This window comes from Saccopteryx leptura, chromosome 1 (assembly GCF_036850995.1).
Source record: "Saccopteryx leptura isolate mSacLep1 chromosome 1, mSacLep1_pri_phased_curated, whole genome shotgun sequence".
Taxonomy (NCBI): Eukaryota; Metazoa; Chordata; class Mammalia; order Chiroptera; family Emballonuridae; genus Saccopteryx; species Saccopteryx leptura.
Genome location: NC_089503.1, coordinates 290,928,400 through 291,045,456, shown reverse-complemented (window position 1 = coordinate 291,045,456; position 117,057 = coordinate 290,928,400). Strand labels below are relative to the sequence as shown.

The 117,057-nt window shown below is 38.2% G+C and overlaps 3 protein-coding genes and 1 long non-coding RNA gene across 9 annotated transcripts; 2 read left to right on the top strand and 2 right to left on the bottom strand.

The window, feature by feature from the left end:
* Nucleotides 1-3,110: 3,110 nt before the first annotated feature.
* Nucleotides 3,111-7,474, bottom strand: LOC136389395 (C-type lectin domain family 1 member B-like). Of its 2 annotated transcripts, XM_066361203.1 has the most exons (6): nucleotides 7,266-7,472; nucleotides 6,544-6,642; nucleotides 5,440-5,559; nucleotides 5,130-5,281; nucleotides 4,710-4,816; nucleotides 3,111-3,276 (listed from the first exon to the last, which is right to left on the bottom strand). In XM_066361203.1, the coding sequence occupies exons 1-6, from the start codon at nucleotides 7,327-7,329 to the stop codon at nucleotides 3,132-3,134; spliced, it is 687 nt and encodes a 228-aa protein (XP_066217300.1). In that variant the 5' UTR covers nucleotides 7,330-7,472; the 3' UTR covers nucleotides 3,111-3,131. The 2 variants fall into 2 exon arrangements, with proteins under 2 accessions (XP_066217300.1, XP_066217301.1); XM_066361204.1 differs by lacking the exon at nucleotides 6,544-6,642 and having other exon boundaries at nucleotides 7,266-7,474.
* Nucleotides 7,475-25,343: 17,869 nt separating this feature from the next.
* On the top strand, nucleotides 25,344-53,064 carry CLEC12B (C-type lectin domain family 12 member B). 3 transcript variants are annotated; one of them, XM_066361201.1, is made up of 7 exons: nucleotides 25,344-25,458; nucleotides 27,869-27,963; nucleotides 29,520-29,738; nucleotides 30,254-30,408; nucleotides 30,605-30,720; nucleotides 34,283-34,459; nucleotides 52,579-53,064. In XM_066361201.1, the coding sequence occupies exons 1-6, from the start codon at nucleotides 25,364-25,366 to the stop codon at nucleotides 34,431-34,433; spliced, it is 831 nt and encodes a 276-aa protein (XP_066217298.1). In that variant the 5' UTR covers nucleotides 25,344-25,363; the 3' UTR covers nucleotides 34,434-34,459; nucleotides 52,579-53,064. The 3 variants fall into 3 exon arrangements, with proteins under 3 accessions (XP_066217298.1, XP_066217299.1, XP_066217297.1); XM_066361202.1 differs by lacking the exon at nucleotides 52,579-53,064 and having other exon boundaries at nucleotides 34,370-34,537; XM_066361200.1 differs by lacking the exon at nucleotides 52,579-53,064 and having other exon boundaries at nucleotides 34,283-34,537.
* A 31,432-nt stretch (nucleotides 53,065-84,496) lies between these two features.
* On the top strand, nucleotides 84,497-91,943 carry LOC136385031 (uncharacterized). 2 transcript variants are annotated; one of them, XR_010747684.1, is made up of 4 exons: nucleotides 84,497-84,545; nucleotides 87,516-87,572; nucleotides 89,033-89,119; nucleotides 90,068-91,943. It is a non-coding gene; the product is annotated as an uncharacterized lncRNA (long non-coding RNA). The 2 variants fall into 2 exon arrangements; XR_010747683.1 differs by having other exon boundaries at nucleotides 90,059-91,943.
* Nucleotides 91,944-92,370: 427 nt separating this feature from the next.
* Nucleotides 92,371-111,455, bottom strand: LOC136389393 (C-type lectin domain family 12 member B-like). Of its 2 annotated transcripts, XM_066361198.1 has the most exons (7): nucleotides 111,233-111,455; nucleotides 109,869-109,970; nucleotides 103,458-103,556; nucleotides 102,062-102,274; nucleotides 99,931-100,037; nucleotides 95,911-96,019; nucleotides 94,918-95,046 (listed from the first exon to the last, which is right to left on the bottom strand). In XM_066361198.1, coding segments are annotated over exons 1-7 (726 nt in total). In that variant the 5' UTR covers nucleotides 111,327-111,455; the 3' UTR covers nucleotides 94,918-95,044. The 2 variants fall into 2 exon arrangements, with proteins under 2 accessions (XP_066217296.1, XP_066217295.1); XM_066361199.1 differs by lacking the exon at nucleotides 95,911-96,019 and having other exon boundaries at nucleotides 92,371-95,046.
* Nucleotides 111,456-117,057: the final 5,602 nt, after the last annotated feature.

Sequence of the window (117,057 nt, the reverse complement as noted above, 5' to 3'; positions counted from 1 at the left end):
GGCATGGTAGGGAGAGAGCCAGGGGAATAAATACACCGTTCACCCTCTCATCACTGCTAGCACCTCCCGGTAGCCGAATTAACAGGAAGCCAGAGGCCAAGTCTGTCCACATGATGCTGTTCATTTGAGTTCTGCCTCCTGAGGCAAAGGATGGACATAAGAAGATCTCAAGAGACAAATGAAGAATATCCAGAAAATTCTCCAAGTATTTGACATGATTTTCATGTGACCTGAAATTCTGATCTGAAAATAATGTGACTTAATCAATGAAATAGTTTCTATTTTCAGGAGAGAAAAAAGGACGAAACCATCTGTGTACCAAATGTACATTAAGGCTAACATCAGAAACATAGTTCAACATGTTGTCATTAATTTCCAGATTGTCTCAAATTTTATCAATACAATATCAGGTTCAGGAAGATCTAGCTGTTTCAAATACAGTATATTCTCTAATAGATTTCTTTGTAATAAAATATTAATATTGTACTTATATTACATTTGATGTTTTTAATCATACTGTCCCATATTTATTATTCATTATATTCCAAGCACTGTTTCAAAAAGATTTGACACAAATTACTTTGATTATCACAAAAACTCTATGAAATAGGCACTAATAATAGTGTATTGCAACTTAATTGTAAATTGAGGCACAGAGAAGTCAAGTTATTTACCAAAGTTCACTTATGTAGTAAGTAGAAGAGTTAGTATTTAAAACCAGGAAGTCTGATCATAGTACTTGAACTACTAAAATCTGTGCTATTTTAATTTCATGTACAAAATGTTTTTGATATAAATACCAAAAAAAAAAAATCTTTGGTTACATTTTTGTTTGTTTGTTTTTTGTTTTTTTTGTGTGGTTTTTTTTTTTTTTTTTGCATTTTTCTGAAGCTGGAAACGGGGAGGCAGTCAGACAGACTCCCGCATGCGCCAGACCGGGATCCACCCGGCATGCTCACCATGGGGCGATGCTCTGCCCATCTGGGGGGTGGGGGAGGTCGCTCTGCCGTGACCAGAGCCACTCTAGCGCCTGGGGCAGAGGCCATGGAACCATCCCCAGCGCCCGGGCCATCTTTTGTTCCAATGAAGCCTCAGCTGTGGGAGGGGAAGAGAGAGACAGAGAGGAAGGAGAGGGGGAGGGTGGAGAAGCAGATGGGCGCCTCTCCTGTGTGCCCTGGCGGGGAATCGAACCTGGGACTTCTGCACGCCAGGCTGACGCTCTACCACTGAGCCAACGGGCCAGGGCCTTGGTTACATTTTTTAAATTGCATTGTTGCCATGCGCTAAGATGTTATTCTTTGACATTTTGTTGTGTCATAATAATGTATAAATATATGGTTTCTCCATTTGGGGGAGAATAAATATTAAAGTCCAGAGATATGACTAAATTTTAGATAGTTTTTGGAATTATTAGTTCTTATTTGGTTTTTCTAAATAAACAAGTAAAACTAAAAACAAGATATTGATACCCCCAACACCAAGATCTCAAGGCATTTAAAGTAAAAATAGAATCTGGGGTATTTGTTATTTAACTCATCCCTTCCCCCTCCAAAAAACCCTGCTTGTTTATTGATAGTATAAAACAAGATATTTAAGTGTCTTTAAATGTCAGTACACAAAACTATAAAAGTAATACATGTTTACTGAGTGTTCATTACATGCCTGGTATTCTGTTCGATGTTTTATAGATATAATTACATTAATAATTTTCACAATTACATTGTTAGTAAGGTAGTAATACTAAACTCATTTTATACATAAAGAAACTAAGTTTGAAAGAGACTAACTTACCAAAAGCTACATAGGGGTTAAGTTCTAAAGTAATGTTTCTTGAAATGTATTCAAAACGACTTGTATCAGAATCAAGTAGAGGAGCTTATCAAAAACACAGGATGGTCTCCTCAGCCTTTCAACTGAGTACCGTAACTATTTGTACTTGAACATCTAGTGTTTTAACAAACCTCTCAGTTGAGATGTTTGGGAATCATGTTTATGAATTTTATTACTACTAATTTAAGAAGAAAGAGTTCCTTCAGGGAAGTTGTGACAAGGAAATGCAATGTGTGCCTGTTATCCTGTGAAAGGGTGCCTTCCCACATATCTATATATATTTCATGAGCTACTCAGCAAAAACCAAGCATAGATCTGTCAGGAAAAGAACTAGATAAAGTATTTTTACTTGCTGTTCTGTCTCCTAGACTGTGGCCTTGTTAAGAAGCATTTGTTCATTTTTAAACTCATCAGATTTCTTGCAAATTTTGTTTCCCTTCTTTGCACAGAAAATTACTGCTGTTGAGTCTTACATGAGGTAGACTTGGAATAAAAATTATATTTTTATAGTGTTTTATTGATTGTGGAGATTTATAATGAGCTATCTCACACAATGAGAAGTAAACATTTTTCTGTTTCTTGTGAGGTAGAAACTGTACTTGGTGATGAACATAGAATATAGCAAATAGGAAAGTCATGCATCTCCCTTTGTGGAGTTTCTGATACAGTTAATACTCCGAAGTTTTATTTTCTCTTTTGTAGAACTGTGAGGTTTAGAAGGTAGGTATGGTCTTACTTGAAATATGAGAAAATGGAAGTTAAAAAGACTACATGACTAGTCCATGATTGTATGTTAGGCAAATGATCACAGCATCTAATATATTCTACTGATTCCAAATTCCATATATTTTCACTACATTATGCTGTCTTTGAAACTGAGATATTTTATGTAATTTTCAAACTTAAATATTTTGTACTGCTTAAGACAACTAATCCCTAACCTTTCTTGTTTCAATTTGAAATATTTCTGTTAATGTCTGAAGATGCTGTGAGTCATACAATGTTGACCTAATTAGGAATGGGAGACAAGAAGAAAATTAATAGAAAAAAAACCAATTGGGCAACAAATGATCAACTCACAGACTAGCTTTGGGATGTATGAAGAAAGGACTAAGTTATTCCTTAGTGTAAAGGGCTATAAAAGAAAAGGGCTAATGATGTTGGTAGGAAACATAATGTAAAGATGACTCGAAGGGTAGTAACAGGAAAAAGAAGTAATTTTATGGCTACAGATTCTTTCAACCAGATCTTTTATTATATAATCAAGCATTTGTCTGTGACATGCAGCCCCTCTCTTTGCATTAAAATAGTTTGTCCAACCTTGCAGGGTCTGCCTTTCTCTCACACATTAAATAATGTTTGTTCTTGCAGAAGGTAGGCTGAATTTTCCCAATATGAAAATAAGCACAATTCATATTTTCCCTTCTGTTTTCAGTAAGCTGAAACCTGTGAACAAAAAAGGTAGAAGGAGTTCCTTTGAACACTATAAGGAAAAGAAAGTGAAACACAACATTCAGATCACTGAGAAACTGCTTGGAAGTATAAAGTATGTATATTTGAATAGCTCAATGCTAATTTAATGTAGAATAAGAGTAAGCAGCAAGTTAACAATAAGTACAATAGTAGTCCAGAGAAAGTGATGAATAGGGATCTGAAGTGACTGGAAGGATTATCTTTTTTATAAAAGATAATACTTTAATTTTGTCTTGAGGAAGGGTAGAATTTAGATGAGTGGAGAGAAGATAGGGGAGCCTTGGAGGGCAAGTAGCTGCACAGGATGGAAATGAGCTCACGTAAAAGGAAGTTGGTTAAATATATATTTTTGAAATAAAAGTTTATATTATAAGGTAGCAGATGTAAGACAGTGCACTATATTGTAATTATTTATTAATTTGCTTCTCTGCTATGCTGCTTATGATGAGAAGTAAAAAATGTATATTTATTGATTCATTTGCCAAATATCTATGGAATACCTACTATTTGGCAAAGCTGTTTTCTGTGGTGATGATACAGTGGTTAAGAAAGACAAGGTCCTTTCTACTGGGGAATTTACATTATCGTTGGGGGATACTGAGTTGTTGAAAGAACGGAGGGAACACCAGTTTGCTTGCGATATTGTGAATGAGGCAACAAGTGATAGGAGATATAGCCCAAGGTTTATGAAAAAGCTTGCTGTAGTTGTAGTATCCTTGTCTCTTACTCAAATTAAATACTTAAAAAATATTGGTAAAATAACTAAAAATTTAAATAATAGATTGTACCAATTTTAGTTAACTGGTTTAACTTTTAACGGGAGAGACATTGCTGTTTTAATATAAGAGATGAACAAAAGGTATCGAGACAAAAGATTGTGAAGCCACGTTAAAAATTTAACATAATTGGCTCCTTTGTGTTGTTTGTAGAGGGGCAGAGCCTTATAACATGAACATTAGAACCACCTTGTGAATGATGATGTGCTTGTTTTATGGAAACCCTCAAGTTGGAAGAGTGGGAAAACATTACTGAAGAGTCAGAAGAACCCACAAATAACTTTCAACCATAAAATAAAAAGGATAATTTTGTTCTAAATATATGTGGAGAGTTAGCTTAAGCTAAAAAAAAAAACAAAAAAAAAACATAAAATGTTTCAATATTGGATATAGAAGTGGATTGTGACTTAGATAAAGATCAGAGGAATGGGAGAATAGAAAAAGTAAAATTGTTTTGTTACCAATGTTCTTGTTAGGATAGGGTGTAAGTTACTCAGTTTCTGTTTATATAACCTGCAGTAGGGTACAGAGCCCCTCCCAACTCTTAAGTAACTTGTAATGAAGAAGGTAGAGTATCCAGGAATAAAAAGTGCTAGTCTTGCCTTGTATTTTGAGTGTCCAGTGACTTACATATTTTTGGAGGGAACTGAGCCATCTTCCCACTTCCAGACTTTACTGGAGTTTTGGCGGGATAATCCAACCCAGCGCATTAATCCAGTCCTGAATTTGATGTATTCCTGTTGCAAACACAGATAAATATAATGGTGAGAATGCTTACAGAGTTTTTTAAGATGTAAAGACAAAGCTTCATTATAAGATCCTGGAACCCCCCCCCCCAAAGTTAGATTATATGTCTATGTAAATATCAATTAATTATATTTGATATTTAGAATTGTACCCCCAAAATGTTGTATTTTATTAAGCTTGATAAGATTCTCAGATCAGCACAAAGTGGAAGGCATGAGAAATGTATTTTTTTTTTTAAATCAAATGTTTCACTTCAGATTTTTGTCCTTATTATTTTAAAATATTTGACATGGATCTCCTTACCAAAATGTTCTGGTTGGCAATCTTCAATAGAGTGGCATTCAGTTTGGCACAGTACTGTTTACTCTCTTCCCATGTCAAGTTGTGCTTGAAGAATCCATAACAACTGTTTCCATAATATCTCCAGTTTTTGTCACACGGACTGCATGGATGACCTCAAGGAGAAATCAAGCATAGGAATCTTTGTTTTTACTAGAACTTACTTTACCCCTGAATTGAATGTTTCTTAATAGAACTCAAGATTTTCCAGAGATTGTTTCACAGAAATACTCCAGGGGTAAGGGAGATAAAAAGGCTACTGAGTCATACTTACTGAGACTCTCCTTTGAGTCTGATTGCTTTATTAATTCTTGGCAGAACAGGTTTACTAGTTGTTGCAGAGTTTCTGAGAGATTTTTAGTCTCAGTTTGTAGGTAGTTTTGCTGTGTGACAGCTAGATGTAAAAATTAGTTAATAATCTGTAATAAGGATAATAAGTATCAAAGATCTTTCAGTAAATTAATTCCACTAAGATGATCAATCTATGAAGTATTTACTAGATACACATGAATAAATAAGTGTAGAAAGAGGATCCCGGTAAGGGGGGTATAAAGAACAATTAAGAACTAAGCAAAACTGACAGCTGAGGGTTGTCTGAAAGAATAAGTGAACTATTTAAAGGAAATAATCATAAATAAAAAAAATATATCATGATCAAATTTCATGTCCACGGCAGTTGTTTTAAATGTTTCCTTAAATATGAATTTCTAAGTAGATTTCACAAAAAAGGTGAATAAACTCTTATTTTTTTATGTAATACTAAAATATTCACTTACTTAAAAGATATTTTTTTATGCTGAAAGTACTGAGATAAGTAAATAAAAAATGGTGAGGAAAAGATTCTGAAATATGTTATGAAAAAATAAATAAGAACATAAGCAATAACTACATGGATGATAATATGATATTGGAAAGCTTTTATATTTATAGAAAGAAAAATATTCATAAATTAAGTATAATAAACAAGATGGAAAAAAGAGCATCTTAAGAAGAGGGAATAGAATAAGTGAATTCTCAGGCAGAGGGACAAGATTTATTTGTGTAACTAAGAGAACTCCATTTTGGCTGGATCTTAAGATATGCAGGATAGGGGACAATGTTTTAAAAGATAGTAAGGATCTATGCTGAGGAGAATCTTAAGGACTGGTTTAAAATTCTTGAAAATAATTTTAATTAATAAAAGCATCTAAAATATGATTTTAATACAGAAGGAAAGGTTGGAGTTCCCCTTTAATGAGACTACCTTGACAGCCATGTATAGGATAATTGGAGTAGTGACAAATAGACAAAGAGGGATCATTAAGTATAGTGGCATACTCCAGGATCCTTAGGTATCGCCTTTCTCAGAGGTAATCTTTGGCAATGAGTTGATACTTACACACAGTCCCCAGAGCCACGAGCCCAATAACCAGCCCAATGCACAAGACCATCAGAATCAAAGTCATCATTCGCCACCGTGATAAGGAAGCAGGATCAACTGTGGGCATACAATAAAGATGCCAGGGGGCAGGTGGTGTGGCATAATTATAGGGCAGCGCGACACTCCCGGCCCTGCCTTCTTAGGGTTTTTTGAGTGATGAAAACTGCCATTGGCAGATCTTGCCAGTGTCTCCTTGGTGGTCATCAACAATAATCACAACCCACTCCCAGTCCACACATCCATTCCCATCCTCAGAGGACTTCTCTGAGTCAGAATGTAACTAGCTGTTAAGATCCTGGGTGTTTGTCTTTGTTTTGTTTTGTGGTCATCCCCATAAATAATTGCTTTAATTAGCATGACCTAGAGACTCATACCCATTTGCTAACATCTTAAAAAATGGGGGTTTTAAATTCTCTTCTTTTACCTCCATGGTTTCTATTCCCTCTGGCATTAAGCTCTATAAGTCTAAAGTAGTGTACCCTACTGGGATCTTTTCTTCTTTGTATTCTAAACAAGTCAATCTGAACCTATGTGGATGCTATTCAAATGCTATAGAAAAAATATTCAAAAAAACCCCCAAAAAACTATACATGCTATATTAGTAAAAAATAAAAAAAGGAAAGTAGGATTGACCCATTTTAATAATTAATTTCCAAATTGCTGGCTCTAGGCATTCTTACCTGAGGCGAGAGCAGGTTTTTGAGCTTTGATATTTAAGGTGATGTATCCATCTTCATCCTGCATGGCTTTCTTTGCTCTGCAAGTGAGCTTGGGATCCAATGACTTTGCAAAATGTAGTGTCCACTTTTATGATTTCAGTGTCTGTCAGTCTGTGATCCTCCTCTTTCTCATAAGGTGGAGCCAAGAGTTAGTTGGGGCAGTTTTTTTTTCCATTTTTTGTCTTTTTTTCTAGGGAGCTCTTTCATAGCTGCTTAGAGATACATAAATTATGAACATAAAAACCCAAAGATAATAAGAAGTTGTAGAAAGGGAGTGATAACAGCATTTGTTTCTTGTTACCTTATCTTCAACTCTGAAGAATATTCCATTACGTGTATCCTTTCAAAGAACAAACCCTAACAAACTAAATAATATTGTTTAAATGAACTAATTTCTGATGATAATTCAAGGGTAAAACATCAGCAAATACACAGTCTATCCCATGGTGAGGAGAAAATCTAATATCATTTGATTAAATATGGACTAAATTAGATGTTTTATGGTCTTAATGTTAGAAAGAACCATTCCTAATTATGACCTAGAATTTAACCAAATGCCTGCATCTTCCTCAAATCAATTTCTTCAGAAACTAAGGACTCCACATGAGGCAGGCTTCACACTGCTTAGGTTTAGGTGTTATAGGAAAACAATCAAACCAAGTGAAATAACAGAATTAGTGACTTGATGTATTGCCCTTCAATAATGTTTGCACTTTCAAATGTATTTCCAGGAATGGAAAAATCTTAATTCAATGAAATCATATAATTTCAAGTATAGTGGTTTATATCCGAACAGCTATTTTTAGAGAAAATGCCTTTTACATCATAATATAATATGTATTCCATACATTTAATTTTATGAAATGAATTTTTGTTATTTTGACTTACATTGAAAGTATATATAAGAACTGCCATAGAAAGCTAGCTTCTGTACTTACTGTAAGAATATTGGTAAGGGTGTTATCTACTTTGTAATTAGGGTAGTTCTTATATATTTTTTTAAGATTTCATGATTAGAAAAGCTTCTCTTCTTCTCATACTATTAAGCACATGTATTCTAACTGATCTTCTTGCTACTTTTTCTTCAATTAATAGAGGGTTAGACTTTACTTTTTCTTACAGTAATTACATAGGATCTCATGGTAGATATTTTACTCACTTTCCTGTTACCACATCCTGTACACATATTCTTTTCTTCCTGTTATCTTCTTCACTCTAAATTCTTTGTTGATTCACTTAAAATAATCTTTTATTTTAAAATTTGTTTCCATAAACACCTTGAATTATTTTGAGAATAAAGGAGAAACAAAACAAACATGAAAGGCACTGCTGATTTTAAAAAGCCAAACTTAGCATGGTTTGAGAATTTTCAGGAAAAACCAATCCCTAATATAAAATCCCACTTACTTTAAATAAAAGTCAAATTTGAGAATATGCTAAAAATTAAGTAATCAAAAAAATTTAAATTCTTAAACCCATTTTTTGTCACTAAATTTCTTATCTCAGTTACAATATTCAATGATTCTCAGTCATAAGCAAGGTAAATGCTACCATTTATCCACCACTGCCTCCGTTTGAGTAACTTCCATTTCAGCCAAAGCGGATTTGAAGAGTCCTGTCAGTGCTTGATCACCTCAGGCTGCCAGCATGGCCTGAGAATTCATTTGACCTTCCTTCTCTTCTATTGCCCACATCTGCTCACGTACCTGGTCCTGAGGTTTTCCTTTTACCTAACTCCTCTCTCTCTCTCTTTTCTGATACTGCCTTACTTTAGTGGGGTTTCCCCCCCTAAACACAGAAACACTAAAAAATAATTGTGCCTCAGTGACAGAAATAAGAATGTGGAGGTTATGGTTCAAATGATACCTTTTCAAAGAAGACTGTTCTCCTAGTAGCCAAGTAGGTAACTTCTGAGAATTTACAGTTAAAATAACTCAAGTATGTAAATGAAAGATATATAGACATTTGAAAGCCCTTATAATTATTGTGAACATTTTCTTGTTCAATTGACAGAAAATTTAAGAAGGCATGAAACGTAACAATTAGCTGACTCTGTTGGATTTCCATGTTCTCTGGGTCTGAGGCAATTGGCTTAGTTACAAAGGTATTCCATTTATTCTTTTAGTAAACCACCAGGAACATGCTGGTCTTGCTTCTTGATTCATTAGTGTTTGAAACCGTACATTTTCACAACAGAAGTAGGCAATGCTGAAATGGGTAACACGAAGTCTCAGATAATATTCATTTGCTATTTCTTAGCTTTTGGATTGTAATTCATATTAGTTTTGGAGTCTTTTATAACTCTAACCACAGACTGGAGGAGTCTTATTTCTAGATCTATGTTTCATAAAAGTCTATGTGCTTTTATTGTATTTCCCAAGCATGGCTTTGTGGTGTTAGTTATGTGCTAGTTGAATACAGAGACTCTTATGGTCAAAGGAGCTCCTGATAATATTTAGTCTTAATTCTGCTTTCTCCCTCTATGTAGCCTATAAATACAAGTTGAATTACTCAGCAACAATTTATCAGAAAACTGCAGAAAAAACAGACAGATATAATAAAATTTTCCTTTTCTCAAATTCAGAGGTTTTGCTAGATATCTCTTAATCATACTACAATAATAACATATTTTATTTTTGCTTGAATATTTTATTGCTCCTTTGGGTTTTTTTTTTTTGTTCAGGAAACTAAAAAAAGCTGAAAAAAGTTATTTATTCCAAACAACCTTATGATTTTTAATTGGGATAAAAACTTTTATTTGTTTAATATTTTAGAAATTAAGAGGCACTTTCACATAAATCACCTCTTTTATTTTAAAGTAAATATTTAAGTCATGTTTATTATGTTTCAGACACTTAAAATGATAGAGTTTTCATGGATAAAGTCATGGTACTAGTCCTTATGGAGCATAAAATCTTAGATTTTTGCTATCTAACTTTTATTTTTCAGTATTTAGAACAAGTTCCCTCACCTCACCACACACCAGCCCACGTTTTCATTCCTCTTACTTGCTTCAGTCTTTTTTGTAACACTTACATCTGACACACAGAGTCTTATTAGATATGTAAATTTTTGTCATTTATCCCCTCAAGAGTATATTCCATGACTCTAAAATAGTGACTGACATAGAGTTACCATCTGGTAGATATTGGTGAGTGAGTGAATGAATAAATACATACATGTACAATGAATATTTTTACTTAATATGTAAAAAGAGAAGTTTAAGGAATCTTGGGACTTTTGCTATTATCACACTTCTTGTGAAAAATAGTATCATCTACCTCTAAATTTTTTCCACTTCAGTATGATGTCTTTTAAATTTAGGCATTGAACAAGCTCCATTAATTATGTTGATAGCTGAAGAATAAGTTAAAGACACTAGAATCACAATGACAAGTTGTAGCTACAAGAAGAAAGGAAACCAGTGAAATGCATAGCATTGTGGATAAGACTGAACAGAATATAATGATGGTTGTAGATGTGTAAAAGAGAAAGGCGAAAAGAAAATAATATTGACTACTCTGAATGCTATAACAGTGTCCCTAAATTAAAAACATACAAAGAAACTAAGCATTTTGCAGTTGGTGATAGCTTTTTTTTTCTTTTTTTTTTTTTTTTTTTTGTATTTTTCTGAACGGGGAGGCAGTCAGACTCCTGCATGTGCCCGACCAGGATCCACCTGGCATACCCACCAGGGGGCAATGCTCTGCCCATCTGGGGTGTTGCTTTGTTGCAACCAGAGCCATTCTAGCGCCTGAGGCAGAGGCCATAGAGCCATCCTCAGCGCCTGGGCCTACTTTGCTCCAATGGAGCCTTAGCTGCGGGACGGGAAGAGAGAGAGAGAGAGGAAAGAGAGGGGAGGGGTGGAGAAGCAGATGGGCGCTTCTCCTGTGTGCCCTGGCCGGGAATCAAACCCGGGACTCCTGCACGCCAGGCCGACACTCTACCACTGAGCCAACCGGCCAGGGCGGTGATAGCTTTTTATAGACTTTTTAATGTGCCTCACCTTCAAGCTAAGCCTTCGGTTCATTTATTGGTGATATACTGTTCCCTTTCTCAGCCCACTGCATTATAATTGTTTGTTCACCTTTTCTTGCTAACCTCTTACACACATTAAATACTGTTTATTTTTTTGGAAAAAATTAGGATTTCTTGTTCTGAAAAATGTATAATTAATGTTTTTTCTTTTATTTTCAGAAAGCTTAAACACATGGACTGAAATCTAAAGTAAGCTTTATTAAATGTTTATGAACTAAACAATGAATAATAATTAGTCAGCTACTGGGGTAAAACATTTTTTTAAAAGTGGTAGAGAAAATGAAGGAAAAATGTGTTAGACTGCATCCATACCACTGAGTTTATCATATACCACATACAAAACATCTGTAAATAAACAAGTTAAATAATAATAAAATAGAAGATATAAGACTTGAAGAAAAGGCAAAAATTGAATAGAAAAGAGAAAAAAAGGAATGTTTATCAGGCAAGGCAAACATCTGAACAAAGCTATAGAAGTTTGAATGAGTACAAATGAGTGAATTGATCAAACATTTAAACTGAGAATTTATATCACAGTATATTTGAATTAAGGTGTCTTATTAAAGTCACTATGTCACTTACATGGCAGAGACAATTAGTAAGTCAATTATTTGAACATATATTTATTAATTACTGCTTGTGTGCCAAGCCCTGTTCATTTTCTGATGAATAGAACATATAAGAGCTGTGCCTTTATTAAGCTTATATTCTAGCGGATGGTGGTGAACACCGATAGCGAAAGGAAAAAAAAAAAAAGAACGAGATAATTTTGGGTCATGATAAATGCTATGAAAGAAAAAAATTTAGACAATAGGCTCTACTGGTTAGGCTTGGGGCAGGCGCTGGTTGTGCTCATTTGAATTGGTCTGTTTAGCTTTTACTAAAAGTGCTTGGGCAATTGCACAATTTTTTTTTTCCATTTTTAAGGTCATCCAGAACAGTTTCAGCTGACTGCTGATATAATAATAGCGATAGCTATCATTTATTATTGCTTCTATATGCTTATATAATATTAATCACCTTGGTGGTGGTAGGTGTTATATTTATGCCCATTTTACTAATTAAAAGAAAAACACAAAGGTTAAGTGACTTGTCAAATTGGTTTGTCATAGGACAAACAAATGCTGATTCATATTTTGAATTAGTCTGTCTTCATAGCCTTTTATTTTAAACAGGATATTTTATTACCCACTGGATAAATATACATTTCAAAATAAATTTCATCCTATACTCATCCTCTGGCTCCTCCTTGTGGCCAGTATTTTTTTTTCTACTTTTATCTTTATTTTCTTTAGGTCTCTGATGCCTCCAAATTTAATTTTTACTTTTTTTTTTATCCCTTCTTGTAAATAGTTTTGAATTATTTCCCATTGTGACCATTCTGTAGATACTATCTAATATAAGCTCTTTTTAAAAAATGTTCTCTGAAATAGGCATATTCTATGCAAATGAATGGTCATTGAAGAGCAGAGAGAGATAATATAACTTTCTATCATATAAACTCAGTATTTCTTTTAAGGTATCACAAATTGACAATATTTCTATATTAAATACCTGCATTTTTCTTATTTTTTTTTATAATAAAAAGTATTTCCGGATATTTTTTACCATGTGAGAGCAGCAAGAAAAGCCAAAGGTGATTCTAAATTTTTGGCTGAAAAACTTTACATATGATGTTTTTATTTACTGAGATGGAGAAGCATAGAGTAAAATACATGGGGAAAGGATACATTCATTTTTTTTATGTGTTAACTTTAAAAATTCTATAACACATCTAAATAAATATTCTATGTCTCCAGTCAGCTCTGTGGTCTTGGGGATCAATGAAAATGTACATTTGGAGGTCATCAATGTTTGGCTGTTACTTCAAGCCATGAATTTAAAAGAGTTCATCCAGGGATGAGTATAAACTGAAGAGAGAAGTCCACGTACTGAATCCTGGGGCACAGCAGCATTTGGAAGTCAGATAAAGAGGAATCGACCAATCTGATGAAGGATTAAATAGTGAAGTAAGAAAAAAAAAGAGACAGAAAGAGAAAATCATATCCTGGAAAACAAATTATTTTTTGAAAAAGAATTTTAAGAAAAAGGAATAATTGGTTATGTCAAATGTTGCTTGTAGGCTAAGATAAATCCTGAGAAATAGCTTTGGATGTGTTACTGTAGAGGTTAATGGTGACTTATACAGAAACATTTTTTCTAGAATAATGAGGAAGAAAAGCCTGATTAGAGTGAGTTCAGGAAAAGTAGGAAGAGGTAACAAGCGTAGATAGCTTTTTGAACCTTCTTATTAAGAGAATTAAATAAATGAGTTGATAGTGTGTATGTAATTTGTGAGGGGGGTGACCAAGACTTTTTTTGATTATTTTAAAAATAGAAGATATTATATCACATATCTGTAAGTTAAAGTGAGTAAACTAGTTTTAAAAGTTAATAATTGCAAAGATAGAAAGAGATAGAAAATTAAACAGTTAAAAATTTTTGAGTAGACCCTGGCCGGTTGGCTCAGTGGTGAGCGGTGGCCCAGCCTGTGGAAGTCCCAGGTTCAATTCCCAGCCAGGGAACACAGGAGAAGCACCCATCTGCTTCTCCACCCTTCACCCTCCCCTTTCACTCTGTCTCTCTCTTCCCCTCCTGCAGCCAAGGCTCCACTGGAGCAAAGTTGGCCTGGGTGCTGAGGATGGCTCCATGGCCGCCTCTGCCTCAGGTGCTAGAATGGCTCTGGTTGCAAAGGAGCAAAGGCCCAGATGGGCAGAGCATCACCCCTGGTGGGCATACTGGGTGGATCCCAGTTGGGTGCATGTGGGAGTCTGTCTTTCTGCCTCCCTGCTTCTTACTTCAGAAATATACAAAACAAAAACAAAAACAAAAAACTTCGAGTAGATGGATGGAATAAATTTTAATGAATAGATGGAATTAACTTTGACAAGAGTTTGTACAATTTAACCATGAAAAATAGTTAAAAATCATATTACCATGCATATAGATGCAATTTTATTTGTGTGTGTGTGTGTGTGTGTGTGTGTGTGTGTGTGTGTGTGTATTTGGTCAGTGAAACAATGATTGCTTTTATTTTTTCAAGATAATAAAATGTCAAGTTACTAATTTAGTGTGAGGAAAGAAAGAAACTTGAGAGATGAGGAAAGAAGAGAATCTGGAAATAATCTTCTAGGAGATCACCAGGATAGTTTAATTAGTAAGAGTGCTAGGAAGTTAATTGAAAAATATAAAATAAGACGAGTTCATACAATCACATTCAGCTACTTGTTTGCAAGTGTCGAGTAGTTAGATTTGGATTTAACCAGCTTGCATTTTCTAGATGTGTATAATGGATGAAGAGATAAGCAATGAAGTTGTGGTTGTGCATAAAGAAATCACTATTATAGCCTGACCAGGCAGTGGCACAGTGGATAAAGCACTGGACAGGAACGTGGAAGACCTATGTTCGAAACCTCAAGGTCTCCGGCTTGAGCTCAGGCTCATCTGGTTTGAGCAAGGCTAACCAACTTAAGCCGAAGGTTATTGGCTTGGGCAAGAGGTCATTCAATCTGCTGTAGCCCCCGGTCAAGGCACATATGAGAAAGCAATCAATGAAAAACTAAGGTGCTGCAACAAAGAATTGATGCTTCTTATCTCTCTCCCTTCCTGTCTGTCACTATCTGTCCTTTTCTCTGTCTCTCTCTGTCCTTGTCACAAAAAAAACAAACAAACAGAAAAGAAATAAAGAAATTACTATTATACTTGACCCCGGTAAATGGATTAAGCCAGATAAAATGGGAAATGAAATGTGAAGGGTTTATAATAATAAAAAGGTGATATGCTCATTAAATTTGATATCTTAGTGGACATCAAAGTACTATAGGTCATAGAATTACTACAAGGAGTGGGGGGCAACACAGGAGTTGAGACTAGAGAGTGAACTATTTTAGACTGAAGTAATTGAGAAGGTACTTATATTGGTAATGAACATATCTAGACTGTAGCACAACCCTGTTGAATAGAATTTTACATAACAGAGTTGTTATATATATTTGTGCTGTGATGATTCATAGCCAATAGCTGCCTGTGGCTATAGAACACTTGAAGTATGATTAGTATGATTGAGAAACACATTTTAAATTTTAATTAAATTAAGTTTAAATAGCTATGTGTAGTTAGACACTACAATATTGAAGAGCATAGCTTTAAAGTATGGTCACCAGAGTAGGTGGCTGATTTATGTCATGTGGTCAAAGTTATCAGAACTAAATCAAGAACTGACAGCCCAGGGAATTGGAATCATCGCCTACACAGATGTTGAAATCACTGATAATGGTGACAGAAGTAGAAATGGATAAGGAGACTGAAAACAGTTGAAAAATGCCAAAGAAATAAGGAAAAATGTCTTAAAATTTTGTAGATGCTCACATCAAGATGTGATATTTGATAGTGCAATCTATTAAAATGAGCTTTAAAGATGTTGGAAGTTTTTAAAGAAGGAACGCGTAGTCAGTACTTTCTAAATTAATAAAATTATAAACTAGTAATAGGTTGTTGGGCAGATAAAATATGTATTATGCTCACTTTGTTAAAGTGGCGCTGCCCACGTGGAGGCCGTTGCCCAGGTGATATTAATGTGTGTCTCTGTGGGCAGGCAGAATCCTTGTAGCCTGGGGCTTGGTTTTGGGATTAAGCCTTTCCTACCCTTTTTTGATGTGGGGTGGTACAATCCAATCATGCCTCAGAGAAGTGACTTTGTATTAGAGACTTCCCTATTTTGTATATTGGATTAAAAGGGTTTGGATTTCTACACTATAAAATGGGGACGGAGCGGGAGCTTGCGCTCTTGGTTCTTGGGATGATTAGCATGAGAGAGCAGAGGGAGCAGAGCAGAGAGCAGAAAGAGGCCATGTGGCCAGGAGAAGCAGCCAAGATGGCGGAGTGCTGAGTGAGATGCCAGTTTGTGTAGAGTTTGTGTAGAGAGAAGGAAGGAGATGGGGAACTGAGGAGAATAAGGCTGGTGAGCTAGAAACCTTTGATTCTAGGAAACTCGGATAAGTCAGTGGCTTTGTGAGCACTGAATGTGAGTGGGTTTTGGAGCCCAGTGTGTATTTTTACTTGCCTGCCGGGTGCAAGCTAGAATTAAAGAAAATGGCCTATCAGTTTTTGGCTCCGTTGTTTCTTTACCGACCGTCCGAATCCAATGCAAACCTGCATGGGCCAGGTGGCTGCTGTGATGGTGGCCATGGATACTGGCTTTACATAGGTAATATAGTCTTTTAGGATAACAACAGCAAAAAGTGTCTAGAAAATTTGATCAATCTCCTTCCTTATAGAAATAACTAGAAATCAAGTGAGAGACTTCATTATTGTTTTACCCAAGTATTATCTCATATAAAATAGTGAGAGGTTAAATACTTTCTTAGGGAACTTTAAAAGCTGTAAAAAAAATCAGGGAAATGGAAATGAAAACTCAGACTTTATAAACTAGGGTGAGAATGAAAGACCAGAATAGAGATGGAAACATCTTGAGTGCTCATTTCTATAATCACCTATTTGATTTAAGTTTTTCTCATTTCAATGGTCTCTGCCTTTACCTAATTTACCTAGAGTAGTAAACATAAACATTGATTTATCGTTCATTTCCACATTTTTGGCAGTGAAATTTAGTTGATTATGATCCAAATCCTCCAAACTTTTTTTCTTAATTGATCATACCATTAGTTTGAGGAGGGGGAAAATGAACATGAACAAAAAGCATTTCAAATGAATACGCAACACTATTCATGCCTGTGTTTGTCCCAAGCTGCATCTCCTGATTTTTCAGACCTGAAAGGCTGCATGTTTTCTATAGCAGTTTTAGCGACCTTGCGATAGTGTCTGTGGCTTGCCCTCGGGCCTAAACCAATCAAACAAATTAAAACAAAAACAAAAACACCTTACCATGTGCCACTCACGGTCTCTCTAGAATCTGCCTGTTTTTTTTTTCACTCTCCTGAAAGTTCAGGTAGTTTTTTTTTTTTTAATTTTGCTCTGAATATTAGTTGTTATTTGTGGGAAGATTATTCTATTAGGAATTTAGCCATGCCAGAAGGGGACTCCATTCATACACAGTTTTAATTTTTATTTATTTATTCATTTTTTAGAGAGGAAAGAGAGAGAGAGAGAAAGAGAGAGAGAGAGAGAGAGAGAGAGAGAGAGAGAGAGAGAGAAATGGGGGAGGAGCAGGAAGCATCAACTCCCACTTGTGTCTTGACCAGACAAGTGCAGGGTTTCAAACTGGCGATCTCTGTGTTCCAGGTTGACGCTTTTTCCACTGCGCCACCAGAGGTCAGGCCATACACAGTTTTAATAGGTATCAATTTCTTCTCTTTGTCCCATTGCCAACAATGCACATCTGCTCTCTCCCCATACTCTTTCTCTCTCCACACACACACTTGAATTTCTTTTATTTTTATAAGTTTTAACTTGTTGTGTTTATATAGTTACAAGTGTACCCTCAAATATATCTCCCTCCCCCTTGTTCTCCTTGATATCCTCTTTGCCTCCTCCCTCACCACCTTCCCCCCTTTTCTCCATAATTTACTCTCCTGCCCTCTGTCTCTGTTTTATGTTTATATACTTTCACTAATGTCTTTTCTTTCTTTGATCCCCTCCTCTCTTCCCCTTTCCCTCTGAACTCTTAAGACCCCTTCTCTGCCTCTCTTCATTCCTCAGTTCTCATTGTTCATTGGATTCCTCATATGAGTGAAGTCATATGATATTTTTCTTTCTATGCCTGGTTATTTCTCTTAGCATAATAAACTCCAGGTCCATCCATGTTGCCGCAAAGGGTAAGATTTCCTTCTTTTTCATGGCCGCATAGTATTCCATTATGTATATGTACCACTGCTTTTTGATCCACTTGTCCACTGATGGACACTTGGGCTGTTTTCAGATCTTGGGGATTGTAAACAATGCTGCAATAAACATGGGGGTGCATATCTTCTTTTGAATTGGTGATTCGTTATTCTTAGGGTATATTCCTAGAAGTAGGATAGCTGGGTTAAAAGGCAGTTCTATTATTCATTTTTTAAGGAATCTCCATATTGTTTTCCACAGTGGCTGCACCAATTTGCATTCCCACCAGCAGTGCAGGAGGGTTTGCTTTTCTCCACATCCTCGCTAGCACTTATTTTGTGTTGTATTGTTAATCAATGCCATTCTGACAGATGTGAGGTGGTATCTCATTGTGGTTCTAATTTGCATTTTTCTAATGATTAGTGCTGTTGAACATTTTTTCATATGCCTATTGGCCATCTGTATGCACTCTTTAGAGAAGTGTCTATTCAGTTATTTTGTCCAATTTTTGATTGGATTGTTTACTTTCTTGGTATTGAGTTTTACAAGTACTTTGTAGATTTTGGTTATTAACCTTTTATTGGACATGTTAGCGAATATGTTCTCCCATTTTGTGGGCTGTCTTTTTATTTTGTTCATGTTGTCTTTTGCTGTGCAAAAGCTTTTTAGTTTCATATAGTCCCATTTGTTCATTCTGTCCTTTATTTCACTTGCCCATGGAGTTAAATCAGAAAATATATTGCTGCGAGAGATGTCGGAGAGCTTACTGCCTATGTTTTCTTCAAGATTATCATGGTTTCACAACTTACATTCAAGTCTTTTATCCATTTTGAATTATTTTTTGAGTGATGCAAGTTGGTGGTCTAGTTTCAATTTTTTGCATGCATTTGTCCAATTTTTCCAGCACCATTTGTTAAAGAGACTGTTTTTACTCCATTGTATGCTCTTACCTCCTTTGTTGAATATCAGTTGACCATAAAGATGTGATTTTATTTCTAGGTTCTCTGTTCTGTTCCATTGATCTGTATGCCTGTTCTTATGCCAGTACCAAGCTGTTTTGAGTACAATGGACTTGTAGTATAACTTGATATCGGGAAAGTGTGATACCAGCCACTTTATTCTTCTTTTTCCAAGATTGCTGAGGCTATTTGTGTTCTTTTTTGGTTCCATATAAATATTTGGAATATTTGTTTGATATTTTTGAAGTATGACATTGGTAATTTAATAAGAATTGCATTGAATTTGTATATTGCTTTTGGGAAGTATAGACATTTTAATAATATTTATTCATCCAATCCATGAACATGGTATGTGGCTTTCACTTATTTGTATGTTTCTTGATTTCTTTTATCAATGTTTTATAGTTTTTTGAGAACAAGTCTTTAACCTACTTGGTTAAATTTACTCCTAGGTACTTTATTTTTTTGATTGTAATAGTGAAGGGGATTGTTTCCTTAATTTCTCTTTCTGACATTTCATTGTTGGTATATATAAATGCCACTGATTTCTGAATATTGATTTTATAACCTGCCACCTTGCTGAATTCATTTATCAGTTCCAGTAGTTTTTGACTGAGACTAGTATTTTCTATGTACAGTATCAAGTCATCAGCAAATGATAGTTTTACTTCTTCTTTTCCAACTTGGATGCCCTTTATTTCTTCTTATCTGATTGCAGTAGTTAGGACTTCCAGGACTATGTTGAATAAGACTGGTAAAAGGGGGCACCCTGCCTTGTTCCTGTTCTTAAAGAGATTGCATTTAATATTTGCCTATTGAGTATGATGTTGGCTGTGGGTTGTGTTAGATGGCCTTTATTATGTTGAGGTATGTTCCCTGTATTCCCATTTTGCTGAGAGTTTTGAACATAAATGGGTGCTGGACTTCATCAAATGCTTTTTCTTCATCTATTGATATTATCATGTGGTTTTTCTCCTTCGTTTTGTTTATGTGATGAATCACATTGATTGATTTGTGAATATTGTACCAGCCTTACCTCCCTAGAATAAATCCCACTTGATCATTATGTATGATTTTTTTCATATATTGCTAGATCCAATTAGCTAATATTTTGTTGAGAAATTTAGCATCTAAGTTCATCAGGGATATTGGCCTATAGTTGTTTTTTTATAGTGTCTTTACCTGGTTTGGAATAAGGATTATGTTCACTTCATAAAAGGAGTTTGGAAGTTTTCCCTCCTCTTGAATTTTTTGAAATAGCTTGAGAAGGATAGGAGTTAGTTCTTCTTTGAATATTTGGTAAAATTCAACTGTGAAGCCATCAGGCCCAGGACTTTTGTTTGTTCAAAGTTTTTTGATAACTATTTCAATCTCTTTTGGTGTAATTGGTCTGTTTAGGTTTTTTGATTCTTCCATATTGATTTTTGAATGATTATATTTTTCAATAAATTTATCCATTTCATTGAGGTTGTCTCATTTTTAGGCATACAGTTCTTCATAATATTCTCTTACAATCCTTTGTATTTCTGCTGTGTCAGTTGTTACTTCTCTTCTCTCATTTCTAATTTTATTTATTTGAGCCCTCTTTTTTTCTTGGTGAGACTGGTCAAAGGTTTATCAATTTTGTTTACTTTTTCAAAGAACCAGCTCTTGGTTTTATTGATCTTCTATATTGTTTTTTTAGCCTCTATTTCATTTATTTCTTTATTATTTCCTTCCTTCTACTCCCTCTAGGCTTTACTTGCTGTTCCTTTTCTAGTTCTTTTAGAAGCAGGGTTAAGTTGTTTATTTGAGCTTTTTCTTGGTTCTTAAGGTATGCCTGTAATGCTGTTAACTTCTCTCTCAGGAGTGCTTTTGCTGTGTCCCATAAATTTTGGGTTGTTGTATGCTCATTATCATTCATTTCTAGGAATTTTTTTATTTCTTCTTTGATCTCATTGTTAATCCATTCATTATTTAATAGCATGCTATTTAGTCTCCAAGTGTTTGATTGTTTTCAGTTTTTCTAGTGTAGTTGATTCTAGTTTCATGCTGTTGTGGTCAGAGAAGTTGCTTGATATGATTTTAATCTTCTTAAATTTATTAAGACTTGTTTTGTGTCCTAACATGTGGTCTATCCTAGAGAATGTACCATGAGCACTTGAAAAGAATGTATAGTCTGCTGCTTTGGGGTGAAAGGTTCTAAAGATATCTATTAAATCCAGTTTATCTAGTGTGTCATTGAAAGCTGTTGTTTTTTTGTTAATTTTCAGTCTGGAGGTTCTATTCATTGATGTTAGACTGGTATTGAAATCTCCTACTATTATAGTATTGCTGTTGATTTTGCCCTTTTTGTCCATCAAAATATGTTTTATATATTTAGGTGCTCCTATATTAGACACATATATATTTATAATAATTATATTTTTCTGTTGTAATGCTCCTTTTATCATTTAGTGACCTTCTTTATCTCTTACTATATAGCCTTTGTTTTAAAGTTTATTTTGTCCGATATTAGTATTGCTATGCCAGCTTTTTTTCCATTTCTATTTTCATGAAATATTTTTTTCCATCCCTTTACTCTCAGTCTATGTGTATCTTTTGTTCTGAGGTGGGTCTCTTGTATACAGCATATGTATGGCTCCTGTTTTCTTATCCATGCAGCTATCCTATGTCTTTTTATTGGAGCATTAATCCATTTACATTTAAGGTTATTATTGATATGTAGTTGTTTATTGCAATTTTATTCTTTAGATCTATAATCCTCTTTTTCTCCATTTCTTTTTTTCTTTGCTATTTCTACAGCAAGCCTCTGAACATTTTTTTATTTTTATTATTATTATTTTTTGTATTTTTCTGAAGTTGGAAACAGGGAGGCAGTCAGACAGACTCCCGCATGCGCCTGACTGGGATCCACCCAGCACGCCCACCAGGGGGCAATGCTCTGCCCATCTGGGGTGTTGCTCTGTTGCAACCAGAGCCATTCTAGCAGCTGAGGCAGAGGCCATTGAGCCATCCTCAGTACCCGGGCCAACTTTGCTCCAATGGAGCCTTGGCTATGGGAGGGGAAGAGAGAGACAGAGAAGAAGGAGAGGTGGAGGAGTGGAGAAGCAGATGGGTGCTTCTCCTGTGTGCCCTGGCCAGGAATCAAACCCAGGACTCCTGCATGCCAGGCCGACGCTCTACCACTGAGCCAACTGGCCAGGACATCTGAACATTTTTTGCAGTACTTGTTTGGTTGTAATGAATTCCTTGAGGTTTTTTTTTTTGGTCTGGAAAGCTTTTTATTTCTCCTTTAATTTTAAATGATAATCTTGCTGGATAAAGAAGTATTGGTTGTAGCTCTTGTTTTGCATTGCTTTAAATATTTCTTTTCATTCCCTTCTGGCCTCAAGTGTTTCTGTTGAGAAGTCGATGTCATCCTTATGGGGACTCCTCTGTAGGTAATTGACTTCCTTTGTCTTTCTACTTTTAGTATTTTTTATTTATCTCTTAGCTTTAGTATTTTAATTATTATCTGTCTTGGTTTAGGCCTCATTGAGTTTCTTTTTATCAGGACTCTCTGTGCTTCTTGAACTTGTGTGACTTTTTTCTTCATCAATTTAGAAAAGTTTTCAGCTATGATTTCTTCAAACAGTTTATCCCTTGTTTGTTCTCTTCTCCTTCAGGAACTCTTATGATGTGGATGTTATTTCTCTTCATATTGTCACAGAGTTCTCTTATGGTTTCCTCAGACTTTTTGAGCCTCTTTTCTTTTTGCTGCTCTGTTTCTGTGTTTTTATTTATCTTGTCCTCAAATTTGCTGATTCAATCCTCTGCTTCATCCAGTCTGCTGTTGATTTCCTTAGTGTATTTTTCATTGCTGATATTGTAATCGCCATTTCTGATTGATTCTGTTTTATGATTTCAGTGTCCTTTTTGATATTTGCAATTTCTTTATTTAGGTGCTCATTAAGTCCATTCATGGTAGCTTTGAGATCCTTAAGCATCCTAACAATCATTATTTTAAACTCTGCATCTGGCCATTTGATTACTTTCATCTCATTCAGTTCTTTTTCTGGGGATTTTTCTTGTAGATTCATATGGTTTATGTTCCCCTGTCTTCCCATTCTTTCTGTGTGTGGTTTGCAAGCTTGTTAGAGTTGTGGGTCTGAGGTTGGTTTATGGAATGTAGCTTCTTCTCCAGGACTTAATACCTCAGCCTCTGCTGATTGCTTGGATTTTAATTCTCTTTAACTAGTAGAGCCTCTTAAAAGTCTTAATTTCTCGCTGTTTGTTTGCTGAGGCCAGCAGGAAGCATCTTTGTTTGCAGATCCCAGCAGGAAGCTTCTGTGTTTGCTGATCCCAGCAGGGCGATTCTCTGTTTAAGAGGGGGGAAGTGAGCGTATCTTTTGTTTTGTTTTTTGGTTTTTTTCCCACCCCAGTTGAAACTGTATCCTGGAATGTGGTGGATGTGGCCTCTGAGAAACTGAAGGTGTTTTCTGCCCAGTGCCTCTCTGGGGGCAGGGCATGTTCTCAGTATGAAGGAGGAGGTGTAGCTCAGGTCTCCTTGGAAATCTGAGTCACTTCCCCTCCCCTTTACTTCCTCCTTTCTGAACAACCTTTCATGCTGATTGGAGCTGGAGAGCTTTTTGGAGGTGGGTCACCTGGTTCCATGTTAGACTTGTGCAGAGCAGAGGGGGTGACCCTTTCCCCAGTTATGGCCATCTTGGCCACTGGAGAATGACAGCTCAGCTCAGGTCAGAGCATGCCTGTGTCTTGATCTCCCCACTCTCCTCATGCAGTGCCAGTCCTCTCAGCCCTCCTCATCCCAGGAGTGCCAGGCAATTGGCTGTAATATTTTCTATGCTGGCCCTTTAAGGCTGCACTTTTTTCACCAGCTGCTTCCCATAAACAGAGCTCTTGCTCTTCTCCTCACTCAATACTGTCAGGCTGTCTCTTCCAGTCCCTGTGTTTCTAAGCTGGGGCTCCGGTCCTATGACTTAGGACCCCCCACCTTCGGGGTCTCTCTCTTTGCAATGAGAACTCTTCTGGACCCTCACCCTCAGCCTCCCCTTGCTCCTGTGAGTGGGGAAGCCCCACCATGCCCCTGAATTCCCTACCAGGGTGGGTGTGGATTCTTCTGTACACCTTGGTTTTTGAGTCCTGTTCTTTATGTCCAAAGTTGGCTTTTCACAATGATTGGTCTTAAATTAGTTTGTAATCCAGTTTGGTGGTGGGAGGTGGCAGTCTGTGTCTGCCTACTCCATTCCATCCTGGAATCCCTGAGATTTATTATTTACCACTTTTGTGAAGTACAGCATCCAAGATGAAGGTTTGTTGCTGTAAGGGCATTTCTAAAACCAGCCTGGCTTTGGGGAACGTAGGGGACCAGCTGGAGAAGGGCCTGGAGGGCCAAACAGACCGGTGGCACTGGGCGAGGGTGGTTGCCTGTGAGGGTGGTAGAGAGAAGAGAGGGAGGGTGGCCATACTGGGGGAGAGTGTGAGGGCACCGGGATGGTCCCAAGCTAGGAAGGTGGTGAGGAGGAGGAAGTGGGTGCCCTCTCTACACTCCAGTGCCCTCTCCTGCCACTGTTGCCTTCTCCCCAGTCACAGGCACATCCTCCACATATGTGTGTAAAATGTCACCAGCAGGTCCCAGAGAGAGGGACAGACCCAACCGGCAGAACAGGAACACAGCTGCACCCACCCTTTGTACCACACTTGGATTTCTTAAAACAGCAGCCAGGTGTGGATTTCTTAAAATAACAGCCTGGCATGGGTGGTCTTTAACTATATACAGTTCTCAGTACATGTGAATACATACCTCTTCCTGTCTTGGTATGTGTATCTACCTGTTTATTATCTAATATAGGTGAGTATAACCACAACCAATGAGTCTATACAGAATTAGCTGACTTTTCACACATATAAAGAGGACAAACTGACCCGTTATTAAAACATTGAGAATCATGGGATTTCAAACCCCTATCCTGCACTGACTCCCAAGCACTACTTCTTTGCTTCATAGCAAAAAACAATGATGAAAGAGCAGACAGTTTAAAATTTATAATATTTTGATTTCTAAGGAGAATATTTGACTTCTCTCACTTTCTTTGCAGAAAAGCTGATTGTCATTCTGTCCTTACAGAGAATGCAGTGGGATGGGTCCTGGGTCAGTTGAGAGTCTACATAAATCTCCCAGCCTTGAAAAGAACATCTTGTTTCAGGCCTGAAGATACTGAAACATTAATTACAGATTTTAGAGTAGTGCTTTCTTCTAAAATGTCTGAAGAAGTGACTTCTGAAGCACACACATTTCAGGATTCTGTTGGTGTACAGAATAATCTGGATAGAAATAACCGAAGGAAAAGAGGTAAGGATTCAGAGAAAGCAAGACGTGACCTCTGGGGATGGACAGGTGTTCAATGCTTTGATGTGCTGGCTTTGATACGTGTGCTAAACAGAGAGATGTGCAAAAGCTTTGAAGTGGAGACAAAGTTGTGGGATATATTAGGAGAGTGTTCCCAATTTTAAGGAAAAAATTGTGTAATATCACTATGTTTCATGAAACCCTGTTATAATGAAAAATTTTGATTAGATATGCCAGAGATTGAGACTGGGGACTAAAAAATTCCTTTTTATAAATGTGGTCCTTGATGCTTATACCTTGTAAGAGATGCCAGAGGAATATTCTTTATAGAAGGCATATTAGAGACTTTTAAAGTAGAGAAGGTTGAGGAAATTTTTCTTTCCAAAGGTATAAATAGCTAAAGAGGAAAACTGGAGGATGATTGAATCAGAAATGGACAAGAGATAGTTTCTGTTTTATAGTATTTAAAAGAATTAGGGAGTTGAAATTCCTAATATAATTAGTAGTGTTGAATCAATAATAACAATATCTTTTTAGTATTTTATGTGAAGTGTATTACATCATGCATAAAATATAGTTATAAAGTAAGTAAAATAATTTTAGTACTTATTCCAGTGTATTAATGAGAAAACTGAGGCTGAAAATATTAAATGATTTAACCAAGTTTATACAACTGTTATGTGATGGAGTCCAGACTTAGTTTTAGCCATCATTCATTTCCTTATACCCGTTGGAATAAATAGAGACCTTTGTGGTCAGGAATCTAATTTAATATATCAGACTACTCCCTCACTTTCAAGAATCAATTGACAGTTCAGGTTGTTTTCCTGAAACATCTAAAATATATGAACTATGTTCTCTTTAGATTTATTTTTTAGTTTAAATATGTGTGTGTGTATGTGTGTATGTCAAAGAGGGGTTGATACACAAAAAGAGGGTGGGAGCAGAGTTTGCATGTGTCTAGTGTAGTTGGCCATACATTATTTTTTAGGAAAATTTAACTCTAATACTTGAGAAAGAGGAAGTTGTAGATGTGATAGTGCACCTAATGATTACATCAATCAGTTTGAAATACTGGCCTACATGCCATTAGATCCTGAATTAAGAAATAGGAAAGTGAAGTAAATAAGAGAAACATCTGTGATATATATACTGCTCATAAAAATTAGGGGATATTTCAAAATGAATATGAAGTGATAAAAAAATTTGATTTTTTTTATTAAACAAGAACATCAGAAAAGCAAACTACAAGTCAAAGAAAGTTGTTTGATTATGCAAATGAGATGCAAAACCAACTTTTATTTCATTGGTGAAGATGCACTATACAAAAGGCTGAAAGTACTGGAGTATCTGCACGTTTTCTGAGCCTCTAATTTTTGTGAGCAGTCTACAAGGTGGGGCAAAAATAGGTTTACAGTTGTAAGTATGAGAAACAGTTTATGCTTGTTTTATTGTTTATGAATTATCGTATTATTTTCTTTTTTTGTGACAGAGACAGAGAGAGAGACAGAGAAAGGGACAGATAGGGCCAGACAGGAAGGGAGAGAGATGAGAAGCATCAATTCTTTGTTGCAGCACCTTAGTTGTTCATTGATTCCTTCTCACATGTGCCTTGACCAAGGGCTACAGCAGACCTAGTGACTCCTTGCTCAAGCCAGCGACCTTGGGTTCAAGCTGGTGAGCTGTGCTTAAATTAAATGAGTCCACACTCAAGCTGGCGACCTCGGGGTTTTGAACATGGGTCCTCTGCAACCAATCCGATGCTCTGCCCACTGCACCAATGCTTAGTCGGCTATTATATTATTTTCTCTGAACAACTGCAAAACTATTTTTGCTTACCTTGTATATGGAATATTAAATTTTGAAGAGTTATCCACTGGCTTTCTGGTCTTTCCTGTAGTTTGCAGGCTAGATTTGTAATTCATTCCTTCTTTCATTCACCATTCATTATCTAGTAAGTGATAAATTAAATAGGTAATGGGTAAAAATAAAATCTATAATAACACTTGTCCTGTAGAAGTTTGTAATTTCAAAAACTTTTGGATCTCTTCTATTGTTAGAATCATTCAAAGAACCATTTTTCACAACATCTTACTTGTGAATTTAGTAAACTTGAAGAGAAAAGGTGTGTGATGATGTAAAATAAAAACATAAAACGTAGAAATTACTTACTCTTAAAGGAAAGGAGAAGGGTAAAAGAGAGAGAGAGAGGGAGAGAGATAAAGTAACAAAGAAAAAAGAAAAAGAGATGGAGAAGCACTGATGGTGGGACCCTTACAGCACATTGTTTTAGGTGTTTTCCGGGTAGGGGCATTAAAGAAGCTTAGGAAGCTTTCTAAGTGGGAAAAGTAAATAATCATGTGTAAACCACAAGGCAGTTCTGTTTGCTCATTCCTCTGTTGGCTTTCTTCATGGACTCCAGCTCCATCCTCCACATGGCGTTGGGCAGCCCTGAGTCTGCTAACTCTTTGTCTGTTGCTGCTGAGTGGGCTGATGACCGTGGGGATTATGTGTAAGTATACTTGCATCAAGCCCAAGAAAGGTGATTAAGAAATACAATTGTAAACTATGTAAATTCAGGTTGGATTAAATGAGAGGTGGTACACCCTGAGTACTTTAATACTTTCTGTTACTTCATATCTCTCTCATTCTCCATGTCTCCAAGGTAAACCAACAAGGAAAACATTATTATGAGAATTTTTGTCCTAAATCTGTTGCTTTCTCTTGATAAACTAGACCAGATTATGAGGACAACTTTTATTTTTCCAGTGATTAGTTGGAATAAGGAGCCTCTTCTCTGCATAGAAACACATCCACTTATCCCAATGGTGAGACACAGAGAGCCACGGAAGGTGGATTCAATGAAGAGCATGCCATTTTATTTATGTCTAAGACTTTGTCCAAAACTGACTTAATCTGCTCATCCAAGACCTTTCTAGAGTAGAGAAAACTTCTAAGTACCAGTAACAGCCTGACTGCTATAAATGAAAAAAGTGATACAATGAGGAGTAAGAGTTGCCTGATATACTTTATCCAGCAGATAAAAAGATGAACCACTTTCAACAATGGAAGCTTTATTCTGACCCATCATTAGGCAGTCAGGGCTGGACAGGATAGGGAATCCTGAACTAACACATACAAGAACATCCTGATAATACCCACTTTGTAATATGTTGTTAAGTATGTAATGTACAGAGTAGTGAGTTAGCACAGTGTTTAATTTCAGGAGATTTTCAGTCAAAATTTATTTGCTGAATGATACCAACATCTCCTCTGTTACTTTCATTGTTTTTATATATATGTAAAATTTCATGGATAGTTAAGATTTAGACATACCTATTTGGACATATAAATAGAAGCTAATGATATAAGTTGCTCTTTTGAAAAGTAATATAATATTCTAGCAGCAGTAATAAATATCAGTAGCCAATTATTATGTAGATTAGCAGTTGACCTTCTACAATGATGTATGTTTAAAAAAAATGAAAGTACAGTATGTATTCATTCGTTCTCCATAGGATGAATGCATTTTTCCCCTAAATTGCAGTGCTTTGAGTGCAATGTTTTGAAATTCATTCTGCATCTAAAGTGCTTATTTTAAATGCAGATTTCAAGTATGACATAAAAATCTGCCTTAAAAATATGCCCTAAGTAATTCTGACATAAGTGGCCTCCAGACCATACTCTGAGACACCCACTGCCCCAAAGGAGTCTGTTCCTATTAAAACAATTACGTGAATTAACTCCAAATAGAAAAAATACAAAATTTCCACCAAATAAGTGACAAAATGACTGGCATTGCCTTAGATGAAATGTCATAGATATATAATTATTAATTCATTATTTTAATGCAACCACAATAATAATTAAAATATAAATAAAATGATAAGGATGAGCTCTCAACAATTTTAAATAGAAAGGCATCTGGTGCTTTTCTTCTATGATACTTTCATTATGAGGAACTGTTAATCTTAAACAATTAAGCTATATTTCTGTGTTAAGTGAATTATTTGTGGCCCTCATGAGAATGGAAGAATGTATGAACTTGTCTCTTGTTATGTGTTGGAGTTTTGCAGACCTCTAATGAAATTAACTCAGATTCAGAGAAATTGAGTCGACTTCAGAAAACCATCCACCAACAGCAGCATAACTTATCCCAGCAGCTGAGCAACTGTAAGAACTTTTCCAAGGAGGAGGAATTTCTCAAATTACAGATCTCCAATCTATTGAAGAGGCAGGGACAAATGGCCATTAAGCTCTGTCAGGAGCTAGTCATTCACACTTCAGGTAAGCAGGACCTGGTGACCAGTCAGATTAAATCTGTTGTCTCAATTTAGGTAAATTATGTGCACCACCTCTGGGAGTATGAGAGAGTTATGCTATCCAATGACCCTTAATGATGTTGCACTAATTTTACAAAAGACAAGAGAAGATATACATTTACTTACTATTTTTGAAACCACAAAGGCAAATTTGAGGAATCAAGGTAGAACGATATCAATCTGGATACAAAGCTACTCACTTTATGAGCTATTTTTGTGAGATCTTGTTGTTATAAGAAGTTAAAAGTATAATGGATAATTCTAAGGCAAGAGGACTAAGCTCCCAAAAAGAGAATTTCAATCACCATTGTCCCAACCTGTAATCAAGGTGATTTCATTTTTAGTGGCTCTTAAAGCAGCATGTTTTCAAGGTACTGGGTATCAAATCTGTTATCAAATTCAATAATTTAGTTTCCAAAGCCTTCCCTGATCACTCCAGTGTTGTTTAGTTTGTACTTTTGGGTATGATTTCTTCTTCAGACCACAAATGTAATCCTTGTCCTAAGATGTGGCAATGGCACCAAACCAGCTGCTATTATTTTGCAACAAATGAAGAGAAAAACTGGACTGATAGTAGAAAAAGCTGCATGGACAAGAACTCTACCTTGGTGAAGCTAGAGAGCTTGGAAGAAAAGGTCTGAATCTTTCTTCCTGATTATAGAAATTAGCTATGTAATGGAAAGTAAACAAATGCAATTTTTGATTCACAAAGTAGAAATCTAGTGCATTTTGAATGGGAATTAATAAATTAATTTAATTGTTCCCATATATCTTTTTCTGAAAATAGAAACGTGGTTCTCACGTAATATTCTTCCTTTTTTCCTCTCTCAGGATTTTCTGAAGTCACAACCATTATACAAGTTTTCTTTCTTCTGGCTGGGATTATCATGGAATCCATCTGATAGAAATTGGCTATGGGAGGATGGCTCTATCCTCTCTCCATCCTTGTAAGTCTCTCTTTGAAAAACAAATCCAAGCTGAGAACACTAAGAAATGGAATACAGGGTAGATAAATGTTCTGATTTGCATTTCCATAATAATTAATGATGTTGAACATGTTTTAATTTCATTTACCTGGTGGCTTTCTGAATGTCTTCCTTGAAGAAATGTCTATTCAGATCCTCTAAGCATTTTTAAAAAAAATATTGGTGGTGAGCACACTATAATGTATACAGATATCAAATTATAATATTGCATATGTGAAGCATATATGTTATTAATGTTACCTCAATAAAAAAGTTAATTTTAAGAACTATAAATATAGATACAAGAAAGAGTAGAGCCTACAAAGAAAAGAGAGCTCGAGTGACAAATGCCAAAAGAACTCTTTCTCTGCTTTTGTGTGCTTGACAAACTCATAGCAATACATTGAACCTCATCCATTAACTTAAATTTTTTAATTTAACAAATACAAATAATACTTACTATGCTCAAAATACTTATAAACATTATCCCAATTAAAGATTAAATATCATATTAAAGTACTGATATGTTCCCATTATATAGATAAACAACTGTCATAGAGAGATTAAATAACTTGCCCATGGTCACTCAGTTCATAAGTGGCAAAATCAAGACTAATTTTGTAATCATGAGCTCATCTCTCAGCTACCCAGGCTCTTCAGTACTTACAATCCAGAAAGCAAAAGATTTTATTATAAGAACATGTATTAACACATATTTAAATTGAACAATTGTCAGCTATTTTCTAATAAAAAGTAAGTCTAAATTAGTTGATCAGTTGAACCATTAATTCTTTTTTATGTGAGGACTTGCCAATTAAATTATATGGGAAATATTTTTCATGCAGTAACACAAACCACTTTACATTCAAGTACTTCCAGAATGTGTAATTGTAATATTTTGAAAAATGTGTTTTTGGCATTCATTCAAAGATATGAAAAAAATAGTTGTCAACTTAAAAGTGTGTCAAGGGGCACATAATTTGCAAAATTCTCTTAGCAACTGATTATAAAACCAAATATTATAAAGAATACCTCTAATCACAATCATATTCAAATGATACAATTATATTTGTATTTTTAATATAATATATGGTATTTGTAAATTAGATGAAATTTAAAAGCATTGTCATCTTTCTGGGATAGTAGATTTTTTTCACCTTCTCTATCAAGTTATTAATCTATTCCACTCCTATTTCACTCTTTATTTTTTTAGAGATTTTACTTACTGATTTTAGAGAGGATAGAGTGGGAAAGAGGCAGGGGGAGGAGTAAAAACCATCAATTCGGAGTAGTTGTTTCTTGTATGTGCCTTGACCAGGCAAGCCCATGGTTTCAAACCAGCGACCTCAAAATTCCACACTGATGCTTTATTCACTGTGCCACCACAGGTCAGGCCATATTCTACTCTTTAATAATGCATGTTGTCAAAGTTTCCTTAACCTGAATTATAATTACTCCTTTTCTGTCAAAGATACTGAGGTTCAGTTGTGACTCATAAACTCCCTTTAATAACAAACAATATTCTATGCTTTTTTCTCTAGATATACTTTACCTTCATTAATTTCTCAAAATTCTGTCCTGGCCTTTTCTAATCAACACCAATCTTCCCATCTCTAATCACCACTACTCAGCATATTAAATCTACTAATCTGGTTTCATACAGATAATAGTGGAAAAAAGCTCATGCAAAATAATAAACACAAACTATGATAGTTAATCTTTGTAAATAAATATTTCACAAACATTAAAGAATACTGTAAATATTGAGCATAGAATGATTACAAATTAATGCTGAGAAACTGATACTAATTTAGGGTTCACAGGAGTAGTACCAAGACACCATGCAACTTTAATTATCCCCTTTTGGGAATTTAAGAAGATTTTTCCTTCTTTCCAACAAAGTTTTCATCATCCCTGGCCCCTCCATTCACACCTAACTGAAGTAGGGCAGAGGTGGCCCCCACAGCACTTTCAGAGCCTGTGGACCCTGGTTCCCTGAGACTGCAGCTGTCAGATAAACCAGTGTGTCACTCCGGGGTAATGAGGTGGAGCAATTTCCTACTGAGTAAAAGCCAGTCTGAGCACATATTTGGAATAAGATTTAGTAAGCTCAGCCCTGAAGCAAGAAAAAAATATTGCAGTGTAATGCAAATCATTTGGTAAAAAAGCAATTTATGTTACTGGAACAAGCCAGGGTTCTAGTTGCCCATTGTCGGTGAGTCCAATTAGTCACAGAAGCAGGGTCTAAGTGGTATGTCTTTTATTCAAATTGCAAGCAACCTGAGAAGGCAGGGAGCCTGAAAATGCATTCAAATCTTGCCTTATACTCTCATGGTGCTGGCTCTTTTTATTGAGTTCAGGGGCTGTTATTAATGATGCAAAGTCTGTACAGTTAGTCAAGTATCAATGTGCAGAAGGTAGGGGTTTGGTAGGCAGAAGTCTCCCCGGCAAGTTCTTCTGATGTTAACACAGGTCCAGTAAGCATGGGTCTACTTGGTGTCCTTGGTAATATCTATGGAACAGCCAGGGTCAGGTGTTTCTGAGGAATAGCCAGGGCCTGGTGCCTCTGAGAATTATATGTATAAGAGACCTCCTACTTTCCTTGGGAGACAAAGTAAAGATTTAAGATTGGTGAACTAAGTTTCTAGCTATTTATAAGGCCTTACTCTTTATAGGAAATTCTGTGGCTAGGCTCTTACAAAAAACCATTGTGATTTAAACTCTCATAACCTTCAGTTTCCTCCCTGGTGTAAGCTCCTAAAGAGGCTTCCCAGACCTTCCTGCAGAGATAAACTTCTTGCCACATTTCAAAGGGGAAGGCCAGGGAGCCATTAAGAAAAAATAGCAAGCAATTAACTATTTCCTAAATCCTATTTATTATAACTGAAAACTACTCTTTATAAAGCTACATTCTTAACTTTTGAGTTTTCCTATAATTTGGGGTACACAGAAGATTTAGACCTGATAAGCATAGTTTTCTAGTGACATTATTTAAGAGTTATCACCAATTCTTCTCAGAGGAAATAGGAACTGATATTTGGATCACATTCATTTTTTTTTCAAACTTTATCTTATTCTCTCTTTACTCTCCATAAATAAATAATATATATATATATATATATATATATATATATATATACCCACAAAGTTATAAAATTATACTTGTGCATAGTAAAATATGACAACTTTTTCCATAGAATATGATTTTTTTTTGGCTTTTCTTCATAAAGTTCCAAAGTAAAGAAAATCTAGTGCTTCTAATATAATCTGCATTGGATAGCTTCTACCATGATTATGGAGGAAATACAGATTCTTAGCCCAGAATTGAAGTAGTCTTCTTAAATAATTTTACTTGGAATTAAAATTAACTTGAAATAAAGAACACACATATGTCCACTTTTAAGGATTTTGTTGTGTTGAGAAAGCAAAAGTCTCTCAACATTCAGATATATGATATTTGGTAACACTGAATTGTGATCAAATTTAAATTTTTAATGTATAATTTTTAAAATTTATAATTAATTTTGAATTTATTAATTTTCAGATTTAGTACTAACGAATATGCCCGTATCAATGGATCCAAAGGATGTGCTTATTTTCAAAAAGGAAATATCTATGTTTCCCGCTGCAGTGCAGAAATTTCATGGATTTGTGAGAAGACAGCCACATTAGTGAGGATCAAAGATATGGATTAACAGGCTTTCTCCAAACTCACCAAAATGTAAGGGACTTGTGGTTAAAGTCATGTGAGGAAGGAGTCAGCTACCCTACTAGAACCAAAAACAGATTAAAAAGTGACTGCTGGTCAAATAAGTTTGTAAATAATGATATATATATATATATAAAAGTTTGCATTGGATATGGGGGGACAGGCTGTAAGCAGGCAGGATTCTTATAGTTTAAGGCTTAGTTTTAAGACTAAGCCTTTCCTACCCTTTTTGATTTAGGGTGATGCACTCTCATGAGGAATCCCATTATGCCTCAGATAAGTGACTTTGTATCAGAGATTTCCTTGTTTGTATATTGGATTAAAGGTTTTGATTTCTATACTATAAAGTGGGGCAGACTGGGAGCTTGCTCCCTCTCGATTCCTGAGATTAGCATTAGAGAGGAGAGCAAAGAAAGGCCATATGGAGAGAGAGGAGAAGCAGCCAAGATGGCAGAATGCTGAAGGAAAAGCCAGTTTGTGCAGAGTTTGTGCAGAGAGAAGTACATGGGGAACAGAGGTGAATAAGTCTGGTGAGCTAGAAATCTTTGATTCCAGGAAACTCAGATAAGTCAGTGGCTTTGGGAGCCCTGAATGGAAAGGGAAGTGTTTTCCCACTGTATTTCTTGCCCGCCAGGTGCAAGATAGGATTAAAGCAAATGGCCCACCAGTTCTTGGCTCTGTCATTTCATTACTATCTGTCCAAATCCTATGCGAACCTGCATGGGCCAGGCTGCTGTGATGGTGGCCATGGCTACTGGCTTCATAGTGACTGTGTATTTAAACTATCAGTATGTTATAAAGTACTGTACCCCAGATTCTGAAAGGCACTGTACCTCACTTCATCGGGTTTACATGGAGACAACAAGTCCAGATAAATTTTGAAGAGTTTTATTGAAGGAGGAGATTTGTTAAATATGCCGGTAGCATATGGCTGACATGGGGCATAGCAGACCCAAATCATGTGCTCCAAGTGCATTTCAGAGGCTGGTTATATACCCTTTGACTACATACAGATTGGAGAGCATGACAGCATGACATAATTATTAACAAGATTAGCACTTAATAAGATTTACATTACATTAACAAGATTAACATTTGTCTAGGGGATTTACAAAGAATGTTAAAACTTTCAAGGTAATACAATCAAAGACATTCACAAATCCTTTCAGTATCTACCTCTCCTTCTTTGCCTAGAGGTACAAATTAATCTCAGGATTTCAGGAAGGAAGGGAGAGCTAAGATTAGTGTAGGGTGGTATGTAAATTTTGCCTCTTATTGAAAGCAAAGGGAGTTCTCAGATAACCTTACTCCTTTCAGAGAACTTAAAACCAAATGACTCTAGTTGTCCTTGTAAGTCAGGAGACTTCTTTTTCTTTTTTTTTTTTTAATAAATAAATTTTTATTTTAATGGGGTGACATCAATAAATCAGGGTACATATAGTACATATATTCAAATAAAACATGTCCAGGTCATCTTGTCATTCAATTCTGTTGCATACATTTAACCCAAAGTCAGACTGTCCTCCGTCACCCTCCATCTAGCCCTCTTTGTGCCCCTCCCCCATCCCCTCCCCCTCTCCCTCCTTCTCTCCCTCTGCCCCCTGTAGCCACCACACTCTTGTCCATGTCTCTTAGTCTCATTTTTATGTCCCACAAATGTATGGAATCCCGCAGTTCTTGTTTTTTTCCGATTTACCCATTCTACTCAGTACAATGTTATCAAGATCCCACCATTTTGTTGTAAGTGATCCAATGTCATCATCTCTTATGGTTGAATAATATACCATGGTGTATATGTGCCACATCTTCTTTATCGACTCCTCCATTTTTTTTTTACAGTGATTAAAGCCTTTAAGCAAACTCTTGGCCAATACAGCAAGAATCCATAAAAGAGTAGTGTCCTTAACATGTTCACCAAGTTCAAGTTGGCCCCAACACTATGCCAAATCCCTGAAAAATGCTACCTAACCCCAGTTCAGTCTGTTAAGAGCTGTCACAAGGAGCAGGAGTCCAGGAAAAGCCCACATCCAGGAAAAGTCCACACGGCACTGGAATTGTTGTCACCATTCTATACTTTGCAGCTCATGTCCAAGTCCCAATGGCCGCTGCTTCTAGCTGATAATGATTCAGGTAGACTGGAAAAGCCATCTGCAGCATGTGTGGAGATGGAGCTTCTGTTCTCCTCTGCCTGGAGAGATGAGACCAGGTTGCTTTCCCCTGGAGCTCTCTGACTGTGGCTTGGTAAAGAGAACCTTGGGATACACTAAGCTGGGTGGCAAAGGTAGATTCATAATAGAAGATGGCAAAAGGGGGAAAGAGAGCTCTAAATTAGGAGTAGGTCCCAGCCTGAAATATGAGTGGGGCATTGAGGTAGGAGGAATAAAGGAAACACTATATATTAAACAAAGCAGCAGAAAATAGGACTCTCAACACCCACAACAGAGATCTTCAAGGGAAGAATAAAAAACCTGACTATTCAGGCAAGACATAGTTAAGTGGCCCTTGTGCAAATGAGATCAGTTTACATGCTTCTTGGAAGAAATACCCTAGGCTCATCCACAGTGTCATAGATGGGGCCGATGGCCCTGGGCACCTTCAGCCTTCAGTGGCAAACCCCAGCTTTCTGGGCAAGGTTAGGTCATAGGTGGCTGGAGCAGGGCTGGAAGAGACTGAACCCTCCCTTAGAGGAGCGAGGGAGAAGCCTATCTTCCAGTGTCCCTGTTTCCTCACAGCAGTGGCATGTAAGTCTGGCAGGCTTGAGCTCAATGACCTTCCTTTCCACTATTGAAGCAGGATCCAGATGGCATCCTATGAGACCCCTTTGGGTGTTGGAGCCTTTAAGGGCATATCCTAAAAGCTGGTAGCTCCCCTGATCTCTATTGGGCTTTTTCTGCCTCTTGGTATCTTAAAGGCCATGCTCAGAAGATCTCGCTGAGGGGTTTGAGGATCCCCATCCACCTATATAAATCTTTTCCGTATATCTGGAGCTATTTGGAAAAAGACAAAACAGTGTTATTAGCTGGATCAAATAAAGAAGGTAGTAGTTTGCAGGAGAAAAAGATTTGGTGTCTCCTGTTCATCAGCATTCAAAAGAAATTTAAAAAAAATTTAAGTAAAAAGCATGACATGGTAGACCTGTAGGAGTTCCAGGATATGACTCCTCCCTTTAAAAATTTTTTAAATTGACCTTAAAATATTTGCTCTGTACACTTTAATAATAACTTTACTTTAAAGATTGTAAGAATGACAAAATACAGTAAATGCTTTTGCTCCATATGCAGGAGCATTGTCAGTTTAACCAGTTTAGGAAATCTAATAATAGAACAGTGCATACAGACAATGAGCTATAACATGCTTAGCAGCCTCTCCTGTTCTGACAGAGGTTACTATAAATCCAGAATATGTATCCACTGTAACGTGGACATAGGACTGTTTACCAAATGAAGGTATATGAGTAACATCCATTTGCCAAAGTTGTCCTGGTATGGGTCCTTGAGGGTTAACTCCAAATGAAGGGGCAGATTGTACTATAGGACCCCTTGGACAGGATTTCCCAATCTGCCATGCTGCTTCCTGAGAAAGTTGAAACTGTTTACACAGGGCTGCAGCATTCTGGTGATGAATAGTATGAGACTGAATTGCTCGATCTGTCATGGTTGCTCCAAATAATTTTCTTTTGGGTAGCTTGATCACCAAGGGCATTCCTAGGCCCTGGCCAGTTGGATCAGTGGTAGAGCATTGGCCTGGCATGCAGGGGTCCCGGGTTCACTTCCTGGCCAGGGCACAAAGGAGAAGCACCCATCTGCTTCTCCACCCCTCCCCGTCTCCCTCCCCTCTGTCTCTCTCCTCCCCTCCCGCAGCCAAAGCTCCATTGGAGCAAAGTTGGCCCGGACGCTGAGGATGGCTCTGTGGCCTCTGCCTCAGGCACTAGAATGGCTCTGGTTGCAACATAGCAACACCCCAGATGGGCAGAGTATCCCCACCCGGTAGGCGTGCCATGTGGATCCCGGTCGGGCACATGCGGGGAGTCTGTCTGACTGCCTCCCCATTTCCAACTTCAGAAAAATACAAAAAAAAGGGGGGGGCATTCCCTTGTGCTAAAGCTCCAGGGAGCATGGAGAGAGCTCGAGTATGTCCTATAAAACATGGAGCTCTATGTCGACATACAAGTGTTTGAAGAAGGAGGAACTGCTGAAATAGTTCATCAGCATTTGTCCCTTAGACAGCAGTCTTTATAGTGGAAACACCATAAGTTAATATTTGCTGTCTGTATGTAGATTAAAGGGGGAATATGGTAAATGCTGAAAAGCCATGCTCATGGCATATAATTCTAGACTTTGAGCTGATTTTAAGTTGACTGTTTCAGTATAAAGTTGTCCATTCATTTGCAAGAGTGATTTGCCATTTAGTGGAAGTTTCCCAGAGCCATTGTTGTTGATCCTTTGAAAAAAGGAACAACAATAATTTTGAGGCTCAAAACCTATAAACTGTAAGGGTCGCCTATGCCCCTTGATAATCCAGGAGGCAACAAGATCAAAATATGGAAGTGTATTCCATGGGCTATTAGAAGGTTCAATGTGCCCAAGCTGTCACTGCTCTTGTACCAATTGAGCAGCTGCCCTAAGTTCCTCCTTGAGAAAGGGGCCATTGGTCTACCCATACAGGATTATCTGATTTCCATGTAATTGGGTCTGCACAATGCATTATTGAGGTAGCAGGAGCTACCAAGGCCCCTATGCTAAATTTTGATATCTTAATCCACCCCTTCTGGTATTGGGTGCCACTTTTATGAGTGTGAAAATTCCTCGCTGTTCTTTCCCTAGTCCCTTGGTGGGCAAAAATCCCTGATCAAACATCTGAGTACTGACTAAACCATTAGGACTGATAAGCAATGCTCCCATATTTTTCAAAACATCTCTACCCCACAAATTAACTGGCCATCCAAGGAGCACATAAGGCTTAAAAAATCCAGAATCACCTTCTTAATCTTACCAATGTAGAAAACTGGAACTTTGTTGAGGGGATTTACTCTGCCCTATACCTTGTAATTCTGTGGCTGCTGCATGAGTGAGCCAGGAAGAAGGCCAATGTAGCTTAGCAATAACAGATACATCAGCTCCAGTATCTAAAAGTCCTTTAAATTTATGCTCATGTATTGTTAGTTCCATTTCAGGGCATTCCTGACCTATTTTTTTTAAATCCAATTGGCAAAATCAGAGGAGCCAAATCACCAATTTGCTTGGGGCCCCTTTTGCAGGATGTGGCCTGAGAAGCAGAATTAGCATCCTTATACTATTCTTCTAACTGCCTGAATTAGCTGTGAGACACATTCTTTATTCTTTTTTTTTATTATGAATTTTGATGGGGTGACTGATAAAATTGTCTTCCATCAACTTCTAATTGGTTTTCTTTGTGCCCCTTTCCTCCCCTAACCCCCTCCCTCTCCTCCTCCCCCCACCCTGTATCCCCAACACTGTTGTCCATGTCTCTGAGTCTCATTTTTATGTCTCACTTATGTATGGAATCATATAGTTCCTGGTTTTTTCTGATTTACTTATTTCGCTCAGTATAATGTTATCAAGGTCCATCCATGTTGTTGTAAAAGATCCAATGTCATCATTTCTTATGGCTGAATAGTATTCCATAGTGTATATATACCAAAGCTTTTTAATCCACTCGTCCTCTGATGGACACTTGGGCTGTTTCCAGATCTTTGCTATTGTGAACAATGCTGCCATAAACATGGGGGTGCATTTCTTCTTTTGAAACAGTGCTATGGTGTTCTTGGGGTATATTCCTAACAGTGGTATAGCTGGGTCAAAAGGCAGTTCGATTTTTAATTTCTTGAGGAATCTCCATACTGTTTTCCACAGTGGCTGCACCAGTCTACATTCCCACCAGCAGTGCAGGAGGGTTCCCTTTTCTCCACATCCTCGCCAGCACTTATTCTGTGTTGTTTTATTGATGAGCACCATTCTGACTGGTCTGAGATGGTATCTCACTGTGGTTTTAATTTGCATTTCTCTAATGATGAGTGATGTTGAGCATTTTTTCATATGCCTATTGGCCATCTGTGTGTCCTCTTTGGAGAAGTGTCTATTCATTTTTTTGCCCATTTTTGGATTGGATAGTTTGTCTTCTTAGTATTAAGTTTTACAATTTCTTTATAAATTTTGGTTATTAACCCCTTATCAGACGCATTGTCAAATATATTCTCCCATTGTGTAGTTTGTTGTTTCATTCTGTTCTTATTGTCTTTAGCTGTGCAGAAGCTTTTTAGTTTGATAAAGTCCCATTTGTTTATCCTGTCTTTTATTTCACTTGCCTGTGGAGACAAATCAGCAAATATATTGCTGTGAGAGATGTCAGAGAACTTACTGCCTATGTTTTCTTCTAAGATGCTTATGGTTTTACGGCTTACATTTAAGACTTTTATCCATTTTGAGTTTATTTTTGTTAATGGTGTAAGTTGGTGGTCTAGTTTCATTTTTTTGCAGGTAGCTGTCCAATTTTCCCAACATCATTTGTTGAAGAGGCTGTCTTTACTCCAATGCATGCTCTTACCTCCTTTGTCAAATATCAGTTTTCCATAAAAGTGTAGATTTATTTCTGGGTTCTCAGTTCTGTTCCATTGATTTATATGCCTGTTCTTATGCCAGTTCCAGGCTGTTTTGAGTACAATGGCCTTATTATATAACTTGATATCCAGAAGTGTGATACCTTCCACTTTATTCTTCCTTTTCAAGATTGCTGAGGCTATTCGTGTTCTCTTTTGGTTCCATATACATTTTTGGAATGTGTGTTCTGTATCTTTGAAGTAAGTCATTGGTATTTTAATTGGTATTGCATTGAATTTATAAATTGCTTTGGGTAATATAGACTTTTTTTTAAAAATTATTTATTTATTTATTTATTCATTTTTAGAGAAGAGAGAGAGAGGTAGAGAGAGAGAGAGAAGGGGAGAGGAGCTGGAAGCATCAACTCCCATATGTGCCTTGACCAGGCAAGCCCAGGGTTTTGACCTGGTGACCTCAGCATTTCCAGGTTGACACTTTATCCACTGCGCCACCACAGGTCAGGCAATATAGACATTTTAATAATGTTTATTCTTTCTAACCATGAGCATGGTATATGCTTCCACTTGTTTGTATCTTCCCTGATTTCTTTTTATCAGTTTTATAATTTTCTGAGTACAAGTCTTGAATCTCCCTGGTTAAATTTATTCCTAGGTACTTTATTTTTTTGGTTGCAATGGTAAAGGGGATTGCTTCCTTAATTTCTCTTTCTGACTGTTCATTGTTAGTGTATAAAAATGCCTCTGATTTCTGAGTATTGATTTTATATCCTGCCACCTTGCTGAATTCATTTATCAGGTCCAGTAGTTTTTTGACTGCGACTTTAGGATTTTTTATATACAATATCATATCATCTACAAATAATGGTAATTTTACTTCTTCTTTTCCAATTTGGATGCCTTTTATTTCTCCTTCTTGTCTGATTGCTGTGGCTAGGACTTCCAGGACTATGTTGAATAAGAGTGGTGAAAGGGGGCACCCCTGCCTTGTTCCTGATCTTAAGGGGATTGCTTTTAATTTTTGCCCATTGAGTATGATATTGGCTGGTGGTTTGTCATAGATGGCCTTTATCATGTTGAGGTATGTTCCCTGTATTCCCACTTTGCTGAGAGTTTTGATCATGAATGGGTGCTGGAATTTATCAAATGCTTTCTCTGCATCTATTGAAATTATCATGTGTTTTTTTTCCTTCCTTTTGTTTATGTGATGAATCACATTGATTGATTTGCGAATATTGTACCAGCCTTGCCTCCCAAAAATAAATCCCACTTGATCATGGTGTATGATTTTTTTTCGTATATTGCTGGATCCGGTTTGCAAATATTTTGTTGAGGATTTTGGCATCTAAATTTATCAGGGATATTGGCCTATAATTCTCTTTTTTTGTGTTGTCTTTGCCTGGTTTTGGAATCAGAATTATGCTCGCCTCATAAAGGGAGCTTGGAAGTCTTCCTTCCTCTTGAATTTTTTGAAATAGCTTGAGAAGGATATGAGTTAGCTCTACTTTGAATATTTGACAGAATTCACTTGTGAAGCCATCAGGACCAGGACTTTTTTTTATTTTATTTTTTTTATTTTTTTTCATTTTTCTGAAGCTGGAAACAGGGAGCGACAGTCAGACAGACTCCCGCATGCGCCCGACTGGGATCCACCTGGCACGCCCACCAGGGGGCGACGCTCTGCCCACCAGGGGGCGATGCTCTGCCCATCCTGGGCGTCACCATGTTGCGACCAGAGCCACTCTAGCGCCTGGGGGAGAGGCCACAGAGGCATCCCCAGCGCCCAGGCCATGTTTGCTCCAATGGAGCCTTAGCGGCGGGAGGAGAAGAGAGAGACAGAGAGGAAAGCGCGGCGGAGGGGTGGAGAAGCAAACGGGCGCTTCTCCTGTGTGCCCTGGCTGGGAATCGAACCCGGGTCCTCCGCACGCTAGGCCGATGCTGGGAGTTTTTTGATAACTGTTTCAATCTCATTTGTTGTAATTGGTCTGTTTAGGTTTCCTGATTCTTCCAGATTAATTTTTTGAAGATTATATGTTTCAAGGAATTTGTCCATTTCATCTAGGTTGTCTAGTTTTTGGCGTATAGTTCTTCATAGTATATTCTTACAATATTTTGTATTTCTGTTGTGTCAGTTGTTCTTTCTCCACTCTCGTTTCTAATTTTATTTATTTGAGTCCTCTCTCTTTTTTTCTTGGTGAGTCTGGTTAAAGGTTCATCAATCTTGTTTACTTTTTCAAAGAACCAGCTCCTGATTTCATTGATCCTCTGTATTGTTTCTTTAGCCTCTATGTCATTTATTTCTGCTTTGATCTTTATTATTTCCTTCCTTCTACTAGCTCTGGGCTTTACTTGCTGTTCTTTTTCTAGTTCTTTTAGATGTAGGGTCAAATTGTTTATTTGAGCTTTTTCTAGCTTCTTGAGGTATGCCTGTAATGCTGTCAACTTTCCTCTCAGGACTGCTTTTGCTTTGTCCCATAACTTTTGAGTTGATGTATGCTCATTATCGTTTGTTTCTAGGAATTTTTAAATTTTTTCTTTGATCTCATTGTTTACCCATTCATTGTTTAATAACATGCTATTTAGTTTCCAAGTGTTTGAGTATTTTTCATTTTTTCTATTGTGGTTGATTTCTAGTTTAATGCCATTGTGATCAGAGAAAGTGCTCGATATGATTTCAATCTTCTTAAATTTGTTGAGACCACTTTTGTGCCCTAACATGTGGTCTATTCTAGAGAATGTACCATGAGTGCTTGAAAAGAATGTATATTCTGCTGTTTTAGGGTGAAAGGTTCTGAAGATATCTATTAAATCGAGTTGTTCTAGTGTGTCCAATAGTCTGCTGTTTCTTTGTTAATTTTCTTTCTTGAGGATCTATCTAGTGATGTTAGTGGGGTATTAAAATTTCCTACTATTATAGTATTGCTTTTGATCTCGCCCTTTAAATTCATCAAAGTCTGCTTTATATATTTAGGTGCTCCAATATTAGGTGCATAGATATTTATAACGGTTATATCTTCCTTTTGGATTGCTCCCTTTATCATTTGTAGTCACCTTCTTTATCTTTAACTATAGTCTTTGTTTTAAAGTCCATTTTGTCTGATATTAGTATTGCTACCCCAGCTTTTTTTTCATTTCCATTTGCGTGAAATATTTTTTCCATCCTTTTATCTTCAGTCTATATGCATCTTTTGATTTAAGGTGTTTTTCTTGTAGACAGCATATGTATGGGTCCTGTTTTCTTATCCACACAGCTACCTTATTTCTTTTGATTGGATCATTTAATCCATTTATATTTAAGATTATTATTGATATGTAATTGTTTATTGCCATTTTATTCTTTAAAACTGTATTCCTCTTTTGCTATATTCTTTTTCTCCTTTGATCTATTTACAACAGGTCCCTTAGCATTTCTTGCAGCCTTGGTTTGGTTGTAGTGAATTGAGTTTTTTTTGGTCTGGAAAGCTTTTTATTTCTCCTTCAATTTTAAATGATAACCTTGCCGGATAAAGTAGTCTTGGTTGTAGGCTCTTGTTCTGCATTACTTTGAATATTTCTTGCCATTACCTTCTGGCTTCAAGTGTTTCTGTTGAGAAGTCAGAAGTCATCCTTATGGGGGCTCCTTTGTAGGTGATAGTCTTTTTTTCTCTAGGAGCTTTTAATATTTTTCTCTTTATAACTTAGCTTTGGTATTTTAATTATGATGTGTCTTGGTGATGATTTCTTTGGGTTTCTCCTTAATGGAATTCTCTGTGTTTCCTGAACATGTGAGTTGTTTTCCTGCCTTATTTGAGGCAACTTTTCAGCTATGATATGCTTGAACAAAGTCTCTATCCCTTGTTCTTTCTCTTCTTCTTCAGGAACCCCTATGATGCGGATGTTATTTCTCTTCATGTTGTCACAGGGCTCTCTAAGAGTTTTCTCAGACTTTTTGAGTCTCTTTTCTTTTTTCTGTTCTGCTTCCATGCGTTTATTTATCATGTCCTCTAACTCGCTGTTTCGATCCTTTGCTTCATCCATCCTGCTTTTAATTCCTTCCATTGTGTTCTTTATTCCAGATATTATATTTGTCATTACTGACTGATTCTTTTTTATTATTTCAATGTCTTCTTTTATATTTGATATCTCTTTATTTAGGTTTTCGTAATGACCATCTATTGTTGTTCTAATATCTTTGAGCACCCTAACAATCATTATTTTAAACTCTGCATCTGGTAATTTGGTTATATCCAATTCATTTAGGTCCTTTTCTGGGGATTTCTCTTGGTTTATTTGTGTTGCATTTCTCTGCCTCTGCATTTTTTCTGTGTAAAGGAAGGTTTTGGCCCCTGGAGTCCACTGGGTATGGCCTCTGTTCCCTAGGTATGGTCTGTCTGCAGGCCCACTACCCCCTCTTCTGTTGCTGCTTGGGGCTTTTGCGTTTGGGCATTGCCGGTGCCTGCCCACTGGGGCTGTTGCTGTAGTTTCCACCTCTCCTTCACAGGAGTGGCTGTGCTCATGTACTCGGCTGCACAAACCTTGGTGGCCTTGGCCTTTGCCCCACCCCTGTGGGTGGCATTATGCTCGGTCCTGAATGCACTGGTGAGCACCTCTGCTCAGCTGTGGGTGTCTGCCTGTTTCCAGGTTTTCGCCCCGCCCTTGCAGGAAGAGCCCGCTCATGGAATGGCTGCTAGCCTTGGCTCTACAAGCCCGGCAGGACTGCATGCCCAGACTCAGCTCAGTAGCAGAGCTCTGCCTGTTCTTGGCTTTTGGCTCCACCCCTGTTGGAGATGCCGGCTCCCAAGTCAGGCCACAAGCCTGGATTCCGCAGGTGGGGCAAGGTTGTGCTCCTGCACCCTTGCTCAAGGGCTGGTCTTCACCCCTTCCAGGGTTCCCGCCCTTCTCCCGCAGGCTGGATTACAGGCTGCCAGCAGCTGGGCTTGACCACTTTTGCATGCCTACTCCTCCCTAGCCGGGCAAGACTGAGCTTACATGTGAGTCCAGTGGCAGCCAGCAGGCTTCCGCCCCTGCCGACAGAACCACCCCTCTGTGTCCCGCTGCCACCCGCCCTCCAGTGAGACCTCAGCCATGTGGGGTGCGAGCGCTGCAGCTCATACCCTAACACTCACTACTGTAGCTTCAAAAGCTCCCTCCTTTTAAGCAACTCTGCTCTCAGTGCTGTGGGGGAGCTTGTTTGGCTGCTCTCCTGCTTCCCTTTGCTGGTATTGCTGTTCCTGGGGGAAATATTCACTTCAGATTTGGGGAATGACTTGACCCCTGGGTTAGGGTGGCTGTCTCCCAAAATGTTTCTCCCTATGCCTCCTAGTTTACACTTTCTTCCTGCTACTCTAGTATTCTCCTCTCTCTCCATCCCCCGGAGCCCTGGGTGAGTGGTTGTGAGAGAGGTGTTCTGCGCGGTCCCTTTAAGAAGAATCCTGGGACTGAGAAATCAGACTCTTTCTCACAAACAGTATCCTGACTTGTTTCCAGCTAAATACTGACCTTACGCCTCTTCTAGGCTCTGGAGCTTCAGGCCGGGGCTTTGTTCCTGGGGCTCAGGACCCTCCCCTCTCTGCTAAACTCACTTCCTGCCACGCGAGTCTCTCCTGGCTGCTGTTTGCTCTGGGGAGCTGGGCAGCCCTCTCTGTGTTTCTGCTTTTCCTACCAGTCTCGGTGTGGCTTCTTCAGTGTTCCTTGGTTGAAGAGTCCTCTTAGTTTCCAGGAGACTTCTATATTCTTTTTACTCCATTTTCCAAAGAAAGGATAGGAAAGCCTGACCTTTTTCTCCTAGAATATCAATATTAATTTTGAAGCTTTTTGGTACCTGTAAAGCCTGTATTCACAGCCATCAGCAGAGCCACCTGGCCCATGTAGGTTCGCATTGGATTTGAACAGTTGGTAAGGAAACAACCGAGCCAAGAACTGGTGGGCCATCATCTTTAATTCTAGCTTGCACCTGGTGGGCAAGTAAAAACACACTGGGCTCCAAAACCCACTCATCCAATGCTCACAAAGCTATTGACTTATCCAAGTTTTCTAGAATCAAAGGTATCTACCTCACCAGCCTTATTCATTTCTGTTCCCCATCTCCTTCTCTCTGCACAAACTCTGCACAAACTGGCTTCTCCTTTAGCACTCCGCCATCTTGGCTGCCTCTCCTCTCCTCCATGTGGCCTTACTCTGCTCTCCTCCATGCTCTCTGTCCTCCCTCTAGAATGCAATCACTCTTCTCCTGGAACAACGTGATCTCTCTTCCTTTTAAAACCTTTTGGCTCAAAAGCCCTCCACCAACACACATTAATATAATCATGCCCATCCCAAGCAGGAAGGGCAACTAATATCATCACCTGGGAGACAGGCTAGAGACTTGAATTCCAAACTGCCCTCTTGATGTTCCGCTTATCTGTTAGACCTCACCTATATTGGACTATCGCCCCTGAGGCAGAGGAATTCCAAGAAGCTGGCAAGCCCCCCAAGGAGTAGCATTCTGGACACACCAGAATTTTTGCCTCAGTATCCCCTCAGGCTCTCCCAAACACTATATAATTCACCCCTAGTCTGTAACCGGTGCTCTTCTCCCTGGGAGAAGTGCCTGGCAGGGTTCCTTTCTTCCTTTCAATAAAGCCTGTTACTCTGATCTTTTAGACTCTCATGGATTCCAACATTTACATTTGGTGCTGAAACCCTGGACAGGGTACTAACTGCCTGAATGATCCCTCTTTGCCATCCAAACTTACAACCAGGGAAGCAGTGGGCAGTGGCAGCTTGCCCCAGGCTTACTCCCTGATTCTGTTTGGATATGTAGTTGTAGGTCGATTGGCTGACAGTTTAACCCTGCCCTGAACCCCTGCTGGACAGAAAGGAGTTTCTCCCTTCCCCTTCCCTGGTTGGCCTCTAAATTTCTCTTTAAAAACACCCCTTCCTGGTTGTACAGTTTTCTCTGACACGTCTCACATTTTGAGGGGTTTGACTTTCAGTCTCAGCAGACTGCATGAAAGACTAGGTGCCTAGCCAAACCTCTCCACTCTCTTGGACTTCTTGTCCTTGGAGCTCCCTGACAGGTGGTGACAACACTATCAGGGACGACTTCCCTACATGGAGATTCTCTCCTTTTGGGACAGTGACAAAGGCGGGGATGCCCCCTCTTGCTCACCTGTCTCCATGGCTCTTCAGAGTCTAAGCCTTCTGACCAACCCCTCTAGGATGTCTCATAAAAAACCTCACTAAATTGGGCCTCTCTGTCCTTAAGCCAAAAAACTTCATTTTCTTCTGTAACACAGCATGGCCCCAATACAAATTAGACAATGACTCCCATTGGCCTAAAAATGGGACATTCAATTACAATATCCTAAGAGATCTTGACAATTTTTGCCACCGGACGGGGAGGGCATCAGAGATTCCTTACGTGCAGGCTTTTCTTCTCCCTTCTCTCCTGTCCTTAATTTCTGTGCCTTCTGTTCTACACGCAGGCCATTTTTGGCCAGAGAAACCTCACCTAAAACCTCTGCTCCTAATCTTTCCTACTCAGTGGACTCCCAACTCTCTCCTTCCTGCCTGACCCCTGAGGGCACCCCTCTCTCTGGACCCCTCTCTGTTCCCTCTGCAAATCTTTTCCACTGGAGTCTCTTCCCTCCAAGAGCCCTCTCCCTTCTCCATTGTGTTCTTCATCTCCTTCCCCCTCCTTAGAAGCTGTGGCTCCGGCTGCAGTGCCTGTTTCTTCTCTGACTCTTCCCTCCTTACAAACTGCACTTTTGTCTGTCTATTCTCCGACTCTCCTCCCTCCTTACAAACTGTGACTGTACCTCTTTCCTCCTCACCCTCTTCCCTCTCCTCAGAGCTCTAAATCTGTTTTGACTCCTCTGACCATGTGGCGCCACACCAGTACTTTAACCTTCTCCTCCTCCTGCAGATTCTGACCCTCTTTCTTTTCCATCAGCTGCTCACACTGTCCATCCATCTGCTTTCTCTCTTCCTTCCCTCTATGCTGGCAAATTTCTGTCATCTTGAAAAATTTTAAGAAGCAAAATTGTATATTAAGCTATGTGAGAGAGTAATTCATGTTGTCTCTTTGTTTGTCAGAAAATATCTCTAGTATAATTTGAATTGAATTAAGTAAAGCATGCTCATTTAAATTCCTTAATTCATAATTTGTAAAATCTTTGTTTAATGTGTAACTATGTCTGTTTCTAAGGCCTTAAACCAGTAATTACCCACCTCATAAACCGAGGCTTACTCATCTCCATGGACTCTCCCTGTAATACCCCCACCCTTCCTGTACAAAAACCTTCAGGGGCTTATCGCCTCGTACAAGCCTTACACCTAATCAATGAGGCAGTAATTCCCCTCTATCCAGTAGTCCCTAATCTCTACAAGTTACTGTCACACATTCCCTCAAACACTACTCACTTCAGGGTCCTAGACCTCAAGAATGACTTCTTTACCATTCCTCTACACCCTGACTCTTACTTTCTGTTTACCTTTACCCAGACAATAATGCAACCCAGCAATTTACGTGGATTGTCTTACCCCAGGGTATCAAAAAGGCCCACACCTGTTTCGGCAGGCACTAGCTCAGGATTTAGCAGCATGCAATCTCAAAACTAGTACTCTCTTACAATATATAAATAACCTATTCCTTTGCAGCCCCTCCCTGCCTGCCTCAAGGAGACACACCACCACCCTTCCTAACTTTCTCACTGTAAAGGTATATCACATCTTCTTGGCTAAGGTTCAACTTCATTCTTAGTTCCTAGTCTATCTGGGCATCACCTTAACCCCCACCACCTAAGGTCTCACCCAAGATTGAACTCAGACCCTCCACAGTCTCCAAATATCTACCACCATAAATCACATCTTTTCTTTTCTCAGTCTAATAGGCTTCTTTAGACACTGAATTCTCAATTTTGCTCTCTTAGTCAAGCCCCTCAGTGAGATCTTCTGAGCATGGCTTTTAAGGTCTATAATGACCAAGGAAGTAACAGAAAAGGCAAATAAGGCCCAAAAGAAGTCAGGAAATACCAGCTTTTGGCTCCAGTGCCCTAAAAGGCTTCATAGGATTCCATCAGGGCCCTACTTCAAGAGTGGAAAGAAAAGTCATTGAACTGAAGCCGCCAGGCTTCCCAGCCCCACCGGTTGACACATCTGTGCTGTGAAAAGAGGGACATGAGAAGGTAAGCTGCCCCCTTGCTCCATGGAGGGAGGGTTCAGTCTCTTCTAGCCCTGCTCCAGCTACCTGTGACCTGACCTTGCCCAGCATGCTGGGAATTGCCACTGAGGGCCCAAGGACATTCATTGTTCATGAACCTAAGGTATTTCTTCCAAATAGCAAATAAGTTGATCTCATTTCTTGTAAACACAAGAGCCATCTACTATGCCTTGCCTGTGAGTTTTATTTATCCCTTAAAGATCTCTACTGTGGGTATTGACAGTCTGCTTTCTCCTTTATTCTTCTTGTCTAAATGCCCCATGCCTATTGTAGGCTGGGACCTGCTGCTAATTCCAGCTAGAAGCAGTGGCCACTAGGACTTCAGCTCTAACTGCAAAGTGTAGAAATGTAACCACCCTCTCCCTAAGCACTTGCAGGATTTACAGGTTACTCAGCAAACTGTTCAAAGATTGTCCAAGAGGCACTTCCTGCAGTACATCACCCAAGGACTGACTTTCATGTGGACAGATCCACACACCATAATCCTGACCACTCCCACTGCTGCTAAAATAGAAAAATGGCATGCCTTACTCCAATCACAAATAAGAAGCTGGTTGGTCTTTGTATGGCAAATATATGAAAAACTAAGGACTCTTTTAATCAGACTTTGGGAAAAGGGAAACTAGGATAAAAAGAAAGCCAATATTGTCATTAAAGGTTAAAGATTTTTAAATCAAGAGTTCTGACTAGGAAGGAATTGTATGGTTTTGATAATAGAAGGTATAAGTTATGGAAATACTTTAGAAAGAAAAAGGAAGAGCAAGTTGTAATGAAGGCCAGTTATTTCTGGATAAGAAAGTTCATGAAAGTTGTAGGTTTATGTAAGTTGTAGAAGGTTTGTGCAGGTTGTAGGAGGTTTGTACTGAGAAATAAGAATTTGAACAATCAGAAATGGGTTTTTTAAAGAAAGTTTAATTAGTCACTCTAACTAAAAATCCTGTACTCTCCCCACTTACTGGGATGACTCTTTTCTCCACCCTGACCATCTGGAGCTCAGAAACAGAGAAACAAAACTGACCCCTTGTCCTTCTATTCTCTATTCACCTCTCAGCCTGCCTCACCCAATCAGGGGTTTTCTACTCATATGGGACCAACACCTATATGTGTCTCCCCACTAATTGGACAGAAACCCGTATCCTAATCTATCTCACCCCAAATATCAACCTAATCCCACCCCATGAGCCTCTTCCAGTTTCCAGTACACTACCTGTCAATCTATGGACCAAACAAGCTGTACAGGTAATCCCTCTTCTTGTTGCTTTAGAAATCTCTACAAAAGTAGGTCTAGGGGCAGGGGGACTGGCCACTTCCCTGTCTTATTCTTACTCTCTCTCTCTCTCTCTCTCTCTCTCTCTCTCTCTGAAGCCCAGCGAATTCTAAACATGGAATCAGTGGTTTCGCACAAACTGGGTATCTTGACTATTGCCTTTCATTGGTCCACTCACTCTCCTATTTATTTTTCTAACTTTTGGACCCTGCCTCTTATGTTTGTTCACTAGTTTCTTACAGAACTGCATGCAGACCTTTGCCAATCAGAAAATTGGAAAAATCTACCTAACCCTACACACCAACCCTGAAACCTGCCCTCATGAAACAGAAAAATCTGAAACCCTATATCAGCAAACCTCCTAAATCTTATCTTTCAACCCCTACAAGTCCCCTAACCCTAAAACTCTCCCGTATCCTTGAAGAACTAAGAGAATGAATAGCATTTACCTCTTAATGCTTCTCAGTCTTTTTACCCTTCACATAGTAAGGGGACAAGATCGCTGGGTCTTCTTGGCTGAAGAAGAACCTACAAACGAACATGAAACATTTCTTTTAGCTCAAGCTTGCTGCTCTCTCCAGGGCTGCCAGGAAAGAATATCTCTAACTTTACCATGAAAGAACTTTCACCCTCCCCCCCACTATACAACCCTCCTTATCTCTGCATTTCTGATCTCCAAATACCTGCCTCTTTCTTTATCAAGTTTCTACAGGCCCAGATGAGAGAAATCCCTAGGATTACCTACAATCAAATGCTCCTACACTCCTATTCCCCAATACCCCAAGGAAAACTTCATGAGGGAAATATCAAATAGGTAGGGATGACAGCAGTAAGAGCCTCCCCTCAGCCTGAGAAGTTACCTCCTGAATGTTCTCCAAACTCCCTTTCTTTCAAACCACACATATTCAGTCCTTCTAAAAACGTACACCAACAGGTTCCCTGTCTCTAAAAATCTCCACATGTCCTCCCATTCAAGAGGAACCAGACCAGCACGTCTCATGAGGCTCATCCAGGAGACCATGTATCACCATGTCACTCTGTCCACTCGGCACTCGCCGCAAGCAATTCACAATTATTACTTTGCAAAATTTTTTTACTTCCTTACTCAGGTTTTTGAAGACATTGCCTGGTTCAGACCTTACAGCACGGAAATTGACGACCTTCTTAACTGGATGAGGGACTTGGCTTGGCAAGATTCCCTTCTTGTGTTCTCTCCAGAAGAAGCAATAATTTTCCAATTTTTTCTCCTCATCACCCCTCACCGTATATTATAAAATTAATAACTGCCTTTCTTTTATATGTAACCACAGAATTGAGAAATGATAGATACGTGAATTCCAAACTGCCCTCTTGATGTTCCACTTATCTGTCAGACCTCACCCTTACTGGACTATCACTCCTGAGGCAGAGGAATTCCAAGAAGCTGGTAATTGCCCAAGGAGGGGCATTCCGGACATACCAGGACTTTTGCCTCAGTATCCCCTCAGGCTCTCCCAAACACTATATAATTTGCCCCTAGTCTGTAACCGGTGCTGTTCTCCCCAGGAGAAGTGCTGGCAGGGTTCCTTTCTTCCTTTCAATAAAGCCTGTTACTCTGGTCTTTCAGACTCCCATGGATTCCAACAGCTTCCACGTGGGCAGCACCATCTTTAACAAAGTGAGCATAAAAGATTTTATCTGCCCAACAGTACCTTACAACAAGTAAAATAAATTTGCTTCACAGAACATTCTCTGTCTCTTCATCTGATGCCTCCTGATCCAATGTTCTGATTATTGTTGAAAATGTAGGGAAATAGCGCTTTTAGGGCCCTATTACTCTGAGTCTGAATCATTTTACTGACTCTGCTCTCAAATAAAAGACTCTCTTCTTGTTTTGTTGTTACATATTAATAAGGTGGGCATGTGACCAATCAGCTCCCATGGGTCAGCTGGTAGTGTTAGAATCATGGGGGAAGAAAAGCTCTATTTCTGTTGGAGTGCTACCAGCCTGTGGCTGTTGGTGGCTATCTTGCTGCCATGAAAGGTAATCCCACACCAGAGGGACAACCAACAGAGAGGAAATTGAGCAAAGCCAGGAGGTTTGGAGAGATGATTCCTGTGACATCCTCAAGCACCCAGGTACAGTTTTGCCTTAAGCTACCTGCATTTAAACTTCTGAGTTGTAAACCATTTCCTCCTGTTTTGATTGTTTGCTTCTTTAAGTCATTTTGGGATTTCTGTCACTGGTTATCAAAACAATCCTGACAGCTTGCTGAATAGAGTACCTTGGAGCTGCAGCACTAAGGATTTAAATGATCTTCAAGGAAGTATATTCAGATAACACTGCAAAGCTCTAGTTCAATCTAGAGATTCAAATGGATTCAAACAATATTTGTTGAGGGCCACTCACATCACCAAATTAATCCTCAGGGATTAACCCAGTTGAGGTAGCAGCTGATGTCCTCATTTTAGAGAGCAAGACTAAAGCTCAGAGATGGGAAGTGACTGGACCACCATGGCAAGCTGTGGAGTCAGACTGCAAACACAGTCTGATGCCTTCACTCTGGGAAGCCTCATGGTGTGGCTTGTTCATGTGATGGGAGCTAAGGCATCCAGGTCCAGGCCCAAGACCAGGCCCAGGCCCAGGTTACTGTAGATTCCTGAGATTTGGTCACCAGGAGACTCTCCAAAACAGTTCACACTTAAGGGAGGAAGGTGACCTTCCTTCATCAGCACTGTCACATCTTCCTAGTTCCCAGACACCTGGTATCCCTTTCTCATGCTTTGCTTGGCAATGAGATAATTGTGCTCATGTGACCACCTGGGAAGTCTCCCATTCACAGGTTGGCATCTGGAACTGCGACAGGGTAGGCCAAGAGACTTCACTCCCCACCATACCAAAGGACATCTCCTTTTTTTGGGTCCTGGGAGACCCTACTCCTTACTTGCACCCCAGAGGTCTTTTCCAGAATATGCAGAGAACCTCACTCAGTTTGAAATGGGATGTATTCATCACTTCCTTAAAACTTAGCTTCTACATTTCTTTCTCTGCGTTGTGGCCTCTCCTGGCTGTTGCAAGAGAGCAGAGCTGACAAAAGCAACAGGTTGGCACCTGAACACATGCTCACGGTGAGATCTGACAGCTGGGACCTCACACTTTACTATGAAAAGGCTCTAAAAACCCTCGGGTTCCAGAAGCAATGCTTGGGCCAAAGCGAATCTGCACATTTTTTGATGGCTGGAGGCTTCTGGCCATGGGAGGGCAGGGCCGATGGTGAAGCCTCTGACGGTGGTTCTCAAACTTTTTGAAGTCAGGCGCATTTAAAATGCTACATATAATTGTAGGTGCACTATATACAAATCTCTGAGAAATATGTTATAATAATTAAGTCAAATATTAAAGAAAAAAATATAAAGTCCAAGCATGCTTTTATGGTAATTAAATGAAATAAATATGACAAAATTAAATTTATTCTGACATTAAAAAACATTTTTATGTTACATTTTTGAGTTATGCTTTTTAGAATTTGTAAAAAAGAGGAGTTAAAAAAATAAAAAAAAACCCAGAAAAGTTATCTTTTTATATATATAGATATATACATTCTTAGTAAGATTTAGTAAATTTGTCAGGTCCTGGCGTGAATGTGTTAAGTGTTTTCATTCTTGTGTTTATGAGAAACATGAGCCTGATGTGTCCTAGCAATTTCTTTAATGTTTGGGCATATATATTGTAAAAGGCAAACTCTCACTTCCTCATCAATACATTGAAGAATTCCTCCTTTTTTACTCTTAATTGTGTTGAGGGTAGAAAATCTTCATTCACATAAATAGGATGTTTAAAATTATAGTAAAATATTCAAAGCTTTTTTAGATATTGTCACATATTCTTCTTTTATAGAAATCCAAAAGGCTTCAAGAGACAATTCCTATGTTTAATCATCAATCCAAACCCCCCACCGTACATATCATCTTAACTTGACACCAAACAAAGGATAGAAGAAACTTGCCTCCAGTCTTTCCGGGGAACATGGGGGGTAGTGTAAACAATCCAGCACCACAGCTTAACAGCCTTTTGCAACCTAATCAGGCAAGTGAGGTGGGGGGTTGGGCAGACTGTCAGCTTACAGCTAATTCCCCATACCTCTGTCCCCCCAAATCTAAACTCCAAAAACCCTGTTAGTTTTTTGGTCCTCAACAGGCACATATTTCTCTGGAATACCATAGGGCGCACCTGGAAATCTTCTAGGGCACACCAGTGCACCCTGGAGCATACTTTGAGAACCACTGGGTCTTGAAGATCCACAGTGTGCAGGCTCAGAGTATACAGAGAAAAGGTAGGGGCCTACTCCAGGGGTGTTCACAGACCAAATGTAGACAAGCCAGCCAGCTAGACAGATCATCAGAGCTCATAAACTATTTTCATGGGTAAAGGGCCGCGGCACAGGGGTCAGAGACCCAAGTCAACTGGAGAACTAGTTTTCAGCAGCCCACATGCCCAGGAGACAGGTCATCCCCAGCAATTACAATTAGGTGAGATAGTGTGGAGAGAATTGAGTGTGAAATTGGGGAGGGGGGGCATGGGCACTAGACAGGAGGATCAAGAACAAATCTCCCAGGCCCTGGCCGATTGGCTCGGCGGTGGAGTGTTGGCCTGGCGTGCGGGGGACTTGGGTTCGGTTCCTGGCCGGGGCACGTGGGAGAGGCGCCCATTTGCTTCTCTACCCCCCCCTCCTTCCTCTCTGTCTCTCTCTTCCCCTCCCGCAGCCGAGGCTCCATTGGAGCGGAGATGGCCCGGGCACTGGGGATGGCTCCTTGGCCTCTGCCCCGGGCGCTAGAGTGGCTCTGGTTGGGGCAGAGCATCGCCCCCTGGTGGGCAGAGCGTTGCCCCTGGTGGGCGTGCCGGGTGGATCCCGGTCGGGTGCATGTGGGAGTCTGTCTGTCTCTCCCCGTTTCCAGCTTCAGGAAAATACAAAGAAAAAAAAGGAAAAAAAAAGAAAAAAAAAAAAAGAACAAATCTCCCAGAATAAGGAGCTTGACATAAGGGACAAAGAGGTATTACATAGGGTCAGGTTCTGAGCTTGAGACCTAGACAAGATGAGGCAGGGGTGCAGTGGAAAGAGTTTGAGTACATCTAGACATTCATTAACTAGGGTTGTCAGAGTGGACTGGACTATTCATTTCACAACTTGCTGGTGCCCTACACTGCTGGGCCCAGGGAAGCCACTCAATAAACATGTGCCTATTTGACCCAAATTCTCCTGTTTTCACTTTAAATCATTGTGATATAATTTTCTGAATTTGATAGATTAATGACCCAGGCTCAGGTTAATTAGCTAGAAAGGTAAAACTAAGGATTAAAGATAAAAGCAAAATACAGACTTGAGACAAAACTAAGAATCCACACTAATTATTAAGACTCTCAATGAGCAGCCCACCATGGCCTCAGGGCCTTTGCACTTGCTGTTCTCAACCTGAAATACTTAGCTTTCTGCATTGCCTGCTACCCAAACATCTTCAGGTATTTCCTCACATATTCTTTCTAACTTAATTTTTCTCCATGTTACATATTACTGCCAGAATTTGCATATATTTTACTTTTTTTCTGTGTCCCCCACTAGGCTGTCAGCTGCATGAGGACCAAGAACTCTGCCTGTATCACCCATTGCTGTGCTTCAGTGTCAGGAACTGGCCCAGAATGCAGTAGGTCCTCAGTGAATGGCTGGGTGAGTGAACGCTATAGACCACAGACAAGAACATTTCAGGTAGTGATAAGTTGTTTGTGCACTATTTCCTGAGCCCCAGTTAAATGCCCGGCACTGACCTAGGCTGTAGACACAGAAGTGAAGGAGAAAAAAAAAACCCTGTTGCTTTTGCGGAGCTGACATTGTGGAGGGATCACAGCTCAGCACATTAGAAGGGACAAGTGCCATGGAGAAGAGCAGAGCTCAGGAGAATCTGGAGGGCAGGGCTGGGGGCCAAGAGAGACAGATGGGAGAAGAGATGAGAGAAGTCTGTGCGCTCAGATCATGCAGGGCCTGGTGGCCCCTGTGAGGACTTTTCCTCTGGCTGGGGGAGCCACAGTGGGGTGCTGAGCAGGGGGCAGAACACTGAATGTTATGATGGGAATGAAGTGGGTCATAACTGGGAGACTGTCACTGTAGTTTGCATAGGCAGGGAAAGCTCCTCTAAAGGGTGACATTTAAGCCAAGCCTTTGTATAGAGAAGACGATGTTTCTGGCTTCTGTAAAATCATCTGCCCTGTACGTGTATGCTGGACCCAGCTTATCCTGAGTCACCTTGACTTGACCTCGTGAACCCTTGTTGGCCACCTCCCTCCTCCCCCCAGGTGAATTTCTCCTTCTACAGGCCCATTTTTCAAGTATTAACAACCAATCCATTATTCACACGCCGTCCACCTCCTCTTAGAACTACCATATGCCTGACACTATCTCTCTGCCCTAAGCACCCAGGGACAAGTACCAGACAACATGAGACAGCTTCTGTGCCATAAAATCCATGAAATTAACTCAAACCAGCCACTCCCTAGCCTGCCTCATCTGCTCCTTGCTCCTTCTGTAGAAAGAACCATCAAGGCTCCTGCCCACAGTTTTCCCTGCTCCCTCTGCCCCCACCTGCCCTGCCCTGGTGCTTCCCTGTGTGGCCCTAAATGGTGTGGCTTGCCTTCTCTTCTGAAACTATAAGTAACATGCTATCTTTCTTTTCTTTTTTTTTTTAATTCTTTTTTTTTTTTTTTTTTGGTATTTTTCTGAAATGAGAAGTGGGGAGGCAGACAGACAAACTTCCACATGCACCCAACCAGGATCCACCCGGCATACCCACCAGGGGGCAATGCTCAGCCCCTCTGGGGCATTGCTCTGCTGTAATCAGAGCCATTCTAGTGTCCTCAGTGCCTGGGCCAACTTTGCTCCCGTGGAGCCTTGGCTGTGGGAGGGGAAGAGAGAGGCAGAGAGGAAGGAGAGGGGGAGGGGTGGAGAAGCAAATGGGCGCTTCTCCTGTGTGTCCTGGCTGGGAATCGAACCTGGGACTGTCACACACCAGGCTGATGCTCTACCACTGAGCCAACCGGCCAGGGCCTACATGCTATCTTGTCAATGGCAGTCACTTCCTGATCTGTTGGCCTCACCTAACCTGACATAGTCTATTAGCATATTCTATGTTAAACCAGCCAAACAAGACACTTTGTAGACAGACTAAACAACTGAAGAACAAATGCACTATATACTTGCGTTTTTGGAATATCTTAATTTAATATATACTAAGATTTTTTTCCCCATAAAATCTCAGGCACCATGAGGGAAGAGAGCACATAAAAAATTACATGGACAGGACCTGACACAGACGCAGGAGAAATCTGGAAGTCTGTCTCCCTAAAAGAAACACACAGGCCAAGGCTTGACCAGATGCCAGTCTGCCTTCATAGTGCAAGTGAGATTTGATTGGTGTTTCGAATTAAGCTTTTAAATTTGTCAGCTTAGCAGTGAACTTGTCAGTTCCAAACTCATCTTTCTAGCAACCAAGTTACACCAGACATGAGACAGCCTGTTCCCTGAGTCATTTCATTTGAGTCAGCATAGCATACTTCAGAACAAGCGGCATCTTTGGAGAGAGTGGGTGGTGCGTCAGGGTGGGTGGAAAGAACAAGGCGAGGTCCCTGGAAGAGATTCGCTCCAGACTGGTTGGGTTGGGAGCACCGATTTTTACAGATTAGATTTCTGGAGAAGAGCTTGAGCTGGAGCTGAGATTGGCTGTCACCCCATGGCAGGGAAGGCTGAAAATTTCACCCAGCTGAGGCTCTTGGAGTAGCCAGCGCCACAGAACTGCTTTCTTGGCTAAGGTAAAGCTTATCTGTTGTGAAAAAGAGCATCCAGATGAGAGCGGAAAATAGAATGTTGCATCTCTCTCCTGCTCAGTCTGGCTGGCCTGCTCCAGGAATCATTGTCATCTTAGAGGACTTTTCCTCATCCACACAGGCCGGGACGAAGCTCCAGCCTCAAAGTTCACCTTTCCAGGAGGGGGGGTGAAGGACAAAGCAGAAACAAGGGCCTGGTTCTTTCTCCTAAGAAATATCCTAGAAGTTACACGCACTGCTTCTCTTTCCATCTTGGAGGGAGAGCTTGGTCACATACCCGGCTTAGCTGCAGAGAAAGCTGGGAATGGTGACCTGCTTCAAGTGAGGGGTTTGGTTGCTCTGAGAGAAAAATAGACAAGGCTGCTGGGAGACACCTGGATGTATTTGCCATACCTTTTTAAATGTTCCCTTCCACCACCTGACCACTCCCTTTTCTGGGTTTATGTGTTATGAAAGATTGTACATCAGATAAGTTGTAGTAAGTAGTTCATAATTCAGGAACCAGCTAAAAATCATGAGCTGGTGGGTATATTTCATTAGATTTTCTGGCAAATCGCTGGTGGGATTTCCATTACTGATTCTGAGGTTTTTCTCCCACCCAGGCCCACTGTGCACAGGCAGCCACGAGTGTCTTGTCTAGTGGAAGTTGGTCATGTCACTCCCTGCTTATAGATCCCCTGCTCTTTAGAACAAAACCCAAAGCCCTTCTTACGGAACTGAGAGGGCCTAATAAGGGAGATCAGAGGCAGCCACTGGCCCAGCCAGCCAAGGTCAGAGCTCACAGAAGGAGAAAGGCTTTCATAGAGCATCAGGTCATCAGAGCTGACTGCTTTCTAGGCCCTAAGCTGGGGCATATTTAAGTGTGAAGACAGAGAGCAAAATGCAACAGTGGAGGTGGTCCTGGGAGCAAAGGGTCTAAGCCTCTACCGCCCAGTTTCACTTCCAAACTCTGTCCTGTATGAGCCTAGCACGCCAGCTTCTTCCTAACCCCACTCTACTTCCTGTGGTCAAACCCATGCTTCAGGGCCCCTTCCCCATGGGGAAGGGGGAAAAGCCCGACTCCTGAATCATAGGAACTCAGCTGCCCAGGTAAGTGACCCTAAACCACTGCGAGCTCACACCCATGACTCTGACTCCCACAAAGGCTGGGTCGTGGGATGCATGGGACTACATTACCCTATTTGGACCTCTTGGTTGTAATTAACACAGGCCTGAGGACCAAAAGCTCCCCTGGGTCCTTCTGCAAGTATTAGGTAATGTGAGTGTAGGAAGGGAACAGACAATTTTGCATTTCTGCCCTGCAGTGTGGCTTACAGCCTTTTCCTACATTTGTTGCTGTTAGGAGTCACCATGATGATTTTCTTTTTTTTCTCCCCATTTAGTTGCTCTGAATAAGTCCACATACTATATCACTATCTGCTTCTCAACTGGAGGCTGCCCAGGCCCAACTCCATGCAGGGAGACTGCAAAACAGAGCATCCAAAACATTTTTTCTGAAGCATCAAGTTTCTGACAAGATTTGGAAAAATCAAGTATATTAATAAGAACTGTCCTCCTCCCACAAATATGGAAGAAAAAAAGAGCATGGGAAGGAAGAAGGGACCCAGGAACAGCAGTCCAGGCTCTGAAGTTTCACCCAGTTGGGGCTAAGTGAAAGTGACAGTGGCCTCTCCTCTCGTCTCCCACAGGCTCCAGGCCATCCTCCATCTCACCACGTATTTGGATGCAATGCCTCTGAAGGCCATGATCCCCTCCTGATTCGAATCTCATGCACAGAATGTTGTGGCAGTTTGCATCCCTTCATCACCCGTTAGAGCAAGTCCTTTGGCCCAGGGTCCCTGCACACAGAGTGTGCACCCCTTGTACCCCTCTAACCCTTCTGCGTCTAGTCCTAGACAGTCTCTCACCCCACATGGCTGTGGCCAAAATCCCTGGGACTTAGCATCTTCAAGTTCAGCATTTAAATACAGGGAGCCAACCTTGACTTCCCCACAGAGTCTTTGTGGCTCTGATTTGGCCATCTACAAGTCACATAGGCTTTACTTTATTTTTTCCATGCTGATTTTTGCTGGTTGACCTAAGGCAAAACTTTTATAACCTAAAGTTTAAGAACTTCCCAGAAACACTTCTCTCCCCCACCCTGCAATCTGGCCAACCCTGAATGTGACCAGAGTAGGAAGCTGTGGTCACACCATCAGTGTTCAGTGTAGAAGGAGATTTCCTTATAGGACACACCTGGGGACAGTTGGTTCCCTCTGGGGAACCCCTAGGTCTGTGCTAGATGGCTGGATGAGAAATGCTGGTCCTAAACTCTGAGCAGGTTAGAGGCATGGCAGGCTCTTTAGCCTTCTGCCCTGACTCTTGGACCTCAAACTTCTGATCTGTCATGCAGATCCAGGTGGGAATAGCAGACTCACAGCAGCTTCCTTTTATTGAGGGGCAGAGACTTCTGGCTGAAACTTCCACCCCCCACCCCCTCAGTTGGGGAAGGAGTATGGCTGTTGGTGTGAGGAGAAGGAAAGGATCTTATCCTAATGGTATAGACCTGCATCTTGCTTTTCTTGGTACTTAGGATTAATTGTGTGCCCATGATGCTCTTCTCTCTTAATGAGTCATGCATCTGGTTTTCCTCAAACCCCACGTTCATTATGACCTCTGTCATACAGGGGTCTGTGTTATCATAGAACTGCTCACTATATGGTTTAACTCATTTTTTTTTTTTTTTTGTATTTTTCTGAAGCTGGAAACGGGGAGAGACAGTCAGAAAGACTCCCGCATGCGCCCGCCCGGGATCCACCCGGCATGCCCACCAGGGGCAACGCTCTGCCCACCAGGAGGCAATGCTCTGCCCCTCCGGGGCGTCGCTCTGCTGCGACCAGAGCCACTCTAGTGCCTGGGGCAGAGGCCAAGGAGCCATCCCCAGTGCCCGGGCCATCTTTGCTCCAATGGAGCCTTGGCTGCGGGAGGGGAAGAGAGAGACAGAGAGTAAGGAGGGGGGGGTGGAGAAGCAAATGGGCGCTCCTCCTATGTGCCCTGGCCGGGAATCAAACCTGGGTCCCCCGCACGCCAGGCTGACGCTCTACCGCTGAGCCAACTGGCCAAGGCCTGGTTTAACTCTTCTTCCTGTTCAGTGGTTAGACATGGGCTCCTCATAATTTATTTTAAAGTGCCTTTGTTGTTAGGGGTTAAAGGTCACCAATTTTTCAAAAGCTTTTGTCATCTGAAAGGTTTAAAAAATAAAATGTGATGTTGTTAGCTCAGTAGCCACTGCCAAAGTGTCTAAAGGTCCTCTCCCTTAAAACGCAGGTGCCCAGTGAACAGCTTACATAGAACCACTTACTGGCTCTATGTATCTACTTTGGAGTGGTCATAGTTCTGGCCCCAGAAAGAATTCTGGGACAGCATAAGAGGGGCTGCCACAGAAAGTGTTTAGTTTATGGCTGAGAACAAAGTCTGTCATGTTTATATTCTTCTTAGCATCACAGAGCACATTCCTTGGCTTCAGGGCCCTGTGGACAATGCCCTTCTGGTGGCTTGCTGCATAGTGAATAACAGTTCCTGGAATTTGCCTTGGGTCTCACTCTAGGCAATGCAGCACTGGTCCTGTAAATAATCCACATGTTCTCCTCCATTTGTATGGTCTCTAATGAGGAACAAAGTTTTCTTGGTGGCAATCACCTCAAACAATTTGGTAGTATTAAGGTGATTCATATGTTTGCATATATACTTTGTATGGATCCTCTGTATCGGCCACAAACTTAAAATGAAAAAACGTGTGCATTTGTTCAACAAAGTAATGAATGGTTATATTAAACAGTGAGACAGAGTCTCCTCTTTGCTCCTCCAACCTCTAGCCTGTTGTTACAGGCAAATGAACCCGGGCCTTCCCTGGTAGTCCCAGACCTCCCCCATGCTATTAACAGTAGCAAATGAGACAAGAAGCAGATAACTGTCCAACAGCTTATGTTACCATTTCTGTTGCTATTTAGGTGGCAGTGATAATTTCCAAGCCTCTTATTTGAGGGTGAGGGAAACAACTTGAGTATGGAGAAATTAATCCATCCATACAAGGCAGTTGGAATAGAGCCTCAGCTGAATCTGTGAGAACTACTAGCTCTGAACGGATACTCATTTCAGAAGACCCAAGTGTCACTGTGGTCAGACAGTCAGGTTCCAGAAGGGGCTTAGGCAGGTCAGTTTATCAATAAGGTTTTAGTTTAAATCTCTTTCACACTGGGTCCAGTGGATCGCCAAACCCATCACGTTCTTGTACTTTTCTGGAATGCCCAGTTGAAATAGATATATTCCATATTTGATAGAATATCCACTTAGGTTCCCTGATCTGTACAGTGAGTGCTATTATAGTGGAAAAGTCAAGTGGAAACCACTTTACTGATCTGTGTTGCAGATCCAGGTGGGAATAGCAGACTTGAAGGAAAAACAACTTGTTTACCTTGTTTTTTCCTTCAACCATTCCCCAACCTCCTTTATCTGGCAGCCAGTCCCCAACCCCCTTCACCAGTTTCTCCCACATTCCCCAACTCTCTCATCCAGTTTCAGGAATATAACACTATTACTACCTATCCCTTCCCCCTCTCGTATGGCCATTTAAACTAGCCAATCAGGAAAGAGTAAGATTGTACGATCAACACCTCAGTCAATGAAGCAAGACTCAGCTTAGGGCCTGTGTTAGAGATAAAAGCAGAACCTCCTCCTCCACCCCCATTCCTGCCTGCTGGCTTGCTGGCTGGCTTTCACTAGTGGCAGCACACTTAACTGCAGAAGTTATTAAAGTTGTCTTGCCAAGGTATTTTGTCTCCACGAGTCTTGTTTAATTGCAACTCTAACAATTTGGGGCTCAAACAGGACTCATTGCCCTCGATTTGTTCTCAGTCTTTTATGGATGGAGAAGCATCCTGCTGCTCCATTGCAATGCCCTTGATTAAAAAGAACTCAGCCCAGATGACTCTTGGCAACACAAGGAAGGGACCCTGGGAAGGTGATACTGTGGCAACCAGGCAACTCTGTGCACCAGCTAAGATAAGAAAAGTTGTGGGTGCAGCGAGGTACTCCCTGGTGGTCAGGGAGAGGAGCAGGAGGTGGTTTACATGTGTCTGCTGAGGCACATGGCTAGTGTGGAGTCCTGATCTGAGGTTCCATGGTGACCTTTTGAGGCTTGATCAAGCAGTGCTTGATCCCAGTTGGGGGTTTATACTGACCTGCCAATTGCTAAGAGGCATCCAACATCCTTGGGATTGGAGTGGCTGGAGATGACAAAGCAAATGACGAGAGTGTGAGAAACCTCCAGGGACAGGGGTTGAGCTTCTTTCAGGAGTCATGCCCCAGTCAGGATAGGACATCGCACCTCTAAGATAAAAACTAGAGACAAAGATGGTACCAATGGTACCAAACAAATGGGAATGAAACCTCCCAAGTGTTTCAATGGACCAAATGCTCACTTATAGGAATTATAATCCCCGAACAATAGGGAAAAAGAAGCAATAAATGATATTAACTTAGGATAGCCTGATGCGGCTCTTCTGAGGTCTAAATTAAGTTTGTTTTGTATTCTGTAAGGTCTTATCATAATAATTGCTGTGCTCAGTGTTCATTGTCTTCAGAGTTAAGGGCCAAATAGCAACTCTGCTATGAGGTTTAATTAGGTTTTATTTATGTGTCATGCCAGTGTCTCTGTATTGTAATTGTCTTGTTTGTATGTCAAATTATACTAATATTTAGAATTTGATTATTATGTTATGATGTTATGAACCAGCTTTCATGTTGTTCATATCAAGAATTTTACTGAGAAAAAAATAAATTAATAATTCAAAGTGGGGAAAAGATATCACTCCCCTTTACAGACAGTAAAACTTAGAAAAAATAAAAATAAAAAAGGAAAGAAACCAGGTCATTTAAATATTTTAAAGCCTTCTCCTGCATACCGGGGAATTATTGTGATTCTGAGAATAATAAGAACATTAATTCTCCAGACCCTGTTCTATCTGTAAAAATGGGAAGGGTCATACCATGACCGCAATGTAAAGGGGGTGAGGGGCACTTTTAAAATCCAAGTGGCTCAGCAGCCCATCCCCTCCCTTCTTTTCAGTCATCTCAGAAGGCTGCCAAGGACAAATACAGGGTCTTGTCTTCTCTAGGTCTTTTATAGTATTAACAATACTATAAAATATAAAACTATTTTAATTTTTTTAACTAAGTGGCCTAGAAAAGCATTTGATATTACTAGTAGCTTAATTTAATTAATGTCTTTTAAAGTTCTTAACAAAAAATATGTTTGTTTTGCCTGGGTTTACAAAAGGTTCCAGTTATCTCTGCTATATCTTTTGTAAATATAAGTTTCTTTGCTAATAAAATATGTTCATAAAAGTATCAGTATAAAATTGCTAATTACTAACTTAGTCCTCACTGAAAGTTAAGGTTTTTAGAAGACAGAAAACCTAAAACTGAAAAGGTAGGGAACAGAAGAGCAAAGTATTGAGACAAACTAGGAAACCAAAGCAACTAAGATCACAGATACAAATTTAGTAGAAAAAACAGAAGATAGAAAAATTTAAAGCTGAAAGATTGGACAAAGTTCAAGAACAAAAACAACTAAGAAGATGTTGTCGAGGCTGGGCTGCAGGTGAACAGGACTGTAAATTTAATGTTAAAAGTGAGGCAAACGCTGGGAACCCCAGGAACCCGGTGCCACACTCAACTAGAAAAGCCGGAGAAGGGGGATTAGAAGATGGCAGCGGAGTAGGCGGACACACAGACGCCCAGCTCTCACCACCAAACTGGAATACAAATCAATTTAGAAAAAATCAGCATGAAAAACCAACTCTGGACTACAAGAACAGCTCTCAAAAACCAAGGAGCAAAGAAGAAGCCACAACAAACCTGGTAGGGAGTGCCTGAATCTCCCCTGCTTATAGGAATGGGGGGGGGTGAGGCTGAGAGCCCAGAGGGGATCTCACTCCAGGGAAAAGAGCAGAAAATACTGCTCACAGCCACTTGCCAGGTGACCAGGGAGTGAGGCGTGTTGAAAAGACCAGCTTATCTCCCAAGTGGAAAGGAGGAGAGAGGGACAGACTGTGAGGGGCTAAGGAATGCAGGAGACAACCTAAAAAAGCTGACTCATCCTTGCTGGAGGCAGCCATAGCTGGGGGAGGGACTGATCCTTCCACAAAACAGTACTGAATTGCTTCTGGATCAGAGATCTCCAGACATCTCTCCAGCTCCAATCAGCACAACAAGACACAACTGAAAACAAGAAGTAGGGAGGAGGGGCAGTAACTCAGGTCTCCATGGAGATCTGAGATACACCTCCCCCTACTGAAGCTGAGAAAACACCCCGCCCCCAGAAAGATTAGTTGGTGGAAGAGGCCTTCAGAATCTCAGGTTACGCCCATTGCATTCCTGGATACAGTTTCAAGGAAGCTCCCTGCTGAGATCAGTAAAAAAGACTATCACCTGTTAAGAAAACAAACAAATCAAGACTTCAAAGCTGCCCAAATCCGAAAGTGAACAACAAATAATAGCTGATACCAACCCAAAAAGACCTAGAAATAACACAACTGAAAACTGGAGGCAGACAACACCAAGTCTAGACTCAACCAACTCTACAAATAAAACACCCAAACACACACAATGAGAAGACAAAAAAGTGCAATCCAAATGAAACCACAAGAGACACCTTCAGGAGATGAACTGAGTGATATGGAAATAATCAAACGTCCAGATGCGGAGTTCAAAATAATGATTGTAAGGATGCTTAGGGATCTTAGAACAACAATGGATGGTCATTATGAACACCTGAATAAAGAAATAGCAAGTATAAAAAAGAATCAGTCGGAGATGACAAACACAATATCAGAAATAAAGACCACAATGGAAGAAATTAAAAACAGGATAGATCGAGCTAAGGATCAAATCAGCGAGTTGGAGGACAACTGGAATGAAGGCATGAAAGCAGAGAAGAAAAAAGAAAAGAGACTCAAAAACTCAGAGGAAACTCGTAGAGAGCTCTGTGACAACATGAAGAGAAATAACATCCTCATCATAGGGGTTCCTGAAGAAGAAGAGAAAGAACAAGAGATAGAGACTTTGTTCAATCATATCATAGCTGAAAACTTCCCTAAATTAATGCATAGCACTCCATTAAAGAGAAACCCAAAGAAACCTACACCAAGACACATCATAATTAAAATAACAAAGCTAAGCAATAAAGAGAAAATATTAAAAGCTGCAAGAGAAAAAAAGCTATCACCTACAAAGGAGCCCCCATAAGAATGACATCCAACTTCTCAACAGAAACACTTGAGGCCAGAAGGGAATGGCAAAAAATATTCAAAGTAATGCAAAACAAGAACCTACAACCAAGACTACTTTATCCAGCAAGGCTATCGTTTAAAATTGAAGGAGAAATAAAAAGCTTCCCAGACAAAAAACAACTCAAGGAATTCATTACAACCAAACCAATGCTGCAGGAAATGTTAAGGGGCATGGTGTAAACAGATCAAATTGGGAAAAGAATATAGCAAAAAAGGAATACAGCTTTAAAAAATAAAATGGCAATAAACAACTACATATCAATAATAACCATAAATGTAAATGGATTAAAGGATCCAATCAAAAGACATAGGGTAGCTGCATGGATAAGAAAACAGGACCCGTACATAGGCTGTCTACAAGAGACACACCTTAGAACAAAAGATACACATAGATTGAAGGTAAAAGGATGGAAAAAAACATTTCATGCAAATGGAAATGAAAAAAGTTGGGGTAGCAATACTTATATCAGACAAATTGGACTTTAAAACAAAGGATATAGTAAGAGATAAAGAAGGCCACTACATAATGATAAAGGGAGTAATCCAACAGGAAGATATAACTGTTATAAATATCTATGCACCTAATATAGGAGCACCTAAATATATAAAGTGGACTTTGATGGATTTAAAGGGTGAGATCAATAGCAATACTATAATAGTAGGGGATTTCAATACCCCACTAACATCACTAGATAGATCCTCAAGAAAGAAAATTAACAAAGAAACAACAGACTTATTGGACACACTAGCTCAACTCGATTTAATAGATATCTTCAGAACCTTTCACCCTAAAGCAACAGAATATACATTCTTCTCAAGTGCTCATGGTACATTCTCTAGGATAGACCACATGTTAGGGCACAAAAGTGCTCTCAACAAATTTAAGAAGACTGAAATCATATCAAGCACTTTCTCCGATCACAATGGCATGAAACTAGAAATGAATCACAACAGAAAAGCTCAAAAATTCTCAAACACATGGAAACTAAATGGCAGGTTGTTAAATAACAAATGGATTAAGAATGAGATAAAAGAACCAATAAAAAAATTCCTAGAAACGAATGACAATGAGCATAGAACAACTCAAAATTTATAGGACACAGCAAAAGCAGTACTGAGAGGGAAGTTCATAGCACTACAGGCACACTTTAGGAAGCTAGAAAAGGCTCAAATAAACAACTTAACCCTGCATCTAAAAGAACTATAAAAAGAACAGCAAGTAAAGCCCAAATGTAGTAGAAGGAAGGAAATAATAAAGATCAGAGCAGAAATAAATGACGTAGAGGCTAAAGAAACAATACAGAGGATCAATGAAACTAGGAGCTGGTTCTTTGAAAAGGTAAACAAGATTGATAAACCTTTAACTAGATTCACCAAGAAAAAGAGAGAGAGGACTCAAATAAATAAAATTAGAAATGAGAGTGGAGAAATAACAACTGACACAACAGAAATACAAAATATTGTAAGAAAATACTATGAAGAACTGTATGCCAAAAAACTAGATAACCTAGATGAAATGGACAAATTCCTTGAAACATACAATCTTCCAAAAATCAATCTGGAAGAATCAGAAAACCTAATCAGACTGATTACACCAAATGAGATAAAAACAGTTATCAAAAAACTCCCTACAAAGAAAAGTCCATGGCCTGATGGCTTCACAACTGAATTCTACTAAATATTCAAAGAAGAACTAACTCCTATTCTTCTCAAACTATTTCAAAAAATTCAAGAGGAAGGAAGACTTCCAAGCTCCTTTTATAAGGTGAGCATAATTCTGATTCCAAAACCAGGCAAAGACAACACAAAGAAAGAAAATTATAGGCCAATATTTCTGATGAATATAGATGCTAGAATCCTCAACAAAATATTAGCAAACCAGATCCAACAATATATGGAAAAAATCATACACCATGATCAAGTGGGATTTATTCTGGGGAGGCAATGCTGGTACAATATTCGTAAATCAATCAATGTGATTCATCACATAAACAAAAAGAAGGAGAAAAACCATATGATAATTTTAATAGATGTAGAAAAAGCATTTGATAAAATCCAGCACTCATTCATGATCAAAACTCTCAGCAAAGTGGGAATACAGGGAACATGCCTCAACATGATAAAAGTCATCTATGAGAAACCCACAGCCAACATTATACTCAATGGGCAAAAATTAAAAGCAATCCCCTTAAGATCAGGAACAAGGCAGGGGTGCCCCCTTTCACCACTCTTATTTAACATAGTCCTGGAAGTCCTAGCCACAGCAATCAGACAAGAAGAAGAAATAAAAGGCATTCAAGTTGGAAAAGAAAAAGTAAAACTATCATTATTTGCAGATGATATGATATTGTACATAGAAAACCCTAAAGTCTCAGTCAAAAAACTACTGGACCTGATAAATGAATTCAGCAAAGTGGCAGGATATAAAATCAATACTCAGAAATCAGAAGCATTTTTATACGCCAACAATGAACAATCGGAAAGAGAAATTAAGAAAACAATCCCTTAACAATTACAACCAAAAAAATAAAGTACCTAGGAATAAACTTAACCAAGGAGACTAAAGACTTGTACTCAGAAAACTATAAAGCATTGATAAAAGAAATCAAAGAAGATACAAACAAGTGGAAGCATATACCGTGCTCATGGTTAGGAAGAATAAACATCATTAAAATGTCTATATTACCCAAAGCAATCTATAAATTCAATGCAATACCAATTAAAATACCAATGACATACTTCAAGGATATAGATCACATATTCCAAAAATTTATATGGAACCAAAAAGGAACACGAATAGCCTCAGCAATCTTAAAAAGGAAGAATAAAGTGGGAGGTATCACACTTCCTGATATCAAGTTATACTACAAGGCCATTGTACTCAAAACAGCCTGGTACTGGCATAAGAACAGGCATATAGATCAATGGAACAGAACAGAGAACCCAGAAATAAACCCACAGTTCTATGGACAACTGATATTTGACAAAGGAGGTAAGGAAATACAATGGAGTAAATACAGCCTCTTTAACAAATGGTGTTGGGAAAATTGGACAGCTACCTGCAAAAAAATGAAACTAGATCACCAGCTTACACCATTCACAAAAATAAACTCAAAATGGATAAAAGACTCAAATGGATAAATGTAGGCCGTGAAATCATAAGCATCTTAGAAGAAAACATAGGCAGTAAGCTCTCCTACATCTCTCGGAGCAATATATTTGCTGATTTATCTCCATGGGGAAGTGAAATAAAAGACAGGATAAACAAATGGGACTATATCAAACTAATAAGCTTTTGCACAACTAAAGACAATAAGAACAGAAAAAAAAGACAAACTACACAATTGGAGAACATATTTGACAATACATGTGATAAGGGGTTAATAACCAAAATTTATAAAGAACTTGTAAATCTCAACACCAGGAAGACAGCAATCCAATCCAAAAATGGGCAAAGGAAATGAATAGACACTTCTCCAAAGAGGACATACAGATGGCCAATAGGCATATGAAAAAATGCTCAACATCACTAATCATTAGAGAAATGCAAATTAAAACCACAATGAGATATCACCTCACACTAGCCAGAATGGCGCTCATCAACAAAACAACACAGAATAAGTGCTGGTGAGGATGTGGAGAAAAGGGAACCCTCCTGCACTGCTGGTGGGAATGCAGACTGGTGCAGCCACTGTGGAAAACAGTATGGAGATTCCTCAAAAAACTGAAAATCGAACTGCCTTTTGACCCAGCTGTCCCACTTTTAGGAATATACCTCAAGAACACCATAGAATGGCTCCAAAAGGAGAAATGCACCCCCATGTTGGTGGTAGCATTGTTCACAATAGCGAAGATCTGGAAATAGCCCAAGTGTCCGTCAGAGGACGAGTGGATTAAAAAGCTTTGGTACATTAATACTATTAAATACTACTCAGCCATAAGAAATGATGACATCGGATCATTTACAATAACATGGATGGACCTTGATAACAGTATACGGAGTGAAATAAGTAAATCAGAAAAAACTAAAACTATATGAATCCATACATAGACGGGACATAAAAATGAGACTCAGAGACATGAACAAGAATGTGATGGCAACTGGGGTGGGGGGGTGGGGGTTGGGGGGAGGGGCGAGGAAGGAGAGAGGGATTGGGGGAGGGGAGGGGCACAAATAAAACCAGATAGAAGGTGACAGAGGACAATTTGACTTTGGGGGAGGGGTATACAGCACAGTCTAATATCAAAATAATCTGGAGATGTTTTCTCTCAACATATGTACCCTGGTTTATCAATGCCACTGCATTAAATTTAATAATAAAAAAAAGAACTAAGAAGAAAATTACATTTTTAATAATTTATAATTTAATAAGAATTATTATAAAAGCTTATGAGTTTAATTTTTGGTGGTGCAGAATTTAGATTTGAGAAGATGAGGATGTTTAAATATCCTGTAGATCAGGACTAACTTAGAAGAATATCCAGAAGAAACTAGAGGGTAAATCAGTTTAAAATCACAGCAAAGAAAAAAAAAGCTACTGAAAGGAGTGAAGTATTCTAAAAAGTAAGATAAGATGTTTTTGGAAGAGTTAAAAATTAAAAGGCCTAAATACACTAGCTTAGTTTATTTTGGAAAACGTAAAGAACTTTTATAACTGAAGTAATTCAACATCAAGTGTAATCACCAATTTAACAGTTTTGCATTGGACTGAACTCAGATGATTTAAAATCCTGAGGATTAGCGTTAATTGGCAGCTGACCCAGGTGCTACAAAGAAGTGGATTCAGTGAAGCTAGGAAGATAGCAATAGACAGGTAGTAGAGGTAAAGGATTTAAAACAAACCTTAGCAATAGAAAGAGGATCCCAAGATGCAAATGCCTGGGTAGAATGGATCAAATATTTTGTTAGCACCCTAAACAAAAGCAATTGTTATGGTTGTGCTACAAAAAGATCAGAGGCTCAGATAGTCACATTTCCACTCAGGTGGTACTCAGATCCTGATATGATGAACTGCATGGTAGTCCTGTTCCAAAGTGCCACCACTGCCTGGCAAAACAAGTCATGCCAGTTGTTATTGCTGCTATTTCCTGAGGTCAAAGGCCCTGTGGGTCAGCCCCCAAGAATGCCTATTCCTATGTCCAATTTCTCTTTGTGCCAGTCAAGGTGGAAGGATAATTTGGGCATTGTAGAAAATCTAACTCAGTGCAGTGAAAGCCAACAGTTTACAGGGCTGACAAATCAATCTGTCCTTATAATCTCCAGAGTTGATGTTTTGTGATGTTGCAGGACAAGGATCTATGAGACTCTACCATTCAACTGGGTGGCATTGGCTCCCTAATACAATTGACCATCTCTTTTACCCCGGCATTTGCTTCTCTGCCTCCCTTCGTAGCTCATTACAGAACAGGCGACGCAAAAGTACAATAACTCCCAGTGGGTCATTCAACCCCTAGATATTTATGTATAGATTCTACTGGAGTTCCAGGGCGGGCTGGGGGTTACCCAACGAGTTCAAGGCATAGAATCAAATTGCAGCTGTATTTAAATCAGCCTTGTTCTGGTGGGTAACCATAAACAAGAATGTAGATTGGATAAACTGTATATATTATAATCAATACAGGTTTGTCGATTACACTAGGGATGTGACAAAGGGAATCACAGAACAGCTTGGTCTTAGCAGCCAAATGGCCTAGCAAAATAGACTAGCTCTAGATATACTAGCAGAGAAAGGCAGAGTATGTGTTATAATTGGAACCCAATGTTGTACCTATTTCCTCAATAACACAGCCTCAGATGGTACCATTACCAAAGCCTTATATGAACTGACCACCCTAGTAAATAAATCAGCTGAAAACTCAGGTATAGAGGACTCCTTCACTGATTTAATGAAACCATGGTTTGAAAATGGAAAGGATTAATGATCTTTATACTCACCTCCCTAATAATTATTATTGGAGTCTTGATTCTTATAGGATGCTGCATCATTCCATGTGCTCGAGGCCTAATTCAGAGACTGATCAAGACAGCCTTAACCAAGCAGAGCCCTCCCCCTTTCTCTAACCAGATGCTAGTAATGAACACTGATGACCAGAGCCAACTTCTACTTATTGAGTTTCAAGAAAAGAATGAAGACGTATAAAGAATAGAGGGGACTGAAGGAAAAACAATTTGTTTACCTCATATTCTTTTCTTCCACCATTCCCTAACCTCTTCATCTGGCAATGAGTCCCCAATCCCCATTCCCCTCTTTTCACAGCCATTTAAACTAGCCAATCAAGAAAGAGTAAGACTGTATGGTCAACACCTCAATCAATGGGGCAAGACCCAGCCTAGACCTGTGTTAAGGATAAAAGCAGAACCCACTCCCCCCAACCCCCCAGACCCTGCCACCTACAGGCTTGCTGGCCAGCTTTCACTCGTGGCAGCATACTTTTCTGCAGAAGTTATTATAGTTGCCTTGCTGTGGTATTTTGTCTCCGTGAGTCTTGCTTAACTGCAACTCTAACAGACTCACTATAGCTTTCTTTTATTGAGAGGCAGACACCTCTGCCTGAACCTCCCTGGTTAGGGAAGGAGTATGACTCTCAATGTGAAGGGAGGGGAAGGGCCTTACACTGATAGTACAGACCTCCACTTTAGATTCTTGGTAGTCAGGGTAAGGTACATTGCCATCATGCTCTCATGACTCTTGCCTCTTAGTGAGTTGTGGATATGGTTCTGCTGAAACTCATGAACTGCCTATACATAGGGGATAGTAGGGGATAGTAAACCAAGAGCAATACTGCATTCTTAGAGGCATTGTAGAGACGAGTGTTACCTACCACCTAGTATTGGAAAATTCAAGTGTGGTGATTTCCATCCCATCTCCCTCTAACCTGCCTATTTGCTCTGTGAAGAAGACAGATGGGTCTTGGTGAATGACTATAGATTATAGTAAATTCAACCAGATGATTATTCCCAGTACAGATGCTCTACAAGTTCTGGTTGCATTGCTTGAGTAAATTAATACATTCCCTTGTGCCTGGTTTGAAACTATCAATCTGGACATGTTTTTTATTTGTTTTATTTTGTTTGCTTCACTGTCAATAAAACTAATTCCTGTCAATAAAACTAATCAGAAGCAGTTTGCTTTTAGCTGGCAAAGTCAGTAATAGACCTTTACTGTTTTACCTCAGGAGTATTTTCACTCTCAAAGCCCATGTCATATTGTAGTTCACAGGATTTGTGATCACCTTTTCCTTCCACAGATATCAAACTGGTACATTACATTGATGACATTATGCTGGTTGAACCTAATGGATAAGAAGTAATAACCACTATCGATTTATTGATAACACATTTGTGTATCAGAAGGTGGGAAATAAATTTGACAATTTGGGTTATTCTTTCTAAATAAAATTTCTAGGGGTCCATTGGTTCAGGGCATATCAAGAAATATATGATAAGATTATTTATTGTATATGGGCTGTCTTACAATAAAAAATGAGGCACAATGTTTAGTAGGCCTCTTTGGAATTTTGAGGCAACATATTTCTCATTTGAGTATTACTCAGGTCCATTTATTTCTATTGTCTATATTTTCGATTTAAAACATGTGCAAAGATAAGGCCTTCAAGACTAAATATATAACAAAATGAGAAAATACAGGGTGAGACAAAAGTAGGTTTACAATTGTGATTACATGAAACACAGAGTTTAGTATTATTTCTTAATTATTGAGTTATTTTCCATCTGAACAAAGTGGGTTGGCCAATCTGGAAATCACTGATGCTCTTTGAAAGTATAGTTTCGGCTGGAAAACAATACTCCAAGCAAATAACATCCAAAAAAAAGCAGGTGTAGCAATACTCATATCGGATAATGCTGACTACAAGACAGGAAAAGTACTCAGAGACAAAAATGGCCATTTCATAATGGCTAAGGGGACACTGAATCAAGAAGACATAACAATTCTTAATATATATGCACCAAACAAAGGAGCACCAAAATATATAAGACAGCTACTTATTGATCTTAAAACAAAAACTGACAAAAACACAATCATACTTGGAGACCTCAATACACCGCTGACGGCTCTAGATCGGTCATCCAAACAGAGAATCAACAAAGACATAGTGGCCTTAAACAAAACACTAGAGCACCTGGATATGATAGACATCTACAGGACATTTCATCCCAAAGTAACTGAGTATACATTTTTCTCCAGTGTACATGGATCATTCTCAAGAATTGACCATATGTTGGGCCACAAAAACAACATCAGCAAATTCAGAAAAATTGAAGTTGTACCAAGCATATTTTCTGATCATAAAGCCTTGAAACTAGAATTCAACTGCAAAAAAGAGGAAAAAAATCCCACAAAAATGTGGAAACTAAACAACATACTTTTAAAAAATGAATGGGTCAAAGAAGAAATAAGTGCAGAGATCAAAAGATATATACAGACTAATGAAAATGACAATACGACATATCAGAATCTATGGGATGCAGCCAAAGCAGTGATAAGAGGGAAGTTCATATCACTTCAGGCATATATGAACAAACAAGAGAGAGCCCAAGTGAACCACTTAACTTCCCACCTTAAGGAACTAGAAAAAGAAGAACAAAGACAACCCAAAACCAGCCGAAGAAAGGAGATAATAAAAATCAGAGCAGAAATAAATGAATTAGAGAACAGAAAAACTATAGAAAAAATTAATAGAACAAGGAGCTGGTTCTTTGAAAAGATCAACAAAATTGACAAACCCTTGGCAAGACTTACCAAGGAAAAAAGAGAAAGAACTCATATAAACAAAATCCAAAATGAAAGAGGAGAAATCACCACGGACACCGTAGATATACAAAGAATTATTGTAGAATACTATGAAAAACTTTATGCCACTAAATTCAACAACCTAGAAGAAATGGATAAATTCCTAGAAAAATACAACCTTCCTAGACTGAGTCAAGAAGAAGCAGAAAGCCTAAACAGACCTATCAGTAGAGAAGAAATAGAAAAAACCATTAAAAACCTCCCCAAAAATAAAAGTCCAGGCCCTGACGGCTATACCAGCGAATTTTATCAAACATTCAAAGAAGACTTGGTTCCTATTCTACTCAAAGTCTTCCAAAAAATTGAAGAAGAAGCAATACTTCCAAACACATTTTATGAAGCCAACATAACCCTCATACCAAAACCAGGCAAGGATGGCACAAAAAAAGAAAACTACAGACCAATATCTCTAATGAATACAGATGCTAAAATACTAAACAAAATACTAGCAAATCGAATACAACAACATATTAAAAAAATAATACATCATGATCAAGTGGGATTCATCCCAGAATCTCAAGGATGGTTCAACATACGTAAAACGGTTAATGTAATACACCATATCAACAAAACAAAGAACAAAAACCACATGATCTTATCAATAGACGCAGAAAAGGCTTTCGATAAAATACAACACAATTTTATGTTTAAGACTCTCAACAAAATGGGTATAGAAGGAAAATATCTCAACATGATAAAGGCCATATATGATAAACCATCAGCTAACATCATATTAAATGGCACTAAACTGAAGGCTTTCCCCCTTAAATCAGGAACAAGACAGGGTTGTCCACTCTCTCCACTCTTATTTAATGTGGTACTAGAGGTTCTAGCCAGAGCAATCAGACAAGACAAAGAAATAAAAGGCATCCATATCGGAAAAGAAGAAGTAAAGGTATCACTTTTTGCAGATGATATGATACTATACATCGAAAACCCCAAAGAATCCACAAAAAGACTACTAGAAACAATAAGCCAATACAGTAAGGTCGCAGGATACAAAATTAACATACAGAAGTCAATAGCCTTTCTATATGCCAACAATGAAACAACTGAGAAGGAACTCAAAAGAACAATCCCCTTCACGATTGCAACAAAAAAAATAAAATACTTAGGAATAAACATAACAAAGAATGTAAAGGACTTATATAATGAAAACTATAAACCATTGTTAAGGGAAATCGAAAAAGATATAATGAGATGGAAGAATATACCTTGTTCTTGGCTAGGAAGAATAAATATAATCAAGATGGCTATATTACCCAAAGCAATATACAAATTTAATGCAATTCCCATCAAACTTCCAATGACATTTTTTAAAGAAATAGAGCAAAAAATCATCAGATTTATATGGAACTATAAAAAACCCTGAATAGCCAAAGCAATCCTAAAGAAAAAGAATGAAGCTGGGGGCATTTCGATACCTGACTTCAAACTCTATTATAGGGCCACGACAATCAAAACAGCATGGTATTGGCAGAAAAATAGACACTCAGACCAATGGAACAGAATAGAAAGTCCAGAAATAAAACCACATATATATAGTCAAATAATTTTTGATAAAGGGGCCAACAACACACAATGGAGAAAAGAAAGCCTCTTCAATAAATGGTGCTGGGAAAACTGGAAAGCCACATGCAAAAGAATGACACTGGACTACGGTCTCTCCCCCTGTACAAAAATTAACTCAAAATGGATCAAAGATCTAAACATAAGACCTGAAACAATTAAGTACATAGAAGAAGACATAGGTACTCAACTCAGGGACCTGGGTTTTAAAGAGCATTTTATGAATTTGACTCCAATGGCAAGAGAAGTGAAGGCAAAAATTAATGAATGGGACTACATCAGACTAAGAAGTTTTTGCTCAGCAAGAGAAACTGATAACAAAATAAACAGAAAGCCAACTAAATGGGAAATGATTTTTTCAAACGACAGCTCAGATAAGGGCCTAATATCCAAAATATACAAAGAACTCATAAAACTCAACAACAAACAAACAAACAATCCAATAAAAAAATGGGAAGAGGATATGAATAGACACTTCTCCCAGGAAGAAATACAAATGGCCAACAGATATATGAAAAGATGCTCATCTTCTTTAGCTATTAGAGAAATGCAAATCAAAACGGCAATGAGATACCACCTCACACCTGTTCGATTAGCTGTTATTAGCAAGTCAGGTAACAGCAAATGTTGGAGAGGCTGTGGAGAAAAAGGAACCCTCATACACTGTTGGTGGGAATGTAAAGTAGTACAACCATTATGGAAGAAAGTATGGTGGTTCCTCAAAAAACTGAAAATAGAACTACCTTATGACCCAGCAATCCCTCTACTGGGTATATATCCCAAAAACTCAGAAACATTGATACGTAAAGACACATGCAGCCCCATGTTTATTGCAGCATTGTTCACAGTGGCCAGGACATGGAAACAACCAAAAAGCCCATCAATAGATGACTGGATAAAGAAGATGTGGCACATATACACTATGGAATACTACTCAGCCATAAGAAATGATGACATCGGAACATTTACAGCAAAATGGTGGGATCTTGATAACATGATACGAAGCGAAATAAGTAAATCAGAAAAAAACAGGAACTGTATTATTCCATACGTAGGTGGGACATAATAGTGAAACTAAGAGACATTTATAAGAGTGTGGTAGTTACGGGGGGGGAGGGGGGAATGGGAGAGGGATAGGGGGTGGGGAGGGGCACAAAGAAAACAAGATAGAAGGTGACAGAGGACAATCTGACTTTGGGTGGTGGGTATGCAACATAATTGAACGACAAGATAACCTGGACTTGTTATCTTTGAATATATGTATCCTGATTTATTGATGTCACCCCATTAAAAAAATAAAATTATATAAAAAAAAAAAAAAAAGAAAGTATAGTTTCATTGTAGAGATAAGACTGAGTTCAAACTATGTTGTGCATATTAGTGAAATGCTATTTAGAAATCGAAAAAATAAGTAAGTGCTTTCCAGATTTTTGACTCTAAGCTTTAACTCCCTTTGTTTGAAATGTCCTTGAAACTAATCTTGTATCCTTATGCAAAGCACTTGTATTAAATCACTGAGGTTTTTAATCTTATGTTAACCTCTATTGTCATAATTATCATTTCTACACTAAATAAAGAAAATCATAACCTATTGATAAAAAACCTGGAGATAAATTAATTTACTTACTAGGGACCTCAACAGAATGAGTTCTTACTTACCAAATATTTCCTTAACACTTTTTTTTTCTATGTCACAATCATGTCTACTTTTATTAAATAAATGGAGTCATGGAATGATATATATTTACAATGCTTCATTTATTCCCATTCTGTAATTTCTATAGTAATGTATTAAAGTAAGAAAAGACAGAACATTGAATAAAATAAAAATTAAATTATAACAATGTCTTGGCTTCACCATGTATTAAATACAACTTTAGGCACAAAAATCTAAATTGTAAAGTTTATTTTTTTTATTGTGAGACTCATAATGGTAATCTATACAAATCATAAGGTACACATGAGACAAAAAAAATCTGATAATTTGTTTTTATGTCAAGTACTATCCAAATAAAAATTTTTCATTAGCATGATTTTCTTCTCCATCCTTTGGTGTATTGTTTCAAAAGTATAACATGAGTAGAATTCCAGTAATAATAGTGTAAAATTAGAGGTTGATCCTCTAATTTAAAGTTAATCTTCAGATTCAAATCTAAATGTAAAAATTATAACAGCAATACTTTGAGAAAGTTGCAACATTAAGCATTTTATTTCAAAGAATACCATAAAACATAATACATGATAAGCAAACAGAGGGAACATATATCCAATGTTTAAACATACAGAGAATGGAAACTTTTGTTCTTAGAATTCACTGTTGTACCACATAATTTTATGCTTCCATCCTTAGTTCTGGTTTAAACTTCAGATTGGCCTTGTAATCTTTCCCATCACTAGTTTTTCACACTTTGTCTTCTATCTTTTTCTACTATTTGTGCCTTGTGAAAGTAAGAAGGATATCTTGATTTAAGGACAAAAGGCTAGGCTTTAAAATCAAAGCTAACAGTGGAAAATATTTTTTTTCCTACATTCTCCCTATTAGTTTTGTTCCACTACTTCACTAAAACTTGGCATCATTTAGCAAAATTTGTTATTACTCAATTCCTTAGAAAAAGACTCTTGTATTGAATAATTCTCTCAACATCCAGTAGAGCAGTCATAAATATGATAGAATCTTTAAATTCATATCTATGTGAAGCCCATAACCCCCAACATAGGACTAAAAGGTATAAAGAAAGTGCTACTTAAGAATTTTAGAGTGAATTGCAACAGTTGTAAAGGAAGAAATGAAGATTAAAATATAGTATTCAGAGATAGACTGCATTTTCTTTTATGTAAAACATGTCTGTTGTAGAATATTTGGCCTACTGACAATAAGATGCTCAATGGAAAACTTAGGTATACACCTTTCTAAAACATGAAAATAGAAACTAACTTTTTTCCCACCTCCTATGTTAAAATTTTGTATTTTTATACACATAGAAATTTTTTCACTTTCTAGAATGGAAAGCAATACAAATGTATTTGTATATATTTGTTTGCATGTTCCCCTTTAATTTAGTCTTAAATATTCTTTTCTCCCCTCTAGTTAGTTTATATGCATATTCTAAAAGGGAAGTTCCCTTAAAGCAGTGGTCCCCAACCCCCAGGCCACAGACCGGTACCGGTCCGTGGGCCATTTGGTACTGGTCCGCAGAGAAAGAATAAATAACTTACATTATTTCCGTTTTATTTATATTTAAGTCTGAACAGTGTTTTATTTTTTAAAGACCAGATTCCCTCTGTTACATCGTCTAAGACTCACACTTGACGCTTGTCTTGGTCATATGATACGTTGCCACTAAAATTAAACCCATAAACTAGCAAAATGAGTGAAAAACAAAATTCCATCGAAAGTTTTTTTGTGAAGTGGAAAGCGCCAGTGAGGAGACAGAAGAAGAACCTACGACCTCGAAGAAAAAAAAGGCTTCATTTAACAGCCAATACCACGAGTCCTACTTGAAGTATGGATTTATCGCAACTGGTGAATCTCACGCACCAAGGCCGCTCTGTATAATATGTGGTGACCGGCTAAGTAATGAGGCAATGAAGCCTTCAAAACTGCTTCGCCACTTAGAGACCAAGCACCCTACTTTAAAAGACAAACCTCTGAGTATTTCGAAAGAAAAAAGCATGAACAAGAAGGACAGAAACAATTACTGGTGGACACTACATCAATAAATGCGAGTGCACTGAGAGCATCAGACTTGGTGGCTAATCGTATTGCTAAGGCTAAGAAGCCATTCACCATTGGTGAAGAATTGATCCTTCCAGCCACTAAAGACATTTGTCGTGAACTTCTAGGAGAGGCTGCGGTTAAAAAGATAGCACAGATGCTATCTTTTGGCATCACATGGTGCATTGAGGAAATAGCAGAGGACATTGAATCACAATTGTTGGAAAGGATTAATAAATCACTGTGGTACGCTCTCCAGGTTGACGAATCTACAGATATTGACAACAGGCAATGCTACTTGTTTACGTGTGTTATCTTTATCAAGAGGATGTGCATGAGGATATGTTATGTGCACTATCATTGCCAACCAAAACCACAGCCACAGAACTATTTAAATGGCTGGATGACTATATATCAGGAAAACTGAAATGGACTTTTTGTGTCGGCATATGTACAGATGGAGCTGCTGCCATGACAGGAAGGATGTCTGGTTTAACTACTCGGATTAAGGAGGTTGCACCTGAATGCAAGTCTATGCATTGTGTCATTCACAGGGAAATGCTGGCTAGCCGAAAAATACCACCGGAACTTAACAGCGTATTGAATGATGCCATTAGTTATTAACCACATCAAAGCACACACCCTTCATTCGCGCCTGTTTGAGCAGCTTTGTGAAGAAATGAACGCAGAGGACAGACACCTTCTCTTATACACAGAAATAAGATGGTTATCCCGAGGGAGGTCCCTGGCCAGAGTGTTTGAATTACGAGAGCCGCTGCAGAGATTTCTCTCAGAAAAAAAGTCACTGCTAGCAGCACATTTCAGTGATGAGGAATGGGTTGCAAAACTCGCTTACTTGTGCGACATATTTAACCTCCTCAATGAACTCAAACGGTCACTTCAGGGGAAAATGACAACAGTCTTCAAGTTGGCAGATAAAGTAGCTGCATTTAAAGCCAAACTGGATTTGTGGGGATGACGCGTCAACAGGGGTATATTGGTATATTTGACATGTTTCAAACATTCGTGGGAATTTGGAAGAGACTGAGCCCAAGCCTTCATTGTCCCAGCTGGTGCACGATCACCTGTATTTACTTTTAAAAGAGTTTGAACGCTAATTCCCAACCACAAAAGATCCACTAATTGCCAAGGAATGGATCTGCGACCCATTTGTCAACAAACCAGGTGAATCCAGCGTGTCTATGCAAGAAGAGGATCAACTACTGGAGATTGCAAATGATGGTGGCCTTAAAAATATGTTCGAGACTACAACTCTGCCGGTGTTCTGGATTAAAGTCATGGCAGAATACCCTGAGATCACCACAAAAGCACTAAAAACCCTGTTGCCATTTCTGACATCCTACTTGTGTGAAGCAGGATTTTCTGCAGTGACAGCAACCAAAACAAAATTACGGAATAGACTGGACATAAGCAACACACTTCGAGTGTCATGGTCTCCCATTACCCCTAGATGGGACCGTCTCGTTGCAGAGAAACAAGCTCAGGGCTCTCACTGATTTAGCATTATGGTTGTTGAGAGATAGGCTACTATCTCTCATTCTATATAAACATTATAATAAATAACCCTTAACTTACAATATTCATAACAATGGTGAGTTGTATTTTTCATGCACTTTATATTTGTTTTTGTGTTGTATCTTATTTTTAAGGCATGTTTAAACATTACTATAGCGACTGTCAAGTGTTTGGAGGCAGAGAGGATGTTACTCATGTTATGTTGTGGGTGCGATGTTAAGAGGACGCTTCTAATAAAGTTGCAAGTGAGTACACAGTGGATTCATGTTTATTTTTGTCATAGGTTCATGATTGGTAGTGAGTCTGAACCTATCATATTTCATATTGATGTCAGACATGAAACGTTGTCAGAATAACAAATTTAAATACAGCCTGAATAATGAGGACATGCTCGTTCCTTCTTTAACTTAGCCCAATAAATATCGTAAGTTCGACAATTATATTTAAAAATACCACAGTTTTTATGCTGGTCGCATAATTTTATTTTGTGCATTTATCCGTCCCACCCTAAAGGCTGGTCCATGAAAATATTTTGACATTAAACCGGTCCGTGCCCCAAAAAAGGTTGGGGACCACTGCCTTAAAAGATATCTGGTGTGGACTTCCAAAGAGAGGGAACCGCCATGAAGAGGAAAGGGGTTGCCGCCCACCTTTGCTCCAACAGCCTCCCTGAGTCCCAGCAGCAAGACGGCAACCCCACACCCAACTTCTCCAGCCACAGCTCATGGCCCCTGGCCAGCGGCGCCGACATGACAAGGCGCTGCACGCTCGCTAGGGCAGGTTTCCCCTCCTCCCCAGACCCGGGGTCGTCGCCCCGCGCTGCCATCTGAGACCCAGTAGTGCCGCTCCTGCTGCAGCTGGAAAGAGAACAGAGTCCTGGGGACAGGTACCGTGCAGAGGGCTTGAGAAGGGGCCGGTGTCTTCAAACTTTTTATAAAAACCGCCCACTTTTGCAGTGCTGGTCAACCTGGTCCCTACCGCCCACCAGTGGGCGGTCCAGCTTTCATGGTGGGCCAATCGCAGCGCTGTTTGGTTGCGCGGTAGGGACCAGGTTGACCAGCACTGCAAAAGTGGGCGGTTTTTATAAAAAGTTTGAAGACCCCTGCGCGGCTCGGCCGCTTTTCCAGTTCCCGCCATCCTCCCTGGCAAACCTCCGCCCCGCCTCCGCGCGGGCTTCTGGGAGTTCGAGTTTCCTTTTCTGTAGTTGGACGCTGTCTTCCGTCTAGTGACAGGATCCCTGATAGCTATGGAGATTCCGCCTTAGGTAAAGCGTGCTTTTTGTCGTTTATGATTGCTGGACCCGGAGCCCTAACCGGTTAATGCATATTTAGGTGGTTTTCTATACTTTGTCAGTTCTGGTCCTAGTGGTTTAATAACAAACCTTTTTTTCTATATTGTGGGTGAAATTATGTAAGATAAGAGGGAGACCCTTCCATTAATTACTTTATAGTTCAGTATAAACGCTAATTCATACTTAAAAGAACATGCAGATTTGGAATATGATATATTTATATTTTATATTTTCTCCAGTAACTTCTTTCCAAGAGCCAGTTTTTATGTAAAGGTTTGGCGGGAGCTATGTAATGAGATGGGCAGTTTCCTCAAATGACATCCTCTGACAATAAAACATGTTTAAATTCTCTAAAAAAAAAAAAAAAAAGATCTGGTGTGAAAAAAAAGATCAAGTCATCTGACATCCTCTGCTAATTTCACAAAAGGTTACAAAAGCTTGAGTAAGAATGTTACTTCATCTTCAAAACTCCATTCTTTGAGGAACTAGATTTCCAAAACACTCTTCTAGATCTGAGTGAGGCAGGTATATAGCAAACATATTTTTGGACTGAGCTGAAATGCATGCTCTACATTTCTCATTCCTAAAAATTCAATATTAGCAACCAAAATTGTGTCTAGATGCTTGTTCATAATAAACAAACAGCTTGCCTGCACTATTTGGAGGATAGATAGGTAAAATTTAAATACAAAAACAAACAAACAAACAAAAACCCTCTTATTTCTTTATTCAGAAATTAAGAATGAAGTACAGTAAAGGTTTTCTGTTTCTTCTGCTGTTACTGCTGCAAGAGGTCACCATTCTGTATCTCCCTCAAGCATTAGTCAATAACGTGACTAAAGTTGATTTAGATTGGTTACATGATTTTGATATGTTCCACTAACTTTAAATCACCTGCACTAAGGTGAAGAAGAATCAGGAATTAATAAGTGTAGAAGAATAATCAGGAATTAACCTGGCATGTATAAACTATAATATTAAAAGTTTCAAGGAGAAGCATAGGCAAAAACTTTGATATAAGATAGTTTGTAGGTCTTAGGAATGCAAGCATTATAGATACTTATTTTATGGAACAATATTGTACATTAGAATATTAAAGATATGTTTTTTTCCCATATAATTGAAATCTTTATGTGGCAGATATGCACAGAATGTTCTGAAAGAAGAAAAAAAAAGGAATGGAAGATCTCAAACTTATTTTACATCAAAATTATATATAAAATGGAAAGTAGGGAATAACTGGAAAAGTCACAAGGGTGTGGGTTATCTCAGATTGATGGTTTGCAATGCAAATAGCATAAATATATTAAGAATGAAGGGATCATGTGTTTAGATCATGTACATTGGTAAAACAATATATTTATAATTGGGCATAAGTTCTTTGTGTTGATATCATGATAATAATTCATGACCTTATGAAATGTGCTAAAATTGGACATTTTCAGGTTCTTTTTAACAAAAGAATCACCTAATAAATGGATATTAGGATGGAGGAGACATGGAGAGCTTCATTATTGGTGAAAGCTGATTAGGACATAAAATGAGCTAAAGTGAAGAATGTGATAGATATAGAATGGAATAAAGTTTTTAGATTAAAGATTATTTGACTTTGGTAGGAGATGGTAAAATTGTGGTAGGAAATGTTTCCCATATTTCTCCATTGAATTTAGTATACAAACTTGTCTTTATTGAGTTTGATGTTGTATTTGATTAATCAGAAATAACTGCCCAATCAGGAGGATAAAAAGTTTTCTCTGGAGGTTAACAGAGAAGACAACTAGAAATAATGATGTGGATTTTGTCTACCTTTGGGTAAGTGGGCATATGAAGAAAACAACATGTGCAAAGGTCTAAAATAGAACTTCAAGAAAAGAAACAATAAGACCACTGTGAGTGAGGTTAAAGATGAGAAAATTTCAGATGCATTAGTTATCTATAGCAGTGGTCCCCAACCTTTTTTGGTCCATGGACTGGTTTAATGTCAGAAAATATTTTCATGGACTGGCCTTTAGGATGGGACGGATAAATGTATCACATGACCGACACAAGCGTCAAGAGTGAGTCTTAGATGTAACAGAGGGAATCTGGTCATTTTTAAAAAATAAAACATCGTTCAGACTTAAATATAAATAAAACAGAAATAATGTAAGTTATTTATTCTTTCTCTGTGGACCGGTACCAAATGGCCCATGGACCAGTACTGGTCCACGGCCTGGGGGTTGGGGACCACTGATCTATAGCATGAAATGTTCTAGAACTGAAATCTGCCTATTTAACTTTGTTGAGAAGTAATTTAACAGTGAGAAATGCATATAATAAATAAAATCACCCATTAAGAAACTTGCTTTATAATGAAAATTTGCCATATTTGTGATAAGAAAACATATACTTGCCTCACATTATAATTCCCAGAATATATCATTCAGAAGCACAACTATGACTATGGTTCAGTTTGCTAAATAGAAGTATTAATTTATCATCTTCATCTAAGTTTTCTTTCCCCTTACTTTCATTTATATATTTGACAATGCAACTTTGTAAACATATCACCTATTCTGTACTAGGTTGATTGTGATGGTTAATTTTATATATCAACTTGCCTGGGCTAAGGAATGACCACATAGCTAGTAAAAAATTATATCTGGATATGTCTGTGAGGGAATTTTCAGAAGAAATTAATACTTGACTCAGTAGACTGAGTAAAGCAAATCCACTTTCAACAATGAGGGCAGGCATCATCCAATCCATTAATGGCCCAAATAGACCAAAGACAGAGGAAGGGCAAATTTCCTCTCTTCATGAGCAGGGACATCCATCTTCTGCCCTTGCACATCAGTACGACTGCTTCTTGGACCATCAGAACCTGTGATTGACACCAGTGGCCTGTGCCCCTGTTCTTGGGCCTTTGTCTTCTGACTGGGTCTTAACTATTGCTTTCTCTAGTTTTCAGATTTGAACTGAATTACACCAATGGCTTCCTGGCTCTCCAGACTGCACATGGTATTCTTCCATAATAAATCTCTTACCTACGTATATCCTATTGGTTCTGTTTCTCTGTAGAACCCTTAATAATACATACACCTTATCTACTCACCTTTAATAACTTTTATGTTTCTACATTTTTGGCAAGTTTCAATTTTTCATGCTTATTATTTTAACCACTACCTAATTGTGTATAATAATTCTAACATCTTTTAAAGGGAGGCTATAACATTTATCTTTGTATTCAAAATGGTTTCTACAAAATTGCTACTTAACACATTTTGTCAAATAAATTTTTAATAAATATACACATTGATAGTTCAAAATTTATATATTAAGATTCCTTTTCTCTTTTCTTCTCTGTCTCTTTATGAGCTTTCTTTTCTGAGATCTTAAACGTAAATATTTACATTCATATGGTAAAAACTGAACTCTCAATAGTTTCTAACACAAATTTATCTCACCTATTTCTTGTCTTTATATTACATTTTTTAATGAAATATGTTAATATTCAGTTAGTTACATATAAAATAGTCTCTATTTTGAATTTTTTCTCCTACCAACTTTAATAAAACTGAAGTATATCATGTTGAGAAGGCATGGATGTACATTGTTAATGATGGACCTGTTTGCAACAGAAAAATTTCTGAACAAAAATGACAGAAAAAGATGAAAAGATTATTTCTAGAGCATAATGTGAATAACAGAAAAAGGACTTAGATGTGATTAACAGAATAGAATCAAATAGAACAGAACAGAACAGAATGGATTTAAAAATAGATAGTAAAAGCACTTTTAATATTATGGCAAACAAGATTAGATTAAATTCTTTAAGTAATTGAGAGACAAAAGAGATTTTTAAGTAAAATCTTTACTAGGTCATATTTATTTTTACTGTTAGTAACTTTAGAAGTTCTATATCATCCACCGAAAGGCTCAGTAAATTAAAGTTGTATTTGAGTTACTGAATTTACTTCATATTTTTTGACATGGCACAACTGCCTCTTAATAGTTCTCCCTAATGCCAGTGCTAACTTCATTTTTTGTTGTTGTCAGAGTTGGAAAAATAACTCTCGATGTTGTGGTAGAAACATTGGTTAATGTAAGTTCAGAAGAAGATAAGAATTAAAGACAGCATGTATTTACAACTCTAGAATTTTTCTGTTAAGGGCAGAAAAGAAATGATGCAGTAGCTATAGAAGTATTAATACATGTTTTTATGTACCTGGGAATGATTTAGTAGAGAGGCACATTTGATGATGTAAGAGAGAAAGAAAAAAAACTGCTGTCATGACTCCTTGAGTAGGTGAAGGGGTTTGGGGAAGAAATACAGTGAGAAAGCAGAGACATTTGTTAGGATCATGGATAGTCTATCCATTGTAACATAAGTGAGGGCAGAATATGTGGACAATAATGCATATACTTTCATTGATATGGTGGTGGGTGTTTGTTAAAGTTATCTTTTTCTATTTTTTCAGTGATAAAAGAATCAGATTATTAGCTGTGAATGAGAATAAAGAATAAAATGGAGTTTTGAAGGACAAATATATGAAATAACTGGGCAGGTAAGTTGGTGAGTGAATGAACTAGTGAGATTAAATATGGATGTTGTAAAGCCGGTAGCTGTGGCCACCATCATAGCCGCCTGGCCCATGCAGGTTCGCATTTGATTTGGACAGATGGTAATGAAACAATGGAGCCAAGAACTGGTGGGCCATTACTTTTAATCCTAGCTTGCACCCGGCGAGCAAGAAATACACACAGTGGGGCCCTGGCCGGTTGGCTCAGTGGTAGAGTGTCGGCCTGGCGTGCAGAAGTCCCAGGTTCGATTCCCGGCCAGGGCACACAGAAGTGCCTATCTGCTTCTGCACCCCTCCCCCTCTCCTTCCTCTCTGTCTCTCTCTTCCCCTCCTGCAGCCAAGGCTCCATTAGAGCAAAGATGGCCCGGGCGCTGGGGATGGCTCCATGGTCTCTGCCTCAGGCGCTAGAGTGGCTCTGGTCACAACAGAGCGACGCCCAGGATGGGCAGAGCATCGCCCCCTGGTGGGCGTGCCGGGTGGATCCTGGTCGGGCGCATGCGGGAGTCTGTCTGCATTGAAACTGCTACCACTGTGCTCAAGTACCTCACCTCTGAGAATATCCCTTGATTTGGCCTTCCCTTTGCTCTGGGGTCAGACAATGGTCTGGCTTTCATAGCCTCAGTTTCTCAAAATTTAGCCAAAGCTCTAGGTATTAACTGGGAACTTCATTGCATATATAGGCCACAGAGTTCAGGACAAGTAGAGAGAATAAATAGAACCCTAAAAGAAACTTTAACTAAATTAAGAGAGGAAATAAGTGATGGTTGGGTAGGCCTCCTGCCCTTTGCCATTCTCCATACTAGGTGTTGTTCTTACTATAAAGGCTTAACCCCTTTTGAAATTCTTTTCGGAAGACCTCCTCCTATCCTGCCCAAGTTAAGTTCAAGCATGTTAGCCCCCTTTGATAACTTACAGTTCCTTAAGTCCTTACAGGCCATCAAGGCAGTGCAAGCAGAAGCCAACTCCCACACCCAAAGAATACCTAACCAGCACCCGCATTCCAGCGAGCCTCTCATCGAGCCTGGACAGTGGGTTTGGGTTAAGCGGCTCCATCGTGAGAACCTTCAGTCCACTTGGGAGGGACCTCACCTTGTTATCCTGGCTACTCCAACAGCAGTTAAGGTAGCGAACCGCAAACATTAGATTCATCACAGCCAGGTAAAGTGAGCACATCCTGACCACATACCCACTAAGAACAAACAATGGAAGGTACAAAAGGACCCTATAGACCCCTTAAAGCTCCGGTTTACATCATCACCGGGGTAATCCTATTTACACTGACTTTCACTCAAGCAGGAACCCTTAGCCGCAGTGAATGGGTCCTCATTAGAACTCAAGATGGGTCTGTAATTGCCAGGAATCAAACTTGGGTTACTTCAGCTGTCACCTTGTCAGTAGATTTTTCTAAACTCTTTGCTGAGAAATTTTGTGACTCACTGGCGGCTTGGAGGCACTCTGATTCAGCAAGAAGCCCCCTCCTAGATGACTGGCCTAGTTCATATACCATAGGTAGCAAATGCTCTCCCCACGTTAAAAATAGAGCCTTATGGTATACTCCTCATTATGCTTGTCCTGAACCCCCTTCTGAGCAGCGCCGTACTTGTGGGTCTATCACTGATTATTATTGTAAAAAGTGGGGTTGTGAGACTCTTGTTAGTGAATTCCAGTGGAGTCCTCCTAAACAAGACCCAGACATAAACCTTCTCAGATTAGGAACGAGACCAGGGGGAAAAAGACCAAATGATGGATGGGATGATAATTGTGCTAAAGATAACTGTAACCCCACCATCATTACTATTAAGAAACCCCAAGACCCAAGTTGGAATACAGGGAAAACGTGGGGCCTAAGATTATATGTCACGGGCTCAGACCCAGGAACCTTCTTCACCATCAAGAAGTTACCCCCCGAGGCTCGCAAGCCTCTCTTGAGGGGATTAACTCATACCTTACCTAAAGCCTTTACACCCCCTAAGGCCGACTCACCTAAAGTAGAATTAAATCCCAATTTTACTGCTTCGCATAGTCCGGAAACTGTATCACCCACTAAAGCTACCCCTATTAGTTAACACCTTAGCACCTCCTGACCCCACATTAGAACAGAGTTCTTCTATCTTCACACTTCTAGACTCTGTTTTTCCAGTCCTAAATAGCTCCCAACCCGAAGCTATTAAGAGTTGTTGGCTCTGCCTGGATCCTCAACCTCCCTACTATATTAGATTAGGAGCTAATGTTTCTTTTCAGAATGTCACTGTAAATGATTCAGACTCCCTTGTTGAGTGCAAACAGGAAGGATGCATCTCTTGGGCCGGATTCCAAGGAAAAGAACATTGCTTCACCTTAGGAGAACTGACGGACCCTACCACCACTGGATATCAGAACCCTTGTCTCTCCATGCCTCACATCAGTCCACCAGCAGCCAGAAGACCATGGGTACTAAAAGCACCAGAAGGAACTTGGGTTTCTTGTTTATCTCAAGTCAGCAAATGTATCTTACCTAGTGTAAGGTCGGTGGACAATAGAGGGATGGTCAAGTAGGAACTCAGACCCGCCCACTTTGGCTAGGACCGCCCACAGTCAAGCCTGCCGAAGGAAGCTTCCCAGGAACCATTTGGAAAGAAGCGATTGTCTGCCGGCCAGTGAAATTTCACCACGTCATAGTAGCTCCACTTCCCTAGAGGGACCCTTTAAATATCTCCCACGTGGTTTAATCCGTGCAACTTCCTTAGCCTCCATCTTGCACCTCCATCTCTCTTTCTTTCCTCGGGGCCAGGGAACCTTGCTGGGCGAGATGTGCGCTCTGTACTCAATAAAGCCGTTTATTATTCCACACTTTGCGGCTCTGGCCCGTTCCTTCCTTCTCGGTGGGGAAAAATACCTTACACCTAGCACCTCTGATGATTTTTGTAATATCTACCTATATTGTACCTCAGGTTTACCTATATGGGGGAAACTCGAAATTCCTTCTCCAACCCGACATCAGGTACAGAGCTAAAAGAGCTGTACCCCTACTTTTACCTATCATCACAACCTTAGGGATCACTGGAGCCATAGCTACAGGAGTGTCTGCTCACATCACCCTAGAAACTAGAATTAAACAATTATCTTCGGCCTTTTCAAAGGATATATCTATTTTACAAACTCAGATGTCATACCTTGAACATGCTGTAGATTCTTTAGCAGAGTTAGCTCTTCAAAACAGCAGAGGGCTAAATTTACTCTTCTTAAAACGAGGATTATGTGCTGCTCTAGGAGAAGCTTGTTGCTTTTATGCTAACCATCAGGAATAATTAGAGAAAGTATCCAAGTTTTAAGAAAAAGGCTCCAAGATAGGGAAAAGGAATTACAACAAGACAATAACTGGTATCAAAATCTTTTTAATTGGTCCCTTTAGTTAACAACCTTACTTACTGCATTAGCTGGGCCAGTTTTAATACTGCTACTCGTCCTCACCTGTGGACCAATCATTGTCAATCGTTTAGTAGCATTTGTTGGAGAAAGAATAGAATACTGTAAGACTTATGGTCTTAGCTCAGCCCTACCAGATTATACCCAGTTCAGATGAGCAATACCAAAGTTCAATGGTTTGAACTAGTAAGAAGGGGGGAATGTGACATCTTAGGGCAAGCGGTGCAGGCCACCAGCCATGAAAACTGAGTACATCCAGTACATGGCTGGAGGCAAAAGATAAACAACTATTAGAAATGTAGCAATATTTTCCACTGAACTCTGTGTACCCAACATCCAGGAAGCCCTACCCTAGAGACTTAGCCAAGAATAAGGTAAGCTAATCGCACCTCTTCTGCCCTTGTAAACGCTGCTTGCTTGCTCAACCTAGATAGCCACCCTATAAAAAGGAGCCATTTTAGAGGCTCGGGACTGCAGTGTTCCCTTGCGTGGGTTACTTGCAGTCCTTGCGCAGGTTTGCAATAAAACTTATAAAATTCACTAGGTTTGCTGTGGTCTGTCTCCTGTGATGTAACAGCAAAGAATGTGGGAAACAAAGCTACCAACACTTGGGATATCTGCAAAGATTCTAAAAGAAGAAGTGGGTTTCAATTAAAAGCAAAAAGGTAAAGGAGATGTTCAGTGAGTATTTGCATTTATAAAGATTTTAGTGGTGAGTAACAATGGTTTTAAGGAGGCAGAAAATCTAGACCTTTAGATGTTGACAGGGTTTTTGAGAGTCAGAATAGATGTTAAGAGCCTTATATGTACACACTGCAAACTCTAAGGCAACCACTGCAAAATTTTAAAAAGAAGTGTGATAGATAGTCTAAGAAAGGAGAAAAATGCAAGTATATGAAATCCTCAAAATGACCAGAGAAGATAGAAAACAAACAAAAAATAACTACAAAGAGTAGAAAAAAAGATACAATCATAGAAGAAATTAATCCAACTTTATCAAAAGAAACCTGGACTAGCTATATTAATTTCATACAAAGCAGACTTTAGAACAAGAAAAATTATAAGGGATAAAAAGGGGTATTACATAATGATAAAGTGGTCAATTCTCTAAGAAGATATAACAGTTGAAATGTGTCTGTACAGTACTTAGTAACATGACATATTATGAGCGGTAAAAACTGGTAGAACTAAAGAGAAATAATTTACAGCCCTAAAGGTGAAATGGTGAAATGGGTGTCTTGTTATTCATAACAAGCCCAGCCCCTTTCAACCATGACTGCTTGACTGAGTGAATAAGATGACTTTGGAAATCCCCTAAAGGGGTGGGGGCTGGTTGCCAGTAACTATGGCAAGCGGACATTTAGACCATAAATACTGAAAGTTTCTGAGGAATATTTGAGAGTTTTGGTTTGGGTGAGGTGACTCTCTGCTAACTTAAAAAGTCTCTTAAGACCTTTGAGACATTTACTCCCACAGTGGCCAAGGCGATTTGGTCGGTAGTGATGTTTAAACCAAGGAGAGGTCTCAAGTGTGATAATCCTTAGAGCAGCGCAGTTGACCTGCTAACTGGCAACTCTGTTCATAGGAACGTGCACCAACAACAGGATACTTTTATGTTGCTAGCAACAGGAGACTTCTGTTTTGTGCTGGCAGCTCCAAGTTACCTCTTGGTAGGTCACTGACTCTCCCAAGTGAGCCTACCCCTTGAATAAAAAGGCACACCTCATATTAAAATTTATACTTTATTCCTCTCATTTCCCCTTGCCCAGAACAATAGTGTGATTAATCTGTCACTGGTTTGGAGTATGTTATTTCTTTATTCGGCTTATTAAGAAATACTATCCTGTATGCTTTGGCTTATAAAATTATTATAATTCTTGCAGTGAGTTTGTGCTAAATAAATTGTTGGCAAAGACAAAATCACTCTCTGGAGCCTGATTTTGCTGTCTCCACAAAACAAACCAGTAAAGACATACTGATTTTTTTAAGGTCTTTAGTGAAAATAACAAAGATAAAATGTGAAAAGCTGACCTCAACGTAGGAGTGTGACCATTTGCATGAAAAGATGTTCAATCTGTTGAGTAAACTGGACCACACAAGAAGTTGTACCACTGTTCATGGCACTCTGAAAAAATAAAATAAGCCACTTTAATTCTCAATGTTTTGAATATTTCACATTGTAATGTACTAAGTAGTATTAATTTCACTGTAACAGAGTTTCTAATGTTTTGAGAAAAAACACTGAAGGTCACAAAACAATCAAAATCTTCCCTTTGGTTCTGAGATTGCTTTGCATAATTTCAGTTTACATGGTGATTTTTATGTCCTGTAATATTATAATAAGCTATCAATTCTCAATTACCTAGGATTAAAAATGTGCCATACCTATACTACTTTGTTCTCACAAATATCTAAATATTGGGGTCTTTAGATTTTCCAGTTATTTCATTTTCATTGACTACTGCATACTTCACTGTTGCATCACTTGAAACGTAAGGGTGCCACTCCTGTAACAAAAAATAAATAAATAAACATGAATTGTATTCTTTATTTATCTTTAAAAAGAGACTATTCATAAATCCAATCTGTATATTCAAAATTTATTATTCTTTCCTTGTTAGATTAGTTTAGTTTAAAAAGTGATAAAAAATGGTGATTCCTTATATTACTGTAAGAATTCACAGGAGCCCTCAGCTGTCTAGGACCCCAAGCTACCTCTTGGCCGTCCATTCTCAATTTCATCCAGGAGGTCACTAAGTAATCTTGGCTTGCCTAAGGTATTTCTAATTTATGCCCAGTGTGTTCATGTAATAATTGTCAACAATGCCTCCTTTTACTCTAAAAAGTGTTCTGGTTTGGACATTAAATCATATGGTTACCCTGATTATAACTCTCTAAAAATACTTGCATAATCATTCTTTAATAAAATATGTAAGCTCATATTTTTACTTAAGCAACATATAAAGTAGCAGAAACAAAGCAGTTTCCTGGCTCCAAGGGGACAGTTTATTTTATATTGCACAGGGTACTACCCTTAACTGTGATTTGATTTTGCATTTGCACTTTCCATTTATTAGTGTCCTAGAAAAGCAAGGAACAGTAGTACGAAAGCAAAGTCAAGGAAGTATAGTAAAGCTTCTCAATTTCTGCCTCCTATGCTATTAATTCCAAGGGACTCCTATCTAGATTTTTTTTTTTTTTTTTTTGCTAAAAAATAATTGCTTGAGGTATGGACAAATGCTCCCAGAATTTCTTGCCTTCTTTTTATTCACCTTTGATTATAAATGGAGGATGACTGTCAGGGAAACATATTCAAAATTAGCAAACCAGACCTTCCTTTATTACAAGATAGAAGGGACAGATTAACTCACAGGTCAAAAGGCAAGATTCTGAAACATTCGCTGCTGTCTTATTTGTCTTAATGAGTGTACAATTCAGATCCATCCAGAAGACAGGTGATGGAAGACATGTAAAGAACAACTATATACAAAAGAAACATCAGTTATTGCTCCTTTGTACCACTGGGAGTTAAAGCAAATCCAACAGACCATATTCATGTCATCAAAATTGCACTCAACAATCTTACTTCTTTCTTGGTTTCTTGTCCCCTTTCCTTCAGTGGAATTTTAAAACCTTTATTTTCAGGTTTCCTACCTAACACCATCACTACACTCTTCACATTCAGCAGATGATAGGCAAAACCAGAAAGTATCAAATTAAATAAGTTCCCAGTCCCCCAAATACCACCATATCTACATCTATAAGTATTCTAATTTTCTTTTCTGTGTTCACTGTGGAATGGGTTCACATTCATTCAAGACTAGCCTTTCTAGTGAGAACCTCAACTCTTTTCCAACTTACTACAGTACTTGTCTCTGACTCTTTTATTCTTTCCCTCTCCATTGGGACCTACCTGAAGTTAATAATGTCCTAAAACTATCCTGGTTTCATGACTTTTCTTTAGTGATATAAGAGGTTACTTATCTTCTATTAATTCAAAGATTCTAAAGAGAAAACCTGAAACTTAAGCTTTATTTTATTGCTTCTTCCTCACTCAGATTTTAAACCATCTCTAACTATTCTCTTTGACCACTGTATTTTTCATTTTTGATATAAGATATCATAATTGCATTAAAACAGCCATTTGCATGATTCTTGATTTATTGTTTTTGATTCACCTTAGATAAAAAGTTCTGTAAGATGTAGAATGGCAAGGCTTACTGTTACATCCACAGAATTTAGTCTATGTTGATGAACTTAGTAAGCACAAGAAATATTTGTTTGAAAAATAATAAAATGTTATCAATATTTAACCAACATTACTTCATTTATAATACTCTTACTAGAGTTATCTTTTAAGTGTTAAATAACACTTTATTTTAGACATTTCTTGGGCTTCAAAAATAGGCAGACTAAGATTTGAGCCTGCATTCTGGTGCGTCCTGGGGCTTATTACTCATGTGACCATAAGAAATTAGTTTTTATGAACTTCAATTTTCTGATCTGAAATTTAGGGATAATGATATTTATATCATATACTGTTTTAAGGTAAAATAAAACACTAGATAGAATGGTCTTTTCCAGCATATGGCTCATTATAGGCATATAATATTTATCAACACTTGTGCGTTATTTCACCTTTTTGAGGTATTTTCACTGTTGGTTATATCATTTTTGAAACTCCTCTTTTTTTATCAGCTCTCATTGAAGCATGCCTTCTTTTTTCTCCCTGTTTCTTTATTTATTTTTAAACACGTGCTAGTTTTCCTATTTTCTTTCGCCATTTATAATGTGGATATGTAGAGTTCTATCCTGTGGTTTCTTCATTTCTCAATCTCCCACTTCATTTTGAATGTTGTCACCCAGTCTATTGATTTTTTAATTAACCAAAACTCTTCCTTAACAGGCTTAAATTACCCTTGATGATGTGGATTGATACTTTTCCTTCATCCGGTATTCCCAATGAAAAGAACATGGTAATCATAGATGAATGTTTGATAAGTAATTAATGTTTAGTAAAATTATGGGTGAATAATTTTTTAAATTCTTTATTACAGTTATTTCCCATTCACTTCCAAGGTCAGTTGCATTTTATGTTCATGTGGTTCTCACAAGTACCATAAATTGGACACTCAGTATTAAAGTTTATATTCAATATCAGTTCCAAAAATACTACACATATATCTGATAATTTTTTTTCTTGTGTATAAATTCAAGATAGAAGGCCTTAGCCGGTTGGCTCAGCAGTACAGTGTTGACACTGATGTGTGGATTTCCCAGGTTTGATTCCTGGTCAGGGCACACAGAAGAGGCGACCATCTGCTTCACTACCCCTTCCCTTCCCCATTGCCCTTCTCTCTCTCTATCTCTTTCTTTCCCTTCTACAGATATGGCTTAGTTAGAGCAAGTTAGCCTTAGGGTGCTGAGAATGGCTCCATGGCCTCCTCTCAGGTGCAAAAATAGCTCAGTTGCAGAACAACAGAACAATGGCCTCAGATGGGCAGAGCAGTGCCCCATAGGGGGCTTGCCAGGTGAATCCCAGTCAGGACACATTTGGGAGTCTGTGTTTCTGCCTCCCCACTTCTCATTTAAGAAAATAAATAAATAAATAATTCAAGATAGAAAACAAAATTATCATAGTCTACCCCAGGGGTCCCCAAACTATGGCCCATGGCTGCATGTGACCCCTGAGGCCATTTATCCCACTGCACTTCCGGAAGGGGTACCTCTTTCATTGGTGGTCAGTGAGAGGAGTACTGTATGTGGTAGCGCTGCAAAGCACTGCGTCACTCACGTACAGTACTACTTCCGATGACGCGGACAAACACGTCATGGCTCCTGAAGTGCGTCATATCACTTGTTATGGCTAGCAGTGACAAATATGGAACCGGACACTGACCATCTCATTAGCCAAAAGCAGGCCCATAGTTCCCATTGAAATACTGGTCAGTTTGTTGATTTAAATTTACTCGTTCTTTATTTTAAATATTGTATTTGTTCCTATTTTGTTTTTTTACTTTAAAATAAGATATGTGCAGTGTGCATAGGGATTTATTTGTTCATAGTTTTTTTTTATAGTCTGGCCCTCCAATGGTCTGAGGGACAGTGAACTGGCCCCCTGTGTAAAATGTTTGGAGACCCCTGGTCTACCCTATCCTCTTTCTTTCATTTTTTATACCAAATTAAGTTTAGCCTAAAACAAATATTTCTTAATTTTTCTTAATTTCTTAACTATTTCTTAATTTTTTTCCTTTGAGATGTTACTCTCTTTAATTAAGTAAATTATCAAAAGTATACATTGAAATAATAAAAAGTCATCCCTTTGACATTCTAAGTACTCCTTTTTCTTATAGAAAAAAAGAACACAATTTTAAAAAATCAAGTTATTGAAGAAATCTATTACTTCAGCCAGGCTTAAAGTGTACTCAGTATCACAAATGACTATACAATAATGAATGGCACATTTTTTTTTTTACCTCAAGCAGCTAAAAGTCTAGCAGAACAGACACATTTATAGCCATTGACTAAAATATAATGCTGTGGGACTATGCAAGAGAAAGCCACTAAATGAGCTTAATGTGATGGAAATAACATTTCCAAAGAAGCAATGGAGTTGAAACTTGTAAATTGAGTTGGATTAATCAAGTTCAAAAGGGAAAAAATAATAATTCAGATAATGAAATCACAAAGGGCAAAAACCAAAGAGACAAGTTAATGCTGATAACAAAATCTGTTGAGTTAGTGCATGCTATTATATTACTGCTTAGTAAACAAAGAAATTGTGCTGGATAGTAAGGGCTTTAGCATTTTATAGTTAAGAATTTAACATTTTTTTCTACACTCAAATATTAATAACATTAACAGTAAAATAATCATGAGCATTGTAGTAACTTTAAGCTTTTTTTTTTTGTATTTGAACTTTAATAGCACTAAGTAGTGTAACATGTGAACCAAAAGTTATATGAGTTATAAGATTGCACCAATTGGATTATTGTCAAAACTATAATTTTTCATCAATGTACAACTCTAAAGGGGAGGAAAATCTTATGATTTAGTCTGCATCAATGGTTCATTAAAATATGCCTCACAAGGAATACTTCTTGCTCTCAGCAATCACAGGGAACAAGAAATAACAAAGAAATATATTTCCATAACTTATCTGTTATGATATGTCTCATGAACTGGTAACTAATAATTGTATATCCTTGTTATTTGAACCTGTGACATAGGATTTTTCCAATGACTTCACTCAGAGAGAGGGGGCACACATAAAAGGCATAAAGGCCATGTATTAGGAATGGCCAAGGATTAATGTCACTAAAATTCTTCTTACCTGTACCTTAATAATACTAAGAAATTTCTATGGACATGGCACAAATTATAACACAGACCTGAGTTCTATTCCCATTTTTCTCATGGTCATATCTCAGGTAGAAGCAATCCTTTCTGCTCTTTATATACTGTATCCATGACTTTGAGAATGAGCAACATTCAAGATCTGAAAAACAAATGAGGAAAGTCTTTGATATTGATATAAAGATATGCACTGTGTGGATGCACAGACATACATATGTATATATCAGAATTTCTAAATATCTGCATTATCTATTGAAATGATTAACAAAGGTTATATGTTGAAGGATATGATTGCTCCAAATATGAGAGAAGGAAAAGAATGTACCTGAAATGAAGTAAGATTTGACTCTGAAACAATCTGAGATAGAATAAATTGTACATCCAGAGGAAGAAAAGCACTCGGTGGAAACCTCAGTATGTTTGGGTTGCTGCAGCAGGACTCTGGTCCATCTCTGTTCTGCTCAACTTCCTATAGAAAACTCATCACCTCAGTTTCCAGTGGTATTTCTACAAGAGCTTGCTTTAAGTAATCCAAAGTTTTTCCATTGATTTTAGGTTAAAACTCAAACCTTACCCATTATCTCCAAGAACTCTAATGATAGTCCAATTTTATTTATTATTAGTCCACATTTATTTTGAATACCTTGAATTTTTCCTGAGAGTGCCATGCCATCACTAATCACTTTAATTTAAATATATTTTTATTCAGTCTGGAGTATTTCCTTCAACTATATTGTTTCTTGCATTATATATTTATGTTTATGTGCACTTATCACACTAAATTAAAATGATCTGTTTACTTGTCTGCTTTTGCTATTGCACCATAATTTACTCAAGATGAAGAATTGTTAAACTGTTATGCAGAAAGCTTTACATTTTCAAGGTCTCTTCCCAAGTGCTTGGAAATTTTTTTTAAGAAAAGAAAATAAGAAAGAAAAGACTGAAGAATGGAAGAAGATAAATCAGTGAGAGAGTATAGGATTTTCAGCAGGGGAAAAGACATGGTTCCTCTCCCATGAAATTGAATAAACTGTTTAGCAAAGCCTAGGTTTCTACTATGACTATTAGTGCCACACTTTATAACTGGTTTCATTGGAAAAGGCATCTGTTCTACATCCCACCCTGGTCTTCCACTCTTAAAATAAATCCAGATATATTTCTCACTTCCAAAGAGATCTAATGGTAAACCTATCCTATTTTAATAGCAGTAGAGTTAATCCAAACCAGTCAACTCTTTCCTTCTTACTTTTTTTTTTTTTTTTTGTATCTTTCTGAAGCTGGAAATGGGGAGGCAGTCAAACAGACTCCCGCATGCGCCCAGCGGGATCCACCCGGCACGCCCACCAGGGGGCGATGCTCTGCCCATCCGGGGCGTTGCTCTGTTGTGACCAGAGCCACTCCAGCACCTGAGGCAAAGGCCATGGAGCCATCCCCAGTGCCCGGGCCATCTTTGCTCCAATGGAGCCTCTGCTGCGGGAGGGGAAGAGAGAGACAGAGAAGAAGGAGAGGGGGAGGGGTGGAGAAGCAGATAGGCGCTTCTCCTGTGTGCCCTAGCTGGGAATCGAACCCGGGACTTCCGCACGGCAGGCCGACGCTTTACCACTGAGTCAACCAGCCAGGGCCTTCCTTTTTTTTTTTTTTTTTTTTAAAGTGAGAGAAGGGGAGATAGAGAGACAAACTCCTGCATGTGCCCCGACTGGGATCTACCTGGTAACCCCACTTAGGGGATGATGCTTGAGTAACCAAGCTATTCTCAGTGCCTGAGGCCAATGCTCGGGCCATTCAAGCCACTGGCTGCAGGAGCAGAAGAAAGAGAGAAGGGGTAGATGGAGGGGGAGAGAAGCAGATGGTTGCTTCTCATGTGTGTCTTCACCAGGGATCGAACCCAGGATGTTTGCATACCAGACAGACATTCTATCCCATGAGCAAATTGTCCAGGGCCCCCTTTTAAAAATATGAACAGAGAAGCAAAAATTAGAAGGTATAGCGCACCAGCACATGAAAGAGAATTCCCATGATAAAAGAAAAAGAATTAAAAATCTGTTTATTTTCCACCCCTCCAAAAAAAATTTAGACAGAGAAGAGTTATATTTTAAGACTGGGGAAAATTAAAGAACCCTGAGTTATTAATGAGACTACATGAAACAGATAGATGATTTTACTCACCATTTTTCTTCTGCTGTAAGTCTTCATAGCATTTTGAGATAGAGTTGTTCAACTCTTTTAATTTGTTTTCAAACATAGCTTTGAGAGCAGTGTGCTCACTTGAAACATTTCTATACATATTCATGTATAATGTTATATTATTTTCCAACTGTTCTGTTATGCTTTGTGGCCTGTCATACGCTGTTTTGTTGCTGAAGAAGAGTTTCTGGTGATCTATAATTCATGGGAGAGGTTAATCAGACCTTAACACAAAGTCTTTCAATAAATTATATTAATATTATAATAGCTAATCATATAACAATTTAATGGAAAACTTATTAAAATCATAGCTACACATGTAGAATACCACACTTACATACTTTTAAGATTAGAATTAATTGAAATAAAATGATTTATGCCACTCAATGAACACTGGTTTTTTGTTTAAGGAAATGCTCAAATAAGTTTAAATGCAAAGCAGAAAAGATCCACACAAAGCAGAGATTTCAAAATAAAAGACGGTTTATTGGTATTTAGTTTATAAAAATGCAAATCACACTTTTGATGCTAGGAAGCATCAGAATATATAGCAGAGCCTATGTATTGTGAATTTGAATTTCTTGAAAAGATATAACCATAATTTAAGGATGGAGAACAGGTAAACACCGGCATTAGAATTAAAGGAAAAAATTTGAAAGACAAGAATCAAGTCTCTAGGAACTTCAGAAAATCTAGAAGCTTCCTAATTTATTTGTTTTGTGTATTACAACATAATCTAGCTTTTCTTGGTAGACTGATGTTTACCTGGCAGCCCTGCAAATTAATACAATTTTTAATTTAAGTTTTATGAGGATTAACATTAAAATAGATAAAAATTAGCAAGAATGGACATTTAAGAAATGTTAGCAACTATTATAATAATCATCCCCTTTTTTCCTTAGGATACTTTTATACTCACTATTGTAGGAGGAAAAAAAGAGGAAGAGAGCATTTCCCACTTTTAATTCTTGAAAAAACAATTAATGGATATTTAAAGAAACAAATTATTGCAGGGGTTGGGAAAGTATTCAAGGAAGAGAAGAAAATATGATCAGTATAACAAAGATAGAAACATGAAAGACAGGCAATGAGATATTAAAACCATAAAGTGTAAAATAGAATTATAGATGTATGATCAAATATTCTCCACTGATCACTTACTAACCACACAGAATTTAAAAAATACTTTGGATACTCTGACCCTAGAAATTGAGGAAAAATGTAACTATAGGATATGATTGGAGTAAAGATTAAATAAAAGTGTGTGTGAAGACCTTGAGAAAACCTTAGTACTCAAAATGTTAAATGATACGTTATCAGAGTAATGCAGTGTGTCTAATAAACCACAAGACAGCCTCAAGGAAAAGTGGAAACTTACTCGTTAAGATCAGGGTTCCCAGTCCAGCCAGCACTACCAAATTCAGCATCAGCAAAATGAAAGCAACAGGGCCCCATACTTTGAATGGACCAGAATGTCCTATTGGGAAGCACAAATTCAGGAAAATGACATGAAGAACACACTTTATGTTTCTTCTTCTTTCCCTAACTTTTCCACCCCTGCCATTAAGACATGAACTCTATTTTGTTTTTTTGTAATGAAAAAAAAAAAGTTTGCAAAGTCAAGCAGTCCTCGTCTATGTTTAGTCTCTACATTCACATCTACCCCTAAAAACAATTTTACACAAGTGCAATTATATGACATATTCTGGGTATTTTTATGAACCCTGTCTAGTTTATATTTTGGCACTGTTTTCTTCCCTTCTTACCTTTCTAATCTTGCTTTCATTGGTCTACTTTCTCATGTCCATACAATCAGTGTTGACTAATTGCTAGGTATTTTTCTTTACTTTTCTATACTAGTATTGAAATATACTATTTAATTCCATTTCCAACCCATTCTCTGATGACTGATCTTTGCAAGTGTTCTCTTTAATACAGTGTGTCCATAAAGTCATGGTGCACTTTTGACCGGTCACAGGAAAGCAACAAAAGATGATAGAAATGTGAAATCTGCACCAAATAAAAGGAAAACTCTCCCAGTTTCATACCTATTCAGTACAGTTCGATGTGGGCTCACGCACAGATTTTTTAGGGCTCCCTTAGGTAGCTATCCCGTAATAGCCTCTATAGACTCATCACTGACTGATGACCTACCAGAAGGGGGTTTCTCCACCAAACTGCCGGTTTCCTTCAACTGCTTATTCCACCGAGTAATGTTATTCCTATGTGGTGGCGCTTCGTTATAAACGCGCTGATATTCACGTTGCACTTTGGTCATGGATTCGAATTTAGCGAGCCACAGAACACACTGAACTTTCCACTGTACTGTCCACATCTCAACTGGCATGGCCATGGGCTGCTAAGCTATACATGGTGTTACGTCATTATCTGCACATGCTGCCACATTATCCTACAGAAACTGGGAGGGTTTCCTTTTATTTGGTGCAGATTTCACATTTCTATCATCTTTTGTTGCTTTCCTGTGACTGGTCAAAAGTGCACCATGACTTTACGGACACACTATATATTACTAGGAAATCATCTATTTCCTTTAGACTTTCAAATTTATTTCTATAAAGTTATATAGACTATTCTCATACATATTTATTTTCCTCCAGTTTATGGCTATGTTTCAAAATTTATCCTTAATATCCGATAATTTTGCTTTTATCATTTTCTTTTAATTTGGCTATTGGGTTCCTTTCAATGAGACCGGTCTTCAGGTAAAATTTTGCTCTCAAAAACTTTATATTTTTAATTTTAGCTTTTAAATTCATTGACTCTCCATTAATTTGTTTTATTTTTATTAACATTTGTATTGTTTGGCTATTTTTCTTCTTTGATAATGAAAGATTTGGGGTTATAAATCTTTCTCTTTAATAACTTTTGCTATTCTCAAAAAAAATTTTTCTTTTGCATTACATTTTAAATATGTAGTTTCATTTGTTTTGTTCTTTATGATAAAAATATTATTGGGAATATATTTTTCCCAAATATTTAAGATTATTTGGTTATCCTAATATTATTATTTCTAATTTTATTGTATTATAATCACAAAGATAAAGGTCTATTAATTTTTGTAAATTACTATTTGATAGGTTTTTAAAAATGAATTACCAACTCTTTGCTCTAAAGATACACTATCTTAAGTATTTTCAATCATATAAAATATGTGTATTTATAGCAATTAAATATATTAATTTAATTACTGAAATATTTCATATATGTTATATTTTTTTGTTAGGTATTTTATCATAACACAAGTAGTAAATCAAAACTGTGAGTTAAATTTATTTCCAATAAAATCTCTTAATAATTTTTGCATTTTTGGTGCATATTTGTTTATGGTTTTTAAATTTACTTCATCAACTATATATTTGATCATTTACTTAACATAGTTTTTTTCTGATTTAATTGAGACTTAATATTTATTTATATTTGATTTTTTTCTTTAGTAATTTAGCAATTTTATTTGCATGTTTTTCTTTTTACTAGTTCTTATTAGCCTCTTAGTAACTTTTAGCTAAATCTTTTATGTTATGAAATAAGACACCAACCTTACTCCATCCACCCAAGTGCTCTAGTAAGTCAGTGTTTGAGTTACAATAATATAATACCAATATATAATTATCAATCCTACTGTCCAAGTTGAACTTTTATAATATCTTTATTTCTTCCCCTTTTCTCTCTCTGACCCTAGGTTTTAATGTGAGAATTTAGTAAAATTTGTTTTAGACTATTATAGATTTTGTCTTCCAATATATTTATTTTATTGTAAAAATAATGTAACACTTATTATTTTAATTTTATTGTAATCACCCCATCAGCTATTATTTTTTTACTTGACTCTAAAGTTTCTCTTGTTTTGAGACCTTATTAATTCCTTTGTATCTAGAAATTTTCTCAAGTATTTTTCTCAGGTATGGTGTATGATGTGTTTTTATTTTGCTAGCATGAATGAACTATATCTTTTCTGAATTTGTTTTGAATAAATGGAAGTTATTTTTTCTCCATATTTACTCAGTATTAGAGAATATTTGATTGTCCTTTAATTATTTCCATGCTTATATTTGTTCTTTTGTTCTTTATGGAATCTTATTATTTACATATTAGATCACTTTTGTTTTATTATTGAAGTCCATCATGATTTTTATACCTATTTATTTTTGAATCATTTCTTCTGTATAATTTTCCATGACATTCTGTTGGGCCTTAATGATTTTTACCTTTTCTTTTAACTCATCTACTTAAATAATTACAGTGAAAGTCAACTTATTTCAATTTAAATATCTGTGAGGCCATAATTTAATATCTTAAATGATGTTATTATGTTGGTTGTTTACTTTAGTTATTTTTCTCTTCCAGGGACTATTTGGGGTCTTTGGCTTTTTGTTTTCTCCTCTGGCTTTAGAGGCTCCTAAAATCAGTAGCTATTTTTACCTGTTTTGTCTTAGTTTTATTTACTCTTGTGTTTGCGATCAAGCTTTGGAGTACTTTGAGAAGCATCAAAACTATGTGTGATGGAAAACACACATGCATGGTTCTTTCACTATGTGTCAGTGGCATACCAGATGACAATCTGTTAATTCTACATCTCATTAAAAAGGACACTTGGTTCAAAGTTTTCTCAGATGCAAAGTCTAACACACTCTATGATTTAGAATTATAGAGGACCTTTTTTGCATGCCTGTTTAGTTTGTATACCAATCCTCTAAGGCCAGAAAGACAAACAAGTCTTCCAGAGATAATACGAAAAGTTTGGCACCACCTTTTCTCTATTGAGTTCAATAATATCAAGACACTAGGCCCTTGTGATAAATCACAGAGTCTTGAATCTTCCCTTCAACTTTCTATTCTGTGAATTCCTTAACTAGCACAGAAGTGAACAAATCCATCACCCCTTCTCCTCATTGGAACCTCATAAGAGTTTTAGACTTTTAATGCCCCACCTATACTAGCTCCATTTAGGAGAGGTATTTGATAAGAAATGAAAAAAAAAAGGGCAGAACTCAAAGTGCATTTGGGTTGACTGAAATGTTGATTAAAACTCCAGTAAAATATAGAAAGTGGTTTGAAAAAGCATATAGGGATGTCAGAGAGATGGCGCCATGAGGAGCGTGACCAAAAAAGCATATAGTATTTATGGCCCAGGTGGGCAGAGCATCACCCTCTGGTGGACATGCCGAGTGGTCCCGGTCTGGTGCATGCAGGAGTCTGTCTCTTTGCCTCTCGCTTCTCACTTCAGAAAAATATACACAACCCCTCACCCCCAAAAAACAAAACACACACACATAAAAAACAAACACAGAAAACATATATTTATAATAAGAAGAAAAAAGAATAACAAAGAAATGGAATTCTGGAAGGTAGATAACAGATACAAAAGGCACTAATAACTTCGTGGACCCTTAGAAACTGAACTGAAGTCAGCATGGAGGAAACAAAAGCAAGTCGATTCTAATTTAAGAACCCCCCAAAGCTCCAAGAATTGGTGATATCTGATAATTTCCACGTGGAGGTATAAGTGACTTGAAAACTAAAAATGTACCTAAAAATCTAAGGAAAATACAGGAAGACCTTCCCTCACCCCATACCCTCCCCCCAAAAAAGTGAGTTACCCTCTCTTATCCATTCTCATAAGATTGCCCAAGGTAGTATATTGGATGATATGTCTCCAGAGCAAATAACTGGCCCAAGGAGGGGGGAATTTCACAAATATTGATAAGTTATTCAGTGAATTGTCCTAGTCCATGAAGGCTACAATTTAATAAGCCCATCTCATATACAAGGGGGGTCTCAAAAAATTGACTTGATATCTTAAAATGAGTACAGGCAACCAAAGATCACCAGATAGCTGAAGAAAGCTATAACATGAAGGACTGAAGAAAAAAAATAAACACAGAAAAGAGGAATTTAGAAGAAACAGAGATAAAACAATCAGAAAACTTCAGTTCTGTAATTACACTGATGGAAGTGTAAATGTGGAAACCATTTTGACAGTTTCTAATAAACATACCCCAATCCAACTTAGAATTCTACTCCTAGGTAGATATTTATAGAATAAAATTTCTAAAAATATGTCTATACAAAAACTTGCACATCAAAGCAGCTTTATTTATACTAGCCTCAAACTGGAAACAACTAAAATATCCATCTATAGGTGAATGGATAAATATTGTGGTGTACCCATTCATTGAACTTATTACTCAGTGTAAAGCCAGTGGCCAGGGCCGCTATCACGACAGCCCGGTCCATGCAGGTTCGCATTGGATTCGGACAGTCGGTAAAGAAACAATGGAGCCAAAAACTGATGGGCCATCTTCTTTAATTCTAGCTTGCACCCGTTGGGCAAGTAAAAAACACACACTGGGTTCCAAAACCCACTCACATTCAGTGCTCACAAAGCTACTGACTTATCCGAGTTTCCTAGAATTAAAGGTTTCTAGCTCACCAGACTTATTCATCTCTGTTCCCCATCTTCTTCTTTCTCCCTGCATAAACTGCACAAACTGGCTTCTCACTCAACACTCCGCCATCTTGGCTGCTTCTCCTGGCCTCCTCCACGTGGCTTTTCTCTGCTCTCTGCTCTCTCCTTTGCTAATCTCAGGAACCAAGAGAGCAAGCTCCTGTCCTGCCCCCATTTTATAGTGTAGAAATCCAGACTTTTAATCCAATATATAAAATAGGGAAGTCTCTAATACAAAGTCACTTATCTGGGGCATGATAGGATTGTACCACCCCACATCAAAAAGGGTGGGAAAGGCTTAATCCCAAAACCAAGCCCCAGGCTACAAGGATTCTGCCTGCCCACAGCCAGCCCCCAACACACATTAATATCACCTGGCAACAGCCTCCACGTGGGCAGCGCCATCTTTAACAAAGTGAGCATAATACATTTTATCTGCCCAACACTCAGCAATGACAAGGAATTAACTACTGATCCACACAACCTAGATAAATCTCATAAAACAGTATGTTTAATGAAAGAAGGCAGTCATGAAGAGTATATGTTATTTGAATCTATTTATTGATATATAAAATTCTAGACCAAGCCAAACAGTCCAAGATTATAGAAAGAAGGTTAGTGGTTATCTGCAGCTAAGGTTGGTGGTGCTGATGGTGAGAATAACTCAGAAGGCACACAACTTATTTTTTGAGGATGACTGATATATTGTAAATTTTAATTTTGGAGGTATATATATGTATATATTTGTTAAATATAATGAATTATCATTTAACATTTAAATTGAGAATATTATTTTGTATTTAAATCATACTTCAATAAGATTGACTTAAAAATACAATTTTTAAAAACCATCCGAGAAGTAAAATTTTTCATACACACATAAGATAGAATGTTATAAAAGAAGTCTTTAGACAACAAGAATTTGTTGAACCAAAATGATACTAGGAACACATTTATTTGATAAAAAAAATTAAAAGGTGATTCAAGAAAATCATGCATGAAATGTAACAAAAGGGTAAAATTATTTTAAAAACTAGAAAGAAATTCAGTCAATGAGGTTTAAAATTATGAAAGTAGAAAAATTCAGAAAAGGATATAAAAACCTTTTTCGAGGTAGATGGAGAAAATAATAAAAAAGAGATAGTTTCTTATAACTAAAGGACAAATTAGTCACCTTCAATATATCCTCCTTTCTAATTTTTCAAAAAATTTTTATCTTTTATTTTTAAAAGTAACCTCTAGTTTTATGTTCTAACATCTCCCACAACATTTTTTTCATTTTCTTCCTGACTCAGTGTCTCTGTTTATTAGAATAGATCTTACCTCTCATGGCTCTGCTCTCCGCCACCTTGGCTGTGCTCTCAACTCTCCTTGGTCCATGCTCTGCTGTACCATCCATCTCTAATTCTGGCGCTTCATGATTATCTTTTCAGGGGGAAAAAGTGAAGGTGTTTTTAAAAAATCATTGTTTTCTCCAGTCTTCTTTTTACTTTCTAACTATTCAGATATTCCTGACTTGATTCTGATGATAGAGATTTCTTTTTAATAAGACAAACTCTTTGTGACCCTTTTCAAAAATAAAATTTGAGCCAATTATTCAGATGTATGTAAAATAATAAAATTCTTATAAAAGAATATTAATAACAATTGTTAATTTTGGGGAAATATGTGACTGAACATAAATCTCTTCTTCAGTTCTATAAGCTCCTGAAGTCAGTTATTTATGATATTGATTGGGTGGTGATGATGTAATACTATGCCCTAAATACATTCAGCGACTTCATCAAACATCGTAGAGAGGATGACTCTATTAGGGAAATTTGTCTCTAAAACATAATCTATTAACCTAATGCCTAAAATTCTATAATCAAATTTGCTTATATGGAGTGTTTTTTTTCACCATTTGAACCTAAAATACTTTGGGGTAAGTTAATTAAAAATTACACATATTTATAGAAGATATAATTTATATTAAGATCAAAAGGACTTAAAAACAAACATACAAAAGTATTAAAATATGTAAACAGCAAATTATAAATAACAAAAACAGTCTCAGGAATGCACAAGAAACCATGTATCCTATTGCAATGGAGACATTTTAGTAAATTTGATTTTGATGTTTTCAAAAATCATCTTACTGTTTCATTATTACTCCAGCTTTCTAGGAATTAAACTGCCAAATAAAAGACTGCAATTATGTGACCCGGAATTATGTTATATTGAAATGAGAAACCTTCAGTCTTAATCCTTCTCAGAAATAAATAAATATTTATGATATCACTGAGCAGGGTCCTATGAATCTTGTAGCATATGTCTATTTTATATCTTTTAGCAATTAAATAAAGAGCCTGGAGAATTATTCTCATGCTATTATTGTTTTTCATTCTCCTAATAGTTTACAATTTCTGAAAAATATAAGAAATGGTATTTTGGTGACACCAGAGATCTGGATTTCCAGAAGCTTAGACCATAGGTTTTGTTGTTGTTGTTTTACACACTATAATGATCTTACAAATGAAATAAAATAGATAAAACTAGACTCTGGAATAGCAATTTTACTATAAACTAGCACTCCATAATCTAATCTTAAAAGAGTCTAATAGCTTTGAGTCGAAGACAGGACCACCTGCCAGTATAGTTGACTAATCTCTTCTCTGGTCTGTCTGTTCCTGCATAGAGCATCTTACCTGTTCTCTTGAGACTGTGGCTCTCCTGGATTTTCTTTGACTTAGAAAGATTTGGAAATTTGAGAGTAGCATAAGTCACTTCCTCAGGCATCATTGAAGAAATGAAGCACAATGCAGTCGCTCTGCTTGCTGTGCTATCTGAAGTTCACAGAAGCTGCTGTTGTTGGATGGTCAGTGCATGCTGGGACGAAGTTGAGTAAACTACCTTGTAGAATCCAAGCAAAAAAATAGGTGTCAAAAACAGAACTGTTCCACTAACAATTTCAGAACTGCATCATTCTTACTTCTGCTCATGTCTTATCTGTCTTTTTTTTAACTTCCTCCTGTAAAACTACAAATTTAAGAAACAGTCTTAAGAGAAAAATATGGGTTTTAAGCATAAAAATTTTTTTTTTGTAATTTGTGGGAAAAACTATAGGGATCTCAAGACTCGAGACCACCTTGTGAAAATATAAATACATGTATATTTATCTCTGCATATACAAAGTTGTTAATCACATTGTGCTTGTGTAAACCGTGTTATAATCGCGTGCAGTACTTACCCACGACTAGCTCCCAGAAAACCACAGATGTTAAGTTTCAACAAAATTTTTCTTTCCCTTTTTCCTTCTTATTTTTCTGGATTGAAAAAATCCTGAGAAGTTAAAATCATAATATTAATGGACAAGACAAAATCAAGAAATAATTAGTACTAAAAAAGAGGAGGAAAAGTAGGAGGCTATTATGAATTATGGTAATTAGATATTCCTCCCCACCAACATACACACAAACCAGCCAGTGAAGAGAAAGGAAATGTATTTTAAAGTGGCAGTTCTTTCTTTAGAGTGTACTCATCAGGTTAGGATCTGAATTCTAATTACTTGCATTCTGAGAGGAAGGTAGGCTATGTATTAATATTTATATTAACCTGTTTTTAAAGATTGCAGACTTGAGATGGGGAGACCAAGTGCCTTGTTCAAAAGCATGCTCTTTGGGCCCTGGCCGGTTGGCTCAGTGGTAGAGTGTTGGCCTGGCGTGCAGGAGTCCGGGTTCGATTCCCAGCCAGGGCACACAGGAGAAGCGCCCATCTGCTTCTCCACCCCTCCCCCTCTCCTTTCTCTCTGTCTCTCTCTTCCCCTCCTGCAGCCAAGGCTCCATTGGAGCAAGGTTTGCCTGGGCACTGGGGATGGCTCTGTGGCCTCTGCCTGAGGCACTAGAATGGCTCTGATTGCGGCAGAGCGACGCCCCAGATGGGCAGAGCATTGCCCCTGGTGGGCGTGCCGGGTGGATCCCGGTCAGGCGCATGCGGAAGTCTGTCTGACTGCCTCCCAGTTTCCAACTTCAGAAAAGTACAAAAAAAAAAAAAGAAAAAAGAGTATGCTCCCTGTGTCCTGAATATTGAGCATAGTGACAACCATGTGATACATGTTTAATTGCTATCTGTAAATAGATAAATTATTAATTCATTCATAAAGAATCACAGTATTGCTCAGTGAAAATCAACTATTAAATATTCTTATTGTAAAACACCTGTATTGACTTTCAAGAAAGATTGGGCATTATGCAATTAGGCAGACAGAGCCACCTCCCACAGAATTAAAAACAAAACAAACTATAACAAGTAAATTTAAGAAAGATTGTGTTAGGAAAATTGACACAAGGAAAAAGACATTACCTTATACCTGAGAGCTTGAAACATATTTTAAAAACAGAACACATATAGCCAGTAAGGAATACTCATAAGTCATTGCAATCAAGTACAAATACAGTTAGAGTTTCCTTAAGACAGAGGGAGAAACTGTATTCTGACTGGGGGCTGGTGATGGAGTCAGAGACAAGAGGAGGAAATACATGGGTAACATGAACTTTAGTATATACTTTCTTTGCTCTTAAGTAAATTAAGGAAGTTTCTAGGCCTCACTTTATTTTTTAAAAATAAAATGGATTGACCTGAAGTTTTTAACCTATTTTTCTAAAGTTATATGATGCTCAGCTTCACATCAAATAAATGTTTCTTTGCACTCTTAAAACATGATTTCTTTTGAGCCAGTAATTTGACTGTTTGGACTTGACACAAAGATAGGGAAAGGTCTAGGCACCTGCATAGTTGCCTCATTGCTATTTGTAAGAGTGACAAATGATAAAAGAGATAAATATTAAACAAAAGGAAAAATGGAAATTCTAGACTTATTTAGATAATGAAATCAGAAGGCAAGTTGATTGTCATTTCTCTCTTAACAGAAAATATTGTGCTTATGATGGATAGTGTCTGGGTAAACATGGAGTACAATAAAAGCACTACAAAGGTAAAAGTTAAAAATATTTCACAGTGTTGAGAAAGACAATATCTCTGTATTCTGATATACCGTGTGTTGATATACAAGCCCCGAAGAAATGTAAAAGACCAAAGACTCTCACCATGAAGCTCAGAATTTTCACTTATTTTAATTTGCTCTGCAGCAGTAGGCATTTTGAATGCCTCATAAATGTGTTTTATTAGTAGGCAATTACCTAAGAAAAAGTGATTCAATATTTTAATCTTCTTTATGAAACCTTGAGTAGTAATTTACATCCTAAATCTTCAAAGGCTTAACCTCCTGCTTACAGATACAGATTTTCATCCCTTCCTTTTAAATAAAATTAACCTTTGTCTCTTGAGATATAAAGATGATGTATTTTTTATTCATAGATGTATTTTGCCTGTTTAACTGTGAAAAAGAAAATAAAGATATTTACTTCTGGGTTTAAAAACATTGACTTGGTTATGCATGTATTCCTTTATTCAACAAATTAATTGAGTATCTCTTTATTATCTACTGCACATTATTCCAGAGCAAATGATTGAAACACTTTTTCCTTAATGTAGCCTTTATTATATACATTGTGTATTTACTTGAAAATATATACTTGCATCTTAATATTTTATATATTTATTCATAAATAAGTAATATAATATAAAGTAGTGATAAGTGCTATAGAAAAAAAATAAAACCAGATAAAAGAGAGGGTGACAGAGAAAGAATTTGTCTTATTTTAAATAAGAGTTTTTTTTATATGTTACTCATAAAATGCCTTTCTGCAGAGTTGTCACTTGGCAGTCAGAGAATAACAAAAACAATATTATCTTACAAAAATATGCCAATTCAATACCATTATGCTTATCTCTTTTAGTTACTGAAATCATAAGAGTCAGAATAATTTTTTAAAGTACGTTATTTGCTGTTTAGTTTCAGAGGTTTTTGTTACTTAAAAAGTTTCCTCTTTCTTATAAATTTCATCATACTTCCCTATTTTTAACTTCTGACTCAAACCTGACCCTTGCCACATCTGATAAAGGCAGGAAATATGCCAAATACTGTGTTTTCATCTTATCCAAAGAGAGTATCAGACTGTATATCCACTGGTCCCGTCCCAGTAACTTGACTGGGAGCAGGGCAAAAGCTGGTTTGGGCATGTAGCTTTGTACCCCCAGGCCCAGTAAAGGTAGCCACAAAATGTGGATCACTTTATAGCTTCAAACAGGTTGTCCAGGGACAATTACAGACCCCGTCTGACATTGGCCTGCACCAGAGTCTCTCCCAAAAGGCCCAGAACCAACATACTCAGTGGCCAGCTTCAGACTAATTTTAGTTGTTCTGGAGGGTACTTCCCTATAGTTTTATTTAAAATTCTTTTCTGGTTAAAAATGATGTTAAGCCTGACCAGGTGATGGCACAGTGAATAGAGCGACAGCTTGGGATGTTGAGGTCTGAGGTTCGAAAACTGAAGTCACCAGCTTGAGTATGGGCTCATCTGGCTTGAGTGTGGGCTCACCAGCTTGAGCGTGGGATCATAGAAATAGCTCATTGGTCACTGGCTTGAGTCCAGAGGCTGCTGGCTTGAAACCCAAGGTCTCTGGATTGAGCAAGGGGTCACTGGCTCAGCAGGAGCCCCCACCCTGGTCAAGGCACATGAGAAAATAATCAAAGCAATCAATGAACAACTAAGGTGCCACAACTATGATTTGATGCTTCTCATCTCTCTCCTTTCCTGTCTGTCTATCCCTGCTTATCTTTCTTTCTTTCTCTCTCACACTAAAAAAAAAGATAGTAATGTTGAACAACTTATATATATTTATAGTATTTAAATATCCTTTTTTTTTTTTTTTTTTTTTTGTATTTTTCTGAAGTTGGAAACAGGGAGAGACAGTCAGACAGACTCCCGCATGCGACCGACCGGGATCCACCCGGCACGCCCAACCAGGGGCGACACTCTGCCCACCAGGGGGCGATGCTCTGCCCCTCCGGGGCATCGCTCTGCCGCGACCAGAGCCACTCTAGTGCCTGGGGCAGAGGCCAAGGAGCCATCCCCAGCGCCCGGGCCATCTTTGCTCCAATGGAGCCTTGGCTGCGGGAGGGGAAGAGAGAGACAGAGAGGAAGGGGGGGGTGGAGAAGCAAATGGGCGCTTCTCCTATGTGCCCTGGCTGGGAATCGAACCTGGGTCCCCCACACGCCAGGCCGACGCTCTACCGCTGAGCCAACCGGCCAGGGCTAAATATCCTTTTTTATTATTGGTGTTTAGTCCTGTTAAAAAAATCCTGTCCACTGCTGTAAAGCCATAAAAATATCCTCAATGTTTTATAATCTTTTTATTTTAAAGTTTAATATTTAGTTTTATGATCTATTTTGAATTAATATTTATGTATTGCATGAGGTGATTATATTTTTTTTCCATGAAGATATCTAATTGATTCAGCTCTATATATTGAAAAGGCCATCATTTTATTTCTCTAATGGCAGTGACACCTTTATATATATATATATATATATATATATATATATATATATATATATATATAAATAAGGTAACTGTATGCACAGTTTGGATACCTGACATATTTTAGTATCAAATCAATGATGTTCTTTATTGTGGCTTTTGAATAAATCTTGATATTCAGCACTATAATTTCTCCAAATATTCTTCTCTTTCAGTATTATCTCAGCTATTTTATTTATTTTTTCACTCTTTTTTTTTATTTTTTATTAAAGAGACAGAGAGAGGGATAGATAGGGACAGACAGACAGGAACGGAGATGAGAAGCATCAATCATCAGTTTTTCATTGTGGCACTTTAGTAGTTCATTGATTGCTTTCTTATATGTGCCTTGACCATGGGCCTTCAGCAGACCAAGTAACCCCTTGCTTGAGCCAGCGACCTTGGGTCCAAGCTGGTGAGCTTTGCTCAAACCAGATGAGCTGCACTCAAGCTGGCGACCTCAGGGTCTCGAACCTGGGTCCTCTGCATCCCAGTTCGATGCTCTATCCACTGCGCCACAACCTGGTCAGGCCTATCTCAGCTATTTTAAATGCTAGGCATTTTTATGTTAACTTTAGAATTAGCATGTCCCATCCCCCTAAAAGTCCATCTGAAATATTTGGGGGATTGTATTGAATCAATAGGTAAATTTGGAAAACTTGACATTGCCCAAGAATTGAATGTGCTAATCTGAGTATATGGTCATTTCTCCCCTTATTAAGATTTTCTTTAGTATTTGTCAGGAACTCTTGTAGGTGTGGTTCCCAGAAAGCAGACTCTGAAATTATGATTAGCATGTGAAGATTTATTGGGGACCACACTTGGTTTTGCCACCTGTAGAAGAGAAGGGAATGAGACAGGACTGGGCAGAAGAAAATTTGGGCTCTGATGCTCTTCAGTGATGCCTCAGTCTATCCCAGACAGAGCTCTGAAGCTGGAATATACCTTTTGAATTTTCCCCAGTTCAAGCAAGGCAGCCAGGTCTTTATACTCTGGCAGAACTAGTCCTTGGATATGAACTACCATTGAATGAGAACACGACCCTCAGGAA

Bases quoted from the DNA above. Each gene is read 5' to 3' on its own strand.
- LOC136389395 (XM_066361203.1), bottom strand. From the start codon at position 7,329: ATGCAGGATGAAGATGGATACATCACCTTAAATATCAAAGCTCAAAAA. The intron at 6,643-7,265 runs GTAAGAATGCCT...GTATGCCCACAG, and splicing joins AAAACCTGCTCTCGCCTCAG to TTGATCCTGCTTCCTTATCA. The intron at 4,817-5,129 runs GTAAGGAGATCC...TGTTTGCAACAG, and splicing joins TTGCCAACCAGAACATTTTG to GAATACATCAAATTCAGGAC.
- LOC136389393 (XM_066361198.1), bottom strand. From the start codon at position 111,326: ATGATGCCTGAGGAAGTGACTTATGCTACTCTCAAATTTCCAAATCTT. The intron at 103,557-109,868 runs GTAAGATCTATT...GCTTCCCAATAG, and splicing joins GGAGAGCAGAGCCATGAGAG to GACATTCTGGTCCATTCAAA. The intron at 96,020-99,930 runs GTCTGTGTTATA...TTTTGTATATAG, and splicing joins AAAATGGGAATAGAACTCAG to TTGTTCTTTACATGTCTTCC.
- CLEC12B (XM_066361201.1), top strand. From the start codon at position 25,364: ATGTCTGAAGAAGTGACTTCTGAAGCACACACATTTCAGGATTCTGTT. The intron at 27,964-29,519 runs GTAAGTATACTT...TATGTGTTGGAG, and splicing joins GATGACCGTGGGGATTATGT to TTTTGCAGACCTCTAATGAA. The intron at 30,721-34,282 runs GTAAGTCTCTCT...ATTAATTTTCAG, and splicing joins TCTATCCTCTCTCCATCCTT to ATTTAGTACTAACGAATATG.